General features: G+C 36.3%; 5 protein-coding genes across 12 annotated transcripts; 4 read left to right on the top strand and 1 right to left on the bottom strand.

Moving 5' to 3' along the window:
• The first annotated feature begins 233 nt into the window (after positions 1–233).
• otx2a (orthodenticle homeobox 2a) lies at positions 234–38,553 on the top strand. Of its 3 annotated transcripts, XM_089132003.1 has the most exons (8): positions 234–315; positions 5,689–5,881; positions 9,014–9,085; positions 9,273–9,289; positions 32,794–32,834; positions 34,520–34,637; positions 34,833–34,984; positions 37,167–38,553. In XM_089132003.1, the coding sequence occupies exons 6-8, from the start codon at positions 34,541–34,543 to the stop codon at positions 37,896–37,898; spliced, it is 981 nt and encodes a 326-aa protein (XP_088988129.1). In that variant the 5' UTR covers positions 234–315; positions 5,689–5,881; positions 9,014–9,085; positions 9,273–9,289; positions 32,794–32,834; positions 34,520–34,540; the 3' UTR covers positions 37,899–38,553. The 3 variants fall into 3 exon arrangements, with proteins under 3 accessions (XP_088988129.1, XP_039542849.1, XP_039542858.1); XM_039686915.2 differs by lacking the exon at positions 32,794–32,834; XM_039686924.2 differs by lacking the exons at positions 234–315; positions 5,689–5,881; positions 9,014–9,085; positions 9,273–9,289 and having other exon boundaries at positions 32,173–32,834.
• Positions 38,554–55,725: 17,172 nt separating this feature from the next.
• On the top strand, positions 55,726–64,698 carry mdh1aa (malate dehydrogenase 1Aa, NAD (soluble)). Of its 2 annotated transcripts, none has more exons than XM_039686897.2 (9): positions 55,726–56,119; positions 59,924–60,022; positions 61,145–61,241; positions 62,077–62,252; positions 62,375–62,497; positions 62,807–62,983; positions 63,608–63,721; positions 63,819–63,908; positions 64,276–64,698. In XM_039686897.2, the coding sequence occupies exons 1-9, from the start codon at positions 56,066–56,068 to the stop codon at positions 64,396–64,398; spliced, it is 1,053 nt and encodes a 350-aa protein (XP_039542831.1). In that variant the 5' UTR covers positions 55,726–56,065; the 3' UTR covers positions 64,399–64,698. The 2 variants fall into 2 exon arrangements, with proteins under 2 accessions (XP_039542831.1, XP_039542836.1); XM_039686902.2 differs by lacking the exon at positions 55,726–56,119 and adding an exon at positions 59,222–59,355.
• Positions 64,699–65,364: 666 nt separating this feature from the next.
• ugp2a (UDP-glucose pyrophosphorylase 2a) lies at positions 65,365–93,593 on the top strand. 2 transcript variants are annotated; one of them, XM_089131996.1, is made up of 10 exons: positions 65,365–65,427; positions 67,932–68,059; positions 70,527–70,634; positions 73,973–74,158; positions 76,053–76,186; positions 77,179–77,476; positions 79,323–79,520; positions 79,597–79,839; positions 93,172–93,276; positions 93,366–93,593. In XM_089131996.1, the coding sequence occupies exons 2-10, from the start codon at positions 67,961–67,963 to the stop codon at positions 93,471–93,473; spliced, it is 1,479 nt and encodes a 492-aa protein (XP_088988122.1). In that variant the 5' UTR covers positions 65,365–65,427; positions 67,932–67,960; the 3' UTR covers positions 93,474–93,593. The 2 variants fall into 2 exon arrangements, with proteins under 2 accessions (XP_088988122.1, XP_088988121.1); XM_089131995.1 differs by lacking the exon at positions 65,365–65,427 and adding an exon at positions 67,379–67,729.
• Positions 93,594–94,736: 1,143 nt separating this feature from the next.
• spast (spastin) lies at positions 94,737–108,585 on the bottom strand. 3 transcript variants are annotated; one of them, XM_089131992.1, is made up of 17 exons: positions 108,119–108,585; positions 105,429–105,512; positions 104,932–105,015; positions 102,588–102,668; positions 102,335–102,495; positions 101,955–102,100; positions 100,824–100,917; positions 99,517–99,591; positions 99,350–99,421; positions 98,761–98,836; positions 98,586–98,677; positions 98,417–98,496; positions 98,291–98,333; positions 96,931–97,010; positions 96,774–96,844; positions 96,622–96,662; positions 94,737–95,360 (listed from the first exon to the last, which is right to left on the bottom strand). In XM_089131992.1, the coding sequence occupies exons 1-17, from the start codon at positions 108,441–108,443 to the stop codon at positions 95,235–95,237; spliced, it is 1,731 nt and encodes a 576-aa protein (XP_088988118.1). In that variant the 5' UTR covers positions 108,444–108,585; the 3' UTR covers positions 94,737–95,234. The 3 variants fall into 3 exon arrangements, with proteins under 3 accessions (XP_088988118.1, XP_088988119.1, XP_088988120.1); XM_089131993.1 differs by having other exon boundaries at positions 102,335–102,489; XM_089131994.1 differs by lacking the exon at positions 102,588–102,668.
• Positions 108,586–109,086: 501 nt separating this feature from the next.
• On the top strand, positions 109,087–110,921 carry dpy30 (dpy-30 histone methyltransferase complex regulatory subunit). Of its 2 annotated transcripts, XM_089132000.1 has the most exons (5): positions 109,088–109,188; positions 109,470–109,510; positions 109,750–109,797; positions 109,944–110,095; positions 110,701–110,921. In XM_089132000.1, exons 1-5 carry the CDS (start codon positions 109,179–109,181, stop codon positions 110,771–110,773), a joined length of 324 nt encoding a protein of 107 aa, XP_088988126.1. In that variant the 5' UTR covers positions 109,088–109,178; the 3' UTR covers positions 110,774–110,921. The 2 variants fall into 2 exon arrangements, with proteins under 2 accessions (XP_088988127.1, XP_088988126.1); XM_089132001.1 differs by lacking the exon at positions 109,750–109,797 and having other exon boundaries at positions 109,087–109,188.
• The last annotated feature ends 2,421 nt before the right edge of the window (positions 110,922–113,342 follow it).

Genomic DNA, 113,342 nt, shown 5'->3' with positions numbered 1-113,342 from the left:
GTAATGAGGTCAAAAAACTCTTTAACAAATCATATTACAATTCCCATGTCTGAAACTTAAATTCCCCACTATTTGGGTTTCATTAACTTGAACGGTAAGTTAAGTTCTGAAGTAAACCTTCTTATAGGCTAAATAAGCCACCGGCGTGTGTTGAAATCACCAAATGAAACAGTTAATAGTTAACGTACGTAGTTGGTTAATTAATAGCCTACAATAAGCAGCAGTATTGTTTTCCCTCAGACCTATGATGATGTCGCCTGCTGTGCCGACGCCATCTTAATCTCAAGACTTGCTGCTCTCCGCTGTACTGTGGAGGTATGGATAATACTCTTTGATAATACATATTCATTAGAAATAACTTCATCCTGAGTTTGTTGTTTAAAACCGATGCCATAAGCGTCTCTCATCAACAAACGCCATGTTACATGTTCACCGCTAGGTGTCACTGTTATCATCGTTATAATTTGGTCCAGTCTGTCATTTGTAGCTTGTGTTCAATTATTTCCCAAAACCTGTTTTGCATAGTTTACTGAATATCGTGTGAAAATTTAGTTGTTCATAGAAATTTCATAATTTTTTATAATCGAGGAACTAACCTAATCAAAATACAAAATATGTCCTCTTGTTCTGAGAGATTTGAGAACTACTTCTTGTGTATGTTGAGTCCACTATTCAGTATAGTGGTGTGAAGGCAAGAATATGTTAGAAAACCTGATACAGAATGAACACAATAGTTTATTTATGATCTTTGAGCTTTTGAAATAACTCTAAGGGACTCTCGTTCTCTGAGGATATGTTACACTTTCTTCTCTAAAGTGGAGAAGGTTTCCACCCTCCACATATGTCCCACAAAGAGAGCATCTGTTACTCTTTGAACCTTCTTCCCAGACTGGACCTGCTGTTGCCATGGAGACACCCCCACCCCACATCCTCCTCTTAATCCTCCCTGACTTCATTCAAACTATGGTCATCCCACCATTGGATGAAAGACTGAAAATGATAACATAGTCTCTTTTGTTGTAGTAGACTGTGATATTCTATTTATCTATCTATCCATCCGTCTGTCTATATCCATCTATCTGTTCATCCATTAATCTATCTGTCTGTCCACCTATCAATCCTTCCATCTGTCCATCTATCTATCTATCTATCTATCTATCTATCTATCTATCTATCTATCTATCTATCTATCTATCTATCTATCCGTTTGTCTCTATCCGTCTATTCATCCATCCATCCGTCTCTCCACCTATCTATCCATCCATCCATCTATTCATCTATCTATCTATCTATCTATCTATCTATCTATCTATCTATCTATCTATCTATCTATCTATCTATCTATCTATCTATCTATCTATCCGTTTGTCTCTATCCATCTATTCATCCATCCATCCGTCTCTCCACCTATCTATCCATCCATCCATCTATTCATCCGTCTATCTATCTATCTATCTATCTATCTATCTATCTATCTATCTATCCATCCATCCATCCATCCATCCATCCATCCATCCATCCATCCATCCATCCATCCATCCATCCATCCATCCATCCATCCATCCATCCATCCATCCATCCATCCATCCATCCATCCATCCATCCATCCATCCATCCATCACCATCCATCCATCCATCACCATCCATCCATCCATCCATCCATCACCATCCATCCATCCATCCATCCGTCTGTCTGTCCGCCTATCTATCAATCCACCCATCTGTCTATCTATCCATCCATCTATTCATCCATTCATTCATCCATCCATCCATCCATCCATCCATCCATCCATCCATCCATCCATCTGTCCATCTATCTATCTGTCGATTAGATGTTTATTCTTCCACTGTTTCAGTTATTGGTCTCTTTATTTGACATCAAGGACAATTTAAGAGAATGTCACAATCTCATGTTCGTCTCGGCAGGCACTTTCACTCAGAGGTCAAGGACAAACATGCAACAACACCACCAGCTCATTCCATAATCCATAAAAATTTAAGGACTATTTACATATGACAAGACCTACATGAAACCCTCTTGTGAAAACTCTGCAGAAAGCGGTTAGGTTTCCTAAAGATTTCTGCTTGAAAATCTACAGGTTCCTTAGCTCATTTTATTACTGATTTATTTTAGTGCCACCAGCTCCATTGATCACCATTTTTCACTTAATTTACCCCCACAAAACTGCACAGAAAAAGCCCATAAGGTCAGGAAATCTGAGAATAACAAAGCAGACATGACACATGACATGAATCCAGCCGCATGATTGTGCTCATGCATCAGGTGTGTGTGAACCGTCTTAAGGAGTTAAGTGCTTTAAGACCTCGCAATTCCCTCACAGTCAGGTATTAGACACGTTGACAAAGCCGTGTGTAATCTGTCATAGCACAGGGATTACAGTACGGCCGCGGTAGCGCAGATGAGGTCGGACAAAATGGCGGAATAAAGGGAAACAAATTGTAGAGTAATCTCCTGAGAGAAGACGCTCGGGCCAAAGGGGGTTCCCTCGGAAAACTCCATTTTGTCTCTCTTTCCGCCCTCGGGGACTTCTCGCAATCCCATAATCCCCCTTGTTTGATGTTTGAGAGCTGATGGCGATGATGAGGACGGCCCAGAAAGGGTCTTTGTGTGTGCCGTGTGGCTGCAGAACTATCAAGGGTTTGAATGACATGGCAAGAGGGGAGAGAGACGGGTAACTTTAGCTTAATCTAGGCTTAGCGCTGCTGCACACACACTCGCTCGCAGGTGTGTGTGGCCCTCTGGCTTTGTGGGGATGGTCGGACCCAAACCTCTCTCTGTATCTCACCCCAAGGATCAATACGGCTCTTGAGGCCAAGGATCTGCGAGAGAGAGAGAGGCCCAGGGCCTCGGATTAACTCGGGCTCCACCCCTGCTAGTTTAGATTTCGTTTCTGCTCACGACTTTAACCGTTAACACTTTTTAATAAGAAGCGTTCATCTGCTGCTCAACGCCGAGCAGGACCTGGGTAGGCTTGCACCCGTCGTTCGTAAGGTTTAATTGCGACGTAAACATTCGCATTTGGAGTTTAGTGTGCCACTAACATTTGTACGTTTTTCGGGAAAGCTAGAATTCTCTAGTAAGCCATAAACTCTCTGTAAACAAATGTATCATTTTTGTCTTGCGGGTCATACAGATCTGCACAGGTTTCAATGCAATTTTTTTTTCAATATCTTATTTTTTGCGATTTTTCAAAAGTCTATGGGGAAAATGCATTGCTTTTCGATGGAGGGAACCCACGCGCCGCTAACGTCCGAGTTGTCCTACAAAGTGACGTCATAACTTCGGCACTTTATACACAAGCATGACGTCACCGTTCTCACAAATTCGTGTTTTACACAGAGATTATCGTTTGCAAAAACTTGCACTTTGAAACCCGTTTTCAAAAGTTGGCGTTTTCAGTCCTCCGAAACGCTGAAAAAATGTCGAAAAAGTTTTTAGTTTTTAGTTGAAAACGTTTTCGTTTAAACGGCCCCTAAGTGTTTGTTCACTAGAACTTGCAGTCTAAGCTGTTTATATTTACCAGAGAGGGACGGAGACGAGGGAAAGTGGATTTTGAGCAGTGGCGGCCTCAATAACAGGAATGGATTCATGGATGTAATTTGATTGGTGGGAATAAAGGCCATCAGCCCACTGAACCATAGACACTCCGATGATGAGCTTGATCGACATGTGCCACGAGACGGACATTTTTCTGTAATACAGGTTAAAATTAATACTCATACATTTAATAATAAGCATTGCTTACCTTAAGTAGGCTTACTAATTCTTGGAAAGGCAGAATTGTGTTTTTATTTTCAACATTAAAATATTTTTTTTTCTAACCTAGCCGAGTGGTCCGTACTGAGGTTGGGTCCACCAAAATAATTGTTTTTAGGTCATTTTTACTCCTAGCAGAGGATTTATGGACATAAACTAGAATGATTCACTGTCATTGTTCATACAATCATTAAATATAATTATATATATAATTATATATAATTATTGTACCTGAGAAAAAAAGGTACAAAAGCTGTCACTGGGGCAGTACCTTTTCAAAAAGTGGACTTTTGTCCATTTTAGATGGTAATATGTACATTTTAGTTGCTAATACCCAATGTCCATTTCAGGAGCTAAAATGTACATTTTAGGTGCCAAGTCCATTTCATGAGCTAGTATGTACATTTTAGGTACTAATATGTACATTTTAGGTGCTAATATGTACATTTTAGGTTCTAATATGTACATTTTAGGTGTTAAAATGTACATTTTTGGTGCTAATATGTACATTTTAGGTGTTAATATGTACATTGTAGGTGCTGATATGTCCATTTCAGGAGCTAATATGTCCACTTTATGTTCTAATATGTACATTGTAGGTGCTAATATGTCCATTTCAAGAGCTAGTGTGTACATTTTAGGTGCTAATATGTACCACTAAGGTACCAATATGCAGCCTTTGGGTACAAAAGTGTAACTTTTGAAAAGGTACAGCCCCAGTGACAGCTTTTGTACCTTTTAAGTTTTGAAAAATGTGCATTTTGATCATTGGTTGTTGAGTTTTGTGTCTAAAAATGACATCAAGGTTCTGAAAATAGTAACAAAGAGATTGTGAAAAACTGTATAAACTGTATTTCTATTGTTTTATCTTCATCTTTTAAAAGCTACACTACTAGAACAATAACACTTGGCGGTTACCACTTTTTACAGTGTGTGAAAGATCAGAAGATAAATAATTTCTGATTAACCCGGTACATTGGGCTTTTCTTAGAGTCTAACACAAAAAAGTGTGGCATGTTTTACTTGAAAGGTGTACTTGTTGTTTAAATGTCCAAAATGATATATTTTGGGACCAATAGGGGGCAGAAGCAGTCAGCTAATGCTAATGATGCCCCTTTCCTCTTGAGCACCAAAACTGTCATTCACATAATTGTCAGAATGATGTGCATGAGCATAGGTTAGTTGATGTTTAATTGTATGCTATTAAGCCCTATACATATTATAAAGCAACATTTGTGTGTGTGTGTGCGTTGGGCAATAGTTTAAGAACGGGCTGAAAAATACAGAGGCTAATTGAGCAAATCTCTCCCAGTCATATGCTGCATGTTTCAGTTGACCCTTGACCTCTCATTAGGAGGCGAATTCTCGGCCTCCATCCGTACCTTAAATTTTTCAGCTCGTTTTTTTGCGAATTCATGTATTGCGCTCCTCTCTCGGCCCTCGCTCCTCTTGGGTGGCCCTCGTAATCCTCAAAGTCTTTAGGGGACCACAATCCATGTCAAAACTCAATGCCAAATCTTACAACACTTACCAAGAAATTAAAGGGCTCTTGTTAGTGTGTTGGCGGTTGAAATCCCCTGCTGACCGCCACTGTGGTAGACTGGGTTATCTCACCTATTTTTCTCAGCTTTAACAGGCCTAGTCAGAATAGATGCCATATTTAAAAAATGCAAATGTTTTGAATATATTAGTATTTTTGTGTTTTATAATTGTGCATTAATTCCTGTCAAACATCATATGTGTATTCTGGACAGCCTTATTTTCATTAATGTGCAAAGCATTCCATTCCAAACAAAGGTGAGCTCAAAGCCCATTGGTCAGCAGAATCGACAAGTACAGGAAGCAAGTAAGCCAAGGCGAGTTCTGTTCATTTTGCGCTCTCTCATCCGTCATCTCTCTCTCTCTCTCAGGGTAAGTGACCCCGGGTCCTCCAGTGTCTGCACTCAGAGAGGGATTAGAGATTAGTGCCGTCGCCAGCATTCCACACATACCTGATTTCTGACTTCTACCTCACACCGAAAACCTCATGACTTCAACCAAAGAAGAAATCCTCCTGCTCTCTTACACCGTCACAACACGGAGAACAACATCATTCTCTGGCCAGTGAGCTTCTATCTATCTATCTATCTATCTATCTATCTATCTATCTATCTATCTATCTATCTATCTATCTATCTATCTATCTATCTATCTATCTATCTATCTATCTATCGATCTATCGATCTGTCGATCTATCTATCTATCATCTATCTATCCCCTCTCTATCTATCGATCTATCAATCTGTCGATCTATCTATCTATCATCTATCTATCTATCCCCTCTATCTATCTATCTATCTATCGATCTATCTATCTATCTATCTATCGATCTATCGATCTATCTATCTATCTATCTATCTATCTATCTATCTATCTATCTATCTATCTATGCCCTCTCTATCTATCAATCCCCTCTCTATCTATCTATCTATCTATCTATCTATCTATCTATCTATCTATCTATCTATCTATCTATCTATCTATCTATCTATCTATCTATCTATCTATCTATCTATCTATCTATCTATCTATCTATCTATCTATCAATCCCCTCTCTATCTATCTATCTATCTATCTATCTATCTATCTATCTATCTATCTATCTATCTATCTATCTATCTATCTATCTATCTATCTATCTATCTATCTATCTATCTACTAAGTTATTACTTATTTTATTAAAGACTATCTATAACACATCACAACAAAAACCATGATGTATAAACACATTTCAGAATATTATTTATTTGCAGTACAAAAATTGAAACATTAAATGTGCTTAATTGTGATAAAAACAATGCCACATTGCAAAAAAAAAAAAAAGTTTTCCAACAAAACAAAAAATCTTACATTCTTTCCTTCTTCAGAATTTGAGGTGAAATATGAGGCAGACGTGCTCTTGACAGCTGTCCTGAGATTGAGTATGTGTGACATGTAGCATATCATGTTCCAGCCAGGAACACATTACATTTAATTTTATGCTATTTTGCTCTGACACATGTTGTTTATGATGTTCCTCATTTGTTAGTCGCTTTAGATAAAAATATCTGCAAAATGAATGAATGTAAACTGTCTTAATACTGAATATTACTAACATTTTAAAGACTATTAAAAGGTGAAGAGAAAAAAAATGCTAGAGGTAAAATATAATTTGAATTTGATTTTAGGAAGGAAATGAATGGCAAAACTGTGTGATGTCTTATTACATTTTCAAAACTTAATTCATACATCGAGCAGTTTTATTCTGAAAACATGAACAGTATGTCCTCGCTTCGAGTCCCAGTTCATTAACAGTCATATCTGTCAATTAAATGACTATCAATGGCCCAGTTTCTAAGTCCGACCCCTCTGTGTCTGTCTTTGTCCTGAGGGTAGGGCAGTGTATGGCCAGTTTCATTAGCCGAGTCTCACCAGTTCTCTCCCATTTGCAATTCTCCCCATTGTTTCCCTAAACAATGGCAGCAAACAAAGCATTAAAATGGAAATGACTGTAATGTAGCTAATTAGTTATCTGTGTTGGGATTGTTAGCGGGGAGAGGGGGTGGATAATTGGAGCTCTCTCTCTGTCTGTCTCTCTAAGAGAATTAACAAAATTTCAGGTGGACACAAATTCCTAGTCGAGTGTTGTGGTGACTTGCCTAATTTCCGTGTAACATTTTTTTTCTATATTTTTTATTTTCTACATTTTTTTCATATATATATGCAGACACATTTTTAAATTTATTTTCAAATTTCTCCAGACATTTTTTATTATTAAGTCGAGATGTAGGATTTGTTTGTCACATAAACAAGAACTTTTAATGACGGACAGATTTTACATTAAGACTTGAGACTCCTAACATTGCTGAAACACATTGAATTTATTTATTTACAACGTTAATAATCCGTTTAACAATGTTTCTCAGTATTTTTTTTCTCTAGCCAGTAGGCTACACTTTTGTCAAATCAACTTAAATATTTAATGTGGTTCAGATAACATAATATTTTGAGTTTCTGGTGATCAAATCAATCTCCTTCATTGTATTAACTCAATTTTTCCATTTCAATAAACTTAAAATTTTAAGGCAACCAGGTTACTTAATTTTTTAAGTTAAACCAACAATAATTTTTTTATAATGTACAAACGCATGTTCGACTGAACACAATGTTCAATCTAAACCTATGACACATCCTCCCAGTTTTTGTTAATTTGTTTTGGCCCGCAGACAAATGTTTAGTCTTTTTTTCTTCACTTGCCCATGTCATTTTCATTTGTTTATCGTCGTCTTTCACAGGTGCGAATCCACAAGTCTTGTTATCACGTGTTAACCGGCTGATTGGTGATTGTTAACAGCTTGGCTTTAAAAGACACATTTTAATGACCTCATCAAGAGCACTGAATAACCCCGTTTAAGTGCTTTTTTTGTCATTATTGTCCCATTAATGGCAAGAAGACACTTATTCAGGATTGGCCAGAGACGTCAGTGCATTGTCACATCTCTGTGAGTGGTTTGTGATGCTTTCATAGTTATCTGTGTAAAAAAAATAATTGGAGTAAAAAAAATCTTTTTTGAATTATTCCCAGTAACACTACATTCTTCAGCTAATTTCACTTCACTACATGTGCCTAGTAATAACAGTAAATTATACATAATTACAAGCAACTAACTCCAACCGTAACTTTATAGAAAGTACATGTTGTACTTATTTGAGTAATACAATGTAACTACGTGACCTTAAAATATAGACACACATAGAACGAAAAATGTATACACAAACGCTCGATGCAACAATCATTTAGTGAAAATATGCCGAATAATATCTCAGAAACAATAACCATGCACTTTATTTATGCTGGGAACATGCAAAGCCTTGACAAATGTGTTTCCGTGTAATATCTGTGTCTCAAAAGTCAAATGTAATAGCTTTTTCACATATAGTAAGATGAACCCTCTGGAAAGAGTCCAAACCGGTTCACTGAGATGATGTGGATATGTTTAATCTGTTAATGGTTGTAAACGTAATTCTCTTTCCTGTTTCGTCTTCACGTTGTTGATTCTTCTGGGGTTTGGATATGTCAGCGTTAGTAGAAGTGGGTGTGGTGATTGTGTCCCAACAGGACTCTTTTATAAACAACAAAGCTGGTAATTACTCAACTGGCTGATGTTTATACTGAGACAGGTGCTAATTAACCCTGTTCATTAATGACATTAACAGGCGACGGTCATCTGGATGAAGGGGATTTCCACAAATATCTCCAGACATGGCCTGAAAGGAACGTTGATGAAGGTAACTTGTGTCAATGCAGTGATTTGTTACCAAATTTGTCTTCCAAAAATGGAAAACATGTTAAATGTGAAAATAAAATGCAGATAACCGTACAATTGTATGTAGTTAAAGAAAGGCGCTCGTTTACCCTTGTGTCGTTCCTAACCGATTTTTTTTTTCTTTTTGAATTGTTTTTGTCAATTCACAGGAATTTATGACATGAGGGTGAGTAAATGATTTCATTTTTCGATTTCATTTTTAAGATTGGAAATTCAATCCAATAATTAATAAACATGCTTTAATTATTGACTACTAAGAGTAAAAATCATTTGACATTTTGATACTTTTTTAATGTATGTCATTGACTTCTTTTGAACCAATAATGTATTTCTTTCTAAAAAGTAGAGTAAGGAATGCAATTTTCATTCTTTTGATTATTTGCTGAGGATTGTGATTATTTTTACCGCCATTATTCACAGACGTCAAATCACAGCACACGATGAGCTCACATATACAGCAGCTGTGTTACTGACCACTGCTTTTTTTCTCTGACGTGTCCAAAAATGTCTTTATTTCGATGTTTTCGACCGTCTGTAAATTGGATTATATTTGTCACTAAATATTATCAGCATGACTTTAGTTTTTTCATCACCCCAAAACTGTGATGCCTCCACCATTATGTTTATCTATGCATGACGTCACAAGAATATGGAGGCTTGTTTCCGCCACTGAATAAAAATAAATAAATAAATAATTGCGACTCACAATTGCAAGATACGAAGTCAGAATTCTGAGAAATAAAGTAGCAATTCTGAGAAATAAAGTCACAATTGCGAGATATAACGTCGAAATTCTGAGAAATAAAGTCACAATTGTGAGAAAAAAGAGAATTGCGACTTTATCTCACAATTCTGACTTTTTTTTCTCACAATTGCGATTTACATCTTTATAACACATAATTGCGAGTTTATATCTCAACATTCTGACATGTTTTCTCAGAACTGTGTTATATAATGTAAACTCGCAATTGCAAGTTATCAGGCCAATTCTAAGGGGAAAAAAGACGGAACTTTTCTCCCTCAGAATAGTTTATATCTCACAATTCTGACTTTACATCACACAATTTTGACTTTATAACATGCAATTGCGACATTATATATCTCACAATTCTGACTTTACAACACAATTTCGACTTTATCTCGCAATTCTGACTTTATATCTCGCAATTCTGACTTTATATCTCACAATTCTGACTTTATATCTCACAATTCTGACTTTATATCTCGCAATTCTGACTTTACAACACACAATTTTGACTTAATATCATGCATTCCTATAACACGCAATTGCGACTTTATATCTCGCAATTCTGACTTTATATCTCACAATTCTGACTTTACAACACAATTTCGACTTTATCTCGCAATTCTGACTTTATATCTCGCAATTCTGACTTTATAACATGCATTTGCGACTTTGTCACGCAATTCTGACTTTATATCTCGCAATTCTGACTTTATATCACACAATTCTGACTTTATATCTCGCAATTCTGACTTTATATCTCGCAATTCTGACTTTATATCACACAATTCTGACTTTATATCTCGCAATTCTGACTTTATATCTCGCAATTCTGACTTTATATCTCACAATTCTGACTTCATATCTCACATTTCTGACTTTATATCTCGCAATTCTGACTTTATATCTCGCAATTCTGACTTTATATCTCACAATTCTGACTTTATATCTCACATTTCTGACTTTATATCTCGCAATTCTGACTTTATATCTCGCAATTCTGACTTTATATCTCACATTTCTGACTTTATATCTCGCAATTCTGACTTTATATCTCACAATTCTGACTTTATATCTCGCAATTCTGACTTTATATCTCGCAATACTGACTTTATATCTCGCATTTCTGACTTTATATCTCACATTTCTGACTTTATAACATGCAATTGCGACATTATATATCTCACAATTCTGACTTTACAACACAATTTCGACTTTATATCTCGCAATTCTGACTTTATATCTCGCAATTCTGACTTTATAACATGCATTTGCGACTTTGTCACGCAATTGCGACTTTATATCTCGCAAATCTGACTTTATATCACGCAATTCTGACTTTATAACATGCATTTGCGACTTTGTCACGCAATTGCGACTTTATATCACACAATTGTGAGAAAAAAAGTCAGAATTGTGAGATAAAAAGTCGCAATTGCCTTTTTTATTTTTCATTCAGTGTTGGAAACAAGCTTCCATACAAGAACAACTTTGGTCAGAGTGGAATAGATGTGATTAAAGTGTTTTCATGCCTATGGGCTCTATGCACGGCGTTATTTCCGGTGAAGCATTAGGGATGCTCGATAACTTCCGCCGATCATAGAGTCCAATGCAATACCGAGAATTTATATTGAATTTTATACTCCATGGTTATACTAATGAAACGTTAGTCACAAAAACAGATAAAACAGACACCCCTCGTTGTGTTTATGCTTCTTTTTAAAATTATATTAAATAAACATAACTATGTATAAAATTACATCTAAACATATGTACGTTTCGTTTCAAAGACGGGAGGACAGTAAATATTGAAGACTCTGCCATGATCCCGTTTTCTCCGGTTTGCCTCCGCTTTAATCTACACAACCGGAAATGGACGAGCATCCTTACGTCAAATGCGGAACTTATGCGTGCATATAGCCCATTTATCGCGATTAATATCCACATTTATTACTGTGATCGATATGGTTACTGATTATGAGCTTAAAATCTGATCCAAGTATTACATGAGAGAAAGTTTAACAGCAGCAATATTGCCTAAATCTCATTATAGTCATATGAGGGTGCATAGTCAGTGTTTGATCTTAAGACACTTTTTGTTGGGTTGCCATTTGATATCCACTGGGTCCTAAATAAAAACCCGTTGTTTGGCAATAAATCAGCAGGTCTTTGTACATAAATATTGTTGACTTTGGAAAAGCTTCCAAAACACTTTTTTTTTTTAATCTGGCACTAAAAGCTCTGCTACTTACTATGTGAGTCTCTGAACGCCGAGCGATGTAAATGATGTCACATTGTTAGCCCGTCTGGTGTTAAGCCCCTCTACGTGAGCGGGACGGCCAAACACCGCCTTGGCTTTGACACAAACAACTCTGCGTCCTGCCTTAAGTATATTATCAGGCCGGTTCTTTAGGGAGCACACGGCCAAAGAAGCTTACCATTCATTAATGTTACTCTGCCAAGCTTTACACTGGACTTCAGCTTGTAATCAGCGCCGTGGTCTTTTTGACCTGGCCCATGCAAGAATGCCGTTCTTAAACAACTCAAATGGGATAACTGCTATAATCTTTCAAGAGCTAGACATGCTAAGAGTTTCAAGTCCAAATCCTCCGACGGAACGGAAAGGAGGAGCGTGCGAGGAAAGGGATACTCGTGGGGAATCTGCGCTGTAGTCCCTCTGCAGATTTAGTCTGTTTCAGTGTGGAGGGCTTTTTAGCATAGTAAAGATCTGGTCTTAACTTTGAAACTCTATGAACAGGAAGAAAAATGTTTTAAGCAGGAAATATGGAAAAGATAATTGTCATATTTGAAGATGGAAAAGAGAGAAGGCTGTAGATTTGTGAATCTTTAGTGACTAATGTTTTGATTTTTGGGGTTTCTACCGATTCATTTGAAGGCCCTGCGGTTACGCCTTGCTTTTTATAGGGAGATATCTTAAATGTTTTTTATTAATAATTTTATTCAGCAAGAGTTCATTAAATTAATCAAAAGTGACACTCACAGTAAATAAAATGCTCTTTTTTTGAATTTTCTATTAATCAAAGAATCCTGAAAAAAAAAATGTTTCCCATTTTCCACAAAAATATGAAACAGGGACTTAGGCTCTCTATAGTCGGTTGGCAACTTTGGGTTAGAAGCTGTTTGAGTATCTAACCAAGTTTTTAAAAAGGTCGCTTGTCTATATTTTAACCAGGAGGAAAAAAGAGAAGATGATGTAGAGCTGGAAATCATAAGGAATTTAATTATGATTATGATGCAATTCAACAATTCAATGAATGTTAATGAACGTTTAGTGCTTTTGAGGCAGAACCAACTGTCACCTATATATATATATATATTATATATATAAAGCATATTTGAATGTTTTTAATAAAAGTGACAACAAATGTTTATATTGAACTGAACATTGTCAAATGTACAATCAGTCAGTACTTGTGGATGTAATTCTAACGAGCTTTAGCAGTCGGGAACCATATTGACAGATTCAGTGAGTCATAGTCTGATTCAAACCGACAGTTTTTGAGTCTTTCTAAACAATCCGCTTAACATTAGCAGAACCAATCATGACTAAAATCACTTATTTGCAGTATTTATTAGCAAATGGAGAGCCTAACACTAGCCTAATAAATCCAATAAACCTACACTCTAAAAAAATACTGGGTTGGGTCAAATATGGACAAACCCAAATGTTGGGTTAAAAATGCAATAAAAAAAATTACAGTTGAAAGTGAAAGTTGACGATGGGTTCAAATTTGAAAAGACATTTTTAACCCAACATTTGGGTTTGTCCATATTTTACCCAAATTTGGGTTAAAACAACCCAGCATTATTTAGAGTGTAATAAACTGATTACTTTAGATCACACTTCCTTAGTGTTCTTCTCATTATCTTCTTCATTATCATTATGACATTTTAAGCTAATTCCTGGCATCACATGCCCAAACATTGTCTAAGAAAAAAAGAAAACAGAGGGGGCTATGGGTAAATGTGGGGTGTTGGGAGAAAAGATGGGGGGATGGAGGTAAAGAGAGAGAGAGAGAGAGGGATGGATGGAGAGGATTAGGCATCAGGATCCCTTGGGCATTGTCTGGAAATCTGGAGATAAAGAAGGAAGGGGCAGGTGGTCAGAGCGCAGGGGGAGGGAGGTGTGTTTCGGGGTGCTGATCTGAAAGGCTGGGGGCAAACATGCATTCATTAGAGGAGTGTATGTTCTTACTCAGCACAGTCACCGTCCAGCTCAAGAGACACATGTGACCCGACTCTCCGGATGCTCACTTGCTCAGATTTGCCGTTGGTCTTTGACTGATCCGTCAGATGAATGGCACTATTAAAGTAGCCTGATTAAAGCATGTATATTTATATTACTCGCCTCGATGGGATAATCAATTCTGATTGGTCAGTCGTATCCCGAAACTACGTACTTGGTTTCATGCCTTTTATTTAACTTACACACTGTCTTGAAGTATTTTATATCAGTTTATTTATTCAGCCATTAATCATAATGTAGAGTCGTCATTGCAAAATAAACCCCTTAATTTATGGGTTTCAGTGATCTTGCACAGTGAGTGCCATATCTGTTTACGGTTTATCCTCGTATTTTGGTGCTAAGATGGCATTTTTGAGCTGGTTATTGTGGTAAAGCCGTTTTGTTTTGATCATTTGCCATGATAATGTCACGTTTACATTTTATGTTAATCATCTAATTTGATCAGCAGGCTATTTATGTTGCACAAAAACCAATGAGTAAATTCGCTCTCTAATAACACTAGAAAATATAATGTTTTAGACCAAATGACTGTGGTTGAAGTTGTATTTAAACAAAGACTATTAAGAAATTATAAAATTTAGCAATTTCTGAGTGAAAAACGTAAATCTTACACCAAATTTTCAGTTTATTCTTTAAAGTACCATAGAAGATAAAAGTAAGAAAAGAGAAAAGTAGATGCACTGGACTTTTCAGTAGCTTTGGAAAATCAGATTCATTGCAGTGAATCTTTCTGAATCTAACCCAGACGATTCATTTAAAATTGATTCACTGATTTGAATCACTATACAAAAGTAAATATTGTCTTAGTTTGCAAATTTAAAAAAAAATTGCTACATAAATAGACTACTGATTAATATTGTTATGTTAGATATAACATTAATAATAATAAATAATGATTATGTGTGTATATATATATATATATATATTAGGGCTGTCAAACGATTAATCGCGATTAATCGCATCCAAAATAAAAGTTTGTGTTTACTGTGTATAATTATTATATATATAAAAACACACATATGCTTGTATATATTTAAGAAATATTTTCATGTATATACTGTATTTAGATTTATATATAATTTATATTATATATAAATATAAATATTTTATATATAAATAATATTTTTTCCTAAATATACATGCATGTTTGTGTATATATATATATATATATATATATATATATATATATATATATACTAAATAATTATACACATTGCACCCACATATATTATGTAAACACAAACTTTTATTTTGGATGCGATTAATCGCGATTAATCGTTTGACAGCCCTAATATTAATATATTGACTCCCTAAATAGCTGCAGTGTTGCTATCTGCTCTACTTTGTTTGTAGCTTGAGAATGAATAGCTTAACAAACTAGCTAACAGGTTCAGATCCCTTTCCCACAATAACTTTGTTTTTGTGCGCAGAATGGCAATACTTCTTTCCCTTTTCTCCCTTTTATGAGTGTTTTTTCTCTTCCTCATTCCCCAGTTCCCCCCTTCTCCCTCCCACCTCAGAATCAGATAAACAAACACTCAGGATATCCCGAAGAAACTGAAGTCTTAGCCAAAGGCTCTGTCCTAAATGGAGCGTCATTAACTCCACCGCTCTCCATGTTAGATATGCAGCTAATTAGAGGTCCATTCACATGTGAACCGGCGCAGACGCTCTTACCTGCACCCTGATAAAGACAGCCTTCAAACTTCAGCGCTCTTGTTTTCTTTAGTGCCTGTTGTGTTTGTTTTGTGTTTTGAGGGACGTCCACCGAGATGGCTTTGCTGATTGACATGTGAATGTCCTGACGGGACTGGGAAAATGTGGTTGGTTGGCGGGGGGGGGAGTTTATTGTACTTTTTAAATGTATTGGACTTGAAATGTACATGCATCTAAATGATTTGTAGTCCCAGAGAGATCCTACAAGCTAATTTTCCACATGGGTCTCTGGAGATTCCCTACACCCCTGAGTCAAATTTAGTTAATGGTGTTAGCTTAAGATGACTTAGTATGAGATTAATTCATTAAGTTAAGTTAATTGTGTGTGTGTGTGTGTGTGTGTAATGTGACACTGCACTGATTTGTTTTCCTCTCTAATTGGTGAGGTGGAGTCTGAATCTGACACACACACACACACACACACACACACACACCACTGTAAAAAATATTTTCAAGATTTGTTATCACAACATATTTTCTTTTGTCAAATCAACTTTATAATAATTTATTTAGTTGAGTTAACTTATTATTTTGAGTTTCTGATGATTAAATTAATCTCCTTCATTGTATTAACTCACTTTTTCCAGTTCAATCAACTTAAAATTTTAAGGCAACCCAGGTTACTTACTTTTTAAGGTAAACCAACAATATTTTTTTACAGTGTAATCACAACATTTTTTCTTTTGTCAAATCAACTTAAATAATTTATTTAGTTCAGATAACATATAATTTTGAGTTTCTGATGATTAAATCATTCTCCTTCATTGTATTAACTCACTTTTTCCAGTTCAATCAACTTAAAATTTTAAGGCAACCAGGTTACTTACTTTTTTAAGTTAAACCAACAATATTTTTTACAGTGTATATATATATATATATATATATATATATATATATATATATATGAATATCGCTTTAAAATACAGCATTCTGTGCAGAATTCACACAGGTCCAATATGTTTTGTGGTGTCGTGTGTGTGCTATCGTGTCTCTGGACCAAAGCTGCGGCGGTTCGCGTGATACTAACATGAATCCCGACTCAGTTCGCCCCAATGGAAAGCATATTACACTGAATCGTTCCCCTATATAGTGCACATTTACCATGTAGAAAGTAAATGTGTGAACAAGTGACTGATTTTACCTGCAGTTTCAGCATCTATTTATAGCGGGCCGGAGGCTTTAGATTCTTGAGAGAATTTGATTGGACAGACAGAGTGATGTCATCAAAATCATTGATCCGTATTAGCGTTTTTGAATGCTTATATCTATGGGTGCACCATATCGGTATCGGCCGATATTTGTTCATATTTATGTTATCGTTATCGGCCCGATATATTAAAGCTGATAAATAAGGAATTATTTCCTTCAACACTTGACACCTGAGACACTTAAGATGCGCACTGTTCAACATGATTGATCTTAATTGCTTGAAATATGATTGGAATCAAAAAGGAAAATATAGTTAAGTGCAAAATGTGCTGTACATGAAATTATAATGAGAACATTATAATTGTGTTAGGGGACGGATTTTAATTGTGAGACTTTTGTTTTTGCAATCAGGCTTTCAAAAATTATTTTAAAAAAATTGGATTTAGATCGGCCGATATATCGGTTATCGGCTTTCAAATATAAAGAATTATCGGTATCGGCCAAAATGTTCATATCGGTGCATTCCTACTTGTATCTTTTAAATGTGAATTTTGTCATTGTTTTGGAGCACAACAGCATATAGATAACAGTAAGACTATAACATTTTCATACTAAAAGGATGAAAGTCTTGGGGAAACCTTAATATAACTGAGTGTCATAGAAATCTTTGGTTCCAGAACCGGCTCTCGGTTCCCAATGCTAACAAACACACACACATACACCAAACACCTCCCCCTTCAACTAATCAGTCCAGTGCAACACACATTGTTGCTGTATGTAAATGCAGACACACTAGGAGAGAGGGGGGGGGGGTGCAGAGAGGATTTTTTAGAGGATAATGTGGGGGTAAAGGACAGGGGCCCGCACCCCTACACAACGGAGGGATTACCTCTCTCTCTCTCTGTCCTTCATCTCCTCTGGGTGGCCTCATGCTTCCCATCAGGAATGGAGACAGAGAGAGAGAGAGAGAGAGAGAGAGAGTGGAGGGGGTGCCAGTAAAAAGAGAGCGAAAAAAATGTTAAACGCACGTACATTCACACAGCAAGGCAGATCGTTGAGAAGCGAGTGAGCTTAATTCCATCAAAGAGAGAGAAAAGCGAGTGATTAATTTATTCTCTCCCTCCTCCCTCGCTTCTCGGCTGCTTTTGACCGCTCTCAATGTTGGCCGGTCCAGTGACATCTGGTGCCGGCCAGGGTTTGTCTTTTTAGCGGGCGAGAAAAGGCAACGTCTGCGGAGAAGCGGCGATCCTTTTATTGTTGTTTGTATAAATGTTCTCTCTCTGGAGATTAAGAACATGTGAAAAAGAAGCTTTGGGTAATTAGATGTGAAATGTTGCTCTTTTTGGAGTCAGCGCGTGAGCACGATAACGAAAGGCCAATTAGAGAAACGTTAGTGAGTTTTATCAGGATTTTTAGTGGTTTTATAAATCCTTATGTTGTCTCAAACCATATGACTTCTTCCTTCCATTATCCATAGAATACAAATGGGCTTGATTGTCCAGGCCAGTCTTTTCAATGAATCTAAAGTGGGACGGGTGCTATCGAACCCCCAAAATTTCAAATAAGTACCCCAAATATATTATAAAAGTAGTTTAAATGACTCATCTTAGTCGTCTTCTTAGTCATATAATAACTTCTCTGTAAAGTCTTGCTCAGTCCCTGTTGGCTTTCATTTTAGAGCTGCCAGAATGTTCCACACAGACAAGTGTAATTGATGACATATATGTGCATATATATATATATATATATATATATATATATATATATATATATATATATATATATATATATAGTCCATTTTTATTTTAGTTAAACTAAGATGAGAAATTTTGCCTTGGTAACTATAGCTGATATATATTGTGTTTTTTAATATGGTTAAAGTTTTAGTTAAATATAATAACCCAGAATCTTTATAATATCATATTACATACTGTCCAGTGTACCTGTTAAATAAACTTAAATTAATAAAATATATTATATTTTACTATATTATATTATATACTATTCATTGTCCCTTTTAAATAAATTTAAAATTAAAGAAAACATTATATTATATTATATTATATTATATTATATTATATTATATTATATTATATTATATTATATTATATTATATTATATTATATTATATTATATTATTTACTGTCCACTGTCCCTGTTAAATAAACTTAAATCAATAAACAAAATTATATTTTATTATATTTTATTATATTATATTATATTATATTATATTATATTATATTATATTATATTATATTATATTATATTATATTATATTATATTATATTATATTATATTATATTATATTATATTATATTATATTATATTATATAACAAAATCAAAACAATTGGCATTTATTTACCAGAAATATGAAAAATCAGTTTGACACCAGTTGGTTAAAAAATTTATTGAAAAAGAGGCTCTAGCGTTTGCAGATGCTCCTTGATTGCAGTGAAATTCACACATTTTTAAGTGTGACTAAAGTGTCCAAATATTTTTGGGACCACTGTGCGATATGCAAAAAATACAATAATACAGAAGTCGACCCGTCACAGTAAGCTATAGCGGGATGCTGGTCCGTCCAGATATGAACCACATCATTGTTCCCTCAACGGTCTCCATCTTTGATTAGTAAAAGAGCGTTTCTTTCGTCCCCCTCAGAAGGACATGCTTCACATGAAAGGCAGTGACATTACACACTCACACACAGATCCACAAGTGTGTTTTCTAAGCTTTCCCTCTGAAAAGAAAGCCAGATTGGACCCCCTTTGAAACATCAAGCTCTTTGAGGGAAGCGAGGAGGACGGAGATGAGAGCTTTCTGTCGTCCCACTGTCTCTGAGCGCTCGGACACAGACAGCGAGAGCTGCGGGACGCCCCACGTATCACACACTGAACAGGAGGACACCTTTTAGCTTTTGTCATGAGATTATGAGGATATGTTATGCCGCTCTGTTTGGCCCGTAACCTACTGAGAGAGAGAGAGAGAGATCAGGTTGAGTTTGTCATTGTGTGGCTCCTGACTCACAGAAGACTGAAGTGGTCTTTTATTAAAGCCTTCATTTGTTGTAATGGTTCTAATGAATCTATATCTATTCTGTTTGTCTATCTTTCTATCTATCATTTGTTCCATTTATTCTTCATTCCATCCATCCATCCATTAATTCATCGCCTCTGTCTACGGTTTGTTCATTCCATCCATCCATCGTTCTGTCTATGGTTTGTTCGTGCCATCCTTCCATCCATCCTTCATCCATCCATCTATTGTTCTGACTAGGGTTCGTTCATTCCATCCATCCATCCATCTTTCTGTCTATGGTTCATTCGTTCCATCCGTCCATCCATCCATCCATCGTTCTGTCTATGGTTCGTTCGTTCCATTCATCCATCCATTAATTCATCGTTCTGTCTATGGTATGTTCGTTCTATCCTTCCATCCATCCTTCATCCTTCCATCTATCGTTCTGTCTAGGGTTCGTTCGTTCCATCCATCCATCCATTAATTCATCGTTCTGTCTAGGGTTCGTTCGTTCCATCCATCCATTAATTCATCACCTCTGTCTACGGTTCGTTCGTTCCATCCCTCCATTCATCCATCCATTCATCCATCCATCGTTCTGTCTATGGTTTGTTCATTCATTCCATCCATCCATCCATCCATCCATCCATTAATTCATCATTCTGTCTATGGTTCTATGTATCGTTCGTTCCATCCATCGATCCATCCATCGTTCTGTCTGGTTTGTTCATTCATTCCATCCATCCATCCATCCATTAATCAATCATTCTGTCTATGGTTTGTTCATTCCATCCTTCCATCATTCATCCATCCATTAATTCATCATTCTGTCTATGGTTCTATGTATCGTTCGTTCCATCCATCCATCCATCCATCCATCGTTCTGTCTATGGTTTGTTCATTCATTTCATCCATCCATCCATCCATTAATTCATCGTTCTGTCTATGGTTTGTTCGTTCCATCCTTCCATCCATCATTCATCCATCTATTGTTCTGACTAGGTTTCGTTCATTCCATCCATCCATCGTTCTGTCTATGGTTTGTTCATTCATTCCATCCATCCATCCATTAATTCATCGTTCTGTCTATGGTTTGTTCATTCCATCCTTCCATCCATCCTTTATTCATCCATCTATTGTTCTGACTAGGTTTCGTTCATTCCATCCATCCATCGTTCTGTCTATGGTTTGTTCATTCATTCCATCCATCCATCCATCCATCCATCCATCGTTCTGTCTATGGTTTGTTCATTCATTCCATCCATCCATCCATCCATTAATTCATCGTTCTGTCTATGGTTTGTTCATTCCATCCTTCCATCCATCCTTCATCCATCCATCTATTGTTCTGACTAGGTTTCGTTCATTCCATCCATCCATCTATTGTTCTGTCTATCTTTCGTTCGTTCCATCCATCCATCCATCTATCCATTCATCCATCCATTAATTCATCATTCTGTCTATGGTTCTATGTTTCGTTCATTCCATCCATCCATCCATCCATTAATTCATCACCTCTGTCTACGGTTTTGTTCGTTCCATCCCTCCATTCATCCATCCATCCATCGTTCTGTCTATGGTTTGTTCGTTCCATCCTTCCATCCATCCATCTTTCTTTCTATGGTTCATTAATTTCATCCATCCAACTTTCTATCATTCTTTCAATCCATTCATCATTAATCCATCCTTCATTCCATTCATTCTTCATATATTATTATTGTTATTATTACTCTTGACTGTCAGGTATATAATATAGACAGTCTTATATATACATTATATCAAATAAAAAAAAAACTGATGATAAAATAATTACAATGTACAGTATCTCATGGTTCCTGAGCAGTTTAAAAAGCAGAGTGAGAATGTCATAATGAAGAGTTCCTCCTCTCCACTCATTGGTCATCAAGCGCAGCTCTTAAGTGAGTGTGCTTGAGCACTCATCCTCTAATTAAATCAAGATCCATAATCCTCCCTCAACGACCAGCGTTATGCTGACTCGCACCCCTTCCCACTCCTGCAAAAACACCAACCCTAAAGAAATACCATCGTGTTTTTGTACAGCTTTGAATTTACATTCTCAAAGATCAACAAAACCAAAAAATCTTCATTTGCGATTTGTTTTCAAGGCTGTATGTGTACATACAAATACAAATAAACAGAAATAAATGCTGTAAATAAAATTGCGTGCACTGGGAACAAACCGGGTCCCTTCATGGAAGCCGGAAGAGGAAATATCATTTTGGAGGGCAGACGCAAGCTTTCTAGATGTGGATGGGGCAGGTTGAGGCCCTGACAGAACTCCGATAGACAAATTGGATTACAGAGCGAAGGATTAAATAAAAAAAGAGGGGATGACAAACAAGACAAGCCGGCTGTGATCACAGGCTTTAATATATTTCTTTCCCTTCTTCCTTTTCATCTTCCCCACTGACCCACCCTCTCTCTCCCTCTTTATTTTTTTACGGAGGGAAAACTCGGGCTTAGTCTGGACTTATTAAAGCTGGGATTAATTTGTAATGCTCCCTTTACCCTGAGGGTGAGCGGCAGATTTGTTATCTAAAGCAAACAGGGTGAAGCGCAATAAAATAGATGCACAAAAGACTGTGAAGTTTTAAAGGGAGCTTTTTTAAGGAGCTTTCGAGAGCTTTGCAGATTAAGTGAAAGTCGGATGCATGTAATATCTGCCCTTCACAAAAGGAGGAGAGCCATCGAGACATGTTGCAAAAATGAACCGAAAAGATTCTGCATGTTTGCGATTGTTGTTCCTGTTAATGCAGGTTTCACACATGAAAATATGCACCTAGTCAAATCATTTTTTCTATGAATATTCATTTATGACATGGCAGGATTGTCTTATTATCTGGCTGCATGTACATGGAAGTGCAAGAACATGCATTAATGTGCTATGAAAGTCATAAGGAATGTGTGTCCAGTTGTCAAATATAACACAAATCTCACATTTTAGTCAAATTCATTTTACACACATTAACTAAATATTGATAACTGCTAATATTGAGCCAACTAATAGCAAGTATTTACATTTTATTTGTGTTAAAGCCTGAAAGACCAGAATTCTGACATGTTGAGGCTTCACAGATTTTCTGAGGTTACATAATTTAATTTCAGTTTATTCTAGTGAGTTTATTTTATATATATATATATATATATATATAGTGCTGTCAAATCAATGAATCTAATCTAACATAAAACTTTCTAAATATATAATATGTGTGTATATATGTAGCCTATGTGTGTATATATGGATGCATGTATATATATATAGCCTATATAAATACATATAAAATAAATAATAAAAAATACATAAGCTATATAAATTATTTTATTTAGGCTATATAAATTATACATATATATAATATATATATATATATAGACTTACACACATTAAAGTAAGATAGACAATTCATCGATTTGACTTGATTTATTTAAATAAAATAATTTATATATCTTTTTTGTATTTTTTATTATTATGTATTTATATATACAGTATACAGTATATATATAGACACACACACACATAAAAGTTAGATATACAATTAATCTTTTTGACTTGATTTATTTAAATAAAATAATTTATGTAGCTTTTATGTATTTTTTTATTATTATGTATTTTTTATTATATATATATATATATATATATATATATATATATATATATATATATATATATATATATAATTTATATATTACATAAATATATATATATATATACTATATATTAATATATTTTTTTATCTAAATAAAATAATTTATATAGCTTTTACGTATTTTTTGTTATTATGCATTATATATACATTTTTAGATTATTTATATATATATATATATATATATATATATATATATATATTATGCAAAATTGCACTATTTTACAGAAAAAAATTGTGCAATTATTTTTTTTAAAAAAACAACAACAACAACATGGTTATCAGCTGATGTTTTTTACTGATGCATTTGTCTGAATATAGATATGTCACCTGGTTTTGCCTGCTAACACTTTGCAGTTGGTTTATCAGTGGTTCCTGACGAAGAATTGCCTTGGGACACTAAAGGATTTTTAAAAATGCTGAGAACAAAACACTGATTACATAAACGCGAGTCTTTGTTATCTGTATTTGTCATATGTTTCAGTGACAATAACCGGCTTAACCCAGGCAGAACACACTGGCCACTGATTATGAACAGCAGCAGCGGGGCAGGAGCGCCATTATTCCGGCGGGTTCGTCCATATGTCGCTCAGCCTTTTTTAAATAGTCTATTTCCATCTGATCGATTCTGACGTTTGCATGGCAACCTGCCAGCGCCGCACCGGTCGCCATGGTGAATCCACTGAGCTCAAGATAAAGATTCAGATCCATAATCAATAGATTGCAATTAGTTTGATGACCGGACGGCTTAACTTTTTCAATTCACTTTAATGCTGTGTTTTTTTTTTTAACATGGTAATTAGGAGATTGGCTCTCATAATCTGTTGGTGTGATATCAAGTAATGAGATTATGAAATAGAGATTAAGTATGCTTTGATACGAGGAGGAAGTGACTGCTGTTTGCTCACGTTTATGAACACGGTTACAAAGTGACTGTTATTAAATATGACTGAATCAATCTAAGATAGGTTATCATGTATGGTAGAAATGCCCTTTTAAAGCTAAATTCCTAATTTTCACTTAGTACAGTTTTTCTATTTTTACAATTTATGATTTTTAAGAGTTTCCTTATGTCTGAAACATCCATATGTTATTGGCACCATAGATATTTATAGAAATGAGATATGCAGAAGTATTTTTTTATAGGCAAGGATGCATTGATGTTCCACAATTACATTTTACAACTTCTATGAAACTTTTATGGAGCAACTCATTCAACTGTGCTTACTATTTTTTCTTATAAACTTCAGAGTTTTAAGATCTTTTGGATATTGATTGAATGTTAAAGATGAGGTCATCATGTCATGTTAAATTCTGATTGGTCTTCTTTTTTTGCATAGTTTACTTAAACTAAAATGTAAACTTATTTAAGCAAGTAACTTGACTAATTAATAGCTAGACTAATTCATTAATAAAATCATGTATACATGGACTAATGAAAAACTTAACTAATTACTTGCCAAAGCAACTTTGCTAATTTTCATTTAGTTAAATTTTATGTGATAATAACAGTAAAAAAAGAATTTATATATATATAGATTATTTTATAGATATATTGATTAATAACATCTAACATCCATGTATATATATATATATATATATATATAGAGAGAGAGAGAGAGAGAGATTATATATAATTTATATTATATATAAATATAAATATTTTATATATAAATATATAAATATTTTTTGCTTAAATATACATGCATGTATATATATATATATATATATATATATATATATATATATATATATATATATATAGTTTTAGTAAAACTGTAAAAAGGAAAATGCAAACATTTAAACATTAAATATGTTTAAAATACTTTATTTAAAGCTGCCTTTACACTGCAAAGATGTAAGTGTCACGTTTCATTAATTCCCATTCTTAGCCAATAGAAAACAAGATGCCTGTTCAGTGTCATGACAACCTGAACGCAGCTAAAACTTTAGCACTTTTGTTTTTTTCTGTTTTGGAAGCACAAATCTAATTGCGTTCTGCAATTTGCACGACTGGATCAATATCACGGTGGCCGAGATGGCATTTTCCTAGTTTCGGGACTGTCTATCAATAGACCCACTTTTGAGTTTCCCCTCTCCTCTCCGTTGGGTCCTGCAGGCAGGTCTTAATCCCTCTCTTTTTTGTTTTCTCTCTCGTTTCGGTGGGGCGGGTCATGAGGATCTGAACCTGCACATTCTTGAGGGGCTGTGTGAGCTTCACATGGTAACCAGTGAACCGCATTGTTAGACCGAGAGAAGGATTATGGCAGCCATGCAAGTTATAACGTGAGTCTTTGCAAGCCTCGAAAGAAGAACCTGAAGGAAACGAAACACACTCTTCCATCTGTTGGCAGCTAAATCTTGAGCACTTCCTGTTGAGATGAACCACTTGTGTTTGTTAGCAAGTGTTGAGATGTAGATGAAATGCTGAGATGGTGGGATATAGGTGGACGGTTGTAGTGACAGAAATGAACTTGGCTTGAAAAAAATGTAAATTTACTCACACTGATGTTGATCCAAACCCACAGGCTGTTTATTTTACAATGGAACACAAGAGCAATGAAGTTACACTGAAGTTACATTTTACTTACTCAAATAAGTACTGAGGATGTACTAGGATGAACCATAGTTGTGCATATTTACATTTTTTAATATTTACATTACATTTCAGAAAAAAAGGTACAAAAGCTGTCACTGGGGCTGTACCTTTTCAAAAGGTAAACTTTTATCCATTTTAGGTTCTAATATACATTTCAGGGGCTAATATGTACATTTTAGGTGCTAATATGTCCATTTAAGGTCCTATTATGTATATTTTAGGAGCAAAGATGTCCGTTTCAAGAGCTAATATGTACATTTCAGGAGCTAATATGTACATTTTAGGTGCTAATATGTCCATTTTAGGTCCTATTATGTATATTTTAGGAGCAAATATGTCCGTTTCAAGAGCTAGTATGTACATTTTAGGTGGTAATATCTACATTTTAGGTGTTAATATGTACATTTTAGGTTCTATGTACAGTTCGGGTGCTAATATGTACATTTTAGGTGCTAATATGTTCAGGTGCTAATATGTACATTTTAGGTGCTAATATGTATATTTTAGGTGGTAATATCTACATTTTAGGTGTTAATATGTACATTTTAGGTGATAATATGTAAATTTCAGGTGCTAATATGTACATTTTAGGTGCTAATATATACATTTTAGGTGCTAATATGTAGATTTTAGGTGATAATATGTACATTTTAGGTGATAATATATACATTTTAGGTGCTAATATGTAGATTTTGGGTGATAATATGTACATTTTAGGTGATAATATGTACAGTTCAGGTGCTAATATATACATTTTAGGTGCTAATATGTCCATTTTAGGTCCTATTATGTATATTTTAGGAGCAAATATGTCCGTTTCAAGAGCTAATATGTACATTTCAGGAGCTAATATGTACATTTCAGGAGCTAATATACATTTCAGGAGCTAATATATTTTAGGTGCTAATATGTACATTTTAGGTGATAATATGAAGAGTTCAGATGCAAAAGCCTCTAAATGCCATTTGAAATTTTCTTCTTTAATAATGATTTTTATCAAACTTGTATATTTAAGTTCAGTCATTTCACTTAAATAACAATTAATATGTAATTATTATTGCCATTTAAGTGAAATCACTGAACTTAAATATACAAGCTTGATAAAAATGATTTCAAATGGCACTTAGAGGTTTTGCATCTGAACTCTTCATATGTACAGTTCAGGTGCTAATATGTACATTTTAGGTGCTAATATGTACCACTAAAGTACCAATATGCAGCCTTTGGGTACAAAAGTGTATATTATGAAAAGATACAGCCCCAGTTTTGTACCTTTTTTCCTGAGAGTGTAATTTCTTATTTACTGTAGGGTTAGGGTTACTATAGGTTTACTTGTAACAATGCATCATTTACTGCTGTTATATAGTAACTATGTAACTATGTCACCTTAAAAAGTGTTGCTCAATGAAAACATATAGTTTGTTTGAGAGACAGACTGAAATTTGAGTCATTATTCATTGAAAAGCAACTGAAATTTTAGTCTATCACATGCAAATAAGTGCAAGATTTTCATTTTTGGAGGTTATAGCAGCTAAGATGCTTTTAACCCTTAAACGCATAACTCGGGTCTTTAGTGACCCGAGACGTCATTCACGTCATTCCTCGTTCATTTTTTAACGTTAGATATCAAGTGTTCCTCAATTAATTCATTATAAACAATATAACAAGAAAAAAATATACAATTATAAAAGAATGCCTGGTTTCAATTTTCCATTCGTTTTTTTTTTTTTTTTGTATAAATTATAAATGGTCTCTAACGACCCGAGGTGTGCAACAGTATAATTATATATTTTCTGCACAACACTGAATCTTCGATCACTGAACAAGTGCAATTTACCTTTATTTCACAAAGTTGGTTGTCTCAATGTCTCACAATAATGAAGTGACGTTTCACTCATAGTCACAGCAGGCAGAAAACAGAAGAATAGGAAGAATTTTATTGAATTTTACAGAATTACTGTCACTGTCAATTGATGGTGGATCTACTTCAAAAATATGGATTTTAAAGATGTTTGAGATGGTAAATATGAGCCAGAAGCTGAACAAATTGAAGATATTCTGATGAAGACTGTGATGATGGTATAAATTAAAACATCTGCTCAAACTGAATTCTTCGAAGCTCCAAAAGTCAACAAAATGTGCTTCTTTTTATTCTTCTGTAATTGTTACTATAAAATATCAGGAGAGTTTTATATTATCGCGACAGGCAGAGATCCATCCGTGTTAGATATAGATCCGAGTCACTAAAGACAAGAATATGTAAGAATGATTGGCAAAACATTCATGCATTTAAGGGTTACATGGAAAAAAACCAAACTAAGTGTGCTTGTGATGAATTTTAGTAGTGTGTGTGTGTGTGTGTGTGTGAGTGTGTGTGTGTGTGTTTAAGCCGTGTATCTGGTTTCTCCACCTGAGTCTTGTTTCTCTCCTTCTATCTCTCATCACTCCTCCCCTGTGTTTACCCTCCTAATGAGGGGGGCGGGACCCCTGCGCTGTGATTGACAGCTCCACACTCCCCTGCTCTTCCCTCCTCTCCATTATCTTCATGTCCACACTCACAGTGAGTGTTTGGCTTTTACCCTACATCATTAAGTGACGTCACCAGGGATATTATCATAAAAACTAAAACCATAAAAAAACGTTAACTGAAATAATGTAGGCTAATATATATATGCTATATAAAAGTTAACTTATTTAATTTCAGCTAATTGCCAAGGCATTTCTCATTTTAATTTAAATCAAACTAATAAATAAAGATTTCATATACACTTTAAAAATGAATATGCAATATTATTAATTAAATGTATCAAATTAGAATTGAGTAATAATTAATCAAATTATTGCTTAAACGTTAACCATTTAAAATGAGTAAAGTTTACACCAAAAAAATTTTACAAAAATATCTCACTAACAGACAGACGTCAAAGATTAATTAAGACCTCTTTATTTTATATTGCCAACATTGAAGACGCCTGAAGGAGAAAACCGTCATTTTAAAACAAACCACAAACACCGATCACCATAATGGTGACTTCAATTTATGTTTTTTGGACGTTTTTTTAAGTTTTACTCATTTTAAATTACTCAATTATTACTCAAGTCTAATTTGTTAAATTTAAATAATTGCTTGTAATCTGTTGCCACAATTTTTTTGATTAGACATGCATTTCACATTCTATATTTATGTGTGTGTGTGTGTGTGTGTGTGTGTGTATAAAAACTAATATAATATACTATTTATATTTAATACAAAAACTGTGTGTGTATATATATATATATATATATATATATATATATATATATATATATATATATATAGTTTTTACACTAGAACCACCTTTTGTGGAATGTAAAGTTCCCGTGGATGTTAAAGATTCCTCATAAAAACAGAGATGCCAATGTGTGTGTAATGTTTGTAACGGGACGCAACTCCGACAACCTAAAATTAGTCCTCTGAATAATGTATTGTGGTTAAGTGTTGAGGGACTCAGATTATAGGTCTGATCTGGAAGCAGTCACGTTATCTGGATTTAAAATGCAAACTCTGAACTGAGATCAGCTGAAGGCTGCAGGCGGGAGCTTGTGTTTTCTGGCAGCTACTGTACGAGTCTGAACTGAAGCCTGGATCAGTCAGTGAATCACTGCTGTCAGTTATCTGCACATTTCTTCAGTCAAGGCTTCTTTGATTCTGTGCCTGTACGCTCTTATATGAGCACATTTCTCTTAAAGTAACTTTTAATGTTTAAGTGTGTGGCCAAAGGCATTATGACACCATTGAGCTGATATAATGCAGTTGTTCAATTCATCTTCTTTTTGGAGAACATATCTTAGATCAATCAAAGCATTTTTATAGGCGTATGTCTCCAAGCTGTTTTGGATCAGTATTTTATAACAAGGCAAACAATTATCTGTGGCATGTTTGAACTGAAGTTTCATGAAATTTGAAGAGTCCAGAAACAGAGAAGAACACTGTAAAAAAAAAAAAAAAAAATAGATATGATCAATATTCTATAACAATATGCTTTTACATTGTTTAAGCTCATTAAAATATGCACTTTTTCACTTTTTTTGTTAGCCAAGATACAACCTTTTTTTAAGTCTGAATGTTTTTTTAGTTGAAATGACTTAAAAATACAAGTTGATTTGTATTTTAAAGCAGCAACTTGAATGTTTTGTTTGTCGTGAAAAAAAGAAATCAAACAAATAGGGCCTAAATTAATGAATATCAATATTTCAAATCTAAAAATAGGTTTATCTTACATTGGCTACATCTAAATGCAATTCAAAGTAAAATAAAAAACTGTTTTATGACAATTTACAACACAAGAAAAAGTCTATAAGTTTGTTTAATTTTCAAAGAATATTGTCGACAGAATTTCTGCAAGAACAACATTTCGTTACCGATTTATTTCAAATAAAACGAAATGCCTTTAGGCTATAAAAAAGTGGATTAAACCGAGAAAAGAAGTCTTGAACTTTTGGAAATCTCATAGGCTATCATTGGCTACTTTTATGATTTAAAGCTGTTCCTGTGCAGTCTACAGGCTATAGGCTATACCTGCTGATCCTCCTCCGTGAACTCCAGGTGTATCCTAAAACTTTCCCGATTCGTCTTCCTCTTTTCCCCGAAGTCCCGGTGAGTGACGGATCGACGCGTCCTGCGCTCGCGCTTTCTGACAACTCCGGGATTTACAAGGGATTTTATGCACCATCGTTTTAATAAGCGCCGACAATTTACAAGAGACACAATCCGCCTGGCAAAGAGACCAATCACACACACACACACACACACACGCACTCACACACACACTCGCTTCAGGCCGGCTGATCCCACGGCTTTACGGGTTTATACTGCTCAAGAAACTCTACTGCATTTTGGGATTACACAAATACCCCTGGACAATAGGTTAGTGCCAGCAGAAGCAGATATCTTGATTTTACGGGATCGATCCTCTTTAACAGCTTTTGATGCACGCAAAATTGTTTAGGAAGTTTTGTTGTAATGAGCGCGACAGTAGATAATTCCAGATCTGAGCAATAGCCTAGGTTTTATCTGGTAATACAACTGCGTAAATAGACCATGCCCTTTTGATCATTTTTAACCATCATTTATTCACATATTCATAAATGCATATGCAGAACTGATTATTAGCCTGATTAAAATCTGTGTTTATATTTTACAGCCCGTTTTCAAGGCTATAATAATTTAGCACACTAAAATGTCATAAAAGTTGGCCTATAGGCTTTTCTTAAAAAACATGAGTCTTTTACTTTTATTCTTTATTTATTTATTTCGCTGTTACATTGAGTCGACATCAAGAAGTTTGTAACAGGCCTAGGCTTCGGACTAAAACGTGAAAATTATTAGGCTATTATTATTATTATTTTCATCGACATAAATTTAGGCTACATGTTGGTTACGCCACGCTGACTTTGATTTGGCAGACAAATACATTTTCAAATAGGTCCAGATGTTAGGCTTTTTTTTTTAAAGAATAGTTTAACTGCTTATTTTTCTTAAGGCCCGCGTGATAAAACTAGGCCTACCTATCAAGGTTTATTTTTGGAGGTTTTTATTGGACGGTTAGCCTAACTTTATAGTCAAAGTCTTACAAAAAACAATAATAATATTAAAAAGAAGAAGAAGAAAAGGAAATTAGTGTATATTTAGTTCTGAAACTAAATTCCCTCATTTTGCATGAATGGTAGTCTACTCTAGGCTAAATAGCCTATATTTAAATGCAGTAAATAAATCCTGATAGCCTATAAATAAAAAGGCTATTTGTGCCAAGGAAGGAAGATGGTGTCTAACACTGTTTGTAGCCTACCATCTCATTTTAATTTATGAGCAATTGAAACATGCTTGTAATAATTATTTTAGGTTTATAGGCTACAAGCTAACTTTTATTTAATGCAAATGTGAGGATGAAATTGTTTTATGCGTGTTGACAGTCCTAATTGGCGCTCAGAAAAGGTTTCGTCTCTAAAAACTACGCATTTTCCTCGACCAAACGGTAAATCGATTAACGAATTGCTGTCTTATCATTCGTATTTCCTTTCCCGCAGTGTTACGCTCACTTAAGCCTCGAATTAAAAGTGTATTCAAATAGTTTACTCTCTCGGGACTCGCTCATTCACACGGCAGGTTAATATGTCGTCACGTCGAAAGGAGGAGTTAATGAGCACGTCTTCGTTCTGATTGGCTAGAGCAGTCGTCTGTAAGGACAAGCGAGACTTCTGATTGGCTGTGGTGGGCGGGTCCGCAGGTGTCTTTTGCTCATAGACGGACAGGCCATCAAGAAGGTGATCAATCTCAATTCGTCAGCATTGGCTATCACCTTCATTTTATGCGTGGATACAACGAGCCACATCTGACTCAGTGCGAACGGACTTTGTGAATATATTGGGAACTTTTCAAGTTTGCAGCTAATTCGTTTTCTTACAATTACAACCAGTTGGAGTTCACATTTCTCTTGACAAAAAAGTGTGTGTCTTGCTTTTGTGGATTTTCAGTGGATCTCAAAGAAAAGAGCACAGAAGACCAAGAATAAAAGGTACTGTAGAAATGTTTTAAATATTTTTTTAAAGCAAGCCTATCTAAATGTAAAGGTTGATGATTTTATTGTTATTGCAGCTTATCCTTTTAACAACGTAATTTTGTTACAAAAGTTTGTCATTCCTACCAGATTTTATACGGTTTTAAAAGTGATTAATAAATAATAGGCTAAAATAATAATAGTCAGCAATTTATCTTATTTTTTATTTTATTTTTTTTATTATTTTAGCGGGTTCATTAAATTGCGATTTGCAAGTAGGCCTACATTTGAATGATGTTTTAAGAAAAAATAATTTAGCCAAATACAAATAAATCATTTTGCCTACAGATAGCCTATATAAATATATTTTCCTAGCTACAGTTTATTTAAGAACATATTGGCGCAGTTGCAGTCTTAATTTACAAACTTTGAGTAGGCCTAGGCTATTCAGTGTGCACCGAGAATATGTCGTTTATTTAGTTGATAAGGTTTCTTCTGCAAATGGAGTCCCCTCTGGGTCTAATCTAAATGGCTATGGAGAATAATTTGCACACTCGGTGGTCATTTACATATAGTTAAAGCTCGATTGTGGAATCTTTAGGCCCATGTTATCTGTCCTCAGCGTGGGATTAATGGGGCCATTCATAGGCATGAGCGACCCAGAAAAAGCGCAACATGTCATTTACAGAACTTTTGTCTTAATACATTTGTACTATTGCCTCATAAGAAATGGAAGCGAAACACATTTTGGTCCTCCCAAATAATTCCAGATGCACATAAGTCTCGATTTTATCCCGAACGGAAAACTCGGTCGCAACAAGCGCTTCAATGCTGCTGTTTCTCGGGAATGCAGAAGATTTTAGAATTCAGGATTTCGTTTCTTAGAAGTAAAATAAAAACAAATTAAGCGATTTTCTGTATTATAAGTTATTCAATAAGTCAGGTTTTTAATTAAAACCAGTTTAAAATTTATGTTGAAATGACTTAAAACCCAAGTTGATTAGCCTATTTAAAAAAGCAACTTTTTTACCGTGTGAAAAAAATAATTATAGCTATATATATATATATATATATATATATATATATATATATATATATATATATATATATATATATATATATATATATATATATGGTTGAATGATAGGCTATAGCCAACACAGTCATGAGTTCAGTCATCCCATAGATTGGAGCTTGATTAATGCAAATAATTTATTTTTTAAATCAAATTTACATAGCTTTTCAATGTATCTGTCACCAGATGTTAGATTAAAACGATCATTAAGTAAACTCATAATTGTACCGCCAACAAAAGGAAAGATCAGACGCTTCGCGGCGTTACGTCCACCAGGAACGGTTAACAGGGCATGACATGCAAATGGCCAATTAGTGTGTGTGAAGCCCTTGATTAGTCGAGTGTGAAAAAAGCGATCATTAAAGGCAAGACATTAGTCATATTCAGACTGATGATCACCCTCGTGACATGCTTTTGATGCGTTTTACATGTTTTTACAATGGGGCTGTATACCCAAACGCTGTTTATTTATGCTGCGATAGGATGCATGTATGATTAAAAAAAAAGAAAATACAGGCAATTTGCTGCACTTTGTCAGTCCTCTTGTTAAAAACCACACATTTTAATTTTTTTATTAGTATTATTGTTTTATTAATTTTATAATAGGCCTAATTGTTTCTTGCTGCAGCTGTCTGTCTGGAGCTCAACGATGATGTCATACCTCAAACAGAACCCGTATGCCATGAACGGGCTGGGGCTCAGCGGGGCAACGATGGACCTCCTTCATCCCTCTGTGGGATATCCGAGTAAGCATCCCTGAAAGATAAACTTTTAGTAGAGTAGAGTCTTTATTCAAATAAGCAACAATAACTTCTCAGTACTGCAATCAATGCATGGCAATGATTCAATAGCACTTTAGGTGAATTACCTTGACTTTTAAGTACATCTGTATGTACAAGTTAGACTTGTTTTAGTAACTTTGGACGTCTTCCTTATTGCAGCAAATCCTCGTAAACAGAGAAGAGAGAGAACCACGTTCACTCGAACTCAGCTGGACATACTGGAGAACCTGTTCGCTAAGACGCGCTACCCAGACATTTTCATGCGCGAGGAGGTGGCCTTGAAAATCAATTTGCCCGAGTCAAGAGTGCAGGTGGGTGGTGTTGTCCTGATTTCCTGATAGATTTCAAGTCAAGTCACATTTATATTTATATAGCGCTGCATGCTAATAAGGTAGGTAATAAACAGGAAAGTAAGTGTTAGAATTGTAAAATTCATCAATTTTGTTTATTCAATTCAATAATTGCGTCAATGTTGCAAAGTTCATCAATTATAAATCAAGTTTAAAAAAGCTGTACGGAAGACAATAGAATGTTTTTCGGCTCAGTTTATTTCAATGTTTTTTCAGTTCAGTGTCAGTGAAGCAATGTTCATCGATTGAGAAATTTGTTCAATTCACTTCAATAATATTGTCAATGTTTCAAAGTGAGGTTCATTAGCTCAATTCAGTCCAATAGTCATTTTTCAGCCAATTGTGTTTTAGTTCAATTGTGTCAATGCTGCAAAGTTCATCAATTATAAAATAAGTTCAATCCAGCTGTAAAGCAGCTCTACCAAAGACAATAGTGCTTTTATTCAGCTCAGTTTAGTTCAATGCTGATTCAGTTCAGAAAATGTCAGTGTTGAACAATTCATCTTATGAAAAAAGTTCAATTCGGTTCATTAACTGTGTTGATGCTGCAAAGGTAGTAAAACATTGTGATCTGATTGTGTCATTGTTCAGCTCAGTTTAGTTAATGGTGTTCAGTGCATCATTATGAAAAAAAATTACGAAAAATTCAATTCTGCTATAAAACAGTTCTACAGAAAGCAATAGTGTCGTTATTCAACTCACTTCAGTTCATTATTGATTCAATTAAGTTCAATAACAGTCAATGTTGCAGTTCATCAATTATAAAACAAGTTTATTCTGCTATAAAATAGAGTCGTTATTCAACTCGATTCAGTTCAATATTGATTCAGTTAAGTTCAATAACAGTGTTGATGTTTCAAAGTTAGTGTGATTATACAGTTCAATTCAGTTGAAATTTTGTAATCATCCGAAAGTGTCAATATTATGTTTAGTTCAATGTTCTAATTAAGTTAAATTATAATGTCAATGTTGCAGTTCAATTATAAAACGAGTTTAATTCTGCTTATTCAACTCAATTCCGTACAATATTTTTTCAGTTAAGTTCAATAACAGTGTTGATGTTCAAATTTTGTTCTCATCTGAAAGAGTCACAATTCAGCTGTTTAGTTCAATGTTGTTCCAATTAATTTCAATTATAGTGTCAAATTTGCAAAGTTCATCAATTATAAAACAAGTTTATTCTGCTATAAAATAGTGTCGTTATTCAACTCTCTTCAGTTCATTATTGATTCAGTTAAGTTCAATAAGTGTTACAAAGTTAGTGTGATTATACAGTTTTGTAATAATCCGAACATGTCAATATTCAGCTATATTTAGTTCAAGGTTTCAATTAAGTTCAATTATAGTGTCAATGTTGCAGTTCATCAATTATAAAACGAGTTTAATTCTGCTATTATCGTGTTGTTATTCAACTCAATTCAGTACAATATTGTTTCAGTTAAGTTCAATAACAGTGTTGATGTTCAAATTTTGTTCTCATCTCATTCAGCTGTTTAGTTCAATGCTGTTCCAATTAAGTTCAATTATAGTGTCAAATTTACAACGTTTTTCAATTATGAAAGTGTTGATGTTAAAATGTTGTTCTCATCTGAAAGAGTCACAATTCAGCTGTTTAGTTCAATGTTGTTCCAATTAAGTTCAATTATAGTGTCAAATCTGCAAAGTTCTTCAATCATGAAACAAATTCGATTCAGCTACAAAACAGCTCTACAGAAAGCAATAGTGTCGTTGTTCAACTCACTTCAGTTCATTATTGATTCAATTAAGTTCAATTATAGTGTCAAATTTGCTAAGTTTTTCAATCATGAAAGTGTTGATGTTAAAAGTTTGTTCTCATCTGAAAGAGTCATAATTCAGCTAGGCCTATGTTTAGTTCAATGTTGTTCCAATTAAGTTCAATTATAGTGTCAAATCTGCAAAGTTCTTCAATTATGAAACAAATTCAATTCAGCTACAAAACACTATTCAACTCATGTTGATTCAGTTCAGCTCAATAAGTGTCAATGTAGCTCGAATTTTGATCTAATCGGAAAGTGTCAGTGCAGTTATATCCGTGTCACTTTAGGTCGTCGACAAACATTTGCAAATTTCCAATCCATCCATAAGCATAACAATGATTTCCCCGTGACGTATTTGTTATCAGGTCTGGTTTAAGAACAGAAGGGCAAAGTGTCGGCAGCAGCAGCAGAGCAGCGGCAATTCAAAGATCCGTCCGGCGAAAAAGAAACCCTCTCCGTCCCGTGAGAGCCCCGGGTCAGAGAGCAGCGGTCACTTCACTCCTCCCGCCGTCTCCTCGTCGTCCTCGTCTTCGTCCTCAGGCTCCAACCCCTCCGGTCTTCTGATCAACGGCTCGTCCTCAGGAACAACACCTGTCTCGTCCATCTGGAGTCCCGCTCCGGTCTCGCCTCTCCCTGCTCCCCCCTCGCTGCCCGACATCTCCCCCCCGGCCAGTGCGTCCTGCATGCAGAGGGCCATCTCGGGCGCCGGGGGCTCCACAGGAGTGCCGTCGTATCCCATGCCCTACAACCAGGCTCCCAGCTACGCCCAGGGCTACCCGACCTCGAACGCCGCCTCTTACTTTGGAGGCATGGACTGCGGATCCTACTTGGCGCCCATGCCAGGTCACGCCCACCATCACCCGCACGCCCATCACACACAGCTGAGCACCGCCCCGCATCACCACATCGGGCAGAGCCACCCTCACCAGGGGTACGGCGGCACCGGGCTGCCTTTCAGCTCCTCAGACTGTCTGGATTACAAAGATTACAAAGAGCAGGCGGCCGTGGCATCATCGTGGAAACTGAACTTCAGTTCTGCGGCGGCCGACTGCTTGGACTACAAAGACCAGGCCGCCTGGCGTTTTCAGGTTTTGTAAGGCCTTGTGATGCGGTTTCCTGACGTTCACTCGTCTGTTTTCGTCCCTTCCTCAACATCGGACACCACCGGGAAGAAGTTTGAGACTTTTGTGCCAACTTTTTCCAGCCGCAGGAACACGGGTTACCAAAGTTTCTTGTGCATTTTGAAATCGAGACGGGTTCTTCGTCACACCCTTGACGGACAGAGTAAGAAGAAGCGAGGGCACTCCCGGCATGACGCACTGAATGAATGAGACACGTGGTGTTCGAAACAATGAAGGCAATAATAATTTTTATATATGATTTTCTTTCCAGAGGAAAAGGTGACTTGCAGCCTCATGTGAGATGTTAAAAAGTGAATTTGCGTTCATGTTCATTTAATAAATATAAGCTTAAAACTGAGACAAATTGTTTTTCATTTTCTTATTCACTTAAAGGAATAGTTCACTTTTTAAAAAAACTTTTGCTGATAATTTACTCACCCCCATGTCATCCAAGATGTCCATGTCTTTCTTTCTTCAGTGGAAAAGAAATTAAGGTTTTTGATGAAAACATTCCGGGATTTTTCTCCATTTAATGGACTTCAATGGGAACCAAACGGTCCAAGGTCCAAAAGACAGTTTCAGTGCAAACTGTTCAAAGGGCTTTAAACAATTTCAGACGATGAATAGGGTCTTATCTATCGAAACAATCGCTCATTAAAAAAAAAATTCAAACTTTAAGTTGAAGCTCGCCTTGCTCTGTTCTGTGATGAGTGTTCGTGACTCTCCTGTTTGAACTCCTTCATCAAAATGAACAAATCTTTTACCGAGTCAATTCGTTCTTGAATGAACCAAATGACTCGGCGAAAGATTTGTTCATTTTGATGAACGAAAGTGTTTCAATAATTAATATTTCAATAGAAAGTTGTTCAGTAAAGAATGTTATGCTTTAAATCTGTCACACAAGGATGACTAAGGTCCACAGGAAAGGTTATAATTTCATTTTTTAAAGCTATAATCCAAAAGAGACTATGAATTACAGTGATTTTTTTACCATGGTAAATCTAATAATTCATTTCACCAAATACTAAAGTTCATAAACATAACTTGTGACATTGTGTGTGTGTGTGTGTGTGTGTATATATATATATAATTGAGAATATCTTCCCCATTTAATAACCGAATAAACTGATTTGTAATTGTAATTTGATTTGTTTAGTCCTGGCTGGAATAAAAGGGTGGCTTAGATTCAAAGCTCTCAAGTCATATAAACAATAATTAAGTCATATCAACACATTGATGAACACGTATTGGTATTCTGACCGGCAATCAGTGGTTTGCAACGACGTGCAGGTTTATTTATCCAACAGAAAAACAGCAAATCACGATTTTAATTATCGGCTAGCTCAAGACTCTCTGCGATGCAGCTGGGTAAATAGGGCTAGATAAACGGGATGGCAGTGTTTGCTTGTTTGGTCAGTGGGATCCTGCTGTGCTGAAGCTGCATGGCATCTTACTGAGGCGCAAACATCATGGGATTTGGTAAATCTGCATCAAACAAGCTCAACTAATCTCTGAGCATGTTTGAGGAATGCTGTTGTCTAGTTAAAACTGGACAGAAGTAATCCAAACACCTGTTCTCAACACGTAACATCACCATCTCCTGTACATTTATCCTGCTGTTTAGATACTTCATACTTGTGTGACATGCAGGTTTTTCTTCAGGACCCAGATTTGTGTGTGTGTGTGTGTGTGTGTGTGGAGGTTTCAACAGGACAACTCCTCATTGTTCTTTAAAAATGACAGACATTAATTTAGAGATAAAATGTAGCACTCTTATGGACATATGATAATATATGATTATCATTTAAATCTGACTACTTTTCAAATTGTATTTCATAAACCAACATCTCAGGAAAACTTTATGGGGTTTCAAATCTAAACATGACTTTCTGTTACAGAACAGGGCGATATTAGCCTATTATTAAAATGTTACCAATTATTACTTCAATTATTACACTTCTTTCATTACATGTTGCCCCAAGAACACATTAATATGTAAATTAGATTAAGTGTATTGATACATTGTATTGAATGGGAATATTCATTTATTGGCATTTTATGCACATTTTGCATAAAGTCAAATGGTATATCAATTTATTCAGTTATATCTTTCATAACATAGTTGAGAATCATCTTTATAGAAATTTTGGTTTAAAAAAATCCTGAAACTCAAACTTTGAGTAATGAATGAATAAAAAATCCCATGTAATGTCATGTCTTTTTATTTTTTAAACAACTGTGTCATCCTGGTGTCCACTACAGAGTACAGAGAATAACATAGTAGGCTAAATAAAATATCATTTTTCAAAAATCTTTATTTTTTATTTTGTTTAATACTATTTGTTTCTTATGCTCTAGAGACAATTTGATTACATGGAAAAAAATACTAAAGTCAAAAAAACGTTGTTTTTTTTTTTTTTTTTTCCTTCTTCTGAGTCTCAGGAGAATAAGTGTTTATATATTTTTTTTAATTGACGGGATGGTTTTCGCGGGAAATTGCGTAATCACTTGCCCGTGCACGTCGTCATATGCATTTACGCCGCCTTCACACTGGCAGTTGAAATCAGCTCCGTAATACGCAATACGTTCCCAACGGACGTCGTACTACACAGTGAAAAGCGTCGGACACGGGTAGAACAAAAATGGCGGAGAGATTAAAGTTTGATTCTTTAAATTCTGTATGATCTCTCTGATGAGGGTTATGCTGCGTGAGGAAAGTTGCTCAGGACGTTGACATGTCAGGTCGGCTAAAAAATGTGATATAGTGGTCAATAGTTCAATGTCTACCTTCAATTTAATTGTATTAACTGCCCTTATAAACGTTAGAAAGTCATGAAAATAAAAAATGACATCACAACTTATCGTTATAAAATCAATATTTATTTTATTAAAAGTTAATAATTCAGGTTTGTTTATCAGTACCATAGCAACGCTCAACTTCCGCTGGAATTGTCGGATAGGAACCGTCCGTAGCTTTTCGCAAAAGTTCAAATTTTTGAACGCATGCGGATGACCAACGGACACGATTTTCTTCGCACCGCACTCGGTCGGACCCGTTTCGGACCCATTCGCATGCGGTCTGCGAATCTCCATAGGAAATGAATGACTTCCGGTCGTTTCGCAGCCGCATCGGAGCTGATTTCAACTGCCAGTGTGAAGGCAGCGTTAGAGAGAAGTTTCTCGGCTTCTTTGACACATGTATGATGTGGGAGACGAGCGAGAAAGGTTGACATGAGCAGGTAGGTAGACCTACGTTTACACTACAATTGGCTTTATGCCCAGCTGCACTACTTCCTGAACTTCAGCCAGCTACTTGTTTCCTGTGAGCCATTATTGGACAAATTGATTAATTCAGGTATGCCTGACCTCAGTAGTCATGGCAACAATAATCAGACCCACCTGAATTAATCAAGTTTGCCCAATAATGGCAGACAGGAAACAAGGAGCTGGCTGAAGTTCAGGAAGTAGTGCAGCTGTGCATAATGCTTAAAATGCAGAAGTTTTTGCTTTGTCAGACGACACCATTGTTAAAACGATCCCCATGCACTATATCCGCGAAAATGACTAAAAAACGCTGTATTCTGCTGCTAACCAGACCATTAGATGGCGATGAAACTATAGTTATTTATTATTATTTTTTTAATTGCTAAGAACATAGCCTACATAATCAATGCCAGGGTTAAAATGAAACGCTAGAGTTTGAACACATAATACGCATGTGCATGACGTCATCATTTTCAGAGATTTGTTGTTTGCACAGAGACTTTTCAAAAACTTGCACTTTTCAAACTCTTTTTCAAAAGTTTGCGTTTTCAGGCACCCAAAACGTATAATGTAAGAATCAGCCGTTTTAAGAAAAAACACCGAACAGAGGAGAGTCTGCTGGCAAAAAGAACAAAACCAGATTCAACATTGGCTTGGCTTTTCGGAGATGGTGAGAACTGAGGGATTTGAAATGATGTAAAATAGGGTGACCATATTTTGATTGCTAAAAACCAGTACACTCGGCCCGTCAAACAGATACTTGAAGTTTACGTTACTCAAAGATGCCTTATTAATTTTCAATACATATAAAGTAGGCTATGCCTCCTCTGTATGGATATAAAATTGTTATATTACAAGACACAAACTTCTCAGAGGCTACTCAACATGTTTTATTATGACAGTTTTCAAAAATAATAAAAGAAACAATGTCTCTTCTGTATTAGAAAAATAAATATAATAAATAACTAAAAGAAATGCCTCCAAATTGAACAAAAATAGCTCTCACAAACTTACAAAAACGAACAAAATATATTTATATCTTTAGTTTTCCTCCTTTTGATCCTGTTTTTCTTCCTCATCCTCCTTGTTTTCCCATATTTTGCTGTAGAGCTGACCTTTCCCAGCATTTTTTTTTTGAAAACCAGGACATTTTCATCACTTTCAACATACAGCACTCTCTAACAGAGTTCATTGTTAAATAATTAACTACACACAGAGGCAGAGAAAAACAGTAATATTGTGAAATATTATTAAAGTTTGAAATAACCATTTTATATTTCTATTATCTATCTGCCCAAACTTTTCATCCATTTGTTACTGAATGTTAAAAAAATAATAATAATTAAATTAAATGGATGAATAGACCATTGTCTTAAACAAAATGTTGTTATAGTTAATGTTTTCAATTGACGTGAGGTGACATGAAGGCCAAGTAGGGCAACCTATACAGTTAGTGCACACACTCACATTAGGAGACACACTGTGGTACTGAGAATTGAACCCTCAACCTTCAGGTTACAAGTCTGACTCTCATGAAACATTAGGCCACGACTGCTGACAGCTGATAAACCTATGCATTTATATGTCTGCAAATTCAACTTTTAATGACTTCTGCAGTCTCAAAATTATTCAACCCCCTGAATAGGATCCCTCACAACAGCATGGATCTGTCTCAAGCACACCTGATGCAACTAATCAAGGCCTCATTAGTTGCACCAGGTGTGCTTGAGCTAGAACACGTGAAATATCTGAACTGGCTTTGTTGAGTGTCACGTTCGACTGCATGTTAGAAATATGGTCAAAAGAATGGTCCAAAAAGCTTCCAAACTCACGTCTTACTCCATTAAAGCTCAGCAGCGCCACAGAAGAAAGAGTCAGAACATCATGGGGGTGAATACATTATGACAGGGTCACATCTTAGCCAAAACGCCCCAAATCCACTAAAGATGACTCCCTCGACCTCTCCAATCTGTTTGTGTGTTTTCTGAGCACACATGCGGCGATGTTCCGACTTTGAAACTATATCCAGCACGCCACAACCCTGCCCAAAGTGTGTTTACTGCTGAGCTTGTTGTGTGTGTGTTTGCTTTGCGTTGCGTGTCTGAGCAAGAGCGTAAAGGGATCTCCCAGAAGCCCTTGGGTACTGTCAGACTTTGAGTGACAGCAGAGAGCTGCAGGATTAAGGCTGGCCGAGCATAAACAAACCCCGAGGTTTCATCTGCCAGGACCACTCGCACACGCTTTATGACTATTTATGGTCCTGAATGAGACTCGGACAATATTTGAGCTGGACCTTTGAACTTCTAAGGTTCGGATGGTTCAGGAATCAAAGAGGCTCTGATGCATTATGAGTGTTGGTGGTCATGCTACATGACACACACTTTTAGTTCGCTTTTGAGAGTTGTACTCTGACTATTTTAATTAGTTTTATATCCATCTGCTACTGATATAATACAACGAACAGCTCATAGTTTATTGAACCTGATTTGTTGCTGTCCAGAGGTTCATTATCACATGTTAGCTGGTATCGCAGGTTGCCCAAGGACATCACAGCTAACAAAATGCTAATGTTTTAATTTGTTCTGTGAATTTTTTTTTTTTTTTTTAAAGTTGAGAACATTTTTTTTCTTGGTTATCCAAACATTAAAGAAAACAGTAAGGGAATGTTCCATTTTTATTATTTTGCAAACATTATGGGAACGTTACTTAAATATATATATATATATATATATATATTAGCATAGATCTAACTTAAATGGTTATGTAAATCAGGAATGCTTAAGAATACAGACCTAATCTTGGGCTTTTTTTAAGTAGACATTCAACTAAAAATTGGTAATTATTTCACTGAAAATTCAAAAATGGAAAGTGTAAAAATATTATAGAAGTTTAAATTTACTGTTAATGTAAAACAAATGTACTCAACAAATTGTATTTTTACTATATATATATATATATATATATATATACACACACACACACACACACACACACACATATATATATATATATATATTGCTAACCAAGTTGTGTTCCAAATTTGAAGTTAATATCACAAAAAAAAAAACAGGCTAAGCCCACTAAAAGTGTTTAATGGACCGTTTCTATTGTATCCTATTTCACAAAATGAATTTTGAAAGTTTGAGCGTTAGAATGATATATAACTTATGATGATTACTAAAATATGTGATCGGGGGGAAAAGGCAATAAAAAAAGCATGCCAAGTGTCCCTCTATACCTGGACACTAGCAGTTAATATGCTATATAACTTAAAATTATTATATTTATTTATTCATTATTCATTTTTCCTTTTTTGAGTAATAATGCAGTCATCCTGTAAGCATTATAGTGGCTATAAACATGCACACACACACTGATCTGGTCAGTTTATCTTCAATGAATCGGGTGGAAACCCCTGTGGGTGTAACGGTGAAACGTTAGCGTCCCTCCTCTCATCTGTGTCTTCACCTCTCCTCTCTCATTCCCTGCTTTTGTCCTCTTTAAAGTGGTCGGTGAGGTGTTAATAATTTGTTTCTCTCCCTTCTTTTTCATCCTCCTTCACTCGCACTCTCTCATCTTCCTTAAGAGAGCGGGATGGGGTCCTTTAAGGGTGCCGCCCTCCCTGTTCTTCTCTCTTTCATGCTTTCTCTCTCTCCCTACCTCGTTTCTATCCTTTTTCATGCTTTATCGGCCCCGGTCCCACCCTTTCAATTTGGGCGCACCGCAGTGACTTTCTCAGAGCGGCTCAACTGGAACTGTTGCTATCTTTGGAATCTCCGTGTGTGTGTGTGTAAGAGATTACAGTGAAAGTTCATAAGTACCCAGCTAACAAAAATAGGTTCTAAGAACGTTTTTGGATTTCCGTTAAGTTCTCTGAATGTTCAAAAAGTCTCTTTTTTTTTTAAATATTTAAACTGTCTTGGTTCTGTGAACTTTAAGGAAACATTCCATTTTAGAATTCTGAAAGCATTTTGGCAGTGTTACATTTGAATGTTGTCTGAACATTCTAAAACAAGAAGTAATTTCAAAATTAACATGTCAACTAAAGCGTTTAAGGAAAAAAAAAACGTATAAAAAGTATAAATAACGTTTTTGTGCTAATGTTTTGAGAACGTGATTACAGGCTAGATAACTTTTGAGCGAAGTTTCTATTAAAGTTACTGGAAGAATGCTTGTTTATAACTTTGAGAGAATATCGCCAGAACATTTTCTAGTCTCAGCCTCAGAGGCCACTCCCACGGACCGTTGGCTGAACGTCTAAAACATAAGGCACACTAAGTGATGTTGGTTGACGACGTTACTTCTTGTTGACGTTCAAAGTATTGTCAAACAAAATGGAGGCTAGCTGGACCCTCCCTCCTCCTCATCCGCACACCAACCCCCCAAAACCTTCTTGTTGTTCATTGGCTGGAACACAGTTTGTTATGTTTCGTGGTGCGGTTGGCCCAGTTTGTTTTTGTTGCCGTTTTTAGGGGACAGCGTGTTTAGGGGACAGGCAGCTAGCGGATATTGAGGAGACGTTTGCTGTATGGGACAAAAAATGTTTCAGCCTAATAAAACGTGACATCGCTTAGAGCGCCTTTAATTGGAAAACAATTAAGGATTTTCCAAACTGTCATCTGATTGGTTAAATTCTTCATGATGTCCAGGAGATGTCATACACGCAGATAGCTCAAAATGCGTATAGATATGTTTACGCAAAAGTCATGTTGGCCAAATGGCTCTTATCATGCTTGTGTTGCTCTGATAGTGTTTCTGATGATCGTGGATATTAGTTTTGGTGGGTGCTGTACAAATGTTTGGCTTCAGTAATCAGAGCAGGTGAAGAGCACAGTGAGAGCGTTCGCAATAACGTTTGTGCAAAAGCCGCCGCTCTAAGTAGAAAACAGGCTTAAACTACAGCTAATACAAGCAACAATGAAAACAACCGTCCCAGCTGGAGCTGATTGAAGTCCCTGTCTCTTTTCTTTCTGTCGCTCTCTTTTTCTCCCAGGCCTTCTATCCGCTAAGATGATTTCACGCTAAAGATCAGCCATTTGACAACACACACTTTAATTAGATATGTGTGGAAGAGGAAAGACACACACACAAACACACACTAGAGGAAGCGACTATGTCTCAAAACTGATCAAGTTATGACACTTCACTCTCTAAAATCAAGGTTATTTATTGGCATCTGTGGTTCCATGTTGAACCTGTTACGTGCATTGAATCTTTGCATCCCACAAAAAGCATTATAGTGGAAAAGGGGGTCTATGCAAAAACTGCACTATGCAGTTTTTTTTTACCTTATCTGAATAGCTTCGGAGTTATTCCAATGGTTATATCACTATTTTTGGGTTGAATGTTGGGAATGTTGCCCACCCTCGCCCTCATCCACCTAATTTGTCTTTTTTTTTTTTTTGATGATGATAAATAGACCCAGCCTCCAAAAGTTATTAACCTGTCCTGTGATTTTTTTTTCTCTCTCACGTCCTGACACCAACTTATGCACATGTATGTTGTTGGTTGTCTTTAGATTATAATAATATTTAATATAATCTAGATATGGAATAATTAACATTTAATACAAAATGGACATGTCTCGTATATTGAAATATCTCGTGATAAAATATTTGCTCAGGCATTTAGTCATATTCCAAAATAATTTATTGAAGCATCCAGATACTTCACCATGTGAGCAAGCAGCTAGGCTCCTGATTGGTTAACGCGGCGCGAATTGACGCCAAAATTCAGATTTTTCAACTCGGGCGGCGGGCGCGAATTGGCGTCAAACACGTGAATGCACAAATAGCACTAACTAAATCATTCGCGCGTAATGCGTTTAACGCGGCAAACGCTCAATTCGCGTGAACTTGACGTGTGAATGAGGATTATTCGAATTTTTTAACGCGCTAAATGCGTCTTTGCATTGACTTAACATTGAAATCATTCGCGCCTGACGTGCTATTCGCATCCGGTGTGAACGCACCATTACAGCTTCCTGAACAGGTACAGGTATACAGGGGGAGGGGATCAGGCCGTGAGTGCAGAGACATCTCCGCGTGAGTGCTATTTACGACAGTACAAGTACTCCACAGCGACTCTAGAGGTCACAGTTTGACAAAAACGGAAATCCTGCATAGTGCTGCTTTAACGGACACGTGCACGCGGCGGCCATTGTAACTCCACAAAACCCCAAGTGCACATGAAGTGTGCCATTTTGGGACAGGAGCGAATTCGCAAATCCGGGTTCACGAAACGTGGCAAAATGCTAAATTTCTTCGCGGAAATCAATGGAAATCAATGGAACGAAAAGTGTATTGTTACCGCCCCTTCAAACGAATCGCAATGTCTTCAACAGGACCAGATAACTTTTAAATAGTTTGAGAGAACCATGTCAGAACATTAGCTAAAGGTCTGAGAGCATTCACTGTTGGCTGGATGTTGTTGGTCAGTGGAATAATCGAGGCTTTTTTTAAAGGGATTTGAGTCAAAAACATTGGGGGTATAAGTCTTATCACTCTCACGCTCCTGATCCTGCCTTTCCTATAGGATAGATTACTTCTCTATCAGTCTATCTGACCATTAGAAAGAAAGAGCAGAGCCCCAATACCAGCCAAAGAAATGAGCATCAGGATTAAAACGCGATCGATCCTCAAACAAAACGATTACACAACAATCTCTCGAGTTAACGATCGTTTGAACAGTAATCTGGATTACGGCCCTCATGAGTCCTGTATTGTGGCGTGCGGATACGCTCTAATCTCATTCAGACGTGAGAAGGCAGATGAATCTGATCGGTTGCAGTTGTCCGGAGAAACAATGAAAGATTTGATGGCGCAAATCTCGCTATTTGATTAGCATCGGCTGATTATATCTCTGCTGAAATGGGAGAGCCGTTATCTCACGTTTGACTTGAGACAAACTGGCTGTGTGTGAAATAAATCACTGAGAAGCTGCACGTATACCGTGATATTTCAATGGGTCATATCTATTTTTAGTTGCCCTCAAACCGTATTCACTTTATAGCCCTTAATCCTGTAATTGTGGACAAATGTGGGCACAGAGGACTCAGGTGTGATCCTAATTTTTATTTATTATAAATGTTATATCACTGTCTCCGATAAAGTTTTGTCTATCCATTTATGGTGTTTTTTTTTATTTTGTGGGTATTTATGAATTTATTTACTTCAAAAAGTACCATATTTTCTATGTAAATTATGCTTATTTTTATGTTTTATTTTTTACATTTTTTAACTACATTAAAATATCATTCCAATAAGTTTTTAGAGCTAAAACCTAAAGATGAAGTGACTTTGCTATCACCTGGTGTCTTATTACAGTTTTTCCCATTCATTTCTATGGGTGCCCCATTTTTGACCCAAATACAAGATTAAGGAGGGGTTTTTTCACCCACTTAACATTGTAGAATTGAGTAAAAAAAAAAATTGTGTGTTCAGGAGGCAAACTTAGGAAAAGTAGCCAAGTCTTGTACCGCTCAGATCAAGGGAAGTATTTTTTAAAAATAAATCAAAACTATTTTGCCCACATTTGTCCAGAATACGGTTTGACTTTGAAAAGGGATACACTACTAATAAAATTCGAATAAAAAGCCGTTAATTATAGTTATGTTGTGGCCGATGCTAAATTTCTTTAAAATTTTTTACACTAAAGACTAAAATCAATTGTTTTAAGTGTCATATTATTATTATTAATAATAAATTAAGATTAATATTTCTTTGTGAAATATTATTATAATTTAAAATAACACTTTTCTATTTGAATATATTTTAAAATTTCTAGCTGAATTTTCAGCATCATTACTCCAGTGTCACATGATCCTTCAGAAATCATTATAATATGATGATTTGCTGCTCAATAAACATTTCTGATTGTTATTAATGTTGAAAACAGTTGTGCTGCTTCATATATTTGTGGAAACTGTGATACACTACCAATCCAAAAGTTTGGGGTAAGATTATTATTTGAGCACCAAATCAGGATATTAGAATGATTTCTGAATAAACAAGTGTGTGTGTGTGTGTGTGTGTGTGTCTGTCAATCATAATGAATTCAGAAGTGACTTCTGTACTCTAGTTCACATTTAGAACAAGAAATAGGAGTCACACCTAAAGGTTTACAGTGTGTTTGAGGCCTTTGAGACTGGGTTGTTTTGCTTGTTAAACTGAAGACTTCAGTGCATTTACAAAAGAAAGACATCCAACCCCAATTTGCGTCACACAAATTTCCATTCTAGAGTTACAGTTCCTCTCTCTCTCTCTCTCTCTCTCTCTCTCTCTCTCTCTCTCTCGCTCACTCGCTCTGCAGGCCCTGAGGGAGGGTGAGGAGAAGAAAGGAGACATGAAGGAGATAAAGAAACGGCTGATGAGGAGGGCAGGAAAACATGCGCACAACCGCACCCGGTGGTACAGGATTCCCAGAGCGGACAGAGCGGCGCCAGTGTGTGTGTGTGTGTGTGTGTGTGTGAGAGCAAGCGTTTAGAAGCCCCAGCATCCTAGTGGCCGATCAAGTGTCTCTTTCTTGAAAAAAATGGCAGACAAGACAGCTCGTAGGGTAAGTGTGTGCGTATGCATGCATGTGTGTATTGTCATGTGTGCGCACTCATGCTAGCCCTAAAAAGAAAACGAACAGTATTTATATCGTTTTTACCTCTTGTAACCACAGTCACGTCCAAGTGATCTGAGGGCACGGGCGCTTTGTGGCTGTGTTAACAAGAGGAAAAAAACATATAAATACTGTTCGTTTTCTCACACAAACCGATCGTTTCGTGTTTTAGGCCATCAATGTGTTTTTACATTTACGAGTCATTAAATCGTGTTTAATTTGGACTTCTGTGTGCATGCTCTTCGAGGTGGTGACCATAGACCTCCATTATATGACTGACAGACAAGAACGGTTTGACCTAAAAATGTCAAAATTGAAACTACTGCGGAAATAAAGACACCTACAAGACAACTCAACATTTTAATGCAACCAGGTAACTTACTTTTTTTTAAGTTAAACCAACAATATTTTTTCACAGAGTAACAGTATTATGCTTTTCAGAAGATGTGACTTTTTCACACATTAACCTGATCATTGAGAAGACAATAGCTGTTGTGTCTGACGCAATATCGAAAACAAAACCAGGAGCGGTTGCTTCTGTGTTCCACGAGCGTCTCGTATCGCTTTATCAACTGGTCTACAATAATCCAGATGAAGATAGCAATCCCGCGTCTGTTGGTTAATCCCTGTCGGAATGTGTGTGAGTGTTGCCCGTATTAAGATACTGATCGCACATATTACCTTCCAATGAACTCTGACTAAAAGTGATTTAAAAGCAACATGTTAAACTAGAGTAAACGTGGACATCGCTTTTATACCGTTTTTTATATAAAATTCGACCTTGAGACTGCAATGTATGCCTACTAACTAGAGTAGCTGCACTATTAAAGTTACCTGCAGCTACTGGCATGAGGGCGGAGCAACCTGTCACTCACAGGAGATCCACCAATAGCAAACCACAACCATCCAATCAACTCCCCATGGACAAAATCAAGTCCCATCCAACATTTTTCTTCTTCAATTAGCCATTTTACTTGAATATAAGTCACAATAGGGGAAAAAAAGTCTATCGCAACTTTCTTTTCTTGCCAACTTTAAAAATAAATGTTCTTTACTGCCTTCTATGGGTCTATAGGTATGTTCACAGTAACACCAAGAATGATAACTATATGAAGAAGAACATTTGACATCCTTTCCACAAAGTGAAAAAAAAAGGTTCTTTGGATTATTCTTCACACAAAATAGTTTTCATAAATGTTCTTTGAGGAATCAAAAATGGTTCTTCTTCTACGGCATCAATGGTGTTTATGAAGACGTTTTGTGTAGAATACTGCCTATGTAGACGGTGAGGTGTGTGTTTGCAACAAATCTTGTTGTCGAGCGGCAGGAGGACACAGCGGGGCTGAAGCATGAGAGCTGAAAAGTCGTGCAGCTCTGTAAGTTCAAGACACCGAGTGCCATCGGGTCACAGCACAAACAGCTCACGTCGAGCTCGTGGGGCAGCTTTTCACACTCACGCAGAGCTCGTGATAAACCCACCAATCACAGGGCTGATCGCAAGCTCGGGGTTCAAGTGTGTGTCAAGGAGAGAATGCCCACAGTTCTCCACTGTCCACACTCTGACCATAATAACACACATGAGGAGCTTCAGAGCACCAGATCAATGGATTCCATTGAAATCAATTCAAAATGCCATTTTGTTGCATTTGAATGTCATAAACATGATGAGAATGATCAACTTTACTGGATTTGGAATTCAGAAATTTTCACCCCTGTGTGTGTGTGTGTGTGTGTTTTCATAATACACAAAAGAAGGTTAATGAGTAAATCAGATTTCAGTCTGCTAAAGTATGTGGTGTGTCAGAAGAGTTTGATTAAACCACCAAAGTATGAGGAAAATATTTTACATTTTTAAAAATGTTATATTTTGAAATATGAGGGAAGAACAAAACCCTTAACTTGGTTAGGCTATTTAGCTCACAGTCTCATCCCAAGAAGTCATATAACTGACGTCTTGGGACGTCTTTGACCATACGTCAACATCCGCCTTTTTAGGGTACCCTAAAACGTCGGTTACATGACGATCCCGGGCCGTCATACAACTGATGCTTTACCTTTAACGTCGGTTAGGTGACGGAGTAGGTTTAGGGGGAGTTTGGGTAGGGTTAGGATCCGATAACGTCAACTAACAGACGTTTAAGGATACCCTAAAAAAGCGGATGTTGACGTATGGTCAAAAGACGTCAGTTCTATGACGTCTTGGGATGAGACTGTGCTGATTTAGCTGAGCAAATTATTTTTAAAAAGAAAAGGCAAACTACAGCTACAGGTCTTATGCAACAAATATCTATTAAGCATACAATAAAATAATCACTTATTGATATTCTGGTGGTTCTCTCGTTTTTTTTTTATGTGTTCATAATTTCTACAAATGACAGACTAGCCAAAAAATTATGTTGCACAATTCTGTGTGTTTAATTGGTGCTATTGCAAATATAACAATTGACTGACAAGAACTATGCAATATAATCAAAATCTTAACACATTTTTTTTTTTAAATAATATTTAAAGACTGAAGATGTTAGTTTTCCTAGGCCGGACATCATTTATAGTCACTGCACGTGATTTTTATCTGGTTTTGTTGTGTTTTGTTTTTGGACAAATGTGGTTAGTAATGTTAATTGTTATTATATGAAGGAAGATGATCTCCATGACAGTATAAATCTTAATAAATTAATATATAAATATTAGATGAAAAACTTGAATGAAAATGAGAAAGTCTGCCTTGCCAACTAACTGAAAAGTACTAAAACGACTAAAACTACAACTAAAATAAAGATAAATTAAAGCTAAACAGAAACACTACAAAAATAATAAAAACAACGCAAGCATGTAACTACTAAACACAAAACTAGTAAAACTTAAACTAAAGTGACAACTGAAAAGATATGTATAATTATATACAATATATATATATATAATATTAAAATATGAAGGAGAATAAATTATATATATTTTTATTTTTGAAAGAAGTAGCCTATTGCTTTAAAAAAGAAAATAATTTTGATGTCTATCAGCGCAGTATTTATTTATTTATTAATTTATTTTAATTAGGGCTGTCAAACGATTAGTTGCGATTAATCGCATCCAAAATAAAAGTTTGTGTTTACATATTAATATATGTGGGTGCACTGTGTATAATTATTTTATATATATAAATACACATACATGCTTGTATATATTTAAGAAATATTTTCATGTATATAATATAGATTTATATATAATTTAAATTATATATAAATATAAATATTTTATATATAAATAATATTTTTTGCTTAAATGTACATGCATGTGTGTGTATATATATATATATATATATATATATATATATATATACAAAATAGTTCAGTGCACCCACATATATTATGTAAACACAAACTTTTATTTTGGATGCGATTCATCGCGATTAATCGTTTGACAGCCCTAACTTTAACGACAGCCGATTCTTCAAATTTACAAATAAGACAACATTCCCAGCATGCCTTGCTGCTCTGATCTTCTCCTGACAGCCCCTGTCAGGGCTGGTGTAATTAGAGAGGACAGGAAAAAGTCACTCACACCCATCAGCTATTGAAAATGGCTCTTCCAGTTGTCTTTTGGCCATTTGGCACTGACAGACGAAGAGAAACCAGAGAGAGTGGAGGCTCTGAACGAGTGATGTCCTTCTCCATGCCTTGAAACTGTCAGTCATTCCAGACAAAAGATCTATATTGTTCTATAGGCTACTGTCCAGACAAAATTACATATGACTCCTAGTTCACACTTCTGACAGGTGTTAATAATGCGCTGTGTGTGAATGAGTAAAGTGGGGTAGTGTGTTGAGGTCAGGTTATGACTTGTGTTAAATGGCTCCTGGCTGTTTAATCAAGCATAAGAAGTTTGTATATGATGTGCTGAGTGAGGAATGTCGTCTCTATTCACAGACAGGCTAATTCAATGATCATTTGACACTGTGTGCTTAACATGCAGAGATCAGTTGGGCTGTGAACTGACACTGTTTCAAATGGCAGAGTTGAAAGCAGGGCCGAGAACTTCTTAGTGTAATTCAGTTAAACAAAAGTCGCTCGGATGCTTTAATGGCCGCGCTATGCTGCCCTCTTCTGGTGGGTGCAAGTAGTGCAGCAGAACCCCTGGCTGTCACGTGACTCCGAGGACGGTAGACCAACTTTGCCTCCATCTTGTGGTCATACTACACTGGCACGTTTTTGAAAATTAGTATCAGTATTCCATATTCACAGAAAAGTACCTTTTCTTAAAAGGTTCGCGCAATGCGGAAGTAGGCCTAAGTTGCTTCTTTTTTAGTGTGCGAGTCTTTCGATTCGTTGTTAATAATAGATAGTTAATATTAATTGTATTGTTTATTGCTTCATTCAAGGGACGTATGCTAATGTGCGATGGCAAGCAGTGAGACTAAGTAGGCCTATGTATATCTAAAATTAAGATTAATTCATTTTGCTTTTTAATAGGCTACTTGTCTTAACAAAGTGAGTAAAAGCAAAAAGTACAGGCCTATATGGCTTCTTGTTCAATTTGTTCATAATGTAAGAAATGATGTAAGAAAAACTGGGTAAATTTCACTTGTTTATTGAGGGATATTACAAAAAACAACATTAAGAAAAGTGATATTAAGGACTCTGGGAAAAACCACCACTTCCAATATTCCCAGAAAAACATGTTTTGTATTAAAAAAATATGGTATTTATTAGTACTCATTGGTTTTCGCTTTAGAAGTCGTTTTTAAAATTCACTTATGTTCAATTATAGAAGTAGTTCACTTTTAAAAATACTTTTGCTGATAATTTACTCACCCCCATGTCATCCAAGACGTCCATGTCTTTCTTTCTTCAGTGGAAAAGAAATTAAGGTTTTTGATGAAAACATTCCATTTTTCTCCATATAATAGACTTCAATGGGAACCAAACGGTTCAAGGTCCAAAAGACAGTTTCAGTGCAAACTGTTCAAAGGGCTTTAAACGTTTCCAGACGACGAATAGGGATATCAAGCGAAATGATCACTCATTTAAAAAAAAAAGTTGAAATGCTCGCCATGCATCCTTCTGTGATGCGCGTTCATGAATCTCCTGTTCAAACTCGTTCATCAAAATGAACGAATCTCTTCCCGAGTCAATTCGTTCATTTCGTTCATTGAATGAACCAAATGACACGAAAAAAGATTCAAACAGGAGAGTCACGAACGCGCATCACAGAACAGAGCAAGGCAACCATTTGAGCTTATAAAACTTAAACTTTGTTGTTTTTTTTAATGAGTGATCATTTCGCTTGATGAGACCCTTATTCATCATCTGGAAATGTTTAAAGCCCTTTGAACAGTTTGCAGTTTGCACTGAAACTGTCTTTTGAACCTTGAACCGTTTGAACCCCATTGAAGTCAATTATATGGAGAAAAATCCTGGAATGTTTTCATCAAAAACCTTAATTTCTTTTCGACTGAAGAAAGAAAAACATGGAAATCTTGGATAACATGGGGGTGAGTAAATTATCAGCAAAAGTTTTTTTTTTTAAAGTGAACTAGCCTACTCCTTTAATTGTGATCACAGATGACTTAGATTTTAAATCATGATTTTACCTTTTAATTGATCGTTTTACGTTTTGAGTGTATTGTCTTATAGATATTAGAAGATATTTTGATAAATGTTTTTGTCAGTTAACATTCTTCAAAATATATAATTTTGTCCTCTGTAGAAGAAAGTAAGTCAGCTACTGAGAATTTGGGTGAACTATCCCTTTAAGACACAATGGTGGGACCATGAATACTGCAATGTTGAAATTGCCTTTTCTTATGGCACGAAATAAATAAATAACCCACAATGAAATGTCTAGCCATTGTTATAATTAAGGTTACATTATCAAAGCCCGTGTGTCCCCTGTAAACCCGCAGCAAGTCCAATCCTAAACCATGAGGGATGTTTTTCTTCACTCAGCAACTCAGCGCTGCAGCATCCTACCCTGACTGACGTCACCCCCAAATTTCGCAGCTCCGTCCACTCATTAATTTAGCCTTGTGATCAGAAATGGCGGAAAGATTACTCGATGCAGAGTTATTTTTGTCTCCCAAAGCTCATTAGGTGCGGAAGGGTGATTGAAAACACACCACGCGCCTCGTGTGTGTATCCGTCTCGCGCCTGTGAGCTCAGGTTACCGCCGCGAACACCGCTCCGCGTCTCAGCGCGTCCCACAAAAACACACACTTTTGTAGTCTGGGGAGGGAAAACAGACTCCATCGGACACTTCGAGGGACAAACCGCTTGAAAATGTTGACCCTGTTGTCGGCTATGTACTTGGTGGTGCGCACGGCTTCGGCGCAGGTAAGACGCCTCTCCTTGACAACGGAGGCGTACGATGCACCATAAACGTACGCTTTTTCTTTGAACACAAGCGCTATGCGTTAAATTATCATGATGTAACCTTACCGTGCAGGCGTACGTATAATTTGCCCAATATCGCATAGTTATATTTAAAGCAATTGATTTCATGATATAAATTTCATATTCAAATGGTTGCAGTGTTTTGGAATGTGATTTTGGCCCAAATAGTCTTTACCTGGCCCAAGATCATGTAATTTGCTGGACATAGCAATTTAAGGTGATCATCAGGCTGCTTAACCAGTCTATTACCATGTTAGATCAAGTAAAAAACATTTAGGAACAGTAATGACCCTGCTTTAAAAACACAGTTAAGCTGGATTTTCCATTGGGATTGGTTGATACTGGCAATCGTCTCATTCATCATGCACACCTTGAAATCGTATAGTGGCCAGTGGGGCATGATGATTAATTTAGGATGCTTTTGGCAAGCAGAGTCCAGCACCATGGATAGCACACTCGCTCCTTCTGGATCTCCACCTCTCCAACGGTGTGTTATGTAATATTAACTTTGTCCCAAACAGGAGCAAATATCTGCATCAGTATGTGGCTGATCTGTAGCGGCGTACTGTGTTTTTAACACACACCCATCCTGGTCACACTAGTGAATTGCAGAGGCAGACTATGATAGTAAAATGCATCATTTAGCCTGAAGGAGAAACCAATGCCATTAGAGGCTTTTAAAACTTAACCCTGGGTCATTATTTAATCCTGAGTGTGGTGTAAGCATGTTATCTTGTTAACACACCTTGACTTTTTGTGACAACATGGTGGGGATGACACATTTACTAATGTAGGATTTAAGGTCACATTGGGAATCAACCATTAAATAGTTTAGATAAATTTAATTAATTAAAAGTTGAAAGCAAAAAACCTCCCCTACATTTAGCACCACAACTGGGGGGTAACATTGTATCTGCAAGATGTTTTACCTTTTAAAGGGTTTAACCCTACCCTTTAGTTTAAAGCCTGAAATATGAAATAAGTCAGAAAAATTGAGTATTTAATACATCTGGCTTGTATGATATAGATAGATAGATAGATAGATAGATAGATAGATAGATAGATAGATAGATAGATAGATAGATAGATAGATAGATAGATAGATAGATAGATAGATAGATAGATAGATAGATAGATAGATAGATAGATAGATTATGCCCTTAACACCTCAAAATGTGCAATTTGGTGCAGTTGTTGCCTAAAAGTAAGATAAAATTCTAATAGCTTTAAATGTAAATCAATGAGATTTTTATAACAGCAATATACTTACATAAAATGCATAAATATCAGTTGTCACTCTATATCTGTAATAATAAAGTATGCTTAGTTTTATGATCAAAGCTCTGTAGTTTAAATTGTGGGGTGAAACATAATGCAATGCAATACAATTTATGATTGAGAGATGGACAAATAAACATTCCTCAAAAGCCTGTTGTATCATATTTGATACTTTAATTATGTATGAATAATAAAGTAAACAAGTCAACCTATGTTGCTTCAGTTCAGTTAGTGTTTAAATATTAATAACACACTATTGCAATCGAGTCCATCGTAAAAGTGCTTCTATTTTGAAATTCATTAATAACTCTCAATTTATATTATAAGCATAACAATATAAGAGAAAATGTGCATAGAAAGTTATTGCTAAATTGGATTTGACCTCTGATGACCTCTAGTGGTGATCATGTTTGTGAATGATCTCAAAAGCTTTTTGTGTTTCAGTGGAAGTTAAGCTCTAAGATGCCACAGGAATCTGTAGGGGGCTCTTACTAGTCTACATATGCTGTTCTGTTAAAGGTATAGGCAGTTTTCGGAGAGGTTAGCAATATAGCGAGTTAGCTTTGAAAGCATGAGATCCCACCCTCCCTTCAGAGCGCGTTAAAGAGACGGCGTTAAACTACCTCATGTCTCTAAGCAAAACCATTTCACAAGATGTAAACAACACTGGTCCAGAAGCACTTCCTGTTTTAGTTTGTAACTGTTTTCTTTATTTCACATGTTAAGAAAACATCTTAAAGATGTTTGTTTAACTTTTTGATTCAGTTTTAAATGTTCTGTTGGTTGTATTTTATCCCAGCTTTTATGTAGTGTTAAAAAACTGAAACAGGAAGGGCTTCTGGACCAGTGTTGTTTACATCTTGTGAAATGGTCTATAATAATAATGGACATAATCACTTAAAGAGCGCTGACCTGCATGTACCACCTGACTGCTGCAGTTTCATTTCAGCATTAGTGTTGCCATTGAATTAATACATTCGAATCACGACCCGCTCCGAGTGTAATGTCACGGGTTTCTTTATCTTTTCCAAATTACAGTAGTTAAGGCCATTGCACAGTGAGTCCGAAATTTTAGTATGCGTTTTTTCGTATTCATGATTCGGTGGCTCTGAATTGTCAAAACACCATTCAAACTCCATTTAAACTGCTTGCTACGGATGCGAAAAAACGCAGAAATTCATACCCGAAGAGACTTTTAAACCAGCATAACAAAAAAAAAAACAAAAAAAAAAACGTTTCTGGAACAAATTGCCAACCCTGCCTTTAATGTCATCTGAAGGTGACAACATTAAGCTATTGTGTCAACATTTGAGCAGGATATAAATAGTTAGAGACACACACACACACACACACACACACACACACAAACTGTCTTTAATGACCACTTAATGTCTATAGTAAAGGACATAAGGATACACAGGACTACATGACTATTTTTTGTCTTCAATATCCTCTTTGTTAGTCTGTAAAAGATGCTTATTCTGTTTGACTGCTCATTCAAATGACATAACTTTTACTAATCTGTTTCAGTTGGCTATTATTGACGATTTGTTGTTTAAAGACCCGAACCTAACATAACTGAAAGAAAGGGACTTTCAAAACTCGACCTTTATACGGTTTCCAAGGCTTTTACTCCATATATGGTAGTGCAGGGGGCGTGTAGGATGTGAGGGCTTCAGCGCGGGTTCTTATGGGTAAACTAGTTCCTTTTGTGAACTGGTTGGTGTATGGGAGCAGCAATAAAAACTACATATCCCAGTGTATAGCATTTCTGTGCCTGTGAAAGCGCATGACATATTTCCATATAAGAATAGAGGTGACCCTCCGTTCAGTCCGAGGTAGAGCAGCAGCCCATCTTTGTCGCACATCTCAACCTGCACAATCAGAGCCGAAACATGGTGAGATTCTCATTCCTCCATTTTGGTCCTGCACGAAAAAAATCCAATCAAGTTCGCAATGGGTTTTTTTGTATAGCATGGCGGGCTTGTTTGATCTTCTAAATAATTTTAGGTGATATTTAATTTTTGATATTTGGATTGTGAACTCTGTGATTAGGTAACGATTTATTTTGAATAGTTTTGAAGCAGTTTAATAAACGTTTAACTGTCATTTCCGCGTTTGTGGGGTGTGTAAGTGAGGTGCCATCTTTTACACATTGGCGCTATTTTGTCAGATTGTATTTGTAAATACTTCGAAGTGGAAATTTTCGTCGAAGTTAACGTTACAGTCTCGCGCACATAGTGACGTTACCATGGTCGCGCGGAGCATCCGTTGCATCACTGTTTCATTCATTCATTCATTGAGGAGGGGGATACAAATAAAAATCAATAAATTCCCATTTTCTGAAACAATTATGTGTTAATAAATACTCAAATCTGGCACTTCTGATATAATCCAGATCTTTAGGCCTTTGTTCTAATAAATAGGTCATTCTGTTGACTCCAGTGGCCGTGTGTTTTGTTGCAGGCCGAGCCGATCCGAGTCCTGGTGACTGGCGCTGCTGGACAAATCGCTTATTCTCTGCTGTACAGCATTGCTAAAGGAGATGTGTTCGGCAAGGACCAGGTGAGACTGGGTTATTGCATAACACGACACTGGGGGATAATACAAGTGAAGCAAACTGGATTTTAAACCATGTTCTTGTGTTATATAATGTGTGATTAAAACATGCGACTCTTTTGATCCATCAGAATAAGTCACTGGTTATTTATGCAGTACTTAATACATGTAGATGTAGTGTGCATTTTACACCATTTTGAGATTATTGTTTTGAACCGATTATTGGAAACCAACCAATACAGGTACATGTTTATGACTCCGATAATACAATAACTTACAAATGATGCAATAACTTCTAGCCTAATCATTTAGATAGCCTATAACAATGAAATATTCTTGAATGATAACAGCAAAATGTTACTAGATATTTTGAGATATAAGTATGGAAGCTCGTTTCTGCCACGGAATTAAAAATACAAGAGGTAATTCATACAAAATAGATACAAACTCTCAATTCTGAAAAATAAACTTGCAATTGCAAGAATTTTGTAATTCCTTTGGCAGAAACAAGTTTCCATATTGATATTTCAAAACCTCTAGTAATTCTGCTTGCAGTTCTGATCTTTTTTCCCCTCAAAACTGTGAGATATAAACTTGCAATTGCGAGTTTTAATTCTGATAAAAAGGTCCGCTCTCAATTTGTACAATTTTAAGTTTATATCTTGCAATTAAGAGAAAAAGTCAGAATTGTGAGATGAAAAAGTCGCAATTACCTTTAGCTTCCATAAATGTATTATAAATTGAATAAAAATAAATGTATGTATGGCATTGTTAGGTGCTGTTGTTTAGAGAGCCACCAAATGGCATTTTGAGTCTTAAGCAAATATTGTGTAAATGTTTGGTCATGTTCATTAAAAATGTGTAATGTCAACATGTACATCTCAAAAGTTTAGCTTATATCACATATATATTGGCATTATATCAACTTCAGTCATATCGTTCAATCACTACTTCCTGCTTTGCTTATCAAAATGTTCACTAAGTTTTAACCTGAGATTCAAAAAAGACGTGAACAAAGTGTAGCATAATTATATGTCCGCTGTCTAAAGCTGCACAAATTCTATTCCCGAACATGTTTTCTGTCTGTGGCTGATGCTGTGTAACATGCATGTTGTCCTCCTCTGTCAGCCAATCATCTTGGTGCTTCTGGATATCACTCCCATGCTGCCCGTGCTGGATGGGGTCGTCATGGAGCTGCAGGATTGTGCTCTTCCTCTTCTGAGGGGTGAGGAATTGCTTCAAAGGGACACTTAGAGACTCCGTACGGCAACTTGGTTTATTTATAGCCAACATCTGGAATGTATTAAGATGCAGAAGAGCAAGCATGAGTCTGCAGAATGGATCCGCAGCGGTTGCATAAAAAAAACAGCACGTGGTACGCAGTATTTGAAGCACAGGGAGGTGTAACCAGCACTGACTGAGCTTATTGGCTCACACTGTGGGATAGTCTTTGACCAATGGGAAACGGGATGGTGCCGCAACAATGGGAGGAGGAGGCCAAAGAACAAACCTGTATATCAGAAGTTGTGCTTTGGCTGAAGTCCGTTCTGATAAATAGATCTTTACTAACTCTCATTCTGAAGATTATCACTGAAAAATGAGCCAATTCAGGAAATATCAAAAGCCTCAAACCGTTTATGGTGATGTGATGATGTGATATGAAAGTGTCAGGAGGTCATGTCAGCACATGCTCCTGTTAAATTATAGTCTTGGTACAAACATAATGAGGCTGCGTTTCCCAATACCGGTGCTAAAATGTCTGCATGTGCAGTTTATGTGAGTTTATCTTTCAGTCACATGCTTGATAGACTGAAATAGTCTATTACTTGCTACAAAAAACAAGATTTTTTTTTATTCTCCTGGTCCAGTCAGGCAGTTAGTTCAACAAGAAATTATTTAACTTCATTTTTTTTTTTTTAAATAAAAGATTTTTTAGCTTTGAAAAAAATAATCTATGCATGTCATTTTAATTTGTAATTTAAAAAAAATCAGTAATGAACTTCCCATGGAGATTTGTTGACCTAACTGTTACTCTGATACTATTTCTGTGACCTTCACAGATGTGATTCCTACCGATAAGGTTGAGGTGGGCTTCAAGGATCTTGACGCTGCCATCTTGGTGGGATCTATGCCAAGAAAAGAGGGCATGGAGAGGAAGGACCTTCTGAAGGCCAACGTGGCCATTTTTAAAACCCAAGGTGAAGCACTGAACAAGTACGCCAAGAAGACAGTCAAGGTAAAGTCTGCAACAAATAATGTTTTCGAGCCATTTAATTTTAGACAAAAATATGCCTAATCAATCATTTGTTAGTATTTGGTGTATTCAGTTATGGCGTTCAATTACTTTTCTTTCCATAGGTGCTTGTTGTCGGGAACCCAGCCAACACCAACTGTTTGATCGCCTCCAAATCTGCTCCCTCCATTCCTAAGGAGAACTTCTCCTGCCTGACCCGTCTGGACCACAACAGGGCCCGCTCTCAGGTCCGAACCCCGCTGCCTCATTCACCTTCAGTTGTTATTCTGCTTTATTCAAGTTCTCTAAGTCTTTGTGCTTTCCAGGGCTGCAGGTAACTGAGCTTTTTTTTATTGTAAGTGTCCCTCAAATAGCTTAGTTCTAGTCTAGAGTAGCCATATTTTGGTATGTACTCTAAAATAGTTCATAGACCATCAGAGTGACTTCGGTGTTGATGTTGTGTGATGATCATATGCCATTTTAGAGGAACTTTCAGCCCTAAGCACACGCATACTACAGGCCTCTTCCTCATCTGCAGTTGTCCTCCATGCCTGTAGGTGGCGATGCGTGTTGGTGTGTCCTCTGACAGTGTGAAGAATGTGATTATCTGGGGAAATCACTCCTCAACTCAGTACCCAGATGTGCACCATGCTACTGTGAAGCACCATGGGAAGGAGATGGCAGCCTTTGACGCTGTGAATGACGAAAGCTGGCTGAAGGGCGACTTCATCTCCGTAAGTCCAACATCTCACCCACTTTTGTAAGATCATCAAGCCTTTAACTAGGAGGAATATCTTGCTGTCTGTGTAATATAATTTTTTCTTGTGTAACTAAGTGATCACAAATGAACGATTAAATAAAAAAAGACATGTCACTTGTAAATGGTGAAAAAATGTTTGCCTTTGTCTGGATTTATGATTAATTATTATAAAATGCATAGTTAGTCCATTTAATACCCAACTAGAGATATTAATAATAATTATCATAACTATCATTTTAAAGCGATATTGACATATAATAAGAAAATATAGGCCAAATTGTGCAGCCCTACTAACAAGCATAGCTAACCTGAATTTTTATTGTTTATTTTATAGTCTATCCCCAAATCATGCAGGCCTAGATTAGGCGAGCCACGTTAAAGTTCCTATTATTATGATTATTATTAACAATTTTAAATATGTATTGTTCTTGGGTTTTTCATCACCCTGCAACAAAGATTAGAGGCAAAGTCACTGTTAAAGTGACACATTAAAGCATTATATTTATTGTTTTAATGTGACCAAACTTTTATAAATGACTTCTTGTATCTTATTGTTTTAATTTGCCCATCTGTGAGTCTTTTGATTTCTATTCGGCAGACGGTGCAGCTGAGAGGTGCAGCTGTCATCAAGGCCAGGAAGCTCTCCAGTGCAATGTCTGCTGCCAAAGCCATCTGTGATCACATGAGGGACATATGGTTCGGCACTCCTGATGTGAGTTTGCTCCCCTGTGAACCCTTTACAGAAGAAAATGGAGTTTTTCCTAAATATTTCCAGTTTATTAATGCTAAATCATTCTGTCTCTGAGCAGGGCGAATGGGTGTCTATGGGTGTCTACTCCTCTGGTAATTCCTATGGAGTTGATGATGACCTCATGTACTCCTTCCCTGTTCAGATCAAGGTTTGTCTTCATCACTGAAAGGTTTAAATCCTAAACCATTGAAATAATTAAAAAAAAAAAAAAAATTTAAATTTTATTATATTTTTATTTATTTTTTACATCTGCCTTGTAATTAATTTCATTGGTTAAGGTTACAGTGATGGGTAGGTTTAGGGATCAGTGTTTGGTGTAGTTTTTTTTTTTTTTTTGGCCTTGGATGCATGTGAACCTATTGTAGAAGACCAAAACAAAATTAGGAATTTAAGAAATGGCATATTAGTGGCACTTTAAATAATGAATAAATGAAATTATTTAAAAAATATAAGATTTATAAGTTAAATGCAAGTACTGCTCATTTTCATGTGTTTCTTTATGTCGGCCACAACAGAACAAGACCTGGAAGGTGGTTGACGGACTCGCCATCAACGATTTCTCCCGCGGCAAGATGGACGCCACCGCCACTGAGCTGGTCGACGAGAGAGACACGGCACTCACCTTCCTTGGAGCGTGACTCGAGACTACACAGCAGCCGTTAGACCTTTCCAAGTCCCCGAATCCCCGACTCTAACATCCTGTAGATGTCACAGCTGACCATGTGTGTGTGTGTGTGTGGATATTCATGTATCTTAACATGTGCGTGCGTGTGTGTTGCTTCACCAGAAACGTTTGCAATGTAACTTGCTCTGCTTGAAGGGTCCGGGGCAACACCTGATGGGAAACCTTTCCAATTAAAACTGTTACGCACATGGTTGTCCTGACCAAAATAATGATCATCTGTCATGCAACAATAAAATGCCATGTGGAAAATAAATGTCAGATTTGTTTTGAGTGTTGTTCACATGCAAGATCATGTCCATCTCTCTAGCTATGAACAGACGGAAGTAAAAATATATATATTATATAAAGATTATTATTTTCTTATATTTTCATAATTGGCTTCAGGATCAGGTTAAGATGGTTCAGTCTTATTCTCCTGTTTCCTTGTAGAAAGAAGGACTGGGAAATCATTTAAGACAGTGTATTGGTCAGAAAGGATGGTTATCCTTTTTCCACCACAAGAAAAACGAATGATTTAGGTAATCCTAATTAGATTATGACGTCATATTTGTGAGATGAAAATATGCACATACAAGTCATTTAATAAGATATGACTGTTCAAATTATGATTAAGCTAAATGAGATCATTTTGAATTTGTCACAAAAGGTTGCAATAATGCCATTGATTCAAGATTCGACACTTTTTTTAGATACATTTTTGTGATACATAATGATTTAACAAAGCATTTTTTTTTTCTTTTACATAAAATAAAAGCACTGATAAAATAAAAGTGCACTGTGTGTTTGTTTGCAACCATAACCAAGAGATGACGCTGTTTCACATGCTTACAATCTCTCCAACGCTATCAACACTGTAAAACTGTTATATGATTGGTCGAGCAAGGTCACCCCTCTGCTCTGATTGGTCGGTCAACGAACATCATCGCACACACCGATTTCTTGTGACACTTCCGCCCTTGAAGCAGCGTGTTGTGCACTGGACGTGAGTATCCTCGCATGACTTGTCAAAAAATGAGCAAAGCGAGCCTGTCTGCTGTCTAGATGTGCTTTGAGTATTATAGTTCCCCAACCCCTCCAAACCACTATCTGTGTGGGCAGTGCCTGTGTTTGCTTGCAAGGGGCCATTGAGCTTTGAGTTCTTGAAGGGCAAAGTTCATGACAGATAACTGGAAAAGTAGGTTTTTTGTGACTTTGGTTGTGTTTTGGACTGACAGAAGCAGTTATTTAGGTCTGTATTAGCAGAAAAGCTTACTCCCCCTCATGCCATTGCTGTGAGCAGTGTGCTGTATTAGTAAAACTCACAGTCTGTCGACTGTAATTGTTCAGTTGACATTTAAAGGGGTCTTTCGAACAGTTATTGCGTGCAAAAATAACTAGAAGAATCACAAAGTGCTAAAACAACCTTAAAATTATTAAAGTGGCATGCTCATGGAAGTGTCCTATGGTATACCAAAACCTCCAAAATAAGAAATGGTTATACAAATAAATATAAGAAGAGCCTAAATAAAAAAATGTAAAAACAAACAAAAATAATTGTATTTATACTTTTATTTCCGTATTTATGTATCATATTTTTTCCATATTTATTTTTCCGTGTATACATTTATTCCCACATTTATTTATCTATCTGTTTATGTCTACATTTATTTATTTAGAATTTTATTTATTTATACCTTTTATTTATTTATACATTTCTTTGTCCATATGGTAATGAGGGAGGGGGCGTGTTTTACCTCAGACATAGCAATCGAGCTCAGAATGGCAACGGTGAATCTTTGAGGCTTTGAGTGACACTTTGTGGTGTGACCAAACAAATTGCAAAAGGCCTGCGGACATGCCTTTGCAAGTCACACAGGGAATGAATGACTTAAATATGGGCAATAATGTAAAATAAATACATAAATAATTGTATAAATGAAAAATAAAAAAATGTGGGGGAAAATTCAATTATACATAAAAAGGAAATACAAGTATAAATACACATTAATTTTTTTAGAAATATGGTTGTATATTTAGTTAGGCTATATATTTATTCATTTGTTTTTGTTTTTTTACATTTCTTTTTTCACACACACACACACACACACACACACACATATATATATATATATATATATATATATATATATATATATATATATATATATATATATATGATATAAAATTTTATTATTCCGTGGTGTAAACGAAGTAATGCCAAAGTTGTTGTATATATATGTATATAGGAACAAAGAAATGTAAAAAATGAATAAATATATAAATAAATATAAAACTATATTTCTTATATATATAATTTATTTCTTTTTTCAGGCATTACTTGTTTCCACCACGGAATAAAAAAATTAAAAAAAAAAAGTTTAGTTTTGAAAAAAACCTACAATAAGCTATATATCGATCCTAAAATAACAGTTTCACCAAAAGGTTTTGAGTGTGAACAAAATTCTCATTCACAACCAGGAGGACAGAATGGTGGCGGAAGTATCACTGACAGACACAAACACAATTAAAATGACACAAATTTATAACAAAGCATTTTACCTGCATAAAATGGGAGTGAACGAACGTATTAGTGAACGAATTCAAAAGATTCCAGTCACTGAGATGAGATCGTATGAATCATAATCCCTCCACAGTCAGATTCGAGAACGCGTTCTATTCGAACGTCCAGCGCTCAGTCAGAACGCATCCAGCGAGAGTCAGGCTGTGTCCGGTTTGCTGCACGTGACAAAGCGATGGTGAACTTGGTGACGACGGGATTAATAATTCAACTGACACATTAAATACTGTACCTGCTGTAACAGTTGTTCACTTTTTTCTGGATTTATTTACTTTTCCCTGAGTCCGTGACGTGACGTGACGGCACTGGGCAGTGCTGGAGTTTATTAAAAGAACCGTGCGTTATTCTCTCTCTCTCTATCTCTCTTTGCGCATCTCCTTCAGGGGTTTTGGTCTTTGCAGCAGTGCGTTACAAAGCCCTGATCGGGTGTCCTGAGCATGACAGTCGGTGAATATATCTGAAATCTCATCTGACCAGGCTGTACAGAGACTTCGCTTCGAGTTCGGATGCTGCACTGTTTTGTAGCTTTTCTGAGGTTCTCAAAGCATCTTGTTACTGCTACATTGAGGCTATTGTAGTTTTATGTAGTGTAATAGAAGGAACCGTACAGCAGTTGATGATTTGGACCTTTCTGGGCTGGTGAAATCCATTCAGGATTTATACTGTGTTGTTTTTTTTTTTTAATCTGGGAGTTGTCAAAAGTTCTTGAACATGTCTTTTGTTGCTGGTAAGTTTTTCTTCATAGACTGCTGTGGTGTTACAATGATGTGAGATAATAATAATGCTACTCAGATATATGCATTATTTACATGATACTCATTCAGAGACCCGAAAACCACGGTAGGACAAAATATTCCTAAGAATGATAATAATCATCAGGTTTTTAATGTTGGGAGTAATGTTTTCTGTTCCTTGTGTTTGCTTGTTAGATCTGTATAGAAGCAGCTCTAATGCAGGTATGGCGGAGTTTCAGGAGAAGCTGAGATTGCAGCATGAGAACTCCATGCACACGGAGCTGGAGAAGCTCCTGACCACCGCCAAGACACCGGAGGCCGAGGTGAGAGCTTTGTCCTGAAAACTCTGTTTGAGGTGACAAACACGTCCCAGTGGTTCTTCTGTCCTTGACTTCATATGCATTTCTAACGCCTAACTCACACATGTCTCATCACCAGTGTTGTGCAAGTTACTTCCAAACTGTAATACATTAGGTATTACTTGTTACTGTTATTTAAAAGTAATTCATTACCTTACAATATTACTGTCTCAGAATTGTAATGCGTTACATTACTCATGTATTACATTTGAGTTACTTTCACCAAAATAACTAAGTAGAACTTAACTTTGGGGCTGTAACGATATGCAATATGAAACCGAAATCGTGATTCGCCACATCCACGAACCTACAGAATCGAGACACACCTCTTCCAACTCCAGCGTTATTCTCCTTACCGTCCAGATCCAATGCTGCCTTATCTTTAAATTAGGCTATTAGTATTATTTGAAGCTAACATTATAAAATACGTAGACCTACTCCACAAAACTAGTTGAGGATAAATTATTTAAAATTGGGGAAGTCCAGCATTATGGACATGATGACATTTGCAGTCAAAACTTGAAATAAAAAGTCTCAGAAAATACATGTATTGAAACGTATATAGGCTACTTCCTTAAAGGACTCCAGACATTAGACAAATATCAGTCTATGTTTTATTTTTAACATTAGGGAAAAGACACACATTCATGCGTGACAAAAAATAGGAGGCAAAATATATTTTTTGTAATTCTGTTAATTACACTGCGCAAATCGGGTGAGGAAGGGTTGGCTCTGCAGTCTCCATAGAACTTAAAATATTTTATTTTAGTTTTCGTGTTCGTTTATGAGGAAAAAACAATGTTACAGACGCGACCGCTCTGAACTGGCACTAAAAGACTGCTTTAAAACTTTCACATAGTCTGTTGCCTTTAAGAAGTAAAAGCAGACATTACACTGTAATACAACTGTAATACAAGCCTCACTGAACATGTAACGAGTAAAATATTACTGAAAATTGATTAGTAATGCCTTACACTACTGCGTTACAGCAAAAAGTAATATGTTACTGTAATGTATTACTTTTGTAATGCGTTACTCCCAACACTGCTCATCACACACATACGTTTACTTAGCAGAACAGAAACATGCTATAGACTAAAGCTCAGCAATCAAGCTTGTTTCCGCTACTTAATAGAAAATAAAAAAGGTAATTGCAACTTTTTATCTCACAAGACTTTTTATTTTGCAATTGTGAGAATTATCTCAGATATGTGATATAAATTTGCAATTGCGAGTCATAAATTCAGAATTGCGTGATAAAAACTTGCAATTGCGAGTTATAAATTCAGAATTGTGAGATAGAAACTTGCAATTGCGAGTTAGAAATTCAGAATTGCGTGATAGAAACTTGCAATTGCGAGTTAGAAATTCAGAATTGCGTGATAGAAACTTGCAATTGCTAGTTATAAATTCAGAATTTCGTGATAGAAACTTGCAATTGCTAGTTATAAATTCAGAATTTCGTGATAGAAACTTGCAATTGCTAGTTATAAATTCAGAATTTCGTGATAGAAACTTGCAATTGCGAGTTATGAATTCAGAATTTCGTGATAGAAACTTGCAATTGCGAGTTAGAAATTCAGAATTGCGTGATAGAAACTTGCAATTGCGAGTTAGAAATTCAGAATTGCGTGATAGAAACTTGCAATTGCTAGTTATAAATTCAGAATTTCGTGATAGAAACTTGCAATTGCTAGTTATAAATTCAGAATTTCGTGATAGAAACTTGCAATTGCTAGTTATAAATTCAGAATTTCGTGATAGAAACTTGCAATTGCGAGTTATGAATTCAGAATTTCGTGATAGAAACTTGCAATTGCGAGTTAGAAATTCAGAATTGCGTGATAGAAACTTGCAATTGCGAGTTAGAAATTCAGAATTGCGTGATAGAAACTTGCAATTGCTAGTTATAAATTCAGAATTTCGTGATAGAAACTTGCAATTGCTAGTTATAAATTCAGAATTGTGAGATAGAAACTTGCAATTGCGAGTTATGAATTCAGAATTTCGTGATAGAAACTTGCAATTGCGAGTTAGAAATTCAGAATTGCGTGATAGAAACTTGCAATTGCGAGTTATAAATTCAGAATTTCGTGATAGAAACTTGCAATTGCTAGTTATAAATTCAGAATTGTGAGATAGAAACTTGCAATTGCGAGTTATAAATTCAGATTTGCAAGAGCAGCTTCCCAAAACCCTCATAATTGTTAGCCTGTCTAGTGTGACTCCGGAGACTCTTTTTCACCATTGGTCCTGAAACAATACAAATTATTGAATATTGAACTCCAGGATATAGAGCTTAATATTTGACCAAACTTAAAATGTACTGAAATTGTAAAAAAAAAAATATATATATATATATATATATATATATATATATATTTATTAATAAAGAAGAAGAACTGTAATCTGCTTGTTTGTGCTCTTGCAGATCTCCAGGAAGGACTTTGAGGGCTTCAAGAAGCTCTTTCACCGTTTCCTTCAGGAGAAGGGACCGTCTGTGGACTGGGCCAAGATACAGAGACCACCCGAAGACTCGGTGAGACAGATGAGTGCTTGGATGAGGAATTAAAAATGAGATATTAAGATATACACTAGTGGCCAAAAGTGATGTCTGGGGGGATATTTGTTTTTAATGTCTCTAAAAATCTAAATATGAGGAAAGAATGTCATTTTCAAAAAATATATTTTAAGTATAAAGGAAGAACAAAACCCCAAAACTTGGTTAAGATATGTATATGACAAAATGATTTGGCAAAAAAGAAAAACTACTGTACAGCTACTGGTCTTGTTTTACTATGCAAAAAGAAAAAAAAAACTCACAAAAACACTCAAAAGCATACATTTACTATTATTAATGTATTGGTTCTCACTCGTTTTTGCATGTGTTCATAATTTCTTTGTATGACAGCTTGGCCAAAAAATTAAGTCTGCACAATTCTGCATGTTTCATCGCAAATAAAACCATTGACTCCAAGCACAACTACACAATATGATTACAAAATCTTTAACACATTTTTAATAATATTTCAATAAAGAGTTACAATTTCAAATTCCCTAGGCCTCTACTGTGTATGTATATACATTTATATTTATTTATATATATAAAATTAATTTTTATTAAAAAATATATTGTTTCATCAATGTTACATATGTTAAAACCAGTGTTATTTTAGTTTCTATTTTAGTTCTATTTTATGCTAATTTTCATTTTATTTTTAGCAATTTCATTGTGCTTTTGTCATTTTATTAGTTTTAATATTGCTTTTTATATGTATTTTTATTTCAGTTTTATTTTAAGTTAGGTTTAGATTTTATTTTGTTTCCAGTTAATTTTAGTTCTAATTAAAAAAGAAAATTAAACTAATATTTATATTTTATTTAATTTCAGCTATTTTTTATTTATTTTTTCAGAATTTTTTGATTTAACTAACAATAATAACTCTTTAAAAAATATATATTTTATGAACACAATAAAATCTTTTTTTATTTTTTACTTTTAAACCAGCATAAAATTATTCCCAATATTTTTATATATTCTCAATATATTTTTCCCTTTATTTATTTATTTATTTATTATTATTATTATTTAGTATTATAGTTCTGTCCACATACATTTTAGATGCAGATTACATATAATGTAATCCAACGTCAGTTGTCCTAAATAGATATCCTTTTTATGATACAAAATTATAATTTTTTCACATATGCATGTGCTTCTGCAACTTTCCAATCCCTGCATTGACTACCGGCCCCCTGAACAGCGAGGAAGGGAGAGCAGCAGCAGCATAACTTGCTTGTGTATGGGTGCTTTATCAAGCCCATGACATTTCCCTGTTGATCCCCTCCCCAAATTACCCACGGCCCCTCTACAAACACTGAAGGTTAAACTATGAATAGCACAGCACTTCCAGCATCCCACAACTTTGGCTGACATTTCTTTTCACACAGCCGCTGTGAAACTCATGTTACAGCACATAGTAAAGGCCAGGCTGATCTGAAATCAGCTCCATGAGATCGACACTCATCAGACCCATTACGAAATAAACTTCACGGCTGCTTCTAGATCAGATCTGATCCTCAATGGTTCTAGTTCAGTCCTCATGTGGGGAAGCGCTCATTGGCTGGATGCTTGATCTATGCGCGTGTCATTTGTTGACAACCGGCGTCTCAAATGTTAAGTTTAGTTGGCAGATGTTCAGTCAGGAGAGTGGTGGTTTGAAACCTTATATTTGGTCTGTGGTTTTAACCTTGAGTATACTTCTTATAAAGGGGTTATATGAAGAGAAATTGATTTGATAGGAACAGTGAACTCTTTTATAAGCTTCTCTCCAGTCTAAAAAGAGCATTTATTGACATTATGTTCCTGGTTCAGTACAAGTTGAGCTTAATCACCAGAATGTAAAAAAGGGCCTTATCCCTTCATTTAAAAGTGAATGGGGCCGATTTGTGGAGAATTTGAAGCTTATGAGTACTTAAATTATTTCTTCTGTTAAAAATTGTGCATTATTTAAACTGTAAAGTGTTTACATCATCATTTTAGGGTCCATACTAGACGCTTAGTATGCGATTTTCCCACACTAAGATCATATTAACAAGCAGTATACAGTTAGTATTTTAAAGTCACCATGACATTAAAAGTTCTTGTTTTTTATGGAATATTGCATTGTTTGTTATAAATTATAATTATTTTTTTATAAATTCGTAATCTTTAATAAAAAAAACTTCCCCTCCATCTTGCAGATCATCTCTTCTCTGATGATGCGTTAACACAAGATCAACCAATAGCAAACCACAACCATCCGATCAGTTCCCAATGGACAAAATCAAGTCCCGCCCAACATTTACTCTTGTTCTTAAAGCCGTTTCGCTTGGATAAACGTCACAACAGGAAAGAAAAGACTATCGTGGCTCATCCGTCATGCACCATTGCAAATTGGCACCACTCCCTTCCGTTATAAGTGTACACAAGATTTCTGCTTTAAAAAAAAGGAACGGAAAGAAATTAAGTCGAGGTTCATTTTGTGGTAATCAACATTATGCCACAAACGCTGTCAGTTAATCTTAACTTGTTTATATTGTAATATTTCTTTAACCTAGAGATCTAAATCATTTGATTTGATTTGATTTGACCACTTAAATATAAAAATATGAAAAACAGTAAGAAACTGTTTCATACATTAAAATCAAATACAAAAGTAGTCAGGGATAACACAATAAAGCCCGAAGACCTATTTCCATTGTGGTCCCATTTAAGTAAACGTAAATGAATAAAGACTTATGGACCACAAGCAATAAAATGGCAAGTCATTGGACTTTTCCATTTTTGCCTAAATTCAAGTTTCCACTATGATGAAACTGCTGTGGGAAGACTTGCTTTACGCAATTTTAATTCATGCTTTGTTCATCTGAGATGGATGTGTGTGCAGGCATATCTAGATCTGTTGGCTCGTGTTAAAACAAAGCTTCACACCCAAATTCTGAGATCTGATCAAATCAGCTCATATTTCATATTCAATAATACTGTATATAAGTCTCTGTTTCAGTCTCTCAAAGCCCTCACAGTGCGCTGCTCTTCATGTCATGATCTCGGGGTTGATGACTTTTGCTTTTTGGAGTTTAGTTTAAAGGGCCAGCTCTGTTTGACTGGAGTAAATAAAGCCTGGACTGAAAAGTGAAATAAACATCTATCAAAGGTCTTTCTATCATCATTGTACGTCTCTGAAGTGAGAAGTACAAAGAGGCAGAATTCAAATAATTGTCTTCAATCCACTCCACACACGCTTTCCTTATCCTGAATAAATGATTAATAATAGTGTGTTTGCTAGACTCAATGGACAAATGATATGGTTGTCATTGTTTCTCTTGTATGAACAGATCCAGCCCTATGAGAAGATCAAGTCGAAGGGTCTTCCTGCCGATGTGGCTTCCAGCCTTAATAAACTGGCGGTGGTGAAGCTCAATGGAGGTCTGGGGACCAGCATGGGCTGCAAAGGACCCAAAAGTCTCATCAGCGTCCGGAATGAAAACACTTTCCTGGATCTGACTGTACAGCAGATTGAGGTATTACATCACACACGCTTCCTGCCGTTATTCAGAACAAGGGCATTACTGATTTTCAGCAAACACTGATTTCAAAGGTTTGGGGTTGGTAAGATTTTTTTAAAATTCGTTTTTGAAAGAAAAACCATAAATTGGGAAATATTATTATAATTTAAAATAACTGATTTCTATTTGAATATGTTGTAAGATGTAATTGATCAAAGCTGTATTTTCAGCATTATTACTCCAGTCTTCAGTGTCACATGATCCTTCAGACATCACTCTAATATGAAGATTTGCTGCTCAAGAAACTTTTCTGATTATTATCAATGTTGAAAACAGCTTCATTTTTTGAATAGAATATTCAAAAGGACCATTTATTTTAAATAGAAACCTTTTGTAACAGTCACTTTTGATCAATTTAATGCATCCTTGCTGAATAAAAGTATTGATTTATGTAAAGACCTATTATGCGTTTTTACATTTTCAGCTTTCTTTAGTGTGTAAGGTTGCTGTTTCAGCATGAAAAAGATCTGCGAAGTTATAAAGCACAAAGTCACTAGAGCTGGAGTGTCACTGTTTCTGAACTCCCTGAAACGCCTCCGCTGAAGTCTTGAGTTTTCTTGCGGGAACTAACACGACACAATAATTCCCGCCTGGGGTATGTGCCAAAAAAACACACACACAAAAAAAAAAAAACAAGTCGAGACCTGGTTAAGTTGTGATAGTTGTGTGTTGAAACTCGCAGTTATACCAACAAACAAACTCGAAGTGGTTCACCAATCACAACACACTTGTCCAGCCAACCAATCAGAGCACATAGAGAGGAGCTTCATAGAGACAGGAACTAAACAGAGCGTTACTGCCAGACTGGAAAGAGAGCTGCAACAATGTCAATTGCGTTTGTTTGTTTTTACATTCAAGCATGAAATCCTCTTCTAGTAGACACTAAACTCTAAATCACAACTTTGTAAAAGGGCATAAGTTAATAGGTCCTCTTTAAAGGGTAACTAAACCCCTGGTCAGATCATGATAGATGATCCACCCACTGGCAATATTTGAAAAATGCTGAAAAAGTGGGCGAAATAGATGCTAAAACACTCTATCCTGATCGTTTTTAACACTTGGACTGGTTTTGACGAAACGAGCTGTTTTTTATAATGCCAAGGGCGTAGCTCGTACCGAGAGTGTGGTGAGCTGAAACCTGCGTACGGAACATCCAATAGGAAAATTCAACTCCACCGTTCAACCTCAAGAGGGCAGCACTAAGACGTTTTTACACCATATATTGTAGAAATAAAACACTTTATACACAAATGTCAAAAAAGTTACTTGAATCAATGACTGGGACAGATCATTAACTAAAAAAAAGTTGGTTTAGGGTTTAGTTACTCTTTAAAAAGAAATCTTACTGACCCCAAACTTTTTTGCTTTTAGCATTTCTTTAAGTTTTTATAATTGAACAGAACTGAATTGTGTGTGACTTCAGAACAGCGGATGATGTGTCATCTAGTGGGGTTTAGACATAAGATGATGTAAGACCCTGTTTGCAGTTTCAGACCTTGGTAAAAGGTTTCCCTCTGTGCCCATGACCAATTACCCCAGAGTTGCATAATAACAAGTTTTTTTTCTCCACATGACGAAATAAAATCAATTTACAGTAATATCTTGTAAAATACTATTTTGTTATGTGATAAAAACATACCTATGATATAGCTACATTTTAATTTTTCTTTTCAGAGATGTTTGCTCCCGGTTTTGACTTATTTTAACATCTAGAATCATCATATGCTCTAATCAATAGTCATACAGTAATAATATACATACGACGAGTAATATACAAGAACTGTATTTTAAATGAACAGCAAAAATAAAGCGACTGGAGAATTATCTTATCTGAATCTCTCTCTTTCAGCATCTAAATAAGTCGTATAACGCAGACGTGCCCCTGGTGCTGATGAACTCCTTCAACACAGATGAGGACACTAAGAAGATCTTGCAGAAGTACACACATCACCGCGTCAAGATACACACCTTCAACCAGAGCAGGTACACACATCCTTATCCAGGCCAGTGAGAAATATCAACTTACCGTGTTCAGTTTTTTATCATCAGAAACAGCGCATTTAACAAACATGGGTAGTTTCAGTTTTGCTTTAAATAATTGAGTTTAGGCTTCTGTTCTGAATTTGAGGGAAACTAAAACGAGTTTATGGTGTTTGTTTGTAAACGCTTCGTCTTATTTACCAGTATTTTACATTATTTATGAATGTAATAATAAAATGTTCCTTATAGACGAACCGGTACGACTTAATCATGTTTACTTTTTTTATAATTTTCCAGAAAATACCATACTCGTATTTTGTCAGATTCCGTATTTTAGAACAGTGTTAATGACACTAATGTCTTAAAAATCATTTGTTCCTGTGTTTTTGTAAATATGAAGTTATTTTCAATGGCCACATTTAAAGAAAACGGTAACACTTTACAATAAGGTTCATTAGTTAACTACATTGGTTAACATGTACAATATGTGAACAATACTTCTTTAGCATTTATTAATCTTAGTTAATATTAATTACAACATTTACTAATACGTTATTAAAATCAAAGGTAGTTAATGAACTGTGAACTAACATGAACGCACAATGAGCAGCTGTATTTGTATTAACTAACATTAACAAAGATCAATAAACACTGTAACTAATGCATTGCTCATCATTAGTTCATGTTGCATTTACTGATGTTAACTAATGAACCTTATTGTAAAGTGTTACCAAGAAAACGGTTAATTTTGCCAAAAATATTAAATATGTTGTAAATATGCAAAAAATATATATCAGCCAACATTAGGGAACATTGTTCTAACAATAAAACATCAATAACTGAGGTAATATTATTTCAAGTTTGTTGTTATTTCAAGATCGATTCACCCATCAGTTCTCACAATAGACCATTAGTTACTGAGGTATTATTATTATTTCAAAATGGCCACTGCTTTTGTGGGGTTGTCAACTTGTCCATTTTTCGCTCCTGCACAGGTATCCCAGGATCAACAAGGAGTCTTTGTTACCAGTGGCCACTAACATAGGCCTAAAGGGTGAGAATGAAGAAGCCTGGTACCCGCCCGGGCACGGAGACATCTACGCCAGCTTCTACAACTCCGGCCTGCTGGACAAGCTCATCGCTGAAGGGAAAGAGTACATTTTTGTGTCCAACATTGATAACCTGGGCGCCACGGTGGACCTGCACATCTTGAACCACCTGGTGAGCCAGGCCGGCGGCAAACGCTGCGAATTCGTCATGGAGGTCACCGATAAGACACGAGCTGATGTGAAGGTGAGGATGTAACAGTAGCCACTGTGCGAGGAAACCTCTGATGAATAGGCTGCCATCTTTAGCCTCCTTGTTAGAGCGCCTGACTCTCACGCCAGAGGCCCGGGTTCGAGGCCCGCACAGACAGAATTTTCATTTTCGGTTGAAATGGTCGTCTGAGGCCCCGATACACTTGAACTTGAACGAAATGGTGTGATGTTATTTAGAACAAAATCATGCAAAACTAAGTTTGCTGGGAGTTCAAAAAACCTTCTCCGGCTCATTTCTTCTGTTCAGTTCGTAGAAGTCGGAGGCAAGTGAAAACATGAGCACACTGGAGAACTGCTTTATAATAGAAATGAAAGCTCTAATCCTAATTGGAAGCGACACTGTTTTTCTTTTTTTTTAATACTGTAAAGCTGCTTGCTTTTAAGGAATCTAGTACATTGTAATATAAGTGCTATATAAACGTGTATATAAGTGCTATATAAACTAAACGTGACATGACTTGACTGGAATTGCAGAAAACAGAAAAAATTGTTTATTTAGAAATATTCCAGCTAAAACATAGCACAGATGTAAAGTTTCTATAAGTTATATTCTATTATATTATAAGAATTAGAGCCAGACCGATTATCAGCAGGCCGATATTATCGGCCGATATTAGGCATTTTCCAAACTATCGATATCGGCAGTTATAATGGCCGATAAATGAATATTTCAAAAATAAAATATTCGCAAAACACGCTTGAACCATGTCGTGAGTGTTGGAGTTGTATAGTTCCCAACAATTAAAAGAACATCCCCATCAGTTCTCTTAACTCAAATAAACATGACAAAATTTGTGACTATCATGTCCAGTTTTGCTGCTGTTCAATAAGCCGAGAGTGAAGCGGAATTAGCTAGCATAATTACGTTACGTTGTTAAAGTGTAGTTGACTGACAGTCCTTTTAACTTTTGACAATGTGACTGAAGTATTTCTTTAATAGCGTGTGACAGTTATAGCAATGAGACTTATCATCTCTCCTTGGCCTGTTATATTGAAAATGTATGTTTTACAATTTGCAGTATGACGTAATCCATTGCTAAATTATGGCTCATCATAGACTAGCTAACCACAAAGCTAGCATTTCATCAGTCTGTTCTGTTGTGACAATAAAAGAAATATGTTTCTTTTTAAAACGCATTATCATATTATAGTTAAAACGCATACATAACTACAAATAACTAAAGTCAGGAAAATCTGTTAATGTTTTGTTGCGCGTTTCTGAAAATAAATAAATAAATATCAGCCGATATATCGGAATATCGGATTTTAAAACCAACAAATATTTGTATCGTGTCGCCCTTCAAAATCCTTTATCGGTCGGGCTCTAATAAGAATCCACCTTCTTTAACATGGAAATCTTTTCCGGTTCATTTCTTTTGTCCAGTCAGTCGAGGTCAGACGCGTGTCAAAACAACACGTTGTGCATTTTTAGTAGAAGTTGAAGTTGTAATTCTAATCAAGTGACACTGACTTTTTTCATGTTTAGTACTGTAGAGTTGCTTGCTTTTAAACAATCTATTGTATAGTGCTATTTAAATAATCGTGATGTGACAATACCGAAAAAATCCACATCCTATGACCAGATGCTTTCTTAACTGCTGTTTTTTGGGTGTGTAATTTCGCAATTGTGAGGAAAGCACACGGCACACATTTCCATATCCATCTAAACGGCTCTTCCGGCAGCTGGATGGTTTTATATGGTTCGCTAACAGCATAATCCTGCAAAAGTATTACAAACTAACCTCTAACCGCAGAACAAAAAGAACTGAGTGAGTATAACAGGGCCTATATCAGGGATCAGCTGGTGTTGTTTGTTTCAGGGTGGCACGCTGACGCAGTATGATGGGAAACTCAGACTGCTGGAGATCGCTCAGGTGCCCAAAGCTCACGTAGACGAGTTTAAATCCGTCACCAAGTTCAAGATCTTCAACACCAACAACTTGTGGATCAGCCTGCCGGCCATTAAAAGGCTTCACGAACAGAACGCAATGGACATGGAGATCATTGTTAATCCTAAGGTGAACACCATACCCTCCTCCGCATTAACGCGTATCAACATCTGTGTATGAAACAGCATTCCTCTTCTGTCCCCAGACTTTAGATGGCGGTCTGAATGTCATTCAGTTGGAGACGGCTGTGGGCTCTGCCATGAAGAGCTTCGACCATGCGCTGGGCATCAACGTGCCCCGCAGCCGCTTTCTGCCTGTCAAAACCACCTCTGACCTCCTGCTGGTCATGTCTAACCTGTACAGCATGGACGCGGGCTCTCTGACCATGAGCCCCAAGAGAGAGTTCCCCTCAACACCTCACGTCAAACTGGGCAGCTCCTTCACCAAGGTAAGCACTGAGGCAGACTTATACACTGCAAAGATTATTCAGGCCACCTAGACAGGAAGAGAGCGCTTGACTTTAAGTAGGGCCCTATGATTTCCGCGATCACGGAATTGCGTAATTGGCAAATTAACATGGAATTTTGTGGAATTTTACATATTTGGTTTCAAATTCTGTTTTTGTGTGGGAGAAGAACGTATGTCTGGTGAAAATGCAGACCGGGGGAAGCAAATCTGGGCAACACAACCCCCATATCTCAGCTCTGGAAGGGTCTAGAGCCTCCATTTTGCACTCAGGTCTAAGTCTCATGGCCCTCTATCAGAATCCAGAGTTTCAAGAAGATTGGAGAAACTCAAAATTTCTACCCGAAAAAAACGACATGGATCCCACGTAGCATTTATCCCACTATTTTTATAATGGCATAAATGCCACGTGGGAATCCAGAGTTTTGAGAAGATTGGAGAAACTTAATTTTTCGCCCAAAAAAAAAAACGAAAGGGGTACTACTGTCGTTTTTTTTTTTTCGGGTCGAATTTTGGAGTTTCGATATCTCAGCTCTTGAAGGATCTAGAGCCTCCATTTTTGCAGTCAGGTTTAAGTCTCATGGCCCTCTATCAGAATCCAGAGTTTTGAGAAGATTGGAGAAACTTAATTTTTCTCTTTAGAAAAAACTTTAAAAAAAAACTTTAAAAAAAAACGAAAGGGGTAACACTGTCGTTTTTTTTTTCGGGTCGAAATTTTGAATTTCGATATCTCAGCTCTGGAAGGGTCTAGAGTCTCCATTTTTGCACTCAGGTCAAAGTCTCGTGGCCCTCTATCAGAATCCAGAGTTTTGAGAAGATAGGAGAAACTTAATTTTTCGCCCAAAAATGAAAAAAAACGAAAGGGGTAACACTGTCGTTTTTTTTTTCGGGTCGAAATTTTGAATTTCGATATCTCAGCTCTGGAAGGGTCTAGAGCCTCCATTTTTGCACTCAGGTCAAAGTCTCACAGCCCTCTATCAGAATCCAGAGTTTTGAGAAGATTGGAGAAACTTAATTTTTCGCCCAAATATGAAAAAAAACGAAAGGGGTAACACTGTCGTTTTTTTTTTTCAGGTCGAAATTTTGAATTTCGATATCTCAGCTCTGGAAGGGTCTAGATCATCCATTTTTGCACTCAGGTCAAAGTCTCACAGCCCTCTATCATAATCCAGAGTTTTGAGAAGATTGGAAAAACTTAATTTTTCGCCCGAAAACGAAAAAAAACGAAAGGGGTAACACTGTCGGTTTTTTTTCGGGTCGAAATTTTGAATTTCGATATCTCAGCTCTGGAAGGGTCTAGAGTCTCCATTTTTGCACTCAGGTCAAAGTCTCGTGGCCCTCTATCAGAATCCAGAGTTTTGAGAAGATTGGAGAAACTTAATTTTTCGCCCAAAAATGAAAAAAAACGAAAAGGGTAACACTGTCGTTTTTTTTTTCGGGTCGAAATTTTGAATTTCGATATCTCAGCTCTGGAAGGGTCTAGAGTCTCCATTTTGCACTCAGGTCAAAGTCTCGTGGCCCTCTATCAGAATCCAGAGTTTTGAGAAGATTGGAGAAACTTAATTTTTCGCCCAAAAATGAAAAAAACGAAAGGGGTAACACTGTCGTTTTTTTTTCGGGTCGAAATTTTGAATTTCGATATCTCAGCTCTGGAAGGGTCTAGAGCCTCCATTTTTGCACTCAGGTCAAAGTCTCACAGCCCTCTATCAGAATCCAGAGTTTTGAGAAGATTGGAGAAACTTAATTTTTCGCCCAAATATGAAAAAAAACGAAAGGGGTAACACTGTCGTTTTTTTTCGGGTCGAAATTTTGAATTTCGATATCTCAGCTCTGGAAGGGTCTAGAGTCTCCATTTTTGCACTCAGGTCAAAGTCTCACAGCCCTCTATCAGAATCCAGAGTTTTGAGAAGATTGGAGAAACTTAATTTTTCGCCCGAAAACGAAAAAAAACGAAAGGGGTAACACTGTCGTTTTTTTTTCGGGTCGAAATTTTGAATTTCGATATCTCAGCTCTTGAAGGGTCTAGAGTCTCCATTTTTGCACTCAGGTCAAAGTCTCGTGGCCCTCTATCATAATCCAGAGTTTTGAGAAGATTGGAGAAACTTAATTTTTCGCCCCAAAAAAAAAAACGAAAGGGGTAACACTGTCGTTTTTTTTTCGGGTCGAAATTTTGAATTTCGATATCTCAGCTCTGGAAGGGTTTAGAGCCTCCATTTTTGCACTCAGGTCAAAGTCTCACAGCCCTCTATCAGAATCCAGAGTTTTGAGAAGATTGGAGAAACTTAATTTTTCGCCCAAATATGAAAAAAAACGAAAGGGGTAACACTGTCGTTTTTTTTTTCAGGTCGAAATTTTGAATTTCGATATCTCAGCTCTGGAAGGGTCTAGATCATCCATTTTTGCACTCAGGTCAAAGTCTCACAGCCCTCTATCATAATCCAGAGTTTTGAGAAGATTGGAAAAACTTAATTTTTCGCCCGAAAACGAAAAAAAACGAAAGGGGTAACACTGTCGTTTTTTTTTCGGGTCGAAATTTTTAATTTCGATATCTCAGCTCTGGAAGGGTCTAGAGCCTCCATTTTTGCACTCAGGTCAAAGTCTCACAGCCCTCTATCAGAATCCGGAGTTTTGAGAAGATTGGAGAAACTTAATTTTTCGCCCAAAAATGAAAAAAAAAACGAAAGGGGTAACACTGTCGTTTTTTTTTCGGATCGAAATTTTGAATTTCGATATCTCAGCTCTGGAAGGGTCTAGAGTCTCCATTTTGCACTCAGGTCAAAGTCTCGTGGCCCTCTATCAGAATCCAGAGTTTTGAGAAGATTGGAGAAACTTAATTTTTCGCCCAAAAATGAAAAAAACGAAAGGGGTAACACTGCCGTTTTTTTTTCGGGTCGAAATTTTGAATTTCGATATCTCAGCTCTGGAAGGGTCTAGAGCCTCCATTTTTGCACTCAGGTCAAAGTCTCACAGCCCTCTATCAGAATCCAGAGTTTTGAGAAGATTAGAGAAACTTATTTTTTCGCCCAAATATGAAAAAAAATGAAAGGGGTAACACTGTCGTTTTTTTTTTCAGGTCGAAATTTTGAATTTCGATATCTCAGCTCTGGAAGGGTCTAGATCATCCATTTTTGCACTCAGGTCAAAGTCTCACAGCCCTCTATCATAATCCAGAGTTTTGAGAAGATTGGAGAAACTTAATTTTTCGCCCAAAAATGAAAAAAAACGAAAGGGGTAACACTGTCGTTTTTTTTTTTCGGGTCGAAATTTTGAATTTCGATATCTCAGCTCTGGAAGGGTCTAGAGCCTCCATTTTTGCACTCAGGTCAAAGTCTCACAGCCCTCTATCAGAATCCGGAGTTTTGAGAAGATTGGAGAAACTTAATTTTTCGGCCGAAAACGAAAAAAAAAACGAAAGGGGTAACACTGTCGGTTTTTTTTTCGGGTCGAAATTTTGAATTTCGATATCTCAGCTCTGGAAGGGTCTAGAGTCTCCATTTTGCACTCAGGTCAAAGTCTCGTGGCCCTCTATCAGAATCCAGAGTTTTGAGAAGATTGGAGAAACTTAATTTTTCGCTCAAAAATGAAAAAAACGAAAGGGGTAACACTGTCGTTTTTTTTTCGGGTCGAAATTTTGAATTTCGATATCTCAGCTCTGGAAGGGTCTAGAGCCTCCATTTTTGCACTCAGGTCAAAGTCTCACAGCCCTCTATCAGAATCCAGAGTTTTGAGAAGATTGGAGAAACTTAATTTTTCGCCCAAATATGAAAAAAAACGAAAGGGGTAACACTGTCGTTTTTTTTCGGGTCGAAATTTTGAATTTCGATATCTCAGCTCTGGAAGGGTCTAGAGTCTCCATTTTTGCACTCAGGTCAAAGTCTCACAGCCCTCTATCAGAATCCAGAGTTTTGAGAAGATTGGAGAAACTTAATTTTTCGCCCGAAAACGAAAAAAAACGAAAGGGGTAACACTGTCGTTTTTTTTTCGGGTCGAAATTTTGAATTTCGATATCTCAGCTCTTGAAGGGTCTAGAGTCTCCATTTTTGCACTCAGGTCAAAGTCTCGTGGCCCTCTATCATAATCCAGAGTTTTGAGAAGATTGGAGAAACTTAATTTTTCGCCCCAAAAAAAAAAACGAAAGGGGTAACACTGTCGTTTTTTTTTCGGGTCGAAATTTTGAATTTCGATATCTCAGCTCTGGAAGGGTCTAGAGCCTCCATTTTTGCACTCAGGTCAAAGTCTCACAGCCCTCTATCAGAATCCAGAGTTTTGAGAAGATTGGAGAAACTTAATTTTTCGCCCAAATATGAAAAAAAACGAAAGGGGTAACACTGTCGTTTTTTTTTTCAGGTCGAAATTTTGAATTTCGATATCTCAGCTCTGGAAGGGTCTAGATCATCCATTTTTGCACTCAGGTCAAAGTCTCACAGCCCTCTATCATAATCCAGAGTTTTGAGAAGATTGGAAAAACTTAATTTTTCGCCCGAAAACGAAAAAAAACGAAAGGGGTAACACTGTCGTTTTTTTTTCGGGTCGAAATTTTTAATTTCGATATCTCAGCTCTGGAAGGGTCTAGAGCCTCCATTTTTGCACTCAGGTCAAAGTCTCACAGCCCTCTATCAGAATCCGGAGTTTTGAGAAGATTGGAGAAACTTAATTTTTCGCCCAAAAATGAAAAAAAAAACGAAAGGGGTAACACTGTCGTTTTTTTTTCGGATCGAAATTTTGAATTTCGATATCTCAGCTCTGGAAGGGTCTAGAGTCTCCATTTTGCACTCAGGTCAAAGTCTCGTGGCCCTCTATCAGAATCCAGAGTTTTGAGAAGATTGGAGAAACTTAATTTTTCGCCCAAAAATGAAAAAAACGAAAGGGGTAACACTGCCGTTTTTTTTTCGGGTCGAAATTTTGAATTTCGATATCTCAGCTCTGGAAAGGTCTAGAGCCTCCATTTTTGCACTCAGGTCAAAGTCTCACAGCCCTCTATCAGAATCCAGAGTTTTGAGAAGATTAGAGAAACTTATTTTTTCGCCCAAATATGAAAAAAAACGAAAGGGGTAACACTGTCGTTTTTTTTCGTGTCGAAATTTTGAATTTCGATATCTCAGCTCTGGAAGGGTCTAGAGTCTCCATTTTTGCACTCAGGTCAAAGTCTCACAGCCCTCTATCAGAATCCAGAGTTTTGAGAAGATTGGAGAAACTTAATTTTTCGCCCGAAAACGAAAAAAAACGAAAGGGGTAACACTGTCGTTTTTTTTTTCGGGTCGAAATTTTGAATTTCGATATCTCAGCTCTTGAAGGGTCTAGAGTCTCCATTTTTGCACTCAGGTCAAAGTCTCGTGGCCCTCTATCATAATCCAGAGTTTTGAGAAGATTGGAGAAACTTAATTTTTCGCCCAAAAACGAAAAAAAACGAAAGGGGTAACACTGTCGTTTTTTTTTTCGGGTTGAAATTTTGAATTTCGATATCTCAGCTCTGGAAGGGTCTAGAGCCTCCATTTTTGCACTCAGGTCAAAGTCTCACAGCCCTCTATCAGAATCCGGAGTTTTGAGAAGATTGGAGAAACTTAATTTTTCGGCCGAAAACGAAAAAAAAAACGAAAGGGGTAACACTGTCGTTTTTTTTTTCGGGTCGAAATTTTGAATTTCGATATCTCAGCTCTGGAAGGGTCTAGAGTCTCCATTTTTGCACTCAGGTCAAAGTCTCGTGGCCCTCTATCAGAATCCAGAGTTTTGAGAAGATTGGAGAAACTTAATTTTTCGCCCAAAAATGAAAAAAAACGAAAGGGGTAACACTGTCGTTTTTTTTTCGGGTCGAAATTTTGAATTTCGATATCTCAGCTCTGGAAGGGTCTAGAGTCTCCATTTTTGCACTCAGGTCAAAGTCTCACAGCCCTCTATCAGAATCCAGAGTTTTGAGAAGATTGGAGAAACTTAATTTTTCGCCCGAAAACGAAAAAAAACGAAAGGGGTAACACTGTCGTTTTTTTTTTCGGGTCGAAATTTTGAATTTCGATATCTCAGCTCTTGAAGGGTCTAGAGTCTCCATTTTTGCACTCAGGTCAAAGTCTCGTGGCCCTCTATCATAATCCAGAGTTTTGAGAAGATTGGAGAAACTTAATTTTTCGCCCAAAAACGAAAAAAAACGAAAGGGGTAACACTGTCGTTTTTTTTTTGGGTTGAAATTTTGAATTTCGATATCTCAGCTCTGGAAGGGTCTAGAGCCTCCATTTTTGCACTCAGGTCAAAGTCTCACAGCCCTCTATCAGAATCCGGAGTTTTGAGAAGATTGGAGAAACTTAATTTTTCGGCCGAAAACGAAAAAAAAAACGAAAGGGGTAACACTGTCGTTTTTTTTTTCGGGTCGAAATTTTGAATTTCGATATCTCAGCTCTGGAAGGGTCTAGAGTCTCCATTTTTGCACTCAGGTCAAAGTCTCGTGGCCCTCTATCAGAATCCAGAGTTTTGAGAAGATTGGAGAAACTTAATTTTTCGCCCAAAAATGAAAAAAAACGAAAGGGGTAACACTGTCGTTTTTTTTTCGGGTCGAAATTTTGAATTTCGATATCTCAGCTCTGGAAGGGTCTAGAGCCTCCATTTTTGCACTCAGGTCAAAGTCTCACAGCCCTCTATCAGAATCCAGAGTTTTGAGAAGATTGGAGAAACTTAATTTTTCGCCCAAATATGAAAAAAAATGAAAGGGGTAACACTGTCGTTTTTTTTTTTCAGGTCGAAATTTTGAATTTCGATATCTCAGCTCTGGAAGGGTCTAGATCATCCATTTTTGCACTCAGGTCAAAGTCTCACAGCCCTCTATCATAATCCAGAGTTTTGAGAAGATTGGAGAAACTTAATTTTTCGCCCAAAAATGAAAAAAAACGAAAGGGGTAACACTGTCGTTTTTTTTTCGGGTCGAAATTTTGAATTTCGATATCTCAGCTCTGGAAGGGTCTAGAGCCTCCATTTTTGCACTCAGGTCAAAGTCTCACAGCCCTCTATCAGAATCCGGAGTTTTGAGAAGATTGGAGAAACTTAATTTTTCGGCCGAAAACGAAAAAAAAAACGAAAGGGGTAACACTGTCGTTTTTTTTTTCGGGTCGAAATTTTGAATTTCGATATCTCAGCTCTGGAAGGGTCTAGAGTCTCCATTTTTGCACTCAGGTCAAAGTCTCGTGGCCCTCTATCAGAATCCAGAGTTTTGAGAAGATTGGAGAAACTTAATTTTTCGCCCAAAAATGAAAAAAAACGAAAGGGGTAACACTGTCGTTTTTTTTTCGGGTCGAAATTTTGAATTTCGATATCTCAGCTCTGGAAGGGTCTAGAGCCTTAATTTTTGCACTCAGGTCAAAGTCTCACAGCCCTCTATCAGAATCCAGAGTTTTGAGAAGATTGGAGAAACTTAATTTTTCGCCCAAATATGAAAAAAAATGAAAGGGGTAACACTGTCGTTTTTTTTTTTCAGGTCGAAATTTTGAATTTCGATATCTCAGCTCTGGAAGGGTCTAGATCATCCATTTTTGCACTCAGGTCAAAGTCTCACAGCCCTCTATCATAATCCAGAGTTTTGAGAAGATTGGAGAAACTTAATTTTTCGCCCAAAAATGAAAAAAAACGAAAGGGGTAACACTGTCGTTTTTTTTTCGGGTCGAAATTTTGAATTTCGATATCTCAGCTCTGGAAGGGTCTAGAGTCTCCATTTTTGCACTCAGGTCAAAGTCTCGTGGCCCTCTATCAGAATCCAGAGTTTTGAGAAGATTGGAGAAACTTAATTTTTCGCCCAAAAATGAAAAAAAAACGAAAGGGGTAACACTGTCGTTTTTTTTTCGGGTCGAAATTTTGAATTTCGATATCTCAGCTCTGGAAGGGTCTAGAGCCTCCATTTTTGCACTCAGGTCAAAGTCTCACGGCCCTCTATCAGAATCTGGAGTTTTGAGAAGATTGGAGAAACTTAATTTTTCGCCCAAAAATGAAAAAAAACGAAAGGGGTAACACTGTCGTTTTTTTTTTCGGGTCGAAATTTTGAATTTCGATATCTCAGCTCTGGAAGGGTCTAGAGTCTCCATTTTTGCACTCAGGTCAAAGTCTCGTGGCCCTCTATCAGAATCCGGAGTTTTGAGAAGATTGGAGAAACTTAATTTTTCGCCCAAAAATGAAAAAAAACGAAAGGGGTAACACTGTCGTTTTTTTTTCGGGTCGAAATTTTGAATTTCGATATCTCAGCTCTGGAAGGGTCTAGAGTCTCCATTTTTGCACTCAGGTCAAAGTCTCGTGGCCCTCTATCAGAATCCAGAGTTTTGAGAAGATTGGAGAAACTTAATTTTTCGCCCAAAAATGAAAAAAAAACGAAAGGGGTAACACTGTCGTTTTTTTTTCGGGTCGAAATTTTGAATTTCGATATCTCAGCTCTGGAAGGGTCTAGAGTCTCCATTTTTGCACTCAGGTCAAAGTCTCGTGGCCCTCTATCAGAATCCAGAGTTTTGAGAAGATTGGAGAAACTTAATTTTTCGCCCAAAAATGAAAAAAAACGAAAGGGGTAACACTGTCGTTTTTTTTTCGGGTCGAAATTTTGAATTTCGATATCTCAGCTCTGGAAGGGTCTAGAGTCTCCATTTTTGCACTCAGGTCAAAGTCTCGTGGCCCTCTATCAGAATCCAGAGTTTTGAGAAGATTGGAGAAACTTAATTTTTCGCCCAAAAATTAAAAAAAACGAAAGGGGTAACACTGTCGTTTTTTTTTCGGGTCGAAATTTTGAATTTCGATATCTCAGCTCTGGAAGGGTCTAGAGTCTCCATTTTTGCACTCAGGTCAAAGTCTCGTGGCCCTCTATCAGAATCCAGAGTTTTGAGAAGATTGGAGAAACTTAATTTTTCGCCCAAAAATGAAAAAAAACGAAAGGGGTAACACTGTCGTTTTTTTTTTCGGGTCGAAATTTTGAATTTCGATATCTCAGCTCTGGAAGGGTCTAGAGTCTCCATTTTTGCACTCAGGTCAAAGTCTCATGGCCCTCTATCATAATCCAGAGTTTTGAGAAGATTGGAGAAACTTAATTTTTCGCCCAAAAACGAAAAAAAACGAAAGGGGTAACACTGTCGTTTTTTTTTCGGGTCGAAATTTTTAATTTCGATATCTCAGCTCTGGAAGGGTCTAGAGCCTCCATTTTTGCACTCAGGTCAAAGTCTCACAGCCCTCTATCAGAATCTGGAGTTTTGAGAAGATTGGAGAAACTTAATTTTTCGCCCAAAAATAAAAAAAAAAACGAAAGGGGTAACACTGTCGTTTTTTTTTCGGGTCGAAATTTTGAATTTCGATATCTCAGCTCTGGAAGGGTCTAGAGTCTCCATTTTTGCACTCAGGTCAAAGTCTCGTGGCCCTCTATCAGAATCCAGAGTTTTGAGAAGATTGGAGAAACATAATTTTTCGCCCAAAAATGAAAAAAAACGAAAGGGGTAACACTGTCGTTTTTTTTTCGGGTCGAAATTTTGAATTTCGATATCTCAGCTCTGGAAGGGTCTAGAGTCTCCATTTTTGCACTCAGGTCAAAGTCTCGTGGCCCTCTATCAGAATCCAGAGTTTTGAGAAGATTGGAGAAACTTAATTTTTCGCCCAAAAATGAAAAAAAACGAAAGGGGTAACACTGTCGTTTTTTTTTCGGGTCGAAATTTTGAATTTCGATATCTCAGCTCTGGAAGGGTCTAGAGTCTCCATTTTTGCACTCAGGTCAAAGTCTCGTGGCCCTCTATCAGAATCCAGAGTTTTGAGAAGATTGGAGAAACTTAATTTTTCGCCCAAAAATGAAAAAAAACGAAAGGGGTAACACTGTCGTTTTTTTTTCGGGTCGAAATTTTGAATTTCGATATCTCAGCTCTGGAAGGGTCTAGAGTCTCCATTTTTGCACTCAGGTCAAAGTCTCATGGCCCTCTATCATAATCCAGAGTTTTGAGAAGATTGGAGAAACTTAATTTTTCGCCCAAAAACGAAAAAAAACGAAAGGGGTAACACTGTCGTTTTTTTTTCGGGTCGAAATTTTGAATTTCGATATCTCAGCTCTGGAAGGGTCTAGAGCCTCCATTTTTGCACTCAGGTCAAAGTCTCACAGCCCTCTATCAGAATCTGGAGTTTTGAGAAGATTGGAGAAACTTAATTTTTCGCCCAAAAATGAAAAAAAACGAAAGGGGTAACACTGTCGTTTTTTTTTCGGGTCGAAATTTTGAATTTCGATATCTCAGCTCTGGAAGGGTCTAGAGTCTCCATTTTTGCACTCAGGTCAAAGTCTCGTGGCCCTCTATCAGAATCCAGAGTTTTGAGAAGATTGGAGAAACTTAATTTTTCGCCCAAAAATGAAAAAAAACGAAAAGGGTAACACTGTCGTTTTTTTTTCGGGTCGAAATTTTGAATTTCGATATCTCAGCTCTGGAAGGGTCTAGAGTCTCCATTTTTGCACTCAGGTCAAAGTCTCGTGGCCCTCTATCAGAATCCAGAGTTTTGAGAAGATTGGAGAAACTTAATTTTTCGCCCAAAAATGAAAAAAAAACGAAAGGGGTAACACTGTCGTTTTTTTTTCGGGTCGAAATTTTGAATTTCGATATCTCAGCTCTGGAAGGGTCTAGAGTCTCCATTTTTGCACTCAGGTCAAAGTCTCGTGGCCCTCTATCAGAATCCAGAGTTTTGAGAAGATTGGAGAAACTTAATTTTTCGCCCAAAAATGAAAAAAAACGAAAGGGGTAACACTGTCGTTTTTTTTTCGGGTCGAAATTTTGAATTTCGATATCTCAGCTCTGGAAGGGTCTAGAGTCTCCATTTTTGCACTCAGGTCAAAGTCTCATGGCCCTCTATCATAATCCAGAGTTTTGAGAAGATTGGAGAAACTTAATTTTTCGCCCAAAAACGAAAGGGGTAACACTGTCGTTTTTTTTTCGGGTCGAAATTTTGAATTTCGATATCTCAGCTCTGGAAGGGTCTAGAGCCTCCATTTTTGCACTCAGGTCAAAGTCTCACAGCCCTCTATCAGAATCTGGAGTTTTGAGAAGATTGGAGAAACTTAATTTTTCGCCCAAAAATGAAAAAAAACGAAAGGGGTAACACTGTCGTTTTTTTTTTCGGGTCGAAATTTTGAATTTCGATATCTCAGCTCTGGAAGGGTCTAGAGTCTCCATTTTTGCACTCAGGTCAAAGTCTCGTGGCCCTCTATCAGAATCCAGAGTTTTGAGAAGATTGGAGAAACTTAATTTTTCGCCCAAAAATGAAAAAAAAACGAAAGGGGTAACACTGTCGTTTTTTTTTCGGGTCGAAATTTTGAATTTCGATATCTCAGCTCTGGAAGGGTCTAGAGCCTCCATTTTTGCACTCAGGTCAAAGTCTCACAGCCCTCTATCAGAATCTGGAGTTTTGAGAAGATTGGAGAAACTTAATTTTTCGCCCAAAAATGAAAAAAAACGAAAGGGGTAACACTGTCGTTTTTTTTTTCGGGTCGAAATTTTGAATTTCGATATCTCAGCTCTGGAAGGGTCTAGAGTCTCCATTTTTGCACTCAGGTCAAAGTCTCGTGGCCCTCTATCAGAATCCAGAGTTTTGAGAAGATTGGAGAAACTTAATTTTTCGCCCAAAAATGAAAAAAAACGAAAGGGGTAACACTGTCGTTTTTTTTTCGGGTCGAAATTTTGAATTTCGATATCTCAGCTCTGGAAGGGTCTAGAGTCTCCATTTTTGCACTCAGGTCAAAGTCTCGTGGCCCTCTATCAGAATCCAGAGTTTTGAGAAGATTGGAGAAACTTAATTTTTCGCCCAAAAATGAAAAAAAACGAAAGGGGTAACACTGTCGTTTTTTTTTCGGGTCGAAATTTTGAATTTCGATATCTCAGCTCTGGAAGGGTCTAGAGTCTCCATTTTTGCACTCAGGTCAAAGTCTCGTGGCCCTCTATCAGAATCCAGAGTTTTGAGAAGATTGGAGAAACATAATTTTTCGCCCAAAAATGAAAAAAAACGAAAGGGGTAACACTGTCGTTTTTTTTTCGGGTCGAAATTTTGAATTTCGATATCTCAGCTCTGGAAGGGTCTAGAGTCTCCATTTTTGCACTCAGGTCAAAGTCTCGTGGCCCTCTATCAGAATCCAGAGTTTTGAGAAGATTGGAGAAACTTAATTTTTCGCCCAAAAATGAAAAAAAACGAAAGGGGTAACACTGTCGTTTTTTTTTCGGGTCGAAATTTTGAATTTCGATATCTCAGCTCTGGAAGGGTCTAGAGTCTCCATTTTTGCACTCAGGTCAAAGTCTCGTGGCCCTCTATCAGAATCCAGAGTTTTGAGAAGATTGGAGAAACTTAATTTTTCGCCCAAAAATGAAAAAAAACGAAAGGGGTAACACTGTCGTTTTTTTTTCGGGTCGAAATTTTGAATTTCGATATCTCAGCTCTGGAAGGGTCTAGAGTCTCCATTTTTGCACTCAGGTCAAAGTCTCACAGCCCTCTATCAGAATCCAGAGTTTTGAGAAGATTGGAGAAACTTAATTTTTCACCCGAAAACGAAAAAAAACGAAAGGGGTAACACTGTCGTTTTTTTTTTCGGGTCGAAATTTTGAATTTCGATATCTCAGCTCTTGAAGGGTCTAGAGTCTCCATTTTTGCACTCAGGTCAAAGTCTCGTGGCCCTCTATCATAATCCAGAGTTTTGAGAAGATTGGAAAACCTTAAAAAAACGAAAAAAAAAAAAAAAACGAAAGGGGTACCACTGTCGTTTTTTGGGGGGGGGGTCGAAATTTTGAGTTGCTCTGATCTTCTTGAAACTCTGGATTCTGATAGAGGGTCTTTGGACTTAGACCTGAGTGCAAAAATGGAGGCTCTAGACCCTTCTAGAGCTGAGATATGGACATCCCATGTAGCATTTATCCCACTATTTTTATAATGGCATAAATGCTTTTTTTAATTAAAAAAACTTTAAAGAGGCCCTATCATAGCATTTGAAATGTTCCTTTTTTGTTTTGGGAATTCCCAAAAACAGTTTAACATCAATGCAAGGATAAAAAACACTTTATTTGTCTTATAATATGCATTTATTTATACCTGATTTTCTCAACGACTCCCAAATGATTTCTTTCAATGATTCATTTTCCCAAACACCTCCTTTGAGTGACGCGAATCTGCGGTGATTGGTCAAATGACCCAGTCAGTTGTTATTGGTAAACCGCAGGCAGAGATTGTCGGCAACGGAACGCCATCACCATTAATGAATTATAGCTTGTCAAGTGTTGAAAATTGTGTACAGTGCATGAAGTTTTACTTTGTAAGAACATTCTTTGCACATCAACACAAAAGAAATTAAATTTTCTAGGTTCGAGACTTCCTGAAAAGGTTTGAGAGCATCCCAGACATGCTGGAACTGGATCACCTCACTGTATCAGGGGACGTTACCTTCGGAAAACAAGTCACGGTCAAGGTACAAAGTCACTGATACGCATGTCGGCGTTTGAGAGCATTCACAAACACTGTGTGTGCGTATCATAACTTACTGTTTGTGTACAACAGGGAACGGTTATCATTATTGCCAATCATGGAGACAGGATTGACATCCCGGCTGGAGCAATGCTAGAGAACAAGATCGTTTCAGGAAACCTGCGCATCCTGGACCACTGAGGCGTTCACACCCACATTTCATCAGGACGTTTCTATGTGCGTGTGGAAATGTGTGTCAGATTTGAGTGTGACCGAAAGAGCCGTCTATCTGATTACTATTAAATTACCAGAAGAAAACAATCTTTCTTTTCACAGTGAATTTCAAAAAGGGCTGTATATTCACAGGTTTTATTCATGTAAATTGAAGGAATTAATTGAATAGCTACTTTTCAAAAAGAATCGCTACTTTTAAAAAAGAATCGCTACTTTTTCAAAAAGAATCACTACTTTTAAAAAAGAATCGCTACTTTTTCAAAAAGAATCGCTACTTTTAAAAAAGAATCACTATTTTTTTGTTAAATCGCTAATTTTTAAAAAGAAACGCTAATTTTTCAAAAAGAATCGCAGCGATTCTTTTTGAAAAGTAGCGATTCTTTTTTTGAAAAGTAGCGGTTCTTTTTGAAAAAGTAGCGATTCTTTTTGAAAAAGCGTCAATATGTTCTCGAAAATATCATTGTCTGGGGAGAAACATGAGTTGTTTTAGCAACACTTTAGAGTTTGAAAACACACCTTCTAACAGACATTCATTATTTTTTCAAAAAAAGTATCTTAAATACCTCTGCTCTCAACCACTAGAGTATGGACATAACTTTTACTGTATCTTCTGGTCAGACTGCAAAAAAGTGGCATTCTTCCTCAGTATGTTTGTCTTGTTTACTAGAGCAATTTTCTAAAGATTTTTTTAAATCTAGATGGATTTACTGGAGATAGTATGAAGTCTTGTTTTCTGTGAAATGCTTAAAACTTAATTCAAAGTGAAACTTACTGACAGAAATCTGTTCTTATTTTAATCATAAATTCACTTAGTTTTGTTATTACATTTTTCAAGACTTCATTTTACATTTGCATTTCAGGTAAACGTATCAATAATATATTTTTCAATATTTGTAATAAATATAATTTGTTTGCAATGCATGCAACATTTAAAGCCATAACTTTATGAATTCAAGACTTCTCTGGTTTAAAAGCTTTTTAAGGCTTTAACTTGTGTAAGTGTGAATTAAGACCTGTAGAAACCCTGAACTCAGTTTTTAAAAACTGATTTGCTGCAAAGGATGGAAGCAGGAGACGGTTCACTTTATGGCAAAATAAAAAAATTGGAGTGTAGAAAATGACTCAATAACTGCATACTTAATAATAGAATAATTATAGCCTAACTAAAAAGCAAATTATAATATAAAGAATATTTCATTTTTATAAATATAAACCATAATTTAACACCAATCCAGCAAGTACAATCTTTATATAAATCTGTAATGCACTTTACAAATGAATCAGTCGTTGCTCAGTGGCTCACTGCAAACATTTCAAAATTTGACATTAAAGACGCGTCTGAAAACATTTGTCCACGGGGCAGTCTCATGTTTTTAGTTCTTTGGGAAGACATTGGCATACAGTCTTCAATTGATGCCCCCTAGTGTCTGAAAAGATTAATAACAAGATCAAGCAGTGCATTCTTCAGCACATCACACTGTCATTCAAAGAAAACACATTTATCAAAGTACAGATTTAAACTTGTTTGGAAAACAGGTTTCTTGATTTTGTTTTCTTGATCTTCTGTCATGCTTTGCTGTCCACATCATCTGAGGTCTCAGATTCAGATTCGGGCAGGAATTGAGCTCCGGGTCGCCAGGTTAGAGGCAGAAGCAAAGTCATAGAAAAGACAAACATTTTATTCCAAGTAAAAAAACTTGACTTCCTCTCTGTCCTGAATTCTTGATGTCATACAGCTGTTGTGTCACCGTACTCTCGGTTCCAGCGCACATACTGATCCAGCGTTTGAGGACCGACGCTCCGCTTTATCCTCTTCAGGGAATCCACAAAGTCCTGAAAACGGATGTTCCTCATCTGACCGAGAAAAACACCAGAACACGAGGGAGAAACGTCAAAAATAGCATTGGGAATTCAGTTTTTCTAAAGCAGCAAGTGTAGAATATTGCCCGTTCACACCAATAATGATAACTATATTAGCGGTCACACTAGTGGACGATATCGCTCTGTTTATTCGTGTATAATGCTCAAACTTTCACAGCAAGGTGTATTCTGAACTATTCTTTTATACTGAGAACCATTTTTATCGTTATCTTTATAGTTTGTGGTGTGAACAGGCCTTTTGTTGTATACAAATGTCTTGTTATCAGCATGAACACAGCTAGCTGACTTATGTGTAAAATTGGTTTTGTTTTAGTTTTTTCATTTCAGAAAAACATCATGTGCAGTACATGGTGACAGATTATTATTATTATGGTTAACTATCCCTTTAATAAGAGAATTAATATCAGGGTTATTATAGTTAGCAAAATCTAAAACAATTAAAATGAATTAAATACAATAAATATTCATAACTGAATTAAAATACCCCAATTTTTAGTTGACAAAGCAACATTTTTCATTTTCATTTAGTTTATCTTGATTAAAATAACCAATGGTGATACAAACAAATAACTGAAATAAACTAAAACTGAAATGAAAATGAATAAAACTTTTATAGACATTTCAAAAACAGAAAAAAAACCTAAAAGAGCTGAGATATTGAGATCTCACGTAGCATTTATTCCACTATTTTTATAATGGCATAAATGCTACGTGGGATGTCCATATCTCGGCTCTGGAAGGGTCTAGAGCCTCCATTTTTGCACTCAGGTCAAAGTCTCGTGGCCCTCTATCAGAATCCAAAGTTTCAAGAAGATTGGAGAAACTTATTTTTTCGCACACAAAAAAAAAACGAAAGGGGTAACACTGTCGTTTTTTTTTTTTGTCGAAATTTTGAGTTTCTCTGATCTTCTTGAAACTCTGGATTCTGATAGAGGGTCATGGGACTTAGACCTGAGTGCAAAAATGGAGGCTCTAGACCCTTCCAGAGCTGAGATATTGAGATCCCACATAGCATTTATCCCACTATTTTTATAATGGCATAAATGCTACGTGGGATGTCCAATGGTGATACAAACAAATAACTAACTGAAATAAACTAAAACTGAAATGAAAATGAATAAAACTTTTATAGACATTTGAAAAACAAAAACAGAAAAAAAACCTAAAATAAAAACTGTTTTGTATATAAAAATTATTTTTTAATACTTTAACATTGAGAAGTGGAAAACTCTACCTCATCTGGTGATATGTTCCTCACTTGTTCAGGCCTCAGTTCTGTGTTAAAAACGAACAGGGCAGAATTATCTGACGAAAGGTCCAATTCTAAACCAAACTGTCTAGTTGGCAAAACGTCTTGATCCATAATAAAATATCTCACAATCATACCTCGTATTGGACCGAGAGCAGCGTCTTTAGCCAATGACGTCAGATCACTGCCGGAGTATCCATCAGTCATCCTGAAAACACATTACAATATAACACCCTTTTAATAAACATTAGTCTCATTTGCATACTCTTCATAAAACATAAACCTGTCTTTTACCTGGCTAACTGACTCAGCTCTTTTTGAGATAAAGGGCTTCTGTGTTTGCTGAGGAGGTTCTTGAGCAGCTCCAAACGAGTCTGAAACACACAGAGCTGATTACCACCTGTATTTATCATTAATCAAATAGAAACTGTACAGTTAATTCAGTTTGAACTACTCAAAATATGTTTTCATACACAAACTATGTTGGTTACTATTTATAACCAACATCTGGAACTGAAATTGATAAAGTCGCAATTGGGAGATATAAAGTCAGAACTCTGAGATATAAAGTCAGAATTGCGAGATATAAAGTCAGAATTGTGTGTAAAGTCAGAATTGTGAGATATAAAGTCAGAATTGTGTGATATAAAGTTAGAATTGTGAGATATAAAGTCAGAACTCTGAGATATAAAGTCAAAATTGTGAGATATAAAGTCAGAATTGTGTGATATAAAGTCAAAATTGCGAGATATAAAGTCAGAATTGTGTGATATAAAGTCAGAATTGTGTGATATAAAGTCAGAATAGTGAGATATAAAGTCAGAATTGCGAGATATAAAGTCAAAATTGCGAGATATAAAGTCAGAATTGTGTGATATAAAGTCAGAATTGTGTGATATAAAGTCAGAATTGCGAGATATAAAGTCAGAATTGCGAGATATAAAGTCAGAATAGTGTGATATAAAGTCAGAATTGTGAGATATAAAGTCAGAATTGTGAGATATAAAGTCAGAATAGTGTGATATAAAGTCAGAATAGTGTGATATAAAGTCAGAATTGTGAGATATAAAGTCAGAATTGTGTGATATAAAGTCAGAATTGCGAGATATAAAGTCAGAATTGTGAGATATAAAGTCAGAATTGCGAGATATAAAGTCAGAATTGTGTGATATAAAGTCAGAATTGTGAGATATAAAGTCAGAATTGCGAGATATAAAGTCAGAATTGTGAGATATAAAGTCAGAATCGTGAGATATAAAGTCAGAATTGCGAGATATAAAGTCAGAATTGTGAGATATAAAGTCAGAATTGCGAGATATAAAGTCAGAATTGTGTGATATAAAGTCAGAATTGTGAGATATAAAGTCAGAATTGCGAGATATAAAGTCAGAATCGTGAGATATAAAGTCAGAATTGCGAGATATAAAGTCAGAATTGCGAGATATAAAGTCAGAATTGCGAGATATAAAGTCAGAATTGCGTGATATAAAGTCAGAATTGCGAGATATAAAGTCGGAATTGCGAGATATAAAGTCAGAATTGCGAGATATAAAGTCGGAATTGCGAGATATAAAGTCAGAATTGTGAGATATAAAGTCAGAATTGCGAGATATAAAGTCAGAATTGTGAGATTGGCCTGGTGTGAACACAGTACCTCCTCTGTAGGTAAAGCCACATAAATGCGTTTAGCGAATCGCCTGGGGGAGAAACGAGTCCATTAGAGGATGCAGAGGATTAGAAAGTCTTTGAAAGAAAGTGTCAGATTACAGGTCAAAGGTACCTAAGAACAGCCTCATCAAGCTCCTGAGGTCTGTTAGTGGCTCCCATTACTAACACACGCTCATCTCCTCCTGACTGCACCTACAACACACACACACACACACACACACACCATGAGCGTCGTCACCCGTGATCGGGAAAACACTTTCATGTGAAGTACACACACTTACTCCATCAAACTCGATGAGAAACTCTGTTTTGAGTCTTCTGCTGGCGTCATGCTCGCCCTCTCTCCTCTCGCACAGCAGACTGTCGATCTCATCTGAATCCAAATCACCGTTAATGACACGTTTACACAAACACACAAGTCCTGAAGCAGCAATGAGTCTGACTGACAGTTCTTACCGATGAAGATGATTGACGGCTGCAGTTCCCTAGCAACCGCAAACAAAGCTCGAACCAGCTTCTCCCCCTCTCCCACCTGAGCCCGCAAACAACAACATGAATTAAGAAGTGTTTAAGACAGAATAACACATGGCTTTTGTCACATGGCAACTGTCTTTTGGACCTTGAACCATTTGGTTCCCATTGAAGTCCATTATATGGAGAAAAATGCTTAATTTCTTTTCGACTGAAGAAAGAAAGATATGGACATCTTGGATGACATGGGGCTGAGTAAAGGATCAGCAATTTTTTAAAAGTGAACTACTCATTTAATAAGCAGTAATTAAGAGTTTATTGTGGCAAAAGTCATAGTTAATAATGAGAATTGGACCCTAAAGTGTGACCAAAAAACAATTGTTCATGTATTTCAAAATGCTGAATAGCAAAGCTACGACAAATGACGAATTAGATATCATCAAAATCGGCATAAACCACAAAGACGGAGACAAATTCTGGACAACATTTTCAGAAGAAGAAGATTCGATTGGTGTTTGGCCCCAAATAAACAATGACAGTTCATTAGTCTATGAAACATCTCACGATCACTCACATATTTGGAGGTGAGACTGGCAGCGCTGATGTTGAAAAACGTAGCATTAGCCTCCATCGCAACAGCTTTCGCCTGTGAGGAAATGGAAAGATCAATAAAGTTCTATTCGCTTGGTATATAAATACCGGTATACATTAATTAAAAAAAAGTATTTTTGTGTGTTTTACCAGCATGGTCTTCCCATTGCCAGGGGGGCCGAAGAGCAGGAGTCCTCTGGCAGGAGCCCTGAGACCAGTAAACAGCTGCGCAGATCAGCAGAAATTACATTAGAACAATTGTACCAATACCAGTTTTTCTATACAGAATACCAGTTTTGTCAATTTAAGTCGATTTACTGGTATTTGTAGCATAACACCCCCAAAAAAGCATGTCTTAAAAAGCATACGCTAATTTGCGTAGCTCTTGGTAGATTGTGTTGGTGATTATGAAATAGGGTTGGGCCGATGCTGACAGACATCACGATGTTTAGACGGCATCGGCTAAATATAATCCCCACCCCCGTTTCCATGGTGACACGTTATGCTTTGTTGGCACGTGATTCACCACACCCAAAATAGCACTCTATTGCAGATTTAGCGCTTTTATTTCAAAATATTAACTTGCTTACCATTTCATGATGCTTACCATTCTCATATTCCGATTCTCAAATGTGTAAGTGAGTTTGTTTTGTCGTTTAAAAAAAAGAAAGAAAAAAAATCTTTATCTGTAACGCGAGATGGATGCCGTGTTTGGGCCGTAGTTCAGATATTTCTGTCTGTTGGATTTATTACAGTGCGGGAATTCATCAGTTTCTCCCGAAATAACTTAAATGAAAGTAAGTGGCTAAAAAAAATAGAGTTGACTTTATAATTATTTACACAGTGTCTCTCTGATATGAATAAATACCGTCGTCAAATATTTGAATGGGTTGTTATTTCTGCTTCCATAGAACCCATTGTGTATTTTACAAACTAAAAATTTATTGTTTTGCTATAATATATTATATATATTTAAATGTCTGAAACCTAAAATAAATATTATGTGGTTAAAAACACTGAACAGTTGTGATATAGCCGATGACAAGCACTGCGCACGTCCGTCTTTGGCTCAGCGCCAGCCATTGCGCGAAAGCACGCAGTTTGAATCTTGCAGTTATATCACTGTACATTCGCTCCATAGACTCGCTCTGTTTCGTTGCTGCAGAGCGTGCCGAATTCGAAATTGCTGATAAGATATAGTGGAAAATTAGAAAATTACGAAAATACCCCCTCCCCCCACTCCCTCCCGATATCATCGTCCATCGCGATGTTTCACTATAGACATCGTCTGATGCCAAATTGGTAGACATCGCCCAACCCTATTATGAAAATAATCCGATTCCGTGTTATTTTATTTGCATGTCGTCAGTAGAACTTTCCACTCACATCAACGCTTTTTTTGGATAAACACTCTCACGCTAATTTGACAACAGATGTGTGCAGGTGTGCGGACAGACCTCTGGACGAAGAGCAGGAAGGATAACGATTTCCTGCAGCGCCTGCTTCGCCAAATCCTGCCCTGCTATGTCATTAAACTGCACCGTCGCCCCGCTGAAACAAACACAAACCATCAGCCGAAAATGTAAACCATTGAGTGAGTGAAACCATTCTGGTGTTTTGACAACCAATGCATCACCATTTCTCAAAAAATGTCTCAATATTTTAGATGTTTGTCACATAATCCTTCAGAAATGCTGATTTGGTTTTCAAGAAACATTTAATAGAGAGCCTGAGTCCCTCTTCCGGCTCATGGGACCTTATTTCAGAAAAAATAATATGCATGGTAGTCAATGGCGAGAGATGACTTATCTTTTTATCCTGTCTGAACTGTGCCCTGAATTACACATATGATGTTCGTCAATTTAAAAGATAATAAAAAAGTCATAAAACAGAAGAGTAACATTTAGTTTTATGTGAAAATCGCTCGATGAACTAAATCTACAGGGAGCGAAACAACGAGATCCGCTGCTCGTGTGTGTGTGTGTGCAGTCTGGTACAAAACACTCATAACTTTACGATTATAACGTGAGACTATAGAAATAATGACAGACGTTAGCTTCAGCAAAGTTAGCTTCATTCATTGAGAGAAAATGTGCGCCTTTGGGGTTTGTAGTCTTTGTAATTACGTATTTTCACAGTCTTAAGTTACACCTCAACAGTTTTACATCAAACTGCGACTTTCTTTACTTAAATTGACAAACATCATATGTGTAATTCATGGCACAATTCAAACGAGATCAAAATATTGCTGTCTCTCGCCATTGACTACCATACAATATTTTTCCGAAATGAGGTCCGACAGGAAGGGGAGGGGCTTAGGCTCTCTATATTATCGATGTTGAAAGAGTTTAGCTGCTTAGTATTTTTGTGGAAATATCAAAAAAAAATATTATCTAACAGTTGTATATGTGCTCTGAAATTGTTTAAATAGATCACTTTTAGATGCAATATCACCAAAACACACCATTTATATGCATAAATATTTGTCAATGTATTATTTTTTCTAAACAATTCATATACCAACAATTTCTGCCAATGATTGATGCGTCCATATTCTACATGCTTGATGTGAATGGTTCTAATGGTACCTGTCTACAATGTCGTTGAGGATGAGGTTGGCCAGTTTGCTGTCCACATTTTTCAAGTTCTTCATGTCTCTTTTCCTCTGAGGTGACGCAGTGGGAGCGTGGCTGGCTTTCACGTTATGTCTGACGCCTCCTTTTGCCGAGGGCCCCTGCAAACACCACAGCAAAGCTCAGCCTCATGTGCTCTGTTCCTAAACTAATGGAACTAATTACCCATTAGGCAATTGTTTAAGCATTTATGGGTTAGAAAAACGGGTATTTTTAACATGAAATATTGCGCAATGCACCTTAAAACTTATAATATTTTTGGGCAAACTATCCCTTTAAGGTGGCACATGGCCTAAAGAGGTTACAATGTGCAGACAGTCTGAGGTGTGACAAACCTTCTGGTTGTTCTGAGGGCCGGTCCTTCCGCTGGTCGAAGGCGTGCGGTGCAGGCCAGATGCATTCTGGGCAGATTTGGGAGGGTTTCTGGGCCGCGGATGGGATTGACTTGTGATTGTGAGAGTGTCCTTCTTTTTGGAAACTGCTCCACCGCCTGCAACTACAAACACATGCTTGTACATAAACAGAAATGTCACTCTGATTGGCTTCTTATGCAGCACACATATCTCCCAGAATCCCCTAAAGTCCCACCTGGACGCAGGTTCCCATTGGAGAAAGGAAGGCTGGTGTGATCAGAGAAGCCCTCTGCTGGAGGCTTTGAAACCAGTTTGCCTTTGTGATTGCAGAACAGGAAACAGACAGAGAGGAAGACATTTAAAGGGAAACAAAACCTCCCGAGGAAAACAATAAAGCAGAACAGAAGCTATAAGAGGGTGAAAAACATGTCACATTTCACCTCAAAATACAAAAAAAGAAAGAGAAATGTTATTTTGCAAAGTTGAAGCCTATCCTTTTATTATTACATGAAAATTATTCACATTTTATTACTGCAATAGGACAGTAAAAAAAGTAATTTACTGTTTAGTTAATATAAATATTACAAATAAAAAGCAATATATATATATATATATAGGGCTGTGCAAAGATTAATTGTGATTAATCGCATCCAAAATAAAAGTTTGTGTTTACATAATATGTGTGTGCTGTGTATAATTATTTTTGTGTATATAAAATACATGCATGTATATATTTAAGAAAAATTTGCAAGTAAATACTGTATATATATATATATATAAAAATACATAATCTATATTATATATAAATATAATTATTGAAATTTGTGTATAACACATTTTCTTAAATATATACTGCATGTGTGTGTATTTATATATACAAAATAATTATACACAGCACACACAAATATATTGTGTAAACACAAACTTTTATTTTGTATGCGATTAATTGCAATTAATCTTTGCAGCCCTAATATATATGTATATATATATATATATATATATATATATATATATATATATATATATTATACATACATTTTTGCCTTACTTACAGTAAATGAACATGTTGGTGGAAAGTGTGCATATAATTGAAATTTTTATCATAAAAATGTCACAAACAATAAAATAAAATGAAATAGTCTTCATACTCTGAGCAAAATTTAATTAAATTTAATCTTTTTTTTCTTTTGTTTTTGAGGTGATCTGGCCATGTTCTGGGTACACTTCTTGACCGATTCACACAAGAACCGAAAAAGAAACACAGAAAGTGTTAAATGCTGATTATGGAGGAATAATAACAGTGTGTGCATGCAAGAGTCATTTTAAAAAGGCTTTCTCCTATCCCACTTTAATGTGCAGAAAACTTCCGATAGGGCTGGGCGATATGGCCAAAAAATCATATCTCGATATTTTTTGGTCAAATGGCGATATGCGATATATATCTCGGTACTTTCTACGTTTTCTATTTAGATAAAGAAAATCTTTATATTAAAAAAAAAAAAATATATATATATATATATATATATATATATACACAGTATATTCACATTCGGCCCAATGATATCCTACAAACAATGTTGATATTGAAGGATATGGAAACAAATATAATATAGGCTATGCAATATATTATGTGCAAAAAGCTTTTGTTTTTATATTGACTAAAAGCTAAACTAAAAATGAAAATAAAAACAAAAACAAAAGCAAACTAATTATATTAGCCTGCATTTGATTACCCCATTATAATCACTTTCACTTTCATTAAAAATATATACTTGTAGGTTTAAAATTCCACATATGGCACATTTATTTTCTCCAACAACAAATATTTTAGCAATATGTTTATTTTAGTCAGAATTATTGCGTACTACGTGGTACTATTCACGCGCATGCGCGCGCCGGCGCTCGTTCAAGGAAGCATGAATTTTAGCGGAGATTCACTTGCAGAAGCTCGTCCTCTTCTGACATGGACATATTTGTTGTGAAATGGACATATTTGCTTTACTTTCTAACATTTACAGATGGAGAATATGTGAAATGTAAGTTGAGCACTGAGGAAAGCACCACATCTCAAACGCATTAAACAGCGCAAGTATATCTGTCAGTCAGCAACAGTGTCTGTCAGAGCATTTGACAGGGCGGCAAGCTGCCTTAAACTTGTTAACTATATCAAAGTGATTTTGACGCAATTAATATAAGCTTGTGTCATGTTTAGGACAAATTGTACTACGTAGCCTAGCTACTTTCACTGCAGCAGCTCACACGGCAACCTCCGCTATTTTTCAGATGTGCTCATATCAAACTACTGTATCGATATAAACGGTATTGCCTCATTCCATATCGTTTCAAAAAATATAACGATACATCGTACATATTCGATATATCGCCCAGCCCTAACTTCCGACATTAAACAACACTTGAACCATTGAAAAATCACACAGGCTTTCACAGAAGAGTGTGAGGTGAACGCAACGCACCCGTGTGTAGGATATAGAGTACAAGCACAACACATGACATCATCTCTTATTAGAGTTGATGAATCAACACACACGCATCCTCGTCACGTCACTGCATCCGCTTACCCAGAAGCTCCAGCCGGTCTTTGGCCATGGTGAGGTTGCTGATCATTTTGTCCTGAAGCTTTCTGGATCTGTTCGCCTTCTCACCTGAAAGAGCCAGAGGAAGACCTTTTATCAAGTCATCTACGCTAAAAGGGATAGTTCACACCAACATGAACCATCTTTCATCATTTCCTCACCCTCATGTTGTTCCAAAGCGTTTGACTTTTTTTGTTCTTCCACATTGAATATGATGAAAGTAGAACAAAAAAGCACCATAAAAGTCCCTAGTTTAGAGCTTTGTGTGACGAACGTATCGAAATGCGAGCGCAATAAAGAAATTTAAGAGGTTAAATCGGATCGAATGTTACCATTAGAAACACTGCACAAGTCATATGGGCCAATTCTATGATACTCTGACAAAAACTCATTTTAAACCGTGAAAGCTAGTGTAATTAAAACACGTCACAACATAGTTTGTTTACACACTAACGGAAATCAATAAGACTGAATAATCTCACCAGCTCCAGTGACCTGGATACAGATGCCCTTCTCCAGTTCAGTGATGCCTTTCCTGTACCACTGCACCGCCTTGTCTTTATCACCTACGACAGGTTAGACAGATTACACATCATTCTCTAGCCTGTAGAGATTAGACACACACTATATACTGATACTGCAAATCTTACAGGGATAGTTCACTTTTGAAATAAATTTTTGGTATCTTTTAGCTTTCCTCAAGGGCGTCCAAGATGTAGGTGTCTTTGTTTCCGCAGTAGTTTCAATTTTGATATTTTTGGGTCAAACCGTTCTTGTCTTTCAGTCATATAATGGAGGTCTATGGTCACCACCTCAAAGAGCATACACAGAGAAAATGCAAGTAAATGTAAGTACACATTGATGGCCTAAGACACAAAACGAGCGGTTTGTGTGAGAAAACGAACAGTATTTATATCGTTTTTAGTTCCTCTTGTAGCCACAACCACACCCAAGTTATCTGAGAGTGCTGGCGCTTTGTGGCTGTGGTTACAAGAGGTAAAAACGATATAAATACTGTTGGTTTTCTCACACAAACCGCTCGTTTCGTGTCTTAGGCCATCCATGTGTACTTACATTTACGAGTCATTAAATCATGTTTAATTTGGACTTCTCTGTGCATGCTCTTTGAGGTGGTGACCATAGACCTCCATTATATGACTGACAAAAACGGTTTGACCTAAAAATATCAAAATTGAAAATATTGCGGAAACAAAGACACCTACATCTTGGATGCCCTTGAGGTAAACTAAAACATACTAAAAATTAATTTCAAAGTGAACTATCCCTTTAACCAACACGCCAGGGTTTCAGAGCACCACTGTCAAACTTTCAGATTTACATCACAAATTGTTTTGTTGTCTATATTTTGTTGGAAAGATGCTCTCGGAATAAAACAGTACGTGCTAACACTCATGCATGACGGCCCAGCCATTATGACCCCGGGCATGATGGGATTGAGAAACAGCTGATGAATCTATTGAACAGAGTTCTTTGTTTTCACTGATGCCGCTGGCACACAATGAGAGATAACAGAGTGACAAACAACATAATGTCCGGGATATGACGAATGGAACAAATCCAGGTCACAATAAATCACATGAAAATATGTTTATACATTAATATATATTTTTTAAATCCTACTATATATATATATATATATATATAAACAACTGTTCAAAAGTTTGGGTTGGTAGAAGTCTCTTATTTGGTCAAAAATACAGTGCAAACAGTAATATTGTGAAATATTATTACAATTTAAAATATGTGTTTTCTATTTGAATATATTTTAATATGTAATTTATATCTATGTAATAGGACGATTTGTACTGCTTATTGATGGATAGAAAGTTCAAAAGAAAAGCATTTATTAATAAAATAAATTATTTCTTAACATAACACAGTCTTCTTTGATCAACTTAATGCATCCTTGTTGAATAAAAGTACAATTTATTTTCTTTTCATCTTAGAGACCCCAAACCTTTTGAATGGTAGTGTATCGATTTCTGACCATAAATAATTATTTTTGTATAAAAAAAAAACCAAAGACCAATGTTTTTAAGACTATTGCAATACTTTACTTAGGCAGTTTATGATTGGTTGACTGTCGCTAAACAACATTGCATGGTTCAAAACCACTTTTAAAATGACATGTGTAAAAAAAACTGTAGGTTTAAACTATGGTTTACGAACATTTTAACTCTGGGTTAAATCCCATCTGGGTAACGCGTTTAGTACACATCAGGTCAGTAGGCGGCGTCCACTTGTGATCTTAATCGACCAAAATACCAGGTGTAAACAGGGCCACAGAAAAGACATGATAAGCAGACACAATGACATAAAAATATAAGGACAGCCTTGCAAAGCTGAGCCAGTGATCGAGTTCTTCAGTACATGGGGCCTCGTTTTCCACTCGACTGCTGATGAGGACAATCCATGTCGACCTGAATCAGGCCTCTCAACTCTACTGACAACACTGTGTTCTGAACCACACTACTGACCGCAAACACAGCTTTGGGACCGGGGTTATCATGGCTGGCGTCCAAAATCTGATCTATGTCAGACTAGGTCACCTCAGTCAAGAGTCTAAACACTTCAACACTTCAAACCAACAGGTCGCAAGAGCAGGATCCTTCTGAACAGGGGAAGTGAAAGTAAAACCAACAGCAGAACTACTTTACAGTGTTGAAATGTAGTACAAAAACAAACAGCAGCCTAACAATAAGTCCTGTTGTGATACCATGGTAAAGTTATGTTGTTATCAGAAGGTAATACCACGTGATTACTGTGCTTTTATAGTATAGTATACACATTTTTGTACTTAATTGAAATCCATACAGTGCTATAAATGTTAAAAACATGTTTATAGGTTACATAACTTACTACAATAGCAAATGAGAACCAGGAACACCAAAACAAAGTTGAAAATACTGTGTAGTGTGTATAAAGATTAAAATGAATATAGCTAAAAGATAAACACCTTATATAATGCTAATAATAGCCTAATCATTACTCATAATAATAATAAATAATAATAATAATAACTGTAAAGTATTCATAATTCTATATCCCATGGTACACGTACAAACTACTCTTACGTAGGCTAATTTGTAAGGGGACAGTTAAGCTTTAAATAGACAGCATTTACAGAACATTAATAAAAAAAAACAGCTACCTCTGTCATCCTCGTCGATCTGCAGAGCCAAAGAAATGAACTCAAACGCTTGTTTGTGATAGTTTCGTATCAGCTCTCCGGTCTCGTCGCATCCGTCGGAGCCTCGATCTTTGGCCGCCATAGTTCGTCGGGTCTGCCGGAACAGGCACAGGAGAAGCAGGAGAAGAGCCCGGAGCAGGGACAGCGGGAGCCGGGCGAGGGTTTGGAGGAAAGAGCGCAGCCGGTCCACTAGCGGACTCCGGCCGGTTCCGTCAGACACCTGTGCGCAGGTGCGTCCTCCCGCACGCGCTAATCCTCGTTGTCTCGCTCTGTCCCCAGAATTCATTCACCCTCTTCGGGCTCTCCATGCCATAATGGGCCGGTTGTTTAACAACGAAGAGTTTTATTTCTCTGCGTTGACGGTTCTCCGGTTTGTTTTGGCCAGCATCGATCGCGGAAGTGTGTCCTATGTACGGTCTCGCGCTAATGACGTCATGAACCACATCGCGTCGCTGGGCGACAAATGTTATAAAATGAAACGGTCTGGCTGGCTCCAAACCATTTTTTATACATAACCTTAAGCAGTTACTAAATAAATATGCTTTTTTGAAGCTATGAATGAAGTGAAGCAGCATTTCCTCTATTTGTTTTATTTTGTTTTATCATACTCTGACATCTTTTTTATTTTTTATGTAATTTTTTGCATAATTTTATTTGCAAAGGTATTTGTACAACGTAAATTGTATATATCTATAAGTATCCATATTTCCATATCTTGTAATAATGAGACGAGTAGAACAGTAACAGATGTCACGTGACCACATCGTTAAGGTTTGGCTTCAGCTGCTTCCAGGAAATGTTTTACACCTCAATAATATGAGTGAATATCAATAACTGAGAAACACTGTACACAATTAATTACACAGAAAATAGTTAAAATAATTTCAACCAATCGTTCCTGACCAATCAAAGGCAACGTCTGGCCGACAAGCCCCGCCCGTTTTAGACCCTACTCTAGCGTCATTCAAGCGTTTGGTTTGCGCATGCGCAACGTCAACAGCGTAGAAACCAACAACAAACTATGGCGGACGGTAAGTGGTGTTTCTGAGCTTTGTGGTTTATTTTACACTCAGGAATTGTGCGGTGATTATATTTTTAGACATCGTCAATGTTAGCATACTGTAGGGAGAGTTGCAGTTCTTGGCAAACGGTTGATTGTTTATTATTGGTACTAGCGTTGTGCTGCAGCTGCTCATTGAATCCCGCCATTCACTTTACAGTATTTGACTTCACATGCACTAGACGAATGTAATGTAGTACTGTGAATGAGTTCTTAAACTTGTTAATAACAATTTTATTTTGATTCTAACAGAACACACTGATGCTGAGCAAAGCATGGAGGGACACACTGCTGTGAGTATCACTGCACAATTTCATTTACAATTTAATTTCATCCGAGTCACTTTTTCTTGATCACTTGATCAATCAATCAATCAATATTTAATTATAGAGCACATTTAAACGTAACCGAGGTTTACAAAAGTGCTGAACAATGACTAAAAGAATCACCATAAATAAAATGGGAATAAGAGAGAGGAATAAAAACAAAATAGACAATAAGCAAAACACAAGATGTTTCTTGTTTATGTTAGGTCCCAGAAAATCCTCATGCAGAATATGGGCTCACTGAAAACATCCAGGTACAACGTCAGTACTTAAATTTGAGGAAGTTGAATTCATATTGAGAATCTTATTTGATAAACAGTTTCCAAATTGGTTGCAAAGTGAATGAAGCATTAGCTCTATGATTGTAGTATAATGGCTAATCTTCTGTGTGTTCCTCTAGAGAATAGTGGAGAGTGAGAAAACAACCTCTGAAAAAGTCACCAAACAGAAGGTGGACCCTCAGACCCTGCAGACGCTTCCTACACGAGCCTATCTGGATCAGACGGTGGTTCCTATTCTCCTGCAGGGCTTGTCGGTTCTGGCCAAGGAAAGGTCAGTATCAATGCACCATTTTTCCCAAATGTAATTGTGTGAATCACGATTGCCCAAAACCAGTGTATCTCAACCGTTTTTGACTTCAACTTTCTGTGTTTTAAAGTTTAAACACTTAATTAAACACTCAGCAAATCTTCTGATGTTCATGCATGTTTTTTCTTGCTATAATTTGTGTTAAAGTGGAAGATAAGCCACTTCATCTGACGCTCTACAGATTTGTCACGTCAAAAACACAATTTATTGTTTGAATTTCGTGATAAAATGGACAGAATTTGAAAGCTTAGACTTAACAGAGCACAAAGCTCTTTGGGATTATTGAATGGGAGGTGTTACAAATAAAGATTGGTGTAGGAAACCAATCAGACCTGACAATCAGTGTCTGCCATCTTTAAATGTAGCCCTCGCACACTATGACTGAATATATATTGAAATAATATAATGAATATACAAGAATCGCAATTAAATTTCCTTACTTGTTTAAATTAAAGGGATAGTTCACCCAATAATGAAAATTCTGTCAGTATTTACTCGCCCTCATGTTGTTCCAGAAAAACTATCCCTTTAAGAACATGCAACTAATCTCACTGTCCATCTTCCTTCAGGCCTCCAAATCCCATCGAGTTTTTAGCGGCGTTCTTACTGAAGAACAAGTCCCAGTTTGAGGAACGGAATTAAAGGCACGGCGCGCTGCGGAAGACTTAGGATTTCTTTCTTTTTTTTTGTGTCTGTTGTGAATTTAAATGTAATGGTGTCACGCTCCTCAGATTGTTTGTTTCCCGATGTTGCTGTAGTTTTTTAAACTAATAAAATGTTCAAGCAGTGATCAGCGTTTTAATGGTGGGGTTTTGCTTCGTTTGAGAATTTTTTTTTTAACGACGACACTAAATTTTACATTTACATACATAATGTATTAGACATGTGACTTGTCGTATACAAAAATCCAGCTCGGCTTCATTCCCCTTTTATTTGCTTGATATTTTATTACACAACACCAAGCATTGTGCATGACAATAACAGACAAAAACTACTGAGGGAAACTATTTCATTTTAACTGTGAACATACAAAAACAGTTCAAATTTGAATCAGTAGTAAATATAATTTCCTCCTTCTGTATAAAGATTAGACGCTCTCTGCATGTGCAAAAAAACGTTTTAAAGCTCTCTGTTTTTATGAAAAAGTTTGTTTCGTTCAGATAACGGCTGATAAAAAAAAGGAATTCGGATGTATTAAATTGAGAGCGGATCATTTTACAGCAAATGACTCTCAGCACAATATACAACCGACATACTTTCAATTAGTTTCAGAAAATTTAGACTAATATTAAGTGATAATAGATTACATTGAGTAGTTCACTTAAAAAACAAACAAAAAACTTTTGCTTATGATTTACTCACCCCCATGTCATTCTTTCTTCAGTCGAAAAGAAATTAAAGTTTTTGATGAAAACATTCCAGGATTTTTCTCCATATAATGGACTTCAATGGGGTCCAAACGGTTCAAGGTCCAAAGTTTTATTTCCTTCAACGAACAAAATGACTCAAAAAACGAACAGGAGAGTCATGAACATGCATCACAGAACAGAGCAAAACGACCAATTGTGCTTAAGAAACTTAAACTTTGTTATTTATTTTTTAAATGAGCAATCATTTCGCTTGATAAGACCCTTATTCATCGTCTGATGGCGTTTAAAGCCCTTTGAAGCGTCACTGAAACTCATTTGTACCCCATTGAAGTCCATTATATGGAGAAAATCCTGAGTTAGAAATCAAAAACTTTAATTTCTTTTTGACTGAAGAAAGAAAGACATGGACATCTTGGGTGACATGGGGGTGAGTAAATTATCAGCAAAAGTTTTTTTTTTAAAGTGAACTACTCCTTTAAACTTATAATGCTGAGAAAAATTGACCTGAAACTCGATAAACTAGAGTAAAATAATTGCGTTTCTCCTTTCTGTCTCAGTGACGTATTGCAGCTTCAGTGCACTAGTTCGCATGCACAGTTTCAATGGCACGGAAAAACAACAAATCAAGGCACCAACAACTTCTATGAGCTGGTATAACTGATATGGGTCTACTCTAGAAGAAAACCTCCATATAATAGGCTCACGTTTCCAGTGTACTTCTGTGACAGTGTCTGTGAGAGTTTCTAGATTAATGTAAACTAAAGAACTGATGCCAACAAATGTGCGTTTCATGTATATAACCAAAAAAATTTAATTGACTATGATTTTGCTATGTTGTTTCAAGACTAGGGCTGGGTGATACAGCTTATGAAATAATATCATATAAATCATACATTTTGACATTTATTTCAGGCTAATTTATTTCAGTAGCACTTTAGAATATGGTTCCATTTGTTAATATTATTTAAAATACTTCTAAAGGATTTATAACTATTACTGTTAATGTCGATTGCATCATTTACTAATATATTATCAATATTAAAAGTTGTACCTGTTGATATTATTTAAATGAACTGAGCTAACAATGAACCGTTTTTATTCAACGTTAAAGAGTAATTAATAAATACTCTAAAAAGTTTATGGCTCATTTTTAATTTTATTAAATGTACTGCATTAACTAATGTCAACTGATGGGACCTTATTGTACAGTGTTACCATTTATAATATAATGGCAGTAAAAGATATTTGTGTTCTTAAATATATATATATATATATTAGGGCTGTCAAATGATTAATTGTGATTAATATTAGCTAACTGGGATCGTGATTAATATTAAATGATTCATTTTTGTTTACGTAATATATGTGAGTGCACTGTGTATAATTATTTTATATATATATATATATATAAATACACACACATGCTTGTACATATTTAAGAAATATTTTCATGTATATAGATTTATATATAATTTATATTATATAAATATTTTATATATAAATATGTTTTTTATTAAATATACATGCATGTGTGTGTATTTATATACAAAATAATTATACACAGTGCACCCACATATATTATGTAAACACAAACTTTTATATTGGATGCGATTAATCGTTTGACGGCCCTAATATATATATATATATATTAGAACACAAATATCTTTTTCTGCCATTTTTGCAACTGAAGAAAATTTGAGACACCATTAAAACATCTATGCATTGAAACTATCACACGTAGGACTTGTAATTTCAGAAAAACGTATCAAAAACATTCTACAAACGGTGCAGTTTGGTCTGGTTTTGTTTTTAAAGTAAAAAGTTATATTGATGTTTTTTGG

The sequence above is a fragment of the Pimephales promelas genome, chromosome 6 (assembly GCF_988280905.1).
Source record: "Pimephales promelas chromosome 6, fPimPro1.hap1.1, whole genome shotgun sequence".
Taxonomy (NCBI): domain Eukaryota; kingdom Metazoa; phylum Chordata; class Actinopteri; order Cypriniformes; family Leuciscidae; genus Pimephales; species Pimephales promelas.
The sequence above is the reverse complement of the archived record's forward strand: the minus strand, read 5'-3'. Positions and strand labels throughout refer to the sequence as shown.

Coding starts and splice junctions, on each gene's coding strand:
- spast (XM_089131992.1), bottom strand. CDS start 108,443: ATGAATTCTGGGGACAGAGCGAGACAACGAGGATTAGCGCGTGCGGGA. Junction 99,422..99,516: donor GCAATGGGAAGACCATGCTG/GTAAAACACACA, acceptor ATTTCCTCACAG/GCGAAAGCTGTTGCGATGGA. Junction 97,011..98,290: donor TGGCTTTACCTACAGAGGAG/GTACTGTGTTCA, acceptor TGTGTGTTTCAG/ACTCGTTTGGAGCTGCTCAA.
- otx2a (XM_039686915.2), top strand. Junction 34,638..34,832: donor TCCCTCTGTGGGATATCCGA/GTAAGCATCCCT, acceptor TCCTTATTGCAG/CAAATCCTCGTAAACAGAGA. Junction 34,985..37,166: donor TGCCCGAGTCAAGAGTGCAG/GTGGGTGGTGTT, acceptor ATTTGTTATCAG/GTCTGGTTTAAGAACAGAAG.
- mdh1aa (XM_039686897.2), top strand. CDS start 56,066: ATGTTGACCCTGTTGTCGGCTATGTACTTGGTGGTGCGCACGGCTTCG. Junction 56,120..59,923: donor TGCGCACGGCTTCGGCGCAG/GTAAGACGCCTC, acceptor GTTTTGTTGCAG/GCCGAGCCGATCCGAGTCCT. Junction 62,253..62,374: donor ACGCCAAGAAGACAGTCAAG/GTAAAGTCTGCA, acceptor TTCTTTCCATAG/GTGCTTGTTGTCGGGAACCC.
- dpy30 (XM_089132000.1), top strand. Junction 109,798..109,943: donor GGCTCACTGAAAACATCCAG/GTACAACGTCAG, acceptor GTGTTCCTCTAG/AGAATAGTGGAGAGTGAGAA. Junction 110,096..110,700: donor TCGGTTCTGGCCAAGGAAAG/GTCAGTATCAAT, acceptor ATCTTCCTTCAG/GCCTCCAAATCCCATCGAGT.
- ugp2a (XM_089131995.1), top strand. Junction 70,635..73,972: donor AGAGACCACCCGAAGACTCG/GTGAGACAGATG, acceptor TTGTATGAACAG/ATCCAGCCCTATGAGAAGAT. Junction 79,521..79,596: donor AGATCATTGTTAATCCTAAG/GTGAACACCATA, acceptor TTCTGTCCCCAG/ACTTTAGATGGCGGTCTGAA.